Below are 144179 nucleotides of genomic sequence, written 5' to 3'. Positions count from 1 at the left end.
GGGGAGAGGGTAAGGTGTGTGCGCGTGTGTGTGAGAGAGCAGGTTTGTGTTAGAAGACCATGTGTGAGAGTGAAAGACTATGATGGATATGAAAGAGGGAGGGAGGAAGTTGTAAAGTGTGTTTGTGTGTGTGTGTTTGATACTTGCCTCTCAGGCCCCCAGTTCATGCCAAAATCACAAACGTTAAATGTTGACAGTTAATTGTGTACACAGCTCTGTGAATACTGACTGCAGCACACATTGGTACTGACCTAGATGGAGGAGCATGCCTTGCTAATGATGTTACATTTACATACACTTTTTAATCCGTTGCTATATATTGTGTTAATGCATTTATTAACATCGAGAAATTGGAAATGAATTAAAATAATAATCCTAAAGCCCGGCAGTGAACATTCCCAGATGTGGCCAAACTGCCTAGTCAGTTCAAAAACATAATTGCAAAATGTGCGCAGGCAGGACAGTGAAATATTTAAGCAAATTCACATCACCGTGGCCATAAAGCAAGAGAGCCCAGTCAGGGAAGGGGTGGCAAAGACATTCAGGGAAAACCTGTGATGCCTGCGAAGGAAGCGGGAGGTCCAGGGATGAAAGAGAGCTGGCACTGCCCTTGTAGCAGGCATAGGGAAGGCAGGTGGCACAAGCATTCCAAGGGCAGGTGTGAGAGAGGAAATACAAGGCAGAGAAAGGGGGTACACTAACCTAGAGGAGAGGCAGGAGTCAGAAGCGAGATGGAAGGGGGGGAGGAGGCTGAATGTCTGACTATTTGTCTGCATTATAAATCATTCCTATTATAAGATCCATTTGAGTGTGTCTGCTTTCCAAGACTGAGATGTGTCCGCTTGTTAGTTGTGTACTTGTCTGTCTACTTGGCAATCCCCAGTAGAGAGGTGTCTGTACACCTGTGAGTGATCATGGGTCTCTGTGGAGGTGGGTGAAGGTATAAGAGCAAAGCTATGTGAAGTGAGGGAGGGGAGGTGCAGTGACCGATCAATGTTTATTAGGCCCAGCACTAATTGCTTTATTAACCTTACCGCTTCCTCAAATTTGCTTAAAAATGCACCGTTTGTCCACTCTTTTTTCAAAATTTTCTTGGGGGGAAGCCCCCCAAGCCTCCCATAGGTTGTTTGCGCTGGCTCGCTACGCTGGCTCGCCGCAGTGCTGTATGAAAACAGTGTTACGCCTCACCAGTTTAAAATGTGACCAGCCACCACTGCCTTTGACTCTACCCAGCACTTAGGAGTAGAAGCGTTGATGTTTAATTTCAAGTTCAGTAACTCTAGCACCTTCCCAGAAATACTTCTCTACCAACCGCTGGGGCCCAGGGCATCTTTCACACAATCTCTGCAAACTTTCCTTGGATCATTGGTAGACCTCCCTGTTATGTTTCATATAGGTACCCTAATATAGGCCTGGGTAATATCATACACCTTGACCTACATGATCTCCTGTATACTACACAATAACAAGCCTTTAGGATTGAACCGTTACCTAGTTCTAGTCTTGGGTGCAGAAGAAGGGTTTTTCCTGAACAATAGGGTCCTATAACTTCATCAATGGACTCATACAGTATGAATGAATACTCATGAGGGTTCTTGGAAACCAGGCATGGGCTACACCACCTACCCCACCATATCTACGTACAAGGTTCATCCCATACGTCATCCTCAAATCCAACAATGGCTAACACATAGAACAAGGGACAAAGAAACCCTAGATATTTTTTTGTATAAATACAGAACATCATGCTAGGGTTGGTAGAGGGAACCAAGACTTCCAGGCCGACACACTGACCAGAGATGCTAAGGCTCCTGCATACAGCTGCTCCAGCTGACAGTGGTCTAACACACCCCTTGCAGGGTGTCCAACTTGAGACCAGGATGGGGTCCCACACTCTCTCTTTTCAGGTAATAGGGTTTGACTAAATCCTAGAGGGATTCTTGGCTTTACACCTACTCACATGGTAGGTACACTTAGGTACACGTAGATAGGCATCGTAGGAGTATGCGCACTTTTATCATGCATTTTATATTCATGTTTTTATTCATGCTTATTGCAAGATGCTAGAACTGTACTATCCTTTTATTTTCACTGTACTGCTAATCATATATCTCTGCTAGTGTCTCACGATTATTGCAGCACATCTATTTTACACTAGAAGAACAACTGTGTAACAAATTCTTATTGTAACACGCCCGACTGTTTCTTCTGTGTGACTCTCTGAGTCAGAATAAGTGAGCAGGAGCGACTGAGCGAAAAGTAGTACATTGTTTCCACAAACCTGAGGGATCAGGGATGTCATGTTCTGGGGGGCGTGGCTTAGCGCCCGACGGAGACGGAGGCTTCCATGTGAGCGCTCCGCAACGCCGGGGAAAAGGAGCGACGAACGGACTTCTCTATTGTCGGCAGAACCGGTGTCCAGCGTCGGAAACGCCAAAGAATGCCCCGGGGATCGCTTCCTTGCCTGGTTAGCGGTTTATCACATCTTTGCAGCATTTCTCTTTACTCGCGGCAATACAACGGCCGCGGCCGCCATTTTGAATGCCCTGGAACGTAGTTACTAACGGCGCCTCTCTCCTCCTCAGACTGACATGAAGGCATGCGATTTTTTCTCTCTCTGCAAGGTTGGCCACATGTTTTTTTTTTGTTCTGCTATTTACAATGACTGAAATATTGTGACCTTTTTTCTTTTTCCTCAATGGACATACTTCCCTATGCTGTTTGCTCATTCATCACTCCTCATACCAGCGGCTATTTTGTGCTCTGTCCCTGCATAAGGGCTTTCTTTTTGCCTTGATCAGTTTGGCATTTTCCTGAGTCTTCACATGGCTTTTTGATATTTCTTTCACATTTGAAGGTGCTTCTCCTCTAATACTTTGCCACTACTCCTGCGTGCTCTTGTGGAATCAGTTGTTATCACGCTTACCTGTTGGCGTTCATGCAGACGGAGTGTACCAGGTGCTAGCCTATATTCTTGGAAGGTGCTACTCATCCTATGGATAGGAGTGCAGCTGGGCGTTTTCCTAAGGTCCCGAGGCGCATCTTCATCAAAAACTCCAAAGTGTTTTCTGCACTGGCTCATTTGGAAGCTTCTCAGGCATCTGTTGACCAAATGTCGCAGTCCAGTGTGGAACATCCTGTACAATCCTCAGGGAAGGCCACAACGAAAAGACTTAAAAAAGATCCTCCGTCACCCTCAAGCTCCTCTTCAGCTGTATCCATGGAGTTGCTATTGGAGGAGATACGTGCCCTTCGTCCCTTTATGGAAGAAACTAATACCAAGCTACAGGTCTTGACTGATAACTGGTCGCAGTTGGATACAAGAGTCACGACGGTAGAGCGCAGTGTTTCTTCTCTCCAGGAATCTTCCTCCAAAGTCACACATATGCAGTCGCAGATTTCCTCTCTCCAGAAGCAGGTTGAGGAACTTGAAAATCGTAATCGGTGCAACAACCTACGCCTTTACGGCCTGGTGGAGAATTGTGAGGGGAGTGACCCTATTGCTTTCTTCAAATCCTTCCTTCTTAAGCTCCTTCATTTGCCAGAAAGTACCGTGCTTAATATCCAAGGGGCACATAGGCTTGGTCGTGCTTCTTCACCTGCTTCCTCCTCTTCCAGACCAAGGGGCGTCATCATGTATTTCTTGGAATATACCGATCTACTTAAAGTCCTCTCAGCAGCCAGAGCTTCTCCTCGCCTCACATGGTCAGGATCCACCTTGTTCTTCGCGCAAGATTACGCCAGAGCCACAGCGAACCGCCGCAAAGCTTTTTTGGATATGAGACCAGAACTCCTTTCCATTGGCGCCAGATATGGCCTCTTTCATCCTTGCCTTTTCAGAGTCACTTATAACAATAAGACGACGACTTATGAGGATCCTGTCCGTCTTCGGAGCTTTCTAAACTCTTGCCAAACAACTGACATGGATTCCTCCAGCTCCTCTTACGCTTTCCCTCCATGACTCTTCTAAGTGGTTATTGCTCTTTATCTGCATCACTTAGTTTCTGTTGATTTGGTGATGCTGTTCGTTCTAGTTCTTTCCCCTCTCAATTGATTCCCCTGTTTGCTGTTCCTTCATATTTATATAGTCAGTTCATGCGTTTTCTCTCCATTGTATGATTTTCTATTTTTGGTGTTTCGTCTCTTGATGTTTTTCTTTCCCTGTGTTTTTTACAGATCCACATTCCGTTGCACGTTGTTTCCCCCGGCTTGACGGTCCGCTCACACTGGTTGTCGTACCTTCTCCAGTTGGTTCTACCCCCCCAGTTTCTTCTCGTTTGTTCTACTTCTTGATTGTCCTCCCCTGGTTCCAATCCTCGTAAGTATGTTTTCCTTCCTCCCTTTAATGTTCGCTTTCCCCTTTTTCTCCCTTCTTTTCCCTCTTTCCCATTTTCAACTCTGTTCAAAGGTGTCTCCTTTTCCTTGCCTTCATCAACTCCTTTATCTTCACACTCTTCATGTCTTTTTATCTCTTACTTGCATTTTTCTCTTTTGTCTATTTATTCAACTGATTCTCATTATCACTCTTTCAATTTATTCTTTTTCTCTCTCCTCATACTCTTCCTTTTCTCTTCTTTCTCTCCCTTTTTCTTCTGGTCTTTTATTCATTGCTTTTCATGTATTTTGCGCCTTGATCTTTTCTTTCTTAGATCATCTTTCTTTAAATTTTTTCTCACTTTCACTACTTACCTTACTAACTCATCTGCGCTTCCTCCTTGCTAGTTCTATATCTCACATCACAATCATCATTCTCTTCTTTCTAGCATATTCTTCTCTCCTGTGCTTCTTCTCTCCGCTGGGCTCTTTTTTTGCTTCTTTTTTTATTGCTATTTTCTATTTATCTTTTATATTATGCCGTTAACAATAGTTACATGGAATGTTAAGGGCATCAATTCTCCAATCAAACGGCAGAGAATTTTATCACATCTTGCTCGTCTAAATGTTGATGTTGCATTTCTGCAAGAAACTCATTTGTCTGATGAAGAATCTGTTAAATTGAAACGAGGTTGGGTGGGTGATGTTTACTATTCTCAGGGTGATGGTAAGCGCAATGGGGTAGCTATTTTATGTCACAAAACTCTGTCTCATACGTTGCTTGCTCAGGAATCAGACGCTGAAGGTCGTTGGACATATGTTAAACTGTCTATTAAGGGTGTTCCAATTTCTTTTCTAAATGTCTATGCCCCCACTGGTGGTGACCCTACTTTCTGGCATGCATTCTCGCATCATATCACCAGATTTATTGATGACAACTTCATTCTAGCGGGGGACTGTAATCAGCCCCTTGATCCCTTCCTAGATAGACATTCTAAAGTTCATTTTGTTCCCAATAAGTCCCATAAACTTTTTTCCCAAGCTATTTCCCAACATAAGTTTACTGATGCTTGGCGCCTATGTAATCCGGCAGTACAAGAATTTACTTTTTACTCTCCTTGCCTCAATCCCAATCCCGGATTGACTACATTTTTGTCACTCATAACATTGCCCAAACCCTTACTCATGCCGAGATTGGTCCAATTCTACTCTCGGATGATGCTCTCACTTTAGTTCAGCTTGACCTCCTTCCTAAATTAGCTGCACCCAAGCGTTGGCGCTTCAATAATACCCTTCTCTTAGACCCCAAGTTCACTGCCTCCTTTACAGAATTTGCGGATGAATATTTCTTACTCAATAATACCCCCTCTATTCCTAAGCATACAATTTGGGATGCTTTTAAAGCTGCGGCGAGAGATTTTATAATTGGCTATGTGGCAAAGAAACGGAAAAATGCTCGCAACTTCACGGCTGCTCTTCTCCTTGATATTAAGAAATTGGAGCACTCTTATTTCACCTCTCATTCGCAAGACAGTTTAACAGCCCTGATCAATGCCAAAATGAAATTTAACAAAAAATCTACGGAAGATACGTCTTTATATTTGTTGAAATCGAGTGCAAAGTTCTATGGAGGCAAAAATAAGGCTGGGAAGGTTTTAGCTAATTATCTGAAAGTTAAGCATAACAAATTAAATATTGAATCCATCTATGATGCACACTCTGTTCTTAAACATAAAGATACAGACATTCTTGCTGAAATTTCTGCTTTTTACAAAACCTTGTATTCTTCCGAAACCCAACCCTCCTCTCAGTCCTTGGATCGATTTTTCTCCAACATACAGAAGCCAGCCCACTTCCCCCTTGATCTCTCTCACTTAGAGCTTAATATTTCTCAACAAGAGTTACTCACAGCACTCCAGAATCTCAAAAAAGATAAAGCCCCTGGGCCGGAAGGCTTTACTGTTGAATTCTTCCTTCACTTCTCGAAACTTCTCATCCCAAAATTACACTCCCTCATAGATACCTTCCTTACTCTAGGTGCCTCCTCAGGCTCTTTTTCCGACGCACACATCTGTCTGATACCTAAGGAAGGGAAGGACCCTCAATATTGTAAAAATTATAGGCCAATCTCTTTGGTTAATATTGATTATAAAATCTTTGCAAAATCTCTTGCAGCACGTCTTGACCTTCTTCTTCCAGACCTTCTGGGTTAGGAACAATCAGGTTTCATCAAGGGTCGTTTCATCACTGACAATACAAGACTTTGATTTAATGTTTTATCAAAGTCCCGTCATCTGCCCCACTCCCTCGCAGCGATTGCCCTGGATGCTGAGAAAGCATTCGACAGGGTTGAATGGACCTACCTTTTTCACACCCTTCAATGGTTTGGTTTTGGTTCTAAATTTATTTCTTTGATTTCTTTACTCTATTCCAATCCGCGTGCAGCGGTTTGTGCTAATGGCCAAGTTTCTTCCTTTTTTAATTTGGGGAGAGGTGTCCGTCAAGGCTGCCCCTTATCTCCTTTTCTTTTTAATTTAGCTTTGAAACCCTTTTTATCCAAACTCCGTCAGAATCCTAACATTCAGGGTTTTCAAATTTCGGATTCCCAAGTCAAGCTGGCCGCTTATGCGGACAACATCCTTCTTTTTATTTCTAATCCCACTGATTCTATACCCGCCTTTCTTGCTGAAGTGAATGATTATTCCCGAATATCTGGCTACAAACTTAACAATGATAAGTGTTAAAGTGTTAAAACTGAGAACACTCCTGAGGCGGAAAGCCGGGAGCTCTGCTTCGTGATTTTACATACTTTTAAAACTTGTAATACTGTGATTTTATTTACTGCACTGACCTCCTGGCATTCATCCAAACCGCTAACAAGCAGCTGTCTGAGCGCTGCTCCAGCCAAAAACGCTCGTTTTCCTGGCGCCATTACCTTGCTGAGGGAAGCCACGAGACACGCCCCCCTCGGTCGGCCACGCCCCTCCCTTTCGGCCAGGACTTCCTCTATATAATATGAGTCCTTCCCGGAAGCGCAGCGGGCGCGACGATGGCGCGCCGAAGGCGCGCTTAAGGCAAGCTCGTCTGCGCTCGTCCGCGATCTGGACGCGATAAGCGCGACCCACTCCGATCAACTACTCATAATTCCTAGGGCCCACTCCCCGCTGTATACTCGTGAGACATTGCTCAGTCTGAGAGAGTCTGCACACGAAGGCCACCTTACCTTCTCTGACAATGCCTATCCTCTGCATGATTTCACCATTGGGGGCTTGTTCCTTGGAGGTCTCCTTAACGTTAGATCCCTGCCTAAACATGGGAACGAGATACAGTTACTTGTTGACAACCATCAGTTAGATGTTCTCTTTCTTACGGAGACATGGACTCACGTTGATTGTGACGTTGAATTAGATTGGGCCTGCCCTCAGGACTATAAAATCCTGCATCTTCCTAGACCCAAAGGCTGAGGTGGCGGAGTTGGCATTATTCATAGAGCAGCATGGCTGATCAACATCCTAGACTTAGATCCGGCCGCTGAGACCAAGCTCTTTGGCCTCTCCATTGACTGTCTCAATGAAGCCACGTTCACGGCCATTGTTTGTTATCGCCCTCCGGGGTTCTTTAGCTCTCAACAACAGCAACTGCTACTCACCACCTTTACAAACATGGCGATCTCCCACAGTAAGTTAATCATCTTAGGGGATTTCAATCTCTGGCCAAACGGTAGTCTGGACACCGGACTGCACAACCTCCTGCTTTCCTGCAAAAGCGTGGAACTCTATCAACTGGTCAAAGAACCCACCCATAAAGCAGGTCACATACTCAACCTTATTTTTTCCACCCCCCTATTAGTACATCTGAACGAGATCCTGCCTATGACCTGGACAGACCACGCCCTCCTTAAATTTTTTATTACCACTAAAGGGACTAGACCGCCGGCACCCAGTATCTTCTCTGAATTTCTGTACAGAGATTGGAAAGCTTTGGAAAGGCTGAGCACCACCGATGCAGTGTTCCAGGTGCAAGACAGCTTTTCTTCTGCCAACTCAGTAGAGGGCAATTATGAGGCCTTCTGTACAAAAAATTCCTCTACAACGGATTCCTATGCCCCCTTAAAAAGATGCAAACCTAAGGGCAGACCATCTGCCGCCTGGTTTGACGATTCCCTGAAAACTCTCAAAGCCGCCTGTAAAAAGGCCGAGAGGAAATGGAGGCAAGGCTATTCCGATATAAACAAATCACTTTGGAAAACGAAACTTCAGGAATACAAATCCCAAATTGTCAAAAGTAAATCTATTTACTTCTGCTCTACTATAACTAATGCGGCTAATAGTTCCAAGAGTATTTTTCAGATCCTCAATAATCTCATCCACCCTGACTGCGCTAAAAAAACCACTCCCCCGACACAAGCACTCTGTAATAATCTTGCACAGTTCTTTCATGATAAAATTGAGACCATTATCCATAACCTCAATACCCCCCCTTCAATGGACAGTCTCAATGTCCCCGGGACTCCCCTCCATGACTCCGAGTCAACAAACCTAGAAAACTTAGCACATTTGCGGGACTTCCCCCCTATTCCAGAAATGGATTTTGTGAGACTGGCGCATGGAATCACTTCAGGCTCCGCTCTCGACCCTCTGAATCCCAAAATATGGAAAAGGTTTGGATCAGAACTCTTTGTTATTCTTCGGAAGATCTGTAATCAATCCTTGCGTTGCTGACTTGTCCCAACGCTCTGGAAGCAGGCCCTCATCACTCCGCTGCTGATGAAGCCCTCCCTGAACCCCGAATGCTTATTAAACTACCGGCCTATCTCCCTTCTGCCATTCCCGGCAAAGATTGCCGAACGCTGGGTGAGCTCCTGTCTCTCCACACATCTGGAGCAGAATCACATGCTGGACGATATTCAATTTGGGTTTCGCCCAGCGCATGGGACTGAAACAGCTGTCCTTACGGCCATGGAAGATCTTCGTATGCGTGCAGACAGGGGTCAAGCAGCAGCTCTGATCTTGCTGGACCTGTCTGCCGCATTCGACACGGTCAACCATGTGATTCTGTTAAAAAGACTAAGGGAATCTGGGGTTGATGGTACTGCCCTGCTTTGGTTCCAGTCCTATCTTAGAGACAGGAAACAGGCTGTGTCTCTCCCCCCTTTCCAATCTGCCTTCTCCTCTGTGCTCCATGGGGTGCCCCAAGGCTCGTCCATCAGCCCCATTCTTTTTAATGTTTACCTAAAACCTCTGGTCACATTAATAAAAACCCATGGGCTAAGAACCATAAACTACGCAGATGATACACAGCTCATCCTTTCTTGGGATGGGGCAGAATCAATCCCTCTAGAATCATTTCATGACTGTCTGAGAGATACCGCTAGGTGGCTACACAACAACTCCTTGCAGTTTAATTCCGCCAAAACTGAGGTGTTGTTTTGTGCAGGAAGTAAGATTCCCCGCCCGCTTCCAACTGATTTCTGGCCCCCAGAGGCTTCAGAAAAACCACAGCCGGTGATCACTGTCCGCAACCTGGGGGTTATGATAAACAACAAACTCAGCATGGAGACTCAGGTTGCGAGAACAGTGTCCACCTGCTCGGGCCTATTACGCTCACTTCGCAAGATTATGCCACTCCTTCCGGTACAAGCCCGAGCGTTGGTAGTCAGGTGTACTATTCTTAGTCGCCTGGACTACTGCAACGCTTTGCTACTTGAGTCCCCAGCTGTGTTGTTAGACCAACTCCACAGGGTTCAGACGGCCGCCGCCAAACTAGCTCTTGGCTGGACAAGGAGATCATCGGCCACTGCAGCCTTAGCCGAACTGCACTGGCTCCCCCTGAAGCAACGAGTGGCTTTTAAGGCACTTTGTCTTGTGTTCAAGGCTTTGCACAGAGTCAGACCCATACCCTTGCAAGCTATGTTCTCTTGGTACACTCCTACAAGAACCCTCCGTTCAGCCTCAGCCTACCTTGTATCAGTCCCTAAATTTAACAAGGTTAGGACTGGGGGAAGATCCTTTGGAGTTGCAGCGGCAAAACTATGGAACAGTTTGCCCCTGGACATCCGCCAAACACCGCAACTCCTTCCCTTCAGAAAACGCATCAAGACCTGGCTCTTCCCCTAGCCTTGTTTACTTGACCTCTTCCCCTTACCTCGTCTCAACCATTGTTTTAGTCTACTCGTTCTCACCTCCCTATCTTTCACCCTGTGGAGCTACTCTCTGTTTTAGCGCCAGGATGCCTGCAAGGCGACAGCCGCGCTCTATAAATGTTTTAAATAAATAAATAAATAAATAAATGAGATCCTACCCTTGACGAAATTTACATTTAAACCTGATTTTGCTGCCTCTAATTTCACATGGAATTCTTCCCATATTAAATATCTTGGTCTACATGTTACTCCTTCTATCTCAGATACTGTTTCCCTTTGTTTGTCCAAATGTACTCAAAAATTGGTAGACTTAACGTCCAGATGGCACCCTCTTTACTTATCCTGGTGGGGCCGGCTCGACACTATTAAAATGATATAGTCCTCTATACTATTTCTAATATCCCAGTATCCATTCCCTCTAAATTTTTTAAAAAGATTAACTCCATTTTGATGTCCTTTCTTTGGAATAAGAAAAAACCCAGAATGTCCCTTGCTCGATTGATTCGCCCTAAGGTGGAAGGCGGAGTTAATTTTCCACACTTCCCTGCTTACCACAAGGCGTTTTTATTACGACAAGCTTCCTTCTGGTTGCCAGACCCTAGCACTCCCTGTCCTTTATGGGCTAAATTTGAGCGCCTTCTTCTCTCTCCTTTTTCTTTTGCTGAATATCTCTCTTTCTCCCGTAAACCCTCTTCCATTCCTACTCCCATTCACAAATTCACTACTAAGTTGCTCCTATCTTCCTCTCCCTCCCCTCCTACGACTATTGCTGATTTTCTTTCTTCTACCATTTGGCATAATACCACCCTACTTATTCGTAACAAACCCTTCTTTTGGAAGGCATGGCATCGCAGAGGGCTGATATGGATTTCTCAACTCTTCTCTCAATCTTCCTTCTTACCTTTCACCACTCTCCGTTCCCTTTATGGTTTACCTGCCTCCTTTACCCGTAACTACCACTTACTTAGAGAGGCCGCACTGACAACCTATAATCGTCTCTCTCAGCTACATTCCTCTCCTATCTCTCACACTCCCGCCTTCTCACTTCACTCCTTCTTGCGCACTACTCCCAAGGCTTCTTCCATTTACAAATACCTTCCAACTATTGACTCTGTTAGGCCGAAATCTAAAGTGGAGGAATGCTGGGAACATGACCTCACCACATCCTGGCCAATTTTGTTATGGGACAAGATATGGAATAAGATCCGCAAATCCTCTAGAGCGGCGACTTTAACACAGTCCTTGTTCTTTATTTATAACAGACTCCTCTATACGCCCTTTGACCTTCATAAGCGTTTTCCAAACACCCCTCATACATGCTGGTCTTGCTCCTCCCCACAGGCAACTCTGTTTCACATGTTGTTCTTATGTACATCTGTTCATGACTTTTGGTTACAGGTTTGGGCTCAAATCAATGTGATTTTTCATGCGTGTATTCCTTTTTCTCATGCTAACATTTTTTTAGGTAGTCTTTCCCCTTGTTGGGACGATGTTGACTTAAAGCCTCAGATTATTGATTTATTGTTAGCTGCTGCCTTTCAGCAGATAACGGTTAATTGGAAGGATTTCTCCAATATTTCCTTTAAGGCGTGGTGGTTTAATGTTTGCCATAATCACAGACTTGACACTGCTTTTGTTTTCCCGGCTCACATGGCTGCAAAACATATGGACTTATGGCTCCCTATCACGCTTTACTTAGATGCCTGTGCCAATCGTCTGTTTCGCCCATTGCCCTCGCAGCAAGAAGTCCTTAAACCCCCTTAAATGCTTATTACATTCCATTTTTTCTTTATTGTACTATTTTTATACTCCTCCTAGGTATTTCCATGTTTTTATAATGAATGTTTTTCCTTCCTTTTCTTCTTTTAACTCTATTGCCCAGATTTTTCTCTTGTTACTATTTATAACTTTATTGCTTGCACTGTTGGCCACAGTTTTCAATATTTTATACTTTTACTGTATTTTGTATTGACACCTTGTTTTTCTTTTTATATCAAATAACATTTTTCTTGAACTTAAAAGGGATGTCATGTTCTAAGGTTGCCAGAAACTATTCTCTCCCCAAACAGAGGAGATTCTAGTGACACTGTGAGCTAGCTAATGCAAACAGGCTAACATTCTTGGTGGAGGTGCTCAGAACCATTCTGCCACCAGACCCACAGTTTATATTATCCAAACACGCAGGTCTTGTATGGGTAATAAAGGAACTACACAACATCCCCACTTTCTCTCTACTTGGAGATTTTTATTTTTATCTTGAATGTAAGACTAACATCGACACCACCCTTTTGGTAGATAGCTTGGTCGGTTTTGGATTGACTCAGATTATCACTGAGCCTACGCACAAGGCCTTGCACGTGTTGGACGGGATTTTTACTACAAATCCAACACTGTCATGGAAAAAGTACTGTCGCTAACTTGGACTGATCATAGTGCTATTTTCTTCAAACACCTACTTCCTGGGGACCACGATGCCCTCTTACAGCAGACCACCTGCCACCAAGACCCGAATGTGGCATAAAATAAGTACAGCTGCTTTAGAAGAGGCCCTCCATAGACATCCCCTCCACTAGACCAAGAAAATTTTAATGCTCCAGAAAATGTTGACCGCTGGGTCAGGTTGGCAATCATTCCTCTGGACCCAGAGAAATCTATTAAACATAGGAGGAATCAAGCTTCAGCCCCTTGGTAGTCCGCTGAACGTAGAAGTTTAAAGTCCAAGTGTAGGCGTCTAGAACGCACCTAGAGGCTAGAATACAGGGAAAACACAGTTATCGATCAGCCCTGGAAGAATGCAAAGCAGCAATTAAAGCTGCCCAAACCAATTACTTCTCTACCAAAACTGAGGCAGCAAAAAATTTGACTAAAGAGCTTTTTAAAACTGTCATCATCCCGTCCAAGCTCCAACAGGAAAATCAATTTTCTCCTGATAAAACTTTTTGCAATAAAGTTGCCAAATTCATTCAGTCCAAAGTGCAAACAGTGTACAAGGAGCTTGCAGGACAAGTACCAAATACGGCCAAAGAGGCGTTGATTGTGGACAATGTTTCTGGTTCTACAACTACCTGTCAGTTGTCAAGCTTTTCCTCTCTAAACTCCAATAGAGTACATTAACTACTACTATTCACCAAGTCTGGTTCCCCGTCTGATCCAAGTCCTCCCTCTATATTTCACATGGTTTCAGACACAGTTAGTACAGACCTGGCCTCGCTCTTAAATAATATTCTTGGCTCAGGAGTTTTCCCCACCTCCTGGAAGAAAGCCTGTTTACGACCATTTTTAAAAAAAAAACCTCTTTAGAGCCCTCTGAGGTTAAAAATGTTAGGTCTGGACGGGCCTAATGATCTCCTTGACTCCACCCAACATGGCTTCAGACTAACTCATTCTACTGAGTCAGCCCTAGTCATGGCCTTGGATGAAATACGGACATAGCATGACAGTGGGGGTAGGGCCGTCCTCATCCTGCTTGATCTCTCATCAGCGTTTGATACCGTTAACCATCTGGTTCTAACACAGAGGCTGGAGACAGGAGGAATAAAAGGGATGGCTCTAACCCTGCTTACCTCCTTCCTCATGTCGAGGGGACAGAGATTGTGCTAGGGAAATTTCACATCTGAGGTTTTCTCACTCCCTTGTGGAGTCCCTCAAGGCTCTGCATTGTTACCTACCCTGCTTAACATCTACGTTTCCCTTCTGGCCAAGCTCATTCAAGCTCATGGTTTTTCCTAAGTATCGTACACTGACGATACTCAGCTAGTTATAACTATATCTTCAGGTGCTGAAACAGTGGCTGGTCGCTTCCACAACTGTCTGACGCACATTCTTGGGTGGATGCATCAAAACTGCCTCAAGTTAAATACGGATAAAAGGGAGGTGGTTGAGTTTGGAAAGGGACCGTCACTTTGGAATCATCTTTGGTGGTCAGCAGAGGCTGGCCGACCTCCTGATCCGATCGATAAAGCTAGAAATGTAGGAGTCCTGTTCGATGACCAGATCCATCTTCTCACCTCCTCATGTTTCTTTCTGCTGAAAATCTTGTGAAAGATTCTCTCCTTTCATTCTGCAAGATCTGAGAAAAACTGTGATAGTCGCTTTAATTCTTTCTAGAATAGATTACTGCAATGCTCTTCTTCTGGGCATTGATAAACGCTCACTCTCGAAACTCCTGTGTAGCAGCTCGGGTGCAATTAAACATTCCCAAATTTCATGCCATTTCCAATAGCATTAGGGGCCTCCACTGGCTACTGGTCCAGCAAAGAATTGATTCAATGCTCTCTGTCTGATGCACAAAGCACTGTACAGGGGAGGTCGGCAAGACCTACAGAAAAGTTTTTCCTGGCGTGTCCCACGGCGGGACTTAAGATCAGCAAACAAAGGGCTAGTGCAGGTCCCTAAAATCTGAAGGGCAAGGTGGAATGGGAGAAGTCTGTCTTATCGGGCAGCCAAACTCTGGAACATGCTACCGGTTGGAATAAGATTACAATCTAATAGATTCTTGTTTAGGAAGATGCTTAAGACTTGGCTATTACCCGTCCAAGTAACAGTAGCTACCCTCCTGGTCCTTTCAGGTGAAGCATACACTATTTTCAGCGCCAAGACGCCTCAGCTTTCATTGCGTTTTACAAATTATTACTTACTTTCTTACATGCTCATATGAAAGAGGCAGGTAGGTTCACCCTCTGCCGTGTCCTGGACACGTATGTGTTGCTGACACCTCCGCTGTCCATGGCAACTGAATGAGGTGGCCACATGATGTCACAATGCATATGCACTCATTTGCATGGCGCTTCATTGAGCATTTTTTCTTTGTTTTTTCCCACTGTTGTACATCATTGACAAAAAAAACACTTTGCTCTTTGCTAGTGCTGCCCAGCATCAGTAAAAACATTGGCAAAGCCAATAGGTTAGAAAGACAAAACCTACTGGATTTACCAATGCTTATTCAGTTAAATTGCTACCAACTGTCTTTAAGCGCAAGGGTTAGTAGCTTGTATGGCCAGCTGTCAAATTAAAAAAGGATCTGGTTTTATGCCTCTTGTTATGGGCGGACATCTGACTGGACTTCGGATTGTCCCAATCACTTTACATTCGAGGCTTTTAGAAGGTGGGGGCCTGGGCGATTGCCCACTGTGCCCATGCAGCGGGAGAGTCTCCAGGATGGGTACCCCCCCCCAAAGCCAGGTGAGTCGACAGCTACATAAAGCATAGAGATACTCTTCATCGTGTATGGTGCATCCCAAACGCACTAATGATGACGATTTTCCAGAATCCAGGAAGTTTTTCTAGTTGTTTTGCCTTCAGCAGCACTCTCAGGTTGCGTTACTACCACAATGCTTAGTTACATTTCAGCTCTATTTGATAATATTTGGGAAAGACTGATATTTTTATAGTTAATCGGACTACTGGAGTATTTTTGAAAAAGTTTTCCTTTTTCTCAAAATTGGGTGTTGGGACGGAAAAGCCTGCTACATGTGATGTGATGGGCATGCACCCCTGCCCTGACTGCCCAAACCGAATGGATATCTGGACCCTTGGTAACAATTTGTGATCATGGGTGGACACAGATCATGCACGTGTGCCATGACCTAGGACTGTCTCATAGTAATGTGTCCAGTTACACCAGGAGGGAGCACCAAGCCCTACACTCATAGTGGTAGAGGTCTGGTTTAATCCCCAATAAAGGTTTTCAAAATAAAATTAAAAATTAAAAAAATTGTGGTCAAGGGCTACTGCCCTTATCTATAATTAAATGACACAAGCGCTGTGGTCGCATCATACTGGGTTTGTGTTGCATTGTGATTAGTGGTGTGATCAGGCCTTTTTAACTGTGTCACTGAAGTGGTGTCTACCACCCCACTCCTGTAACGTTCTATGGATGCATTCTTGACTCACCCTAGGGCTGCATGGATTGTGTACAGGACCACAACGCATGTGATTCTTGCATGTGTGTTCTGGGATGTGTAACATGGAGTCTTGTGGGGTCTTTTTTGGAAGCTCGGGGCCTGGAGTGGCTAGTGGAGGTGAGGACTGCAAACCCAAGATAGGAGATGGGGATTTGTGACATTTCTGAGGCCTGGGGTGGAAACACCCTGGAGGAAGGGGAGCGGAGCACCCTGTGCACATCAAAGTCTCTTTGATTCCAGGATGAGTTACTTGTCAATGGGGCCTGGGCTCATTGTGGGGAGGTGGTGGGTCTGATAAGTTTAAAAAAAAGTTTTTTTTTACAATATTTTTATTAGTTCAAAAACACAGAAGTTGCAGCATGCATCACAGGGCTTCTACGTATTATAATCAAACACATAGTAGATTTCACATTGAGAATCCAACTATCCCTGTGATGTTTAAATGTATCTAAGGACCTCCTTCCCACTTCTTCTTTGACTCTGCTATAGAGTTAATTTTAATCCTCCGGTGCCTGCCATTCCCTCATATATTTTCTCCCATTTCTCCCACTTCTTGGACCACACTCTTCCTTCATTTTCCTGCGATGTGGCTAGCATGCACCAGTTCATGTCCTTCTTCCAATTTTCCGGGTCTGGTGTCTCCTTTGGTCCTTAACTCTTGTCCGTATTTTTGAGTACTTGGGAACTCCATCTTCCCCCATATATTTAATACAAATACGTTAGGGGCGTTATTTGCTAACCCATAGATTGCTTTAAACAGTCCTATACTCACTTCCCAATATTGCCGTGTCTTTGGGCACGACCACATGATGTGATAAATGGGTCCAACTTGCGTACGTCCCCCAGGCCCTTATAATCATCTGCCTTGCTCAGTTTCTTTTGCACTCCTTGACTGTAGTTGGACCTGTGTAAAATATGTGGTTGGATTAGCCTGAAGCCAGCTCTTATTGCCACCTCCCGGGGGGCTCTCAATACTTCCTCCCATTCTTCGTCCTCGAGGACCCCTAGGTACACCTCCCATGTTTCTTTCAGTTGTCCCATAGTGTCCTGTGAGTTGTTCATAATTTTTCATATATCACTGTAGGAACTGGGGTCACCGGTTCCCCGGGGGTAGCCTGGCGCGAGCAGGTAGGCACCCGAAAGCTTAGGTGTTAAGTGACTACACAGCACACGCATCCACTGAGACAATAAAACGCACGCAATGACTGAGACCACACCAGTGAGTTTGATTTAAAACAATATGCTTTTATATAAGATCAAGGTTCAGGGTAATCAAAAGTCACAGTATCAATTACTCATCAAAGCATTTCATCCGAGAGGAGTAAAGGGAGCAGTTCAATATACAATTTAACACGTCGCAGTAAACATTTCATTAAAGGATTAGCATCTCATTACTTCACAATGAACCAGGGTAAAACATTTCATTAAGCACTAACTACCAAGGCACCCCGTGAAGGGGAGCCTCTCATTAGGCATGGACAACCAGCTCATCAGGCAAGGATGAGCATGTCATGTAGCAAGAATCCACATTTCATCAGGTAAGTAACCTGTTCAGTAGGCAAATCAATTAACTTCTCACCGAGCAAGGGTGAACATTTAATTAAACTCCTTAGCAGAAATAAATTGGTCCTCCGACAGGAAGAAACAGTTCATTTCCCAGCAATAAGCCTTTCATATGAACTCAGGCCTCCGGCATAAACCTGTCCTCAGACAGGGGAAGAACATCTCATTAGCTAGGAATGAAAACTGTTCATCTGGTAAAGATATACTTTTCATCAGGTGAGAACAAAAACATTTCCTTAGGGTGAAAACCAACACATTACCTGAGGCAGGACTGGACATTAGACTATCCCCATTAACCAGGGATGGACATTTCAGCACTCAAGAGTAAACATTTCCTTTAACCAGGAAGAACATTTCATTAGGCATTAGATAACAAGGCAAACCATTCCTTAGGCCAGATCAACCCTTTCATTTAACCAGAATGAGCATATATAACCTTGTGCCTCAGGACCAGCAAAGCAATGGCACAGTTTAGCCTTCCTTGGAGCCCTGCCTAAGCAGATTGGAGCAACCAGTCCCCCAACGTAGGGTTAACTCGACTTACTTGGACCCCAAAGGTGTCTCCCGGGGTTCTAGCCTAGTCTCAGTGACCATTTCATCAAAGGAATCAGTGTTCCCCTCCTCAGCACTAAACATTCCCTTAAGCAAGGATAAACATGGCATTAGGCAAGAACACTTCATCTGGGGTAGCCATTTCCATTATACAGGAATGAACAATGCATCAGGCAAAATGAGCTTTTCCTTAGGCAAGAACAAAACCTTTCATCTGGCCAGGGTAAACATTTTCTTAATCAGGAATAACCATCTCATTACTCTCTTCAAGCAGGAATACACTTTCCCTTACCCAGGAATCAACATGTCATTGTGCGAGGTTGAACAGTTACTAAGGACTCAGGTAATACTCTGTTAGATCGACTTTTCAGAACATTTCAACCTTCTCCCTTCCCCTAACCAGGGGTTACTTCTAACAACTAACAGTCATTGATGGCCCAACTAATGTCCGGGCCCAGTTCAGGGGAATCTCCCAACAGCCCCTAATCAGGGGTTACCTCTCTCTTAGCCCACAACTACTAAATGTTTACTGGGGGCACTTGCCCGGTCCAGAGCGTGTTGTGGGTGCAATAGGGGCCAATGGGGCCCAACAACATTCTTACCCGGGGGAGGGGCGCACTCAGGGCCTCCTGCCCGCCTCCCCGGGATTACCTGCCTCTTCGGTGCTCCAGGGCCCTTTCGACGATCTTCAGCAGGCCTCAGGAGGAAGGGGGCCTATCCAGGGAGACCCGCTCGGCTCCGCTGCTCCTCCTGAGGCTAGTGGGGGCTCTCGCACCTTTCGAGTACTGGTGCTGGCTTCTCCTTCGGTCCCGGGCCTCCCTAGCCTCACCGGGCCCAGAACCAATCAGTGAGATCCAGGGGAGGGGCGCGCCCGCGGCCGCAAATGGCAGCGCGGCCTGCGGGGCGTCCCGGCCTTCTTCCAATTGCTGGCAATCAAGGCCGGTGACGCGGCAGGCATCCCCCACACCACGTGACGGGGGTGATGCAGGCTTCAGGCCTAAGGAGGCCTAGTGCGGCCTGACTGAAATTCGCGGCGGCCTTCGCAAGGCTCCGGGGGCCGCTGCGAGGACTCTGCACTATCGGACCGGGCTGCGGCGGTGATTCCGGCCCACAGCATTAGCGGCAGCAAGGGCCGCGGCGGTGAGTGGCTCAGCGCTCTTCACTGTTAGCACTTCACGGGGGTCATACAGTGCCTGGGGCCCATCGGCGCTACGAGCCAAAGGCGGCAGTTCAGGGGGGGGGGCTAGCGCTCGGATAGCAGTAGCGCTCCAGCCGGCCACAGGGCACAGGGGTCCAGCGCTTCTCCCCAGGGCACAGAGGGGAGCGCTGGAGGGCCAGCACAATTCGGTTGGGCAGGACTGGCAGTCCCAGTTGGTAGACAGTTCAAACCAGACGGGCCACGTGTCAGTGGCAGATCAGGGTGCTAGCGCTAAGTAGGGAGCGCTTAGAAGGTAGCCCAATTCACTTCAGGTTTAGGCTTGTTAACAGTCCAGGCAAGGCAGGACAGCAGAGGGGATGATGCAGGACAGCGCAGGGACCCAGGTCAAGACAAAAGGGGCACAGAAGAGACACAGCCCTGTACCTGGTTGATCCCCAGCAGTCCTTGTTAGCACAGGGAGGTTTCTCCTTGGCGTCCTGTGGTAGTTATGTTTCTTCTTGACGCTTGATGGTTCCTGCGCCCTTTGAAGGTAGCAGTTTCCTTGTTTCTTGAAGGGGGGGGGGTTGAGTTGAGGGCTGCTGACAGATTTCCTCAGCAGGTCACTGCAGGTCGTCCCTGGGTTCCCCTCCCGCCGGGCCAGATCAGTGGGCTAGTTCAGTGTTCCTTACACAGCTTGGTGGGCAGCGCCTAAACCCTGTCACCCCCAGTGGTATAGGTTTCTGACTAGGCCCTACCGCCTAAATCTCCTGCGTAGGGTCCCCCAGGTCAGTGAAGCCCCAACTGACTGGAAACGTTCCCTACATTTCTTTATATAGGCCCAGGTCAGGTGACCACTGTCTAAGGCGGCAAAAACAGGCTCCGCTCCTATTCTAGAAGGTGCCAGGAGCTTCCCTACTCTAACTGTGGGCAGGCAAGGCAGGCTGGAATGGCTACAATGTTTAGGGGTTCCAGCCAGCTCCTGGCAACTAGAGTGCGACTAAAAAGACCACGCCGCAGTAGCAGGGGTCAGTGGCAGCCATGATGGAAGTAGAGAGCACCTGCACCTAGCATTGATTTTAATATTACACAGGGCATCTCAACCTCACAGGGCCTATACAACTTCATTACTATGGGGGGACATCCTGCATTAGGGGAGCCAAAAACAAAACATTTTAGGGAAAAGGGCCAAGTCCAACAATCACGGATACAACTTTGGTGTTCTGTGTTCCAGAGAAGAGGACTCTGGGAGTACAGTGCCCAGTGTGATATGGGTACAGTATTCCTGCTGCTTCATGCAACGTAGATGTCTTTTTGCCTCATTTTACGGTGACTGCATCGCCAACTCCAGCTTTAGGATTTCACTTTGTAGTGTGGTCATTTGCTCCCACCTGCTTTTTTTCTTTTCGCCTGCAATCAGAGAGATGGCTTGCCCCCTAAGTACCATTTTGTATGCTCCCACAGTGTAAACTCAAAATTTTCCATGAAATAGTTTTTCGAGTCTATCTGGAGTTTGTTCACAATTGCCTTATTTTTGAGATACCATGTGTCAATGTGACAACCTTTTCTCCTCCTTCTGTGGAAATGTGCCTTTTAACCGCATGCGTGCGGCCGCAATTTTCGCGCTATGCGGCTTTTTAAAAAAAAACGCGTTACATGACGAGCTGAGCTCGTCATGAGCATGCGAGCGGCGCAACTCATGACGAGCTCAGCTCGTCATGAGCATGGAAGGGGTTAATGCGCACACTGGTGCAGGGGTCACCCTTCTCTGTCCACGGGGCCGTTCACCAACAAAATAGAGATCGACACTGAAGCTGGAATTAAAAATAACAAGTTTATTAATCACTCATGAGCGGGACTACGTCAATACAACACCCTCAAGTGTTGCAGTAGGTAGTACATTGAATACAGAGACCATGGGGCTTTTTTACCCATTTGTTGCAAGGTAAGCATGTAGATACAAATAGAAGGAACAAGCCTACACAGAAATGGTTGTCGACAAACAAGGGCAGATGAATGATCACTGGACTGGACATTGAACAGGGGGCACTTACCCTTGGAGGACGCTGCTACTGCAACTGCCGAGTTGCCGCCCGGAGTGTCGGGCCACCTGTGTTGCTGCTCCTGCCTACTCCCGCCCACCCAGGGACTACAATTCCCGGCAGCACTTCCGGCCAGGATGCCGCCTACGTTGTTCTGGCGCCCGGTGGCGCACAAAAACAGCTCAGAGCCCCGGTGAAGCGGGGGACTGGACATTGAACAGGGGGCACTTACCCTTGGAGGACGCTGCTACCGCAACCGCCGAGTTGCCGCCCGGAGTGTCGGGCCACCTGTGTTGCTGCTCCTGCCTACACCCGCCCACCCAGGGACTACAATCCCCGGCAGCACTTGCGGCCAGGACGCCGCCTACGTTGTTCCGGTGCCCGGTGGTGCACAAAAACTGCTGGGAGCCCCGGTAAAGCGGGGGACTGGACATTGAACAAGGGGCACTTACCTTTGGAGGACGCTGCTACCGCAACCGCCGAGTTGCTGCTCCTGCCTAATCCCACCCACCCAGGGACTACAATTCCCGGCAGCACTTGCGGCCAGGACGCCGCCTACGTTGTTGCGGCGCCCGGTGGCCCCAAAAAACAGCTGGGAGCCCCCGCTTTGCGGGACGCGCAAGGGTTGCGCCGGGCTAAGCCCGGGCAAAGGCGGGCCGTATGAGGCCGTCAGGGGCTGGCAGAGGCTGAGCTGGACCCCTCCAAGAACTTCTGCTCAAACTGTGGCACAAACTCAGGAACCATTTGTGGGTTAGTGAAAAGGGAGGCTTTTGTATATGACTAAGGGAATAGGGGGGGTTGTTTGAGATCGTTTGCGGGCCTGCGACGAGGGGGTGTTGTAGGCTTGTTGTGTTTGGCTAACTGGGGTGGTCTTGATAGGCCTTTACAGTGGGTCTTGTACCTTTTTTGAGTTCTGTAAGTCAGCCCAGTAGCAACTGTTGTAAGTCTCCACACTTATAGACCTTATACATAATGGCCAGTACGGTACAAACAAGGTCATCCAAGCACATACTGCTCACACCACCTGATTCCCGCCTGGTTGGTAAATCAAAGGGAATATCCCCCCCTACACTTGATAAACCAACCGCAATTGATAGAATGTTGCGCAAAGCTATTGGGGCAGTCGCTAACAAAATAGAGTGCACAGAGAGGCATCTCTCACTAACCCCGCAAATTGACCTCACTCCCTCGCTACATGATTTTGAGATAGAAGCTTCTCAAACCCCTACTAAATACTCTGCCAGATTCTGAGCTAACTGACATTCCTTGTGCCCAGTTGGTGACCACTAACGACCCGGAGATACAGATAATGGGGGAGACGGCACAAACCGGTAAGAAAAAAAACATTAGCACTAAGAAACCAAGGCAGAAGAGGAGTAAACCCATCGAGGCTCTGATTGAAAAGCCCATTGCAGCTACAGAGGTACATAGAGGGAGCGAGCCACATACACAAGTTCCCCCGACGTGGGTAGCCCAAATCATTAGTGACCTGCAGTCTCATTTTGAGCAGCTTATTAACACTCAAATGAAATTAATTCTTAGCAGGCTAGACAAGGTAGTAACCCTGGTAAAAAGAAAGGGGCCAGGGGCTGGTTCTACATTGCCCCCACCAACCAGTACCACAGCAGTAGAGGCTATTACCACAAACCCGGCCGCGGCACTATCTAGTAACTCCCTAAAAGGACAAATTACCACTGCCATACGCCCTTTACAGCGCCCAGGTCCCCAGCGGTCACATACTAGCCAGGCTCCTGATGGTCACACTACAAGCTCAGGCGAGGTCATCCCCGGTGCAACGAAAGGCACCCATCAAGCCATTGTACACAGGCAGCCTTCACCCGAATCCCCATCTCGGCGCCAAGCAGAAGGGCCACCCCCCATGGCAACCATCAATCCTCTACCCTGTATAAATGTACCCCCCAAAGCGGCACCATATGTAATTATACTAACAGGGGTTCCGGAGTTGAAGCCAGATCAAACAGAGGCCCATGACGAGCTTAAGAAAAAAACCATGTTCTGGCTGAATAAGCATAGGCCGCTAGCAGGAAATGAACAGGGGGAAATTTTGTTGGTCCGTAGGGTGAGCTGGGTGGGGAATAGGCCCAAGGATACCATTGGCGATTTCGTTGTGGTAAACTTTAGGAACCACCGCGTTGTCGATCAAATATTAAGATGGGGACTGACTAGCTATTCCAGTAATATCAGATCTATGCCCTTAAGTTTCTTTTATTCAAGGGGTATCCGCAGCCCGGGCTTAGATCTCACCTGGCGAAGTAGAAGTGATAGTAACTTGGTTAGGTTTTGTCGGCCATTCCCATATGCGTCCCTCACGAACCAAGGAGCACTGAACCTGAAGAATAGATTCGATCCCCTAATGTCCTTGGAGGAGTTGGACTGACTATTGAGTGATAGAGTCTCCCCCAAGAGACAATGCGGGGAAAAAGGTTCCTCCCCCCACATTGCCCAGACCATAACCACATCCCATTACCCCTCACTGACTGATTTTTCAGGCACAGTCTTAGAGTTGATGGGCGGGACCAGTGATGGTCTACTAGTTAGGCCCCCAGTTAGTATGAAAATAACGGGGTTGGACCTTAGCCCCTCATGCCCTCAGCAACTGGTGAACTTACACAACCCCCTAGGCCCAAGGAAGTCCCGAATAGCGATGGGATAGAAAACAATAACCCAGCCACACTTCCGTCAAGAGTGACACAAACACAGGAGGGGTTAAAGTTGCTATCATGGAATATAGCGGGACTAGCAGCGAAATTTGATAGTCAGGACTGGAAGCAATATATCACCAGGTTTCAGGTAATCTGTTTGCAGGGAACCTGGGTGATTGACTGCAACCCTTTTTATCTAGCGGGGTATGAGTGTTTTCGGTGCCCGCCCAGAAGTCACCCTCGGGGAGAGCCATGGGAGGTTTGATCACATGCGTGGATCTACAGGTGGAAGGAGTGTGCACCAACTTAAATTGGTCATCACACAATATGCAGGCCCTTGGGTTACACACAAATGGGTTAAACATCATCCTGATCAACTTGTAGAACACTGTGGGAGCTAACGGGAAGGGATCCACAATAAGAGAATTGGACACCTGTCTAAATGTTGAGACTGCCTCAAGGAAGAGCGCGGTGGCGCCGCTTGTGGTTCTAGCAGGCGGCTTTAATTGCCACCTGTGCCCGACCCTGAGACCTGTTAATAAGGATTGGTCCCGTTGCACGGTGGAGGATGGTCCACACTTCCTGCATTCCCCGAGGGGATGGAATTGGATAGGGGTTTGAAAAGCCATGACCTTGTTCACACTGTTGACCTTGTGGCATTGGGAAGTGGAGATGAGATCAACCCCACATTTAAGGGCCGAGGATGTCGTTCCTTCATTGACTATATTGTGGTCTCCAGCCTATTTAAAGCCTGGATTAGAGGGGCAGACATTGAATGGAGTATATTCAGTGACCATAACCCCCTAGTGTTGGAGTTAAAAGGCCTGTCCTCTCGAAGAGTTAGTAGAGGTGTAGGGGTAGATAGCATGGAGAGGGCAACGGATCAGGGGAGACGACTTAGATGGTCCAAAGTGGATGGGGACACCTTTTATAAATCTTTAATGGAGAAAGGCACAGAGGATTTTAAGGTGTGTCTCGACCTTTCCGTGGAGGGTGTTGCTGTTGTCAAAGCATTTGAGGATATGGTGCACCTAATAGAAAGTGAGAGCAAACACCATCCCCAGATGGTTCGACAAAAACTGCTCTCGGGCACACAAAGAGCTGAACTCCAGCCTGAAAACCCCACCCCGGGACAAGTCACATATTGCGCAATGTAGGCTCGCATATAAAAAGGCACTAAAATGTAGGAAATACTCCCTTCAATCTCAAGCCTGGGAACACTTAAGGAAGGCAGCAGACAGAAGGGATCTGACAGAGTTCTGGAAAATTATAAATAAACCATGTTTCCAGGACACGAACGCCCCAGAAATTTGCAACACCATTCATCCAGAACAATGGCATAATCATTTAAAAAATGTATATAACCACACTGCTGAAAATAATGAGGATGATGGGTCGGGCCCTCGGTGGGTAGCCAGGATTGAGTTTACACTGGAGGAAGTAGTAGGGGCCATTCAGGGTTTAACCAAAAATAAAGCGCCAAGCCCAGATGGTATACCCCCTGACCTTTACCTAAGTAAGGTGGAGCTGTGGGCCCCCATCCTCACGAGGGTGCTAAATGCGGCGGCTGCATCTGGTCTCCCGCGTTCTTGGTCTACAGCAATAATAGTCCCCATCTTTAAAAAAGGAAATAGGGACACTCCCCAATGTTACAGACCGATATCCCTGATCGACGTAACAGCGAAAGTGTTGGGTCCTGTGGTCCTCAATCGCCTCACGGAGTGGGCTGATGCACACCAAATTATTACTGACACGCAATACGGGTTCAGGGAGGGAAGGTCAACAACGGATCAATGCTTGCACCTCGATCTCCTGGTCGCTAAATACACCCTAGCTAGTAATGAGGCAGTATACCTAGGGTTTATGGATCTCTCTGCTGCTTTCGATCATGTTAACAGAGAGAAGTTGTGGGCCCTGATGATTAGATATGGGGTTGAACAGGACTTAGTTAATATATTGAAAGCACTGCATTTGAATACCTCTGCTAAAGTGCGTTTCAACTCGGATGGGGGTACCACATCACCTTTTCCATGTAACAGTGGGGTCAGGCAGGGTTGTATTTTAGCCCCATTTCTGTTCTCCTTATATATTAATAATTTATACATGGAACTAGGCAAACTAGGAGTAGATTCCCCCCAAGTAGGTTCCTGCCCTGTCCCGGTCCTGTTATACGCGGATGATGCGGTGCTTTTAGCCCGTACCCCTAAGGGACTCCAGAGTTTGATTGACGGGTTTATCAGATTTATGAACACATTAGACTTATCTGCAAATCTGGATAAGTCCTACGTTTTGCTGACAGGGACCAAACCCTGCAAGAAGTTCTCTTACAAGATAGGCACCCACAAACCAGGTCAGGTACAGTCCTTTTCCTATCTAGGCCTGTTATTTGATGGGTTTTTAAACTTCAAACTTCTAGTGGAAGAGCGACGCTCGAAACTGGTGGCCTCGACCGGGGCGATAATGAACTATGGACGCAGGCTGGGAAGGTGGTCGCCCGAACAAGTTATGAACTTGAATAGATCGATTTATTGCTCTAAAGTGGCATATGGGTCAGAAGTTTGGGGTTTTGCAAATACCCAGCAGCTACAGGCAGAGGAAAACGAATACTTCAGAAACGTACTCAAAACCCCGCAAAGTATCCCCGCCTATATTATTCACGAGGAATTAGGAGGGGCATACATTGAGGACCCAATAAAGGTTAGACCTCTCATAGCCTGGCTGAAGATCTGGACTAACACCGAGGCAGATCTAAGCAGACAAATTATTACAGACTGCCTGAAAAGGGATAAAGGAATGAGTATTCCCTGGTTAAAATATGTTAAGGGCACATACGAGGGAATTGGTTGCAAGAATCTTTTTACTAACCCCAATGAAATTACCCCCCATGACAAACTGAGAGTCAAAAAATGTTTGGGGAATGGGCAGCCTCACGTAGGGCCGCTGTTGAAGAACGTAAATCCACAGTTGGTGCTTATAGATTATTGAAAACAGAGGAAGGAATGGAGCCTTATCTCGCCCTCATACACAATGCACAGGACAGATTTTTAATGACCCGTTTTAGGCTCAACCTTTTACATCACATACTGGCTGATCCCCCAGGTTTTACCTCAACGATTGGGCAGAAGGGTACCTGCGGTTGCGACAATAGGTCTCCGCAGGGTACCCTTCATTTTGTACTTTTATGTTCATTTTACACTTTACCCAGGCGTAGTTTTTTAGTAGGAATTTTAAAACAGGCAAAGTTTAATCACGCCAAGGTTGCTTTACTGTTTTTGCAAAGGGCCAATGATCCTCACACTCTGTTTTGTATTATGAATTGTATCAAGGTTTCTATAAGGCTAAGGAACTCAAGAGGGCGGTGTTGAATGCATTTTTTGTCAGTTGTTTAATTACGGGCACATGAATTGTATTTTATGGATTTTTAACAGTTTATTATGTACTTTTATGGTATTTTTTATATACCGAATAAAGAACTATTTACTATTGAATGATCACTCAGTCAGCAAAGTGGGAGGGAGAACAGAACTGTTTACAACAGTAGAAAGTAATTGACAATTACATCTTTAACCAGGTGCATGTTAGCAGCTACAGGCCTTTTCTCAGCACGTACATTGCTTTGGCTCGGTACAGAAGGAGTTAACTAAAGTTGATGACTCAAGCAGAATAGAAGGGCAAGAAACAGTGAAGACGGAAGAACCACAAAGCCAACAAAATGGAGGCCACAACCAAAATGGCTTCAGCTCATGCTAACAAAGATTATTTCAGATTTCCACACTTCCTGGCCCTTAATCTCGATCCATAGTTGGGAGTAAACGGAAATTCCCTTGGCCGTTTGTATGGCCTCCTGGAGGCGGCATAGATGTATCTGATGTGTTAAGAAGCAATCTATTTTTGAGGAGTACTTGTGCGCTCTCAATTAGAACATGTATTTCCTATCTAGTGGGTTCTGGGCTCTCTACAGAACTGCTAGGCACATAGCCTCTAGCAAACTAGCCAGTGGGGTTATTCTGTCCTTATCTCTCTGCTGCCTCTGCCTGCCATCGCTTCTGCAACCATTATATTGAGAGCTCCCCCATTACCAATATCCCAGGTGGCAAATGTATTAGAAGTGCTCCAAAGTCCTGCACTGTAGCTGATTAAAGTTTCATGGGGTGTATATGGATCAGAAATTCAGTATCTTCCCATTCCAGTGTCCTGTCTGTGTCACAGTGGGTCTTCCCACATTTTGTGAGGGATCTATGGCACTGTTTTATTACTCAGTAGGTCTACCCCCCTTAAATCAGTGGTGAAGCCAACATGGGCCAGCACCATGTATCCATACCATTAGAATAAATGACATAAGTTGCCCCATAAGTTGATTTCCTGCAACATGACTACTTTGGGCCGTATCCTTTTAGATATTGAATGACTACCCCTCTCTCAACAGTTAACAGGTTCGCGGCTCTCTATTTTTGCAATCCCCTTCAATGATGTGGTGTTTGTACACCAGCTTGGCTCTGCCAGTGTCCCATGTTTTTCCTCAGTCTGGTTATCTGCGTGGCCAACTCGGGTGAGGCGTATGAGTTCCCCCCTGCAGAATTCACGTAGGGGGAGGAATTATTCACGTGTTGTCTATGATGTTGTTGTCCTTTCTTTGTCTATGTTGTGGGCGTGTGCTTCCCCTTTTGATGTGGGCGATCATCTCCGTGGTGGACTGTGTCCCTTGTGTCCTGCTAGCCCTTACCACCTCGGTCTCATCTCTTGTGAGATGCGACAAGTGTTTGTGGGTTGTCTAACCTTCCAGCGACTCCCATGCCTCTTCCAGTGTGTTGAAGTGCCATGTTTTCCTTCAGCCATGATCTGTAGCTTTGTGGGTAGCAACATCATAGATTTTATTTCCTTTGCCCAGAGAGCTGTCTTCACTACATCAAAATTGTGCCTCAATCTTTGGACTCTCAGGGTGAAGTCAGGAAAGAAAACGTGTTCTTGTATTTTCAAACTGTAGATGGTCGTGTTTTCTAGAAGCTTGGAGAATGTCATCCCTGTCTCTGGGGTTGAACATTTGTGCTATCAACCATGTGGTTGGGTCGTTTTTGTTATTCTTGCTGCCTGCCAGTTGAATTCTGGGCTCCACTGGCATCTCTCTTTTGGTGTGGGTGACCAATATTTACTTTGTGTATCTGAGTCCCCCACTAACTGCTGCTGCTCTGGGGTGAGGGAGGACGTGTGAGGGAGGCAGGGGGAGTTTTGCTGCTGGCTGTTGCACCAGGGTCCAGTGTTTCGGTTGCTGCTCTGGTGGCCCAGTTTCCACCCCTGCATGGGCTGTCTATGTTATCCCATCATATGGGCTTCCTCTTTCATTGCCTCTGCCCCGGGGGCTCCGCTGTTTGGTTCGGAATCAGTCGAGGCCCCATGCTGTTTGACCACGCCGATCTTCTGCTGTAACATAGTGGAATGCGATGATCTGCCCCACCCCGTTTCAATGTGGGTACTGCTGCAAGCCTGCTCCTCCAGGATCGCGGCCTCAAGGGTTTGTAACCAATCTTTCTTCAAGAAGCTGCTTCACCTGGAAGCTGGTGCTTCTTGTGACAGCATCAGCGCACTACCCTTGGCAGGACACAGTGAGATCTACTCATCGCCAGAGCAAAGGAAGATGCTCCTGGCTTCCAAACTCTTCTGATAGCCATGGCTGAGTCAAACTGGACCACAACAGCAGGCCCTTATGAGATTAGCGCAAGCTCAGAAGATGAGCACCAAGGCCAAAGCTAGACTTTGATGACCATCCCTAGTGCAGGTAGCACCTGTGGGGTCACCTACATAGACCTGCCAGGGAAACTGGGGTTAGGCTGGAGGAAGAAAGAGGGAGAGGACCCACGTGGGCGGGGGACTGCTCAGATCATGGTATAGTGCTCGCATTGAAACACTTAGGGCCTGATTCACAAAGAGCTTCCACACTTGTGGCAGAGGCCCCGCAGTCCTTGCAGAGTCTCTGCACTCGTGGCTGAGGCCCACAGTCCTGGCGGAGTCTGCGCACTCATAGCTGAGGCCCGCAGTCCTGACAAAGTCTCCGCACTTGCGGTGGAGGCCCTGCAGTCCTTTCGGAGTCTCCACACTCGTGGCAGAGGCCCCGCAGTCCTGACGGAGTCTCTGCACTCGTGGCGGAGGCCCTGCAGTCCTGACGGAGTCTCTGCACTCGTGGCGGAGGCCCCGCAGTCCTGACGGAGTCTCTGCACTCATGGCAGAGGCTGCGCAATCCTGACGGAGTCTCTGCACTCGCGGAAGAGGCCCGCAGTCCTGACGGAGTCTCTGCACTCATTGCTGAGGCCCACAGTCCTGACGGGGTCTGCGCACTCATTGCTGAGGCCCGCAGTCCTGACGGAGTCTCCGCACTTGCGGTGGAGGCCCTGCAGTCCTTTCGGACTCTCCACATTCGTATCAGAGGCCCCGCAGTCCCGACGGAGTCTCTGCACTCGTATCAGAGGCCCCGCAGTCCTGACGGAGGTTCTGCACTCGTGGCAGAGGCTGCGCAATCCTGACAGAGTGTCTGCACTCGCGGCAGAGGCCCGCAGTCCTGACATAGGGCCCGATTCACACAACTTACTTAAGACAAAATCCTAAACTTACTACCATTTTGGTATTCACAGAAGGCACTTACTCATTTTGGTATTCACAGAAGGCACTTACTCATTTCGGTATTCACAGAAGTCTGAAGTCCTAACTTTAGGACTCCTAAATGCCTTCTGTGAATACGGAAAGTCATAAAGTTAGAATTTTTCTCAGTTTAGGAGTCCTAAAGTTAGGAGTACTAACTTTACTACTCCTAAACTGAGAAAAAATCTAACTTTAAGACTTTCGGTATTCATAGAAGGCATTTAGGAGTCCTAAAGTTAGGACTCCTAACTTCTGCGAATACCGAAATGAGTAAGTAAGTGCCTTCTGTGAATACCAAAATGGTAGTAAGTTTAGGATTTTGTTTTAAGTTAGTTCTGTGGATCGGGCCCGGAGTCTCCGCACTTGTAGCTGAGGCACCACAGTCCTAATGGAGTCTCTGCACTCGGGACAGAGGCCCCGCAGTTCTGATGGAGTCTCTGCACTCGTGGCAGAGACCCTGCATTCCTGGCGGAGTCCCTGCACTCGTGGCAGAGGCCCGCAGTCCTGAGGGAGTCTCTGCACTTGTGGTGGAGGCCCCGCAGTCCTGACGGAGTCCCTGCACTTGTGACGGAGTCCCTGCACTTGTGGCAGAGGCCCCGCAGTCCTGACGGAGTCTCCACACTTGTGGCAGAGGCCCGCAGTCCTGACGGAGTCTCCACACTTGTGGCGGAGGCGTCGCAGTCCTGGGGGAGTCTCCTCACTCGTGGCTGAGGCCTGCAGTCCTGACAGAGTCTCCGCACTCGCGGAGGAGGCCCTCAGTCCTGACGGAGTCTCTGCACTCGTGGCTGAGGCCACACAGTCCTGATGGAGTCTCTGCACTCGTGGCTGAAGCCCAGCACGCCTAACGGAGTCTCCACACTCGTGGCAGAGGCCCCACAGTCCTGACGGAGTCTCTGCACTCGTGGCTGAGGTCCGCAGTCCTGACGGAGTCTCTGAACTTGTGGCTAAGGCCCGCAATCCTGAAGGAGTCTCCACACTTGTTGCGGAGGCCTCGCAGTCCTGGCGGAGTCTCTGCACTCGTAGCAGAGGACCTGCAGTCCTGAGGGAGTCTCTACACTTGTGGTAGAGGCCCCGCAGTCTTGGGGGTCTCCGCACTTGTGGCTGAGGCCCACAGCCAGACAGAGTCTCCGCACTCGTGGCGGTGACCCTGCAGTCCTGGTGGAGTCTCTGCACTCGTGGCTGAGGCCACACAATCCTGACGGAGTCTCTGAACTCATGGCAGAGGCCCACAGTCCTGACGGAGTCTCCACAGTTGTGGCAGAGGCCCGCAGCCCTGACGGAGTCTCTGCACTCGTTGCTGAGGCCTGCAGTCCTGACGGAGTCTCTGCACTTGTTGCTGAGGCCTGCAGTCCTGGCAGAGTCTCTGCACTCGTGGTAGAGGCCCTGCAGACCTGAGGGAGTCTCTACACTCGTGGTGGAGGCCCCGCAGTCCTGGCAAAGTTTCTGCACTCGTGGCTGAAGCCACACAGTCTTGACAGAGTCTCTGCACTTGTGGCTGAGGCAGGCAGTCCTGACGGAGTCTCCACACTTGTGGCAGAGGCCGGCAGTCCTGACGGAGGAGCCTTGGACTGCTCAACCTTCGCTACCAGTGAGAGTGAAGTGATGAAGGGCTAGTACTTGGCCCAGTTACTCAGGGCTCATAGTAAGTCGGCCCCGGGACAGCAGGGTTTAAAGTCCGCAACTCCCAAGATTGGGCCCAGTAAGCTCTGCTTGCCCTGTGGCCCTCTGAAAGGGGTTCCGACATTGCACCTTATTAGATCTGCCGAAATGTAGGTGCCCTTTCTTTACTAGTACTTGTGGGAGGTGGTGACATAGAAGTACAGTGGTGCAAGGATGACCTAGAGCTTGACAAAATGCCATAAGAGGCCAGATGCCCAGCATGTTCTAGATGAAGAGCAATATATACAGCTTCACCAGGATAATAAGGCCCAACACATAGTCCTGGGTACAGATGCCCATGTTATATGGAAGAGAAAACCAATTATCTAACAAAGAAAGTCTGCCCAACCATATGGAAAGTAACTGAAGAATGTTCCCCGACTTACCAGGCATAATGACATTGCTATTATGATGTTGATCCTGCGGGAGATGTTTTTCCAATCAGAATAACACCGATGCATGTGTCAACTCTGTGTTGTAAACAGACCTCCTATGTATTGTGGAGAATTTGTTAGGAATCCATTGTACTGATGAGTACACTTTTTAATTGGATGCTCTATGTGTGCGATTGCAATGGATGGTGGCGACTGACATGATTGAAGGTTTCTAGGTCACTGATATGGATTAGATACATTATATGTGCTTATTTGAGGACGTTATACATTAAAAAATTAGAGTTAACTTTTTAATACATGTATAATAAAATGTAATAAAGATATTTTGTGCAGCTTGTTTGTTTATTACTGTTCATCGATCATGTCTCTTTGGAGGTAGTGCGTTTTCTTGTTCTCGTTTGATATTGTTCCCCTTCTGCAAACTCCTGTGCTTTAGTTGAAGTGAGCTTGTTGATCATTGATTTGGCTCCATCATAGTGAGTTGTAATTTAAAACTTACCTCATTAATATTCATGAAGTAGGTCAGATTCCAAGCCACAGCAGTTCGGAGTATTAAGAACCAACCTATTAACACATAGGTTGGTTCCTAAATTTCATTGCTGGATGCAAATGTTGACCAGTAGAAAGTATATCTGTCCCAAGGCTTCAATCTTGGCCTCTGCTGAATATCTTGTGATTCAGGGTAATGTATAAAGGAATCTGGTTCTCTTGTTAAGTGTGCTAACACCCTCAGACCATGCCTGTGCTATGTAAAAGTGTAAAAACAAAAAGAAAATGTAAACTATAGCAATGCTCCATGAAAGATTTACAAAACTGGAAGAGAGAATGACCCTTGTTCTTGAAAGACTATAAGATGTAGAACGCAGAGTTTCAGATCTGGAAGACAAGGTTTCAAGCATGCAGCATGAGGTTATTCTGATTCTGATTCATTATACTTGTATTCGATACATGTATCATAAAAAGTACAAACATAGAATACATACATATATGTTACAAGGATTACACTTTTTGTTTTTAAAGGAAAACCACTTCATCATTACAGGAAAAATTATTAAAACAGAGTAGGATTAACGCATTTAAAAGTCATATGGGGATATTGACTCTAGACGTGTGTTGCAACAACCTTAACCTGATAATCCACGCACATGCTAAAAACTTTGCAACCCCACAGACAGTAACCATACATGTGGTATTGGAGACAATAATTCGTAGGGCTGTTTTATAGTCCCTTACTCCAAGATTCTTAAAAACTGGCTTTAACCATTTGTTCCTAGCCTGGATATAAGCTTTACAGGCAAAAAGAAAGTGACCTAAAGATTCTTCTGGGCAAGAACAACCCGGACACTTCCTGTCCTCTTCCCTCCTCCTACCCCACCCTGACGTAAAATTTTTAAGAGGGAGAGTGCCATGTCTAAATTTCAGATAGAGAGTCCTATCCCGGGGGATCTGAATAAAATCCAAAAGCGATTCTAACTTTGTGGTAGGCTTGTGGGATAAAAAATTCTCAGTTAATTGGCCCCAGTTTGGGTTGTGCAAAGCCTTAGCCTCTATCCAGTCCCAATAAAGTTTTTTTACCGTATGTTTCGGTGGGGGAGATTGGGAAGCCCAAGCGTCGCTTAAACCCACGCTGACTGTAAACTTCTTTAAATCGTTTAGCCACTTGATCTTGCCCGAAATATTTAGTTTTAATAATTCATCAAACACTAAAGCATAATTAGCTAATTCCGGGGTCCTCCTGAGGCGCACCCAAAATAATAGAGGACGTAGCTGCACAATGTCACAGATGGACCTCCTACCCAGATCGGCAAATAATGGTTTTAATGGAGTTGAGACTGGAAGCGAGACCAAGTCTCTCATAAACTTATTCTCGGCTATCACAAGAGCTTTAGTATTCTCAGTGCCCCATATTTCTGAACCGTAGACTGCTGATGCTAAAGCCTTTCCCTCGTAGACCGACAGGGCAGGAGCTATTGGTCTACTCACTGAACGGCGCTGGTTCTTTAGAATAGCGCCGGATACTCTTTTAAGATTTAAAGTCATTTTGCTCAAATGGGATTCCCAGTTCATTTTATTACTGATTCTAACCCCGAGGTAGTCGAACTCTTCCACTACCTCTAGAGGTGACCCATTCAAGAAAAGATAAATCCTCTTATGATTTCTTTTAACAGTCATAACCATTAATTTTGTTTTTGTGGTATTTATCGTTAGTCCCCGAACTTGACAAAAAACACTAAAACGATCAAGGAGGATTTGCAGGCCTTTGGGGGTTTTAGATAACAGAAGGGTGTCGTCGGCAAAGAGGAGTGATGGTGTTTTCTCCCCGGCAATGATAGGAGCGTTTGCCGGTATTTCTCTCAGATGGTCCACCACTCCATTTATGGACAGAGAAAATAAAGTCGGGGCCATCACACACCCCTGTCGCACCCCTCTGTTAACAGGAATACTCTTGGTGAGTTGCCCCTGGGTCCCCCACCGAATCCTAGCAAAATTGCCCTCATGTAATTTGATTATGAATTGCAACAAATAGGACGGGAATCCCATGTCCATTAAAACCTCCCAAAGTTTAGCGCGAGGGATTACATCAAATGCAGTTTTTAAATCTATAAAGGCCAGGTAAAGACTCCCTCTGGCTATTGGCACCGATTTCCAGAAGACCGCACAGAATCTAAAAACCTGGTCCATAGCTCCTACGTTGCTTCTAAAACCTGCCTGGAAGTGGGACAAAATGTTGTTTTCCATTAGCCAACACTCTGTCCGATTTATAATGACCCTGCCAACTACTTTTTGGATAGTATCAATTAAACTAATTGGTCTGTAGTTGGCAGGGTCCTCTCTTTCACCCTTTTTGAAAATGGTAATAACCTCAGCGCCCTTCCAGGAATCGGGTACTTGGTGGCCGGACTGGATGAGATTCATAATTTTAGCAATAAAGTCAGCCCAAACTATGGGGTCATACGACAGTAAGTCCCCCGGAATTCCATCAGGGCCAGGAGCCTTACCCGGAATTATTTTTGGGATTGCATCCTGGACTTCGCGGGGCGTGAACAACTCATCTACACTGTCACAATTCGATTGGACCAAACGGCCAATACCCAGTGCAGGAGATGTTGGCACATCTTCCATACTGCCTTCACCGTATAACTTGGAAAAGTGGGAATGCCATTGGCACTCAGTGATATGGTTGGGAATAGGCTCAGCCCCTCGCCTATCGAGGGTATTTATTAGTTTCCAGAACACACTGGGGTTTTTTCCATATGCTGCATCTTTCAGCGCCTGCCAATGGTCCTCTTCCCATTTCTTCTTGGCTGTCGCAATACTTTTACGATAGTCATGTCTTGCAACTCTTGCAGCTGTTGGATCCTTACTTTTTATGGCCAGGGAGATGGCTTTTCTCTTTTCTCTACAATTAGCTGTGTACCAGAGATTACCCTTACTTTGAGTATGCTTGATCTGTTTCTGCCCCTTAGATTTTTTAATAAAAAACATACCAATCTCACCTATTAGGTTCGTATACTTGGCTGCTGTGGTAGGCCCCTGGGAATGGGGGTCTATTGGAGTAGCTGATGACAGGTCACTCAATGCGGCCAGGACTAGAACCTTGATGTTATCCAGTATCCCTTCATCGCACCTGACTGCGTTCCATTTGAGCCTACGGTTGCAGTTAGAGGGAACTACTTCTTTGGTAATCATTTCTTTGGGACCACTATTGCTAAACTTGTCTCCCCAATAGATTCCCATACATAGAGGATTATGGTCGCTATCTGTCCTTTGACTGACCTTCATATCCACTATGTTAACCCATGACTGAACATCCAGAAGGATGTAGTCAATCCGTGATGGGCTGCCTAATCGATTAAAGGTCATTGCGCCCGCACGATCTGATAAAGTACGACTGTTTAAGGCCCGTAAGTCATGATCTAAAACCAGGGCATTTAACTGAATTGCTCGTGCAGACCACTTCTTGATTGGAGCCAGAGTTAAAGATGGTATAAACTGGTTCCCACCTTCATTATATAAACCCAAAAGATCTTCCTCATCCAGGGGCTCAAAGGTGCAGTTAAAGTCACCCCCCACCAATATTTTAGATTTAGTGGGTAGGGAAGATAGCCTGTTATCTAACAACTCCAATATGGGTGAGGTTTGACCACCCGGTAAACCTCTGGCATGAACACATAAAAGTTCTAAGACATTATTGCCAGACGGACTTTTGACAGTAATGTGCAGAATATTATTTGAGGGGATATGATTAACAATAGTGACACAATTTAAATCTATCCTAACCCAGATGAGTAAACCTCCTGATGGGCGTCCTTTCCCCATTGAGACGGCAGGAATAAAGAATGTAGAATATCCATTTTTATATTCTGGCCGGACACACCAGGTTTCTTGGAACATACAAATATGATAATCATTTTAAAAATTATTCCAAGCAGGGTTAACAAGATTTTTTTTTAGACCTGCTATGTTCCAAGACAGGATTTTAATTGGGGAGAGGGATGATGATAGATCTTTAGATAGTGTCACAGTAACAATCTCCCTTACTATTATATCTGAACTAGTACTGGCCTGATTGAGTGGAACCTCCCTGCTGTTAATGTTAGGTCCGGTGCCCGGGGAAGTGAGTACCCCTCTCTCATTGGGAAGTTCAGGGGGCTGAGATGATGGTCAGTCCACCCCTTCTAACCCACTGTATCGATTATAGCAGGGGAATAAAGGGTGGTTGAGCTGCGGACCCCACCCTTCTCCATTCAGCTGGGAATCGCCCATCCAATTTCTCCCCGCCCTCCCTGGAGCTAGATTCCAGCCTTCCTCTTCAACCCCCCCCCCCACTTTTGGGGTATCTGGTAGGTAAAATTCTCCCTCCTATTACTCCCTCTCCCTGACCCTCTATTAGACGGCCTCAACCAGCTCCACCTGGCATCTTGATGGCCCTCTTGGGTGTAAAAAAATGACAATGGTTTAGCTAATACCATAGACTTGTTATCACAAGGAGGAAAGGAGCAAATAAATTCCACCAGTCGTGGGTCCTCAAACGTGATAACGACGCAATCACCCTTTATACTTTTCTTATTCCCACCTACCCAGGGGGCCCTCTCTACCATAAGAATGTTCTTATTTATTCCAGGGGGTGGCGGATAATTTTTGTCAAGCCAGTGGCAAATTTTGTTTTTAATTGCCCAAAAGGGCTCTGAAACAGAAGGGGCCAGTTCAGGAATACCAGTCAAAACAACCACAAATGGACAAGCATCAGGCGGTAAATTGATGTTTCGGCGTATGTTGGAATTTCTTGGCTGTGGTGGTGTAATAATGAGAGCTGGGATACTAGGAGCCTTGCCCTTCACAACACGGGGACACACAGAGGTAGGGGGTTTATTGGTACTAGTTGTATTGTTCGCCAGTAATGGAATATTGGGCGAACAAGTTGTAAGTACAGTGGTGGCCCCTGTAGAAGGGTTTTTAATAGTAGGGACCTTATTAGGAACAGAAGATGTTACGACAGAGGTAGAAGGAATGGGGTTGTCCATCTTAGAATCTTGTATTGAGAGAATAGACTCAAGTTGATGTTCGATGTTCGCAAGTCTAGTCTCTAAAGGCAAGAGTAATGATTTTATGAGGATGGACATGGAGTTCATTAAAAAATCAATCCCTCCCTCTGGGTCAATTGAAGAATCATTGCTACCGCTAGCGTCCAGGATACTGGCCAAACTGCTATCAGGAGTTGTATCATCTGGGACACCCAATGATAGTAAATGAGGGGTGGAATCCAGTATATCAATCTCCAAATAATCATTTGTAGCCAGGGGGATCCTTTCCTCTACCACCCGAACACCCGGGTTAACCTCCCCATCGATTGGTCCCATGGCCTCTTGTGCATTAGTGATAGGTTCAGAGTATTTAAAACTGACATGATAGTTTCCGAACTACCCACTTGTAGGGATTCATTCTCTCGATGGATTTCCACTGCTGTTGATACTATATTATTTAACATGGGGGTAACAATAGATGGTATACTCAAAGGGGGAGGATCAGTGGGTAATGATGGTAAGCACATAGCGGGAAGTGGGTCGGCAAAAAACTGGCTGGAGAGAAGAGCAGTATTATTTAATCCTTTGATCGGGGAGCGGGCTAAAGCAATATTGCCTAATGATGATCTTTTAGCTTGGACAAGATCCATCGAAACCCTCCTTTCCATAAGTGAAATTCCCTGATCAATCAGAGAATTAGTGCGGGAGATGAAGTTATCTAGGGTACCAATGACCTTTTTAGTTTTAGCATTGCCCGCTCTCTGGCTTCGTGTTTTACAGGTAGACATAATTATTAATAGAAAATCGCTCCTAGACTAGAGGGGGAGGCAGGATAAAAAGAGAAATAACAATGCTAGTCAAATTCCAAACTGTAATTTGGTTAAAATATGTATGGCGCGAAAGACTAGCTGTATATATAATCGGTACGAGAAATGAGTAAATGCTTATCTTACAACCCGAAGGAGGTGACCATAGCAAGTAAAAGGTAAAGAGTCCTGCCCAGGCCAGGCTCTGCAGGCCTCGGAGGGCCTCAGAGGGCCCGCTCTTGGCCCGGTCTTCGCCCGTGCGCGTCCGCGCGCGTCCCGCGGGCCAGGGATGGAGGTCCAGCAATATAGGATTTAAAATAAGGCCACTCCCCAAAAAGAACACGCAGAGCCCAAGTCCAGCCCCTAATTTCAAAGGCCAGGGAGGAGGGGGCAGGAAGAGGACCAGCTGTGGCAGATTACCGCACTGCTCGCTGGTCCTCGCAGTCCCGCTGCAGCCTTCGTTAGATCACGGCTTCACTCCCCGGTCAGCTGGAACACAAGTGGACGCTGCCCAAACTCTCGAGCGGCTCCCGCGAAGCGGGGGCCGCGAGGCGTAGGTCCGTGACAGATGGCCAAGAACAGCAGGAAAGCAAGGAGGAGACGTCCGTTGGTCAGCCCGTTTTTCCCAGAAGGGACACGCAGAGCCCAAGTCCAGCCCCTAATTTCAAAGGCCAGGGAGGAGGCGGCGGGAAGAGGACCAGCTGTGGCAGATTACCGCACTGCCCGCTGGTCCTCGCAGTCCCGCTGCAGCCTTCGTTGGATCACGGCTTCACTCCCCGGTCAGCTGGAACACAAGTGGACGCTGCCCAAACTCTCGAGCGGCCCCCGCGAAGCGGGGGCCACGAGGCGTAGGTCCGTGACAGATGGCCAAGAACAGCAGGAAAGCAAGGAGGAGACGTCCGTTGGTCAGCCCGTTTTTCCCAGAAGGGACAAGGAGGTTATTCAACTAAACAAAAACCTGATTGGGAATAAATTGCTGGACTTTTTACAATAGATGATCCAACCTCCGGGTAGTGGGCATTCTAGAGGGGGGGTGAGGGTGTGCAAGTATGAATGTTCGGAGGCACTCTTGAAGAAAGCATTGCCAGAGTTAGATGGAGATTTGACTATTACCAGAGCACACAGGGTGCCAGTCCAGAAGTACACAAATGCGAAATATCCTCGTACGATATTGTTGAATTTTGTAGAAAATTAAATTAAAACGCTGGTGCACTCCCTAGTCACTTCCCACTTGGACTATGGGAATTCCTTGCCCGTGGGTTTGAATGTGAAAATGGTCCAACAGCTTCAGCGTGTCCAAAATGCAGCTGCACAACTTGTCCTGAATATACCGAGAAAGACAGCAGGAAGGCGCGCCTTGACAACTCTTCATTGGCTCCCTATACGTGAGCGCATTCTATTTAAGGTGCTGTGCATGGCTCATCGCATTGCACAAGGTAAAGGCCCTGTTTACCTTCAAAAGCTCCTGGTAATTCATCGCCCTAAGCGTAACCTGAGATCTCTTGGTAGTATGCAGTTTGTGGTACCTCGCATCTATAAAGCACACATGGGAGGACGCTCCTTCAGATACCTAGCCTGTAAACGTTGGAATGAACTCCCAGTGGAACTCCGTATGGAGCCGTCTGAAGCAAGGTACCGCCTAACTCTTAAAACGCACCTCTTTCCGAAGGATTAATTACCTTGGATTGTTGCTTTTATTCTCCCCTCATTAGTTCTTCACCTCTTCATTTGCTTACTCCTGTGGATTGCATTCACAGCGCGGGGACACACTGTTATAGTGTAATCATGCGCTTTATAAATGTTTGTATTATTATTATTATTATTATTATTATTAAGGAACATAATTTAACTAAAGCCATTGCAAAAGGAACTCTTTCAACTCTGGAAGTGGTTCAATTAAAAACATCTTCGGCCATGTGTGCAGTTACTGGTCCGAGAGAAAGAGAATTTGTAAAAATGATGGATCCATTTAAGGCGAAGGGCGCTCAGGCGTCCATTGTTCAAGTGGCAAAGCTTAAGGTTTTGGCGAAAGGCCAACTTTTCATGTTTAGTGATATCGTGATGCTCGGGCGCTTCTTGAAAATTATAAAACCAAATGTAATTGATTGCTTGTAGTTGTCTGCAGAGTGATTATCACTAGGAAATGATTACGTGATTCTTGAAGTTTTCTAAAAATAAGAATGCTATGTGGGAAAAATATGGGAATTGTAATGTATCACATGCAGGTCATTAAGAGGGGATCGGGACTCTCTGGAATCAGATTCTAGATATGAGAATCGGTCTTTAGACAGACTTCCTTTAGTCTCTCCTTGTTGTCTCTTCCCTTATCCTCCCTTTCTCACATCCCCTGCCCCCTCCACTACTTTTCTCTCTCCTTTCTCTCCTCTCCTAATGTATTGCCTATTTTTTGATGTTTTGTGTAATTGTTGATCTTTTTCTGTTACATTGTTGATTCTCATGTAAAGTGCTCTGATACCTTCGGGTCTAGCCAGCGCTATATAAAACTCTTTAAATAAATAAATTTGTGCGTTAAAGGGTGCATTCCAATGGTACCCAGGGAAAGATGGGCAGGTGGAAGGAGGAGTGGGCAATCCTTCCACAGAAGAATTCATGGGTTGGGAATCCGGGTTTTGAGGGTCAAGGGGGCGATGCAAGGGTAAAAAAGGAGAGTTCACAGCCAGTAACTAAAGAAATGTTCCAACAATGGTGGTCCAAATTGTGCAGAATTGGGGAACTGGAAAAAATATATGCACTAAGGTCAAGCTCTTATACTAAGTTTAAACAATTGTGGGAGTTTCTTGGATAAGGAGGGGGGAAGAAGGAGGTAAAGCAAAATAAAAATGTATTAATCTTAGAAAAATGTGGGCAATGAGTAAATGTGCAATATATTTCAATGTCATTTATTCTCTGGAGTTGTTAAGAATGTAGTTTTGGTTTATAAGACAAACTGCTATTCTCTTTTCTTCTTTTCTTAAGATGAATTGTTTTTATTCTACGATGCCAACTTTGTTGCTAATGTCATTGTTGAAATCTCTGATATCAAAATATTTAGAAAAAATAAAATTGAAGTAGTCACATTTTTTTGCAGCCTCGGCTGAAAGTCTGTAAAAGTTGCAATGAGTGTGTGTTTTACCTTTACTTCCATATCACTATTAGAGAGATTTACCCTGAAAACAAGGTGATGCTTAGAAACTCAGTTTGCTTTGAAAAGGTGGCATGGTTGCTTATGCTCTGATCCTGTGTAGAATTGCAGAAACTCATTCACTGAGAAATAGGGACAGAGTTATCAACACAGGTGCAATCTTACAAAAACTACCATAGGGCAGCTGAAAGTGTGCCACACTTTTGTAGTTGTCCTGCATTGCATGAATACTAAGAAATCTGGCTGGTAGTCTTCATAGGAAAAGGCATGCAGATCTGGACTCAGTGTGGAACCTCTGGGTGGCACCACCAGTCTACAGATCTCATCTGCTGCTGTTGGTCATGATTGATTGAGGATTTTGTACAGCGTGCTTCTATCCAAAATGGAGTAGCCTGGCACTTGGCTGGATAAGCGGAGGCAGTGCCTAACAAAGAGTATAACAAGTGAATAGTTTTTCTTAAAAAACATTTTGGAAACACAGAAAACCTTGGTCAAGCCATCTCATTCTGGCAGTAAAAACCGTATCTGAATGGATACCATTAATCATGTCCTCCCACCGTTGCCTGGTCTGTATGGGGTTGTAGTCTTAAACTGTCAAGCAAATACCTTACCCTAGCGCTCAGGATTTCTGAGTCACAGTTAAAAAATATATACTCGGGCGTGGCCAAGCAAGATGGCTGAGCGGACGTGAGCCGTCTCAGCTCCGGCCCCTAAGTTTTGCCCACTAACTTTCATTGCGCCCACAGAGGTCCAACAGGTGTGCAATCCGCTCTTGCTGGTGTCCGTGCTGATCCGGAGCGCCGTATTTACTCCATGTCCAGATTCGGGGTGTGATTGCAGCCCAAAGACAAGGCAGACTGGAGAGCCGGGCGAGCACACAAAATGGCGCAGAGTTGAGCGGGGGGAGGAACTGCACTGTTTTGCCATTGTGCAACATTCCGTCCATCATCTTGTGTGTTTTGCTGTTCACCTTATGTGGGAAGGGTATGCCCAGACGTGGGTCCCGTGCTGACTACGCCACTGGAGTCAAGCTATCCTGCTGATTAAGGCTGATAGCCAGAAACCGGTCCTAGGATGATTGATTCGGGTCCAGGGAAGACATGGCTTGGCAGTTCGGTCTGGACTGTTCCCATGAGGCACAGGGTCAAGACTGATTTGCATATGGCCATGTCTGAACTGGGGTGGCTTGGTGAGCAAAATAACGATGGATTAAACACAGATCTGTGACTGGGTGTGAATGGTTTGCCATTGTGCAACATTCCGTCCATCATCTTGTGTATTTTGCTGTTCACCCTATGTGGGAAGGGTATGCCCAGATGTGGGTCCCGTGCTCTCTACGCCACTGGAGTCAAGCTATCCTGGCTGATGAAGGCTGATAGCCCGAAACCGGTCCTAGGATGCCTGATTCCGGTCCAGGGAAGACATTTTGGGGGATCTCACCAAACATAATCATTTAGTAGCCCTTAGAGAGGCACACTATAAGATGCTCCTAGACTGGTACCCTTACCCCATCAAACTCAAACGTTGACCGGCGGAAAAAGAGCCTGCATATGGTGGCGGTGTCTGCGAGACACCGCCATCCATATAAGGATGCTGGCGGTCAATGGCCTTTCCACAGCGGCATTGCCGCCATGGAAAGGAATACGTCCTTGCATTAGGGGCCCATTATGGACCCCCAGGGTGAAGGGGGGGTGAGGAGTGCACATGGGGGTACCTATGGTACCCCCCTCATTGCCATGCACTACGTGGTAGGCACCACAAGGTGCCTGCAATGTAGTGCATGGCAGTGCCGTGCACAGTCCTTTTCCAGTGTGGCGGGCGCATCCTAATGTGCATGGCGGGACTGCCGCAGCATCGGTGGGCGGCCCGCGCTCCGTTACGATGGCAGGCGGAAATAGTAATAGGCCCCCTAGTTTGCTTACTCCTGTGGATTGCATTCACAGCGCGGGGACACACTGTTATAGTGTAATCATGCGCTTTATAAATGTTTTTATTATTATTATTATTATTATTATTATTAAGGAACATAATTTAACTAAAGCCATTGCAAAAGGAACTCTTTCAACTCTGGAAGTGGTTCAATTAAAAACATCTTCGGCCATGTGTGCAGTTACTGGCCCGAGACAAAGAGAATTTGTAAAAATAATTGATCCATTTAAGGCGAAGGGCGCTCAGGCGTCCATTGTTCAACTGGCAAAGCTTAAGGTTTTGGCAAAAGGCCAACTTTTTGTGTTTAGTGATATCGTGATGCTCGGGCGCTTCTTGAAAATTATAAAACCAAATGTAATTGATTGCTTGTAGTTGTCTGCAGAGCGATTATCACTAGGAAATGATTACGTGATTCTTGAAGTTTTCTAAAAATAAGAACGCTATGTGGGGAAAAAATGGGAATTGTAATGTATCACATGCAGGTCATTAAGAGGGGATCGGGACTCTCTGGAATCAGATTCTAGATATGAGAATCGGTCTTTAGACAGACTTCCTTTAGTCTCTCCTTGTTGTCTCTTCCCTTATCCTCCCTTTCTCACATCCCCTGCCCCCTCCACTACTTTTCTCTCTCCTTTCTCTCCTCTCCTAATGTATTGCCTATTTTTTGATGTTTTGTGTAATTGTTGATCTTTTTCTGTTACATTGTTGATTCTCATGTAAAGCGCTCTGATACCTTCGGGTCTAGCCAGCGCTATATAAAACTCTTTAAATAAATAAATTTGTGCGTTAAAGGGTGCATTCCAATGGTACCCAGGGAAAGATGGGCAGGTGGAAGGAGGAGTGGGCAATCCTTCCACAGAAGAATTCATGGGTTGGGAATCCGGGTTTTGAGGGTCAAGGGGGCGATGCAAGGGTAAAAAAGGAGAGTTCACAGCCAGTAACTAAAGAAATGTTCCAACAATGGTGGTCCAAATTGTGCAGAATTGGGGAACTGGAAAAAATATATGCACTAAGGTCAAGCTCTTATACTAAGTTTAAACAATTGTGGGAGTTTCTTGGATAAGGATAAGGATAAGGATTCCTATTTCCCCTGTGATTTTGGTAGCGAAATCCATCTCTGGTTCTCTGTCACAGGAGCCCATTCCGGACGAAACTGCCCCTGCCATAATCATTGACTCCCAGACTGTCACTATTCCACCTAATCTGGTGAATGGAAGCACAACATCGGCAGGGGAAAAACGAAAAAGGGCCTCCTCCAAACATTTTGCAAATAAAAGGAAACAACCCACCTGCAACAAGAATCAGCCTACACCTCAGAGTATGTGGTCTAAGCAGAAACAACAACCCTCGAGTGGGCCAACAATTTCTATAGTTGACTCGCAATCCGCTGATCTTGATGTTACTTCTACTCTTATTGACATTCCTACTGGTAATAATAACACAATATGGACACAGACTGTTCCAGTAGGGGATATCAACCCCTTAACTAAACAAAATGGGAACCTAATAGAGACTATTGTGGACACTATTTTTAAACGTTTAGAGAGTCAAATGACCGTACAGTTTAAAAATGTTTTTAAGAGATTAGATAGGCTGGAAAACCTGGTAAAAAATGAAGAAGCGAAAAGAAAGGGTACTTTTGCCCTTGATCAGATCAGGGGTGACCGTTTGCTGAAAGATTTAGAGACACTGAGCAACACCTTATCCACTGGGGGGCCTGCTACCGCTTGTACTAGTACTAAATCTGACGGCACTCAAACACTTAGCCAACCACCTATCCCCCCGGGAAGAACTAATAGTGCCGGACACAATAAGGCTGCAATTAGTTCGCAACCTAAAACAATTACATCTAATGTCTCGAGCACTTTACATCGTGCCTGCCCTACCACTAGCAATCCGAAAGACTCCCAGATACCAGTAAGATCAGGGTCTAACCCGGTCAGCACTAGCAATACAGGTCGGTCTAGGGACAGTAGACCCATAAAACATCAGGGACCTTCCCTGCACTTGCCCCCTGATGCCTGCCCTTATGTTTTGGTCTTGGCAGGCATTCCACCACTTAGAGAGGGACAAGGCGAATCATGGGTCCAGCTTAACAACAAATGCATTGACTGGCTGACAAAGCACAAAGGGGTTGGCTATGATATATCAAATGAGATTGTATCAGTACGTAGGGTATCGTGGGTAGGCCCCCTATTTAAAGACATTCAAGGTGACTGCATTGTTATTAACTTTAGGAACCCCGGTACAGTTAGATTTTTGCTCAACATTAACACAAACACGGTACGTCCAGCCCTGTCCACTGTTGTAATTCCACTCTCTTTAAGTTATTTTTATAGACCCCCACAAAGGCCACCACATCCAGCTCTTTCTCCTTTTGGGTTATATAATAGGTTTGCACCCTTATCAGATCTGGATACTTTGGACTGACCACCAGTTGTCAAACTAGCACCCACCATGGCGACTGATCAGCCACTAGAGCTAGCGAATCAAGAATTAGCACCAACGACTTCTGTGATCATCTCACCCACTGTTGAGAATAAATTGTCACGTATCACAGAAATACCAGGGCAGAACCCTGATTTGTCTCTCATGAGTTGGAACATAGCTGGCCTTAAGTCGAAATTAAAAATTAAAGAATGGACTGGTTGGATAAAAAGGTTTGATATACTAATGATGCAGGAGACCTGGTGTACCACCCCACTTACACTAGAAGGGTTCTGTTGCCATAATCAAATTGTAAATGCTCCCCCTATGGGTCGAGCAAGTGGGGGTCTCTCAATCTGGGTCAAGATAAAAGCTGGTGTGCAAACGAAATTGATTAAGAATAATGCAAAGTGTTTTATGGCATTGAAATATATCAACAGGATAAAATTATGTCTAATTAATTTTTATAATATTGATTTTATATCCCACCCAAATGAATTTTTTTTAATGTTGTTTAAATTTATAGATGATGTGATCGTTGGGCAAAAACATGGAATTTTTGATGGTGTTTGTATTGGTGGAGACTTCAATGCTCATATGTACCGTAGCAATTATACATGTAAGAATGGAGAAGAATTAAGGGACCATCTTGCCCCTCGTGTTTTGTTAAACGCTATGGAAATCGCCGGTACTGAGGGAAATAATGTCTCTACCCCCACATATATTGGTCAGGGGAGCACCTCAACTATAGATTTCATATTTGTCTCTCCAACATTGTGTGATATCCTAGAAAAAGCCGAGGTTGTTTGCTCTCCCTATAGCGACCATTATCCATTATTAACCCCTTCGACGCTCATGACGAGCTGGGCTCGTCATGCAGTAGCCTCCTGCTACGCTCATGACGAGCCCAGCTCGTCATGAATGTGCGAGGATCGCGAAATCCCAGCACAGCAGGGGAATTCCCATAGCATCCAAGAGGTTAATACAACTGAAAAACTATGGGACCAATCAAGTTGAAATTAATAGGGTAACTGGAGTAAAAAACCTGGAAGCATCCACAGATGGGTTAAGGGTTATATGGAAGGGTGTGGACAACAAGGGCATTTTAGCTAATGTGATTCATAAACATTTCACATTAATTATGGATTGCCTGGCCTGTGACAAACCGGGACATGTTATCATCGATTCCTTCTGTGAACTCTGTACTGCCATTAAAAGAGAGACCTCTAAACGAGCACGGGCTAATAGATCTAGTAACCCACGCTGGTTTGATTCAGCGTGCTCACGGGCCAATAGAGATCTGAGGGACGCCATTAAGACCATACCTAGAGACCTGATACTTGTAAGAACAATGAGGGCCAGATATAAGTCTACATTACGTACCCGCTCTGAAGCACTATTGAAGGATCATTGGGAGGCTCTTGTACGTACTGCTGTTTTAAAAGTCACTACAGGGTTCTGGAGGGAGGTCAAGGCTCTTAGATCACTTGGTTCCAATTTAACACCTATCAACTGCAACATCACGGGGGATACATGGGCCGAGCATTTCTCTAAAATTTATGCTGTTTCAGGGTCCCCCTCTGATACCGTTTTCCCTGTCAGGTCTTTGAAGTTTGAATTATACGAGGTTGAGGATGCTATATCTGAGAGTGCGGGCAATAAAGCCCCTGGCCCTGATGGTCTATCAATAGATCAAATCAAATCAGAAATTAGTCTTTGGGCACCCCTCCTTTGTAACCTTTTTAATAATTTATCTGATAACTCCATCCCAGACTCATGGTCTAACAGTGTTATCGTGCCTATATTAAAAAAAGGCGATAGATCAGACCCAGGCTGCTATCGCCCGATATCACTGATCGACAACACTTTAAAGATTCTTGGGAGGGTGCTTTTTAAGAGGATAAACAGCTGGGCCAGCGAAAATGATATTTTACACCAATGCCAGCTCGGTTTTAGATCTAATGTGGGCACTGTTGAACAATGCTTGGACTTGAATCTGTTAACAGCAAAATATACTATTGTAAAAAAGTCCCCCCTGTATTTTGGTTTTATGGATTTAAGTTCTGCATTTGATTTTGTTAACCATTCACGTTTGTGGTCACTACTCCTTAAATATGGTTTAGACGATTCTTTGGTTTATTTTCTTTCCTATTTGCACAGGGACTTAAAAGCCCGCGTTCGCATCAATTGTGAGGGTGAGGTCTCTAAAGACATTTTAATCGGCAGGGGGGTCAGACAGGGCTGTGTGCTCGCCCCCCTGCTTTTTATTTTGTATATCAATGAGTTGAGCAAGACCCTATGTACTTTAACCAACGACGTTCCAATTGTTAATGGCACCCCCATCCCCGCCCTATTGTACGCGGATGACGCGGTGCTAATGGGCCGCACACCTAACGCTTTAAGGATTTTAATTTCAGGTTTTGTTTCCTTTATGGCAGACCTGGGTCTGTCGACCAATTTTAATAAATCATATATTATGAACTGCGGTCCTAAAAGATATAACATCACCACAATCAAATCTGGAGAAAATATCCTAAAAAGCACAAGCCCTTTTCCGTATTTGGGATTACTTTTCTCAAATTCAGGATCCTGGCAACCACATGTCGCATATGGGAGAAATAAGATTGGCAAATCTATTAATTCGGTTCTCTCCCTCCGTCAACCAAGACATGCAGATGTTATCTCCTCCCTTATAAAGATTTACCGTACTCAATGCCACCCCATTGGCACGTATGGTTCAGAGGTGTGGGGATACTCTAATTGTATTTCTATTCAAACTGAGGAAAATATATTTTGCCGAAAGGTATTGGGGGGAGTCGTCTCTGCGGCAACATATATTTGCCATAAAGAACTTAATTTACCCTTTATAGAAGACTTTATTCGTTTAAGACCAGTGCTTTTCTGGCTAAAAATTTGACTTAATCCTTCGGCCACCCTAACACGCAGCATATTAACTGACTGTTTACAAAGTGATAGGTCCCATCATATTCCATGGCTGAATGCGGTCGAGAAAAGTCTGATTAGTGTGGGGTATGGTTCTCTATTTACTTCCCCTAACACCATAGACCATTCCCATAAGAATAAAATTAAAGGGGCCTTGAACAATCTTTATAATATGGAACGGATAAGACTTGAATATCAAAAGCCATCTGTTATTAAGTATTCTACCCTTCGTGACCCTAATGCTGGCTTATCAGTGTCACCACAGAGATATCTGTTTACTACATTAGGTAGATGGAATAGGAGTCTTCTGTTCCGTCTCCGGGATGGTAGTATTGTGAATCTGTTAAATTTTCCTCTGGGATACAACAAACATCTTGATAAGCTGGATTGTCCATGTATGACGGGTGGTAAACAAAGCCTGGTGCATTTCTTCTTTTTTTTGTAGTTTTTATAGGCTGTATACCACTCGATATTTAATGCCGTATTGTCGCAAATATGAACTTAGAGACTTTAATCTGGCATTAAAAACTTTTCGATTGTTAAGGTCAGACGAGGAGATATTTTGTGTAAGCAGCTTTCTTAAAGCTGCTGTCCGTTCCCGTGCTTCCATGGATTCACTATGAAGAAAAGAGTGAAATTGCATTCTCTGCATAATTTGCACAATTTCTTTGCACATTTTTGATGGGTGTATGTTTTAGATTGGACATGTGGAAGCTCTCCTCTACATGACATGACTTTCGTACCAATAATCATCGGTTTTATTAATTGCACTAACAAAATGTACCTGTTGTTTTAATATGTGATCTTTTTAATGTTTAATGTATACTGTACTTTTATGGATGTATTTACTCCGAATAAAGATCAATTGACTTGACTTGACTACTGGGATGTTAGCAAAGTAGTAAAGGATCCTGGGCACCATGATCATTTTTGACAGGGCTATCCTCCCGATGGGAGCCAGGGGCAGCGTCCTCCAAAAGCCTACCTGACCCTTAAGGCTCCGGAGGGCTCGGATATGATTTCCCCCCAAAAGATCCCGGGGCTCATGATAAAGTCGATCCCCAAGTATCACGGGGGATCCCCGTCCACATCAGAGAGGCTTCCCCTAGACGGACCTCTCTGGGCTGGAGGTTCAGATGCAAGGGGAAGAGAGAGGATTTCTCCCAATTCACTCACAATTCCGCAACTCTTTCGAAGTCCGAGAGTTTGGTCCAGATAGTCGTGAGGTCCACAGCAAAGTCTCTGATATAAATAAGGAGGTCATCTGCATAGAGGGAAATGCAGTGGACGCGTCCCCCTAGTGGGATCCCCCAGTGGTGGCCAACCTCCCGTAGTCGGGCCGCCAGCAGCTCCATAGCAATGGCAAAAATGACAGCGGACAGGGGGCACCCCTGGCGTGTCCTGCGCGTGATCGGTATAGGAGGGGAGACCGGGCGGCCTATTCGTACCCTAGTGGAAATGTTGGAATATAGTAATCGCGTACATTCACTGAAGTGTGGTCCTACTCCTACCTTCTGTAGTACCTCGAAGAGGTATTGCCATGCCAGGGTGGCAAACAACTTCTCAAGGTCCAGGACCAGGCAGGCAGCCCGTGGGAACTGATTTTTAACCCCATCCTGGACCTGGAATAGACAGCGTAGATTCTGGGAGGCATTTCTCCCAGGGACGAATCCGCTCTGATCTGGGTGGATCAGCCTGGGAAGAAGGTCTGCCAGTCTGTCTGCTAGAATTCGTCCCAGGATTTTGCAGTCCGTGGTCAGCAGGGTAATGGGTCGGTAGGAGGTACGGAGCAGTGGGTCCCGATCTGGTTTGGGGAATGTCACCAGGAGGGATTCCCGCATAGATTTGGGAAGCAGGCCAGTCTCTAGCACCTCCCAGAAGACCGCGTCCAGGTGGGGGGCCAATTGTTGGGAGTAGGTGGCATAGAGCTCCACCGGAAAACCGCCATGGCCCGGTGCTTTGTTTCTGGACAGACGGCGTATGGCAAGTTTGATCTCTGCCACCGTAATCTGGGCGTCGAGCGAGCTGCGCTCTTCGTCTATGTGAGTTGGATTATCATGCCTGTGCTCAGTAGTTGCCGGATGTGAACCTCCCGATCTGGGTTTGGCTCCCTATATAGCAAAGTATAGTAGTCATAAAAGGCTGATACAATAGCCGCTTGCGCATAGTCTATATCCCCTGCGGTGCCGCGAATGCCCGTGATTCGGCTGCGTTTGAGTATCTTGGTGGATGAGCCACGCTAGCAGAGCGCCAGCGCGATCCCCTTCCTTATGGGCCTGGGTAGTGTAAGCGCGAAAATTGTAAACCCGTAGGTCTGCACAGGCCTCCTCATATTTGGTTTTGGCTTCCGCCAAGTGTGTGGGGGGGACCTCCCGCCTATCCTCCGCTTTAGATAACTGCACAACCCGCTGTTCCGACGCTGGAACTGCCCTCTCCAGGGTCAGCTTCACGCCTGCAATTTGTCGGATGCAAGCCCCCCGCAAGACCACTTTAAAAGTGTCCCATTCCAGGGACCGAGACGCCACGGTACCCCTGTTTTCTGCAAAGTAATGTCGAATGGTGCGGTCTGTTCGTTTCGGAATACCGGGTCTAGAAGGCAGTCCTTGGGGAGGCGCCATGTAGGGAACGGTGGTGTGGGTGGGCACCATGCAAGGGGCACTGTGTGCGCGTCATGGTCCGACACAACCCTGCCTAGATAATCAGAGTTTGTAACGCATGGCAGGAGAGATCGCGCACATAAAAAACGGTCTAATCGGACCCGCAAGTTGTGTGGCATCGAATGAAAAGAGTATAATTTGGTGGTCGGGTGGATATGTCGCCAAGCATCCGTGAGTGACCAGTGGGTCACCCAGGCTCGGAAGGCAGCTGTGTGCGCGTAGGCCGGGGAGTGTTTGGGGAGGGTGGGACCTGTCCAATGTTAAATCTACAGAACAATTGTAATCTCCTCCCAACACCCATGGAGTCTGCGTGTATCCCGCTAAGGTGTTTGACAGGGTACCCCAGAATATTGTTTGGTCTGCATTCTGGGCGTAGATGCTGCCTACTAGGATGGGTTGTCCGTCTAAGAGCCCCTATATCAGGGCATAACGGCCCTCGGGGTCAATCCGCCTGCTGAGTTCACCGAAGGGGACTCCGGGCCGAATCCAGATGAGCGCGCCTCTTGCGAAGACGGAGTACGTGGTACCACAGAACAGGTCGCACCATTTCCTCTGGAGTTTGCCCAGTTCCTCCCCAGTGAGGTGTGTCTCCTGAAGGGTTATAATCTGCGCCTGCTGTCACTTAATATACGCATATACCGCATAGCGTTTCCTGGCCGTGTGCAACCCCCGCACATTTAGGGTTAGAAACTTCACGTCTGCATGTGCCATAATAGATGTAGTGTCGTGATATAACTGCGTGCAGCGGCAACCGGAGTGGGGTCTCCCATCTTTGTCTGGTGGGTGAATCGCGCAAAGCTGTATAAGGTTGTACGTTTACGCCCCTGCCCTACAAATAGGAGGTATCGGAAGGTCATGGGTAGCGGGGTAGATGAACTGAGAACTGGGGACGGGAAACTATCCCAATGCAGGGGGCCTATCACCGAAAGCGATACGTCCAAACCAGCTCTCCGTGTGAAGGAGAGCGTCAACGAACAATTAACAATCATGGGGTGGTGGAGTGTGCATGCGAGGATGGTCCTCGGCGGGCTATGTAGGAATAATGTGCGTCATGGGCCTATAAGAGGTGGAGAGCAGTGCAATGAATGCGCCCTGAAGTGAATAGTATTCGTGTAGGGGGGGGATCCCCGGTCTACCCGGTCCACCCGGGGAAGGTGTGGCCTCCTTTGTGAATATGTACTGTCTGTGATCGGAGGCCTTGTGAGTTGGGGATACACCTTCTAGTGAGTCTACTTGTCCATTAGCTGATAAGATCCGCTGTCTGAGGTGTCACCCGAGGCAGAGTGACTGAGTCTCCCTTGGATGATGTGCCGTCGCTGTCGTCTTCTCCCGCAGAAGAGAACAGTCGTGGGGCCCCATTCAGGTCGTCAGATCAGGGCGAGGCCTGCAGTGATGAGACTGCCCGGAGGACTTCCCTGCGCTCCTGTATTATGCGTTCCAGGTCCGGGAAATCGACTGCGAGGCTGCGCGCTCTAGGAGGTCTATCAGTGCGTCGCCTGGTTTGACTGCGTTTCTTGGGTCGTGGCGCCCTGTGTCTCTGGCTCGGTTCAGGCCCCAGTCTCGGTAGTCGCGGGCAGTGCAGCTCTGCCCAGTCCCGCGCCTCCTCCGCACACGTGAAAAAGACTGTGGAGCCCTTATAAATGATGCGGAGCCTAGCGGGGAACAGCAGGGAGTATTGAATGTAATTTGCCCGTATGTCCAAGAAGAGCGACCTCTGCTGCTGCACTACCCTGGCATAGTCGGGGAAGACCATCACTTGTTTGTCGTCGACACAGAGAGGGCCAGAACATCTTTGGCCCTGAGTACGGCGTACCGGTCTTTGAAATGCAGGAATTTAGCCAGCATCGGGCGAGGTGGCGCTCCGGGAGGGGGCCGACGTGCCGGCACCCGGAGGGCGCATTCAATGGAGAAGAACGCCGGCCGGTCAGTTTCAGGAGTGAAGGATTTCGTCCATGCGTCCATATGGCCCACTGGATCTTGCCCCTCCACTCCCTCCGGCAGGCCCAGGACCCGGATGTTGCAGCGTCTAGAACGCCCCTCCAAGTCGACCATGCGCTCCTCTATGGTGGAAAGGCGAGTCAGGACATCCCCAATCGTCTGCTGGTGGTCTTTTACCATCGGTTTTAGATCCGCTAGTATCTTCCTCCCGTCGGCGACCTTGTCTGCCAATTTCCGGTGGTCATCCTTGACTAGGGCTAGGTCCGCTGCTAGAGCCCCCAGCCGTTCCTCCATGGATATTTGGGATTGTTCAATGGCGGCCAGGACGCGGTCCAGCTTGTCCGATATTGATTGGTCCGGTGGGGGCGCGGACGACGCGGCGCCTGTCTGGTGGTGAGGCATATTCTCTGGCACAGTCTCTGGCACAATTGTGGGCTGCGTATGCCTAGGTTTCCCCATCGTGCTATTGAGGGAGGCTGTGTGGTGCTGGGGCCGCGTGCTGTGGAGATCGGGTGGGCTCTGTGTGGGGCGGCTCCTTCCACAGACTCGAGTGTCGAACGGACCCTGACCCCCGCTCCAGCCGCTAATGTGGCGTCCGCTGTTATGTCTGAACTATTGGATCCGGGGGCGGCTATGACTCTCCATCTCTGTTCTTCGCTGAGCACCAGATAGGCGCCCTACGGGGTACAGTTGGCACAGGGGTCGGACCAGTCCCTCCTCCGCGCACAACGACTCCAGTGGTGCTTTGGGTTCACACAGGCTGCAGGGGCCGATCTTACCCGGCTTCTGTGGGCTTGTTGACCTGATCGCGGATGGCCGGGGAGTCGATAGAGCCCCGGACCGGGCAGCCAGCGGCGTACTAGTCCGCCATGTTAAGGTCAGGCACGCGGCTGGCGGGGCCCCGGCAAAAGGCGGGAATCCTGCACGCCCCCCCCTGTACACAGCAGCCCGGGGGGGGGAGGCCCTCCTCTGCTCACTCACCGCTGGACGTCCGCTGCTTCTTTGCACCCCGAGCCCGTTACAGGGGGGTGCAGCCGATCGCCGGGTGCCACGATGGGGTCAGGCAACCCCGGTTCCGAGGGCGTTCATACTGTCCTGTGGCGGGGAAATAGGGCCGATCCGTGCCCGCCAGCCGCCTCCCGACAGCGCTCTAGTCTCTCACGGCTCTGTCCAGCCGCACACAAGCCGGGACACCTTCCCGGCACCTCCCGTTGTGCCCGATGAGGCAGGACTCTTGGGATTTGGTCGCCAGTCTAAGGCGCGCTGCGGCGCCGCACTCCCCGGGGTCCGTCGCTGATGGTGTGGGCTGCCACGATGTCCGCACGGCCCAGAATCGCTAAATGGCTGGTGTCACAGTCGGCAGCGCCGTTCATGTCGCTATCTGTAAGTCCCAGTTTCCGGGCATTAGGCTGGGATGGACGCGGCCGCCATTTTGTCATCACGCTGCTGGGGAAACGTCTCACTTCGATTCCGCCTCAAGATCCGCTCCGTTTCAGTGGCGACACCGCGTCGCCGGTGTCAGCAGGGGCTCCGGTCTCAGGATTGCGGAGATGGTCGAGGACTGACGCCGTGGAACGGTAAGATGGACCTCAGCAGTGCACGTTGATGGAGCGAGGTACTGAATGAAATTTCGTTCAAACTCGCAAACTTCCATAAAAACCGTAACTGTATTAACAAGTATGTGATGAATTATTAACCAACTTGGTTTTAAAATGCATATACACAAGAAACACGAGGGACTAACTTATGTGTTCTATGTTGCAAATGCAAGTGAGTAGAAAATAATAAACTAACCTTGTCTATTGTCTTTGTCAGTATTAAATGCGGCTGTTTAACTAATAGCATGTGCTTATTATGTGTGCTTATGTTATGTCTTTACATCTTTTCTGTGGCATAAGCTCGTGGAGGATCCTGCGGCCTAAAAGAAGAAGGTAGATATAAATGCAGCTTTGTGTGCACAGCTAGGTAACATAAATTAATGGGTTAATAATTAGCAACGGGGGTGGGTAACAGAATGGGTCTCAATTCTCTAATTACTTGATGTCTTGTGTTTGTTTAAATAATGGTTTCCGAGTAAGGCCTAAAGACATGCTGGAAAAAAATGGCGTTTTAGAATCCTGTCCAGAAAGAGCCTTGCATTGAAGTGGAAACTTTTACCACGTTGACAAGTTTTGTCAGAAGAATGCAAACTTGATAAATTGTGTTAAATGTGCTCTTGGAGAGAAAGATTCAAGGACAGGAAGCGGCAAGTTTGCCAAGCCAAGGAAGTCATGCTCTGTAACTCAAGTGTAAAGTAACATTTTTGAGGAAGCTGCGTGATTCGAAAGTAAAGGACAATGGACTCTAAGAAAAGCCCGATCTAGGCTTGGAGAATGGTGATGACACTACATGAACTGACATAAGTCAGCCAATGAGGACACCGGATGGCAAAGAAATGTGTACAATTTAGAGAAGATTAGCTAGTCAGAAAGGTATAAAACTTGGCCCTAAGGGCAGGAGGGCGCTTCTCGCTTTCCGATTCCTGAAGGGCGTGTCGTGCTGTTGGACTTTTTGGCGCACGTAAGGATATCAGACTTTAATGATTATTCTTTTTAGGTGGAGCGAGTTTTAGACAGGGAAATGGAATTTAGAGAATGGAAACTGTTATATTCTTTAATTCATGCTAATTGATTTGCCTTTGAAGTGTCGGTCTAATATGTTTTCTCCTTAATAAATGCTGCATTCAATTTTGCTAATAAAATAAAGATTCTTAATAAAATGCTTTTTCTTGAATAATAAAGTTAATAAAATTAGATTTTTGGGGGGAGGAGCCAAGCTCGCGATCGTAATGGTCGCTTCGTAGCTCGGCTCCGTCAGCCATCCGGCCTGCAACACATATCCTGCTTCATATCCTGCCCCAAGAAGACACACTCGAGCGGATAAAGATGCGTGAATTATTGCTCGTACTCACCGTCTGACCTGGAGGCTCCTGCATGCAGTGATTCCGAAGTTCTGCCCCCGGAGAGAACGGGGCCTCCATGGAGTCGGGACCGGGGCCTCGCCTAATGGACTCAGCCCGGCGGTGGTGTCGATGATAGCCCCGGCCGAGAGAGGTGCCTGACAGCGAAGGGCCGTTGTGCGAGTAACCCGGTGGATCCGGCCCGGGCCTGCCGCGGCGGCAGTGGTGCTGGTGCGGGGTGCGGCGCTCCGAGGACTAATCGTGTGAGGGGATGCCCCCCGCCACTGTCCTGGCCATCCATCCTGGAGCCATGCGCCCGGACTCTGTTCGTAGACCGCGCAGGTGTTAGTGCGGCGGACCCCCGACTTGGGCGGCTCTCCTTTCTGCACCAAGGCTGTCATTAGCGGGGTCCCCCCCTTCATTTTTTCCCTTTGTGTGCCGGAGGGGATCCGCATCTGTGTGCCGGCTTCGAGAGCTGTAGAGAGTGGTGTCGTGGCTGGAATTACAAAATGGCGGCCGACGACCGGGGCTATGGATATCCCCAAATCGGTGGACCTGAGATGTTGGACGGCACGGAGACCTTGCGGTGTGAGCATGAGCCTACTATCGGTGATGTTATCAACGCCTTGCGATCCCTGCACGCGGCCTTGATCCCCGGTGCCCCGGGGGAACCTGTGCGGTCCGCCGCCATCTTGGATGGACGGCTATTCACGGTATCTTCTTGTTTCGATGGAGCCGCTACCTCGCCCCCCCCTGGTCGCGGTGAAGATTACTGTCGCCGCTCTTCGACAGGTCTGCAATCCGGTGGGATTGGAACCTTTGGTGACTCACTGTTTGGAGTTTGGAGACTTGGACCCCGGGCTCGGGCCTGTTCCTGTCCGAGCACCCAATGGACATGGTGGACTGTTGTCTATCTCTGCTTCGGTGGGGTCGTTGTCCTGTGCTGCGGGGGAGCTCTGGTTTTTTCAGATGGCGAGACTGAACTCCTGTGTTCTGTGGCTCGGGTTAATTTTCCTGGGACACTTGAATTGTATACCCGGACTTCTGTTCTCTTGTCTGTTGATGGACCTCCCTGATCTACACCTTTGTCTAATATCTTTTCATTCGAGTGCTTTCTTCATACTGAGTTGCCTATTTCCTGCCACTATGTGGTGGGTGGTGGTGGTCACTAAGACAGGCCTGGGGTGAGGCAACTTATTCCCGGTGGATCGCCGGGGTACAGCTTAGCGGCGGACCGGCCCGTACTCATGGCGTTGTGGGTGACCCCCTAGTGTGTTTTACGATTCTCGAGAATGTGTCGCCCGGGTTTAAAATATTGCGCTTGTATGGTTGGGCGGAGGGTTGGGGCTGAACGTATTGTTTATTGATCCTTTACTCCCCCCTCCTATTTCCTTCTTGTCTTCATGTTTTCTGTTTTCGTCTTCATTCCTTTTTCTTTTGTCTTTCCTACATTTCGGGTTTGGTTTAGGGCGACAGGCACGCTGCTGGGGGGGGTAGGCCGTAGCCTTCTGCAGGGGTGCTGGGTGGGATGGATGGGTTGAGACTTTTTCGTTGTCTTCCTTCTTAGTTCTATGGCCCTTTTGTGTCTCTTATAGGGGTGCCGCGTCTGTCCCTGTCTCCCATGGGCTATGTGGGTGGGGTTTGCATACCCGCTGCTTCCTCTATGGGGCTCTGCTGCATTTTGAACGCGACTCTCACGCCCTCCTTATTACTGATGTTCCTAATCCTTAAGTGTTTCTGCTGTGGGGTACTGGTATCAGCGCGGTGTTCTTCCCCTTCAGTTCTGTTTTTCCTCTTTTTCTTTCCTTTCCTTAAGGTCAATATGGCGGGTTAGTTTTTCCTTTACGGTGTCAATATTCCGGTTCCTGTTTTGTCTCTAATATGCTAATGGGTGGTGGTCTTAATGAGACGAGTGAAACTAATTATGGCTTTGATTTACTGATATTTGCTCTTACACTGATGTGCGTTGCTACACTATTCTCCCACATTGTCACCCTTTAGCTTTATTGTTGTCAATGACTCGCTCTGGGAACCCGGTAACGTCTTGTGTTGTAGTCGAACCTGCGATATTCCCTTTTGTATTATTATAAAATTAACCTTCATTGTTTCTTTTTGCTGGCCGTCTGTGTTTCTCCCCCCCTTTTTTTTGATGCCGTAATGATTGCGATTTACTGTGTTTTATTCCGTACACTGTCATCCTGGATTTATTGCCTGCCCTCTCGTATTAGTGGCCGGCCTGACTGGTTGTAGGCCCGTATTTGTATATCCTTTTTGTCCAAATAAAGGTTTTCCAAAAAAAAAAAAAAATTAATAATTAGATTTTGAAACAACAAGCTGGTCTTGTTTATTCACGGTCTAGTTACCATCAGCTGATCCATTTGCCTAAGTGACTTAATTAAATGATATATGTTTATAACCATGGTAAGAAATGATAAACTGCAGTTGTATATAAATGTGTAAATAGTTTGTGAATAGTTTTGATTAATTAGGTCACATGATTCAGTCGTCCAAAAATTGTCTCGTTGGTTTATGGGCCTTTGTGTGTGATTTATGATTAATGGTGAGTATTATGGTGTTGGGTAGCGTTGGTGAGACAGTTTTTCTATAGGGGCACTGGATCAACGTCTACCATCATAGCCCGCTTGGCCATGCCCCCCCAGAGGGAACGCAAATATATCGGGGGTATTCGTGATGGGGATGGTAACCTCACCCACTCCGATGATACCAAGGCTAACATTTTTGGTAAATTTTATGGGGAGCTCTATCGTGCACTCCCTCCTATGCGATATTACAACAGCAGTGTCTATTTTAGGTGGACCTTCCCCATCTTTACCCGGCTACCGCGGAGCCCTTACTTAAATGCACCCATTTCAGAGGAAGAGGCTGGACAGGCCATCTCCGAACTCAAGCTTCATAAAGCGCCGGGACCTGATGGCCTCACAGCCCAGTTTTACAGGTGCTATGTGTCTGAGCTTATCCCGCAACTCACTGTGTTGTTTAATGCGATAGCCCTAGACGTCCAGGTCTCAACCTCGATGGCTGAGGTGGTGATAACTGTCATTCCAAAACCCAGGAAAGATCCCCAAGGCTGTGCCTCTTACAGGCCCATTGCTCAGCTTAATCTTGACGTGAAACTCTACTCCTCAATTTTAGCCACGAGTTTGGAGGACCCGATGCCAACACTAATCCACCCTGATCAGTCTGGCTTCATAAAGGGACGGCAGAAGCATGATAACATCTGGCGCACTCTGCACCTAATCGAGAAAGTATCTACATTTATGACCGGCAATTCCGGTTGGCCTAGACGACGAAAAAGCCTTTGACAGGGTTGATTGGTTGTTCCTCTTTCTTACCATGCAGAAATATGACTTTGTAGACGGGTTCCTCAACATGGTCCGTGCCAACTATCACCTCCTGCGATCCTGAGTACAGGTGAATGTGAGCGCCTCTCCCACCTTTGCCCTTAGCAGAGGTACGCGGCAAGGCTGTCCGTTTTCCCCCTCCTCTTTGTGCTCAACATCGAAACCCTGGCAACTACAATTTGAGCACATGAGGGGATAAGGGTAATACGATTTGGCGACACTGATCACAAAACCTCACTCTTTGCAGACAACATCTTGCTCACAGTCACGGAGCCTAGCTCCTCACTGCCGGCAGCGCAGGAGGATTTAAAGAACTTCGAAGCTGTGGTGGGCTTCAAGGTCAACTTTTCCAAATCTTCCATTCTAAACCTTACACTCCCTGAAGCCGATGCCGCAACACTAAGAGGCCAGACACCGCTGCAATAGGCTAAACACCCGCTCCTGTATTTTGGTATCCACCTCTACCCTAGAATTGACGGTCTCCTTAGAGCCAACTTTCCCCCGCTGATGACACAGCTTCAGTAAGATTTTAAGAGAGGGGAAGGGGCTAGAGGGCGCACGGCAAGATGGCCGCACCTGTGTGAGGCTCTGCCTGGCTAAGCTTCAATCCTTCCAAAATCCGACACTAATTCTTGTCATCAGAAGCCCTACGTGGGTGCAACTGATAGAGGATAACGCCCTGACTTGTTTGCTGGGCTCACCGTAACGCTACCTGATTGCAGCGGTGGAAGAACCTACAGAAACGTTTCTGAGCCTGTAATGGCGGCGCCCGAGAGACAATGATCATGGAGGCCTACTGACCTTGGGTTGAGTCCGCGGCGGCACAACCGGTGCTTGTGACTCTATTGGTGCATTGGTCCTGGCTGCGGCTGGCTGCTGATCGGAGGGCGCTGTGTCGGCCAGTAAACGACTCTTGGGCCCCGGTGCTGTGAGGCGCTGAGAGCCTGTTGCTGCAAGAGTGCGGCGGAGCAGAGAGCGCAGACGGCGGCACCCGGATCCCTGGTGCTGGCGGTGGTGAGTGGGGACGTGGCGTGTGCTGGGCCTGCATCTGTGGAGGCGGGGCGGTCCAGGTGCGCTCCGCGTCTCGGGCTCTGCTGCTGGGTGTCAGGGTTCGTGGGTTAATGCGGGGGTGAGACTGGGCCGGGCCGCGGCCTGTGGTGCTTTGGCCCTGTGATCTGTGCGTGTGGCTGCTCCGCCGCCCTTCTGCACAGCGCTGACCCTGTGCTGGTGCCCGCTGTGGAGGAACGGCCTCTGGATTGCGGCCTGTTGAGTGGAGCGAGGCCCACGACAGCGTGGAAGGACTCCTACCCTGAGCTCTTAGATTGAGCTCCTATTCAGACTGCGCGGTGTCCTTCTCTTGGGCCTGGGAGAGTGAAAGGCATGAGGGTGAGCTTGGGGCCTGGCAGTGCTCCTGAGCGCGGTACCCTGCTGCAGCCTGGTTTGCGGAGTCACCGGTTCTCGTACCTGCGGCCCTGCCTGCGGCTGAAGTGAGGGGCAGTGGCTTAAGTTTGTGCATTGGCTGGCTTGCAAACTCTGCAGGGAGGTGGTGTCTGTCCCCTGCTGCTGTGGCAAGTGAGAGGGACTGGTTGCATCGACTGTAGTGGTCTTGGCCTGTTTGGTCCCCCTGCCCTGTCTCCTGGGGGGAGTGGTCCCCTCTTGTGCAGACAGAAGAGAGATCCTCATAGGCGTTAACATGGGCCTGACTGAGAAATCACAGACGCGTCTCACGTTTGAGGCGCGCAAGACTCCCAAGCCCCCCAAAAGAGCTGCCTCGGACTCGGAGGCTGATGCCCCAGCGAATGAGCCATCCACTCTGGAGTCCACTCTTCTTGCCATGCAACGCAGCCTCCAGTCTATAATTGGCACGATGGCAGCTGTCAATCACCATGCCTGCATGGGAGAAGTTGAACAACGGGTTTCAGCCGCTGAGGATGGGCTGAGTGACTTTGCAGGGAAGACTGAACATGGAGAAGGTCCTCTCCCTCATTCAGGCGAAGAATGTGGATTTGGAGGCCCATTGACGGCGAAACAATATTCGCATTACTGGGTTGCCAGAGTCATTTATTGAACAGCTGATCACTGACATCTTTGAAACTGCTCACCTGTCGCCTATGTTATAATTGAGCGCGCTCATCGCTCCCTTGCTCCTAAATTGGTCCGGGGTGCTCCACTGCGCCCAGTGGTTGCTCGTGTGCTCAAGTACAGGGACCGTGACTCTATATTACGCATGGCCAGGGAGAAAGGGACCCTTGTTCATCATGGAAATACCCTAGCATTTTTCCCAGATTTCACTGTGGCGGTGCAGGCAGCGCGCAGAGTTTGGCGCAGTCAAAAAGTTCTTACAAACTGAAGAGGTTCCGTATGCAATGTTGTACCCAGCCCGCCTAAAGATAGGTTCCGATAACGCCTACAACATTTTCACTACTCCTAAGGCCGCAATGGAACATGCTAAGCAACTAAAAAAGAGGCGGCGAGAATCCCAGACGACTTCTGAAACTGAGGACTGACTTGAATAGAGACGCTGTTAGATATGTACAGAGAGTGGTGCTATGTATAAGTCCGGGGGGGAACTAGGTAATTTTGCTGACTGACTATGTTGTTTATTGTTGCCAAGTGATACCTTTTCGTATTACAGGTAGTGGTCTCCGGCTACAATGAATAATGTCGCCTTCTGGGGCTTCGGGTATTATTGTTCAGAACTGAACTATAGGCACAGACGATATTTTGCTTTGCCACCTCCTACTAGTTAGGAGGACAGAAGTTCTCTACGCCCCCTAATGGGTGTACCCCGAGAATACACTCTGCTCTATGTTCTAAGTTGGGGTTGGGGTGTTCAGAGATGGGATGGCTTTGGCGAGTTGGGGGCGCTGAAGTGGGAGGGGGGATGCGGAAAGGGGCAGATGGGGTGCCTTTTAAAGAGATGGTGAAGTTGAGATGTGAACGTGTTATATATTTTATTCCATGTTCGCCAATCTGACATGCTTCTTTTTTACTGGTGTGCCCTGGAATGTGTGTCCCAGAAACATGGCAAGTTAGCCCACTAAAGTATGCCATTGCCCATGAATAATACTGTTAAATTTCTGACCTGGAATGTGAGAGGGCTCAACTCCCTGAAAAAGATTAGGCCTTTTTTCGCCTATTTCGATCTTATGGGTGTGCAAGTGGCCCTGCTACAGGAGACCCACCTAACTGTTGAATCAGTCAAGAAGCTAGGATCACGCTGGGCGAGAGTCAAAGTTGCGTCTTCCTATTCCGCTTACTCGAGCGGGGTACTACTACTTATTAAAAAGGGGGTTCCGTTCACAGTGATCCGGGAGGATGTATGGCGTAGGATCTCTACTTTCCCCCATGCTGCACTTATTTGGGGTGGCGATTTTAATGTATGCCTGGATTTATTGTTAGATAAAACAACCAATGGTGAGGTGCGCCCTAAGCAGGCGTCTGAGGCACTGAGGGGTATTTGTGATGCGGGGAACCTCTATGATGTATGGAGATGCTGCCATCCTGGAAGAAGGGAGAGTACGTTTGTGTCCACAGTTCATGGGTCCTGGTCCCGCCTAGATTTGTACAATTTTATACCCGGTAATATGCCGCCAAACATGATATCTCACCTGAGGAGATTGCCGCATACTTAGATGACGTGGCATTAGGATGGCTCTCCAACGCACACCGGGAATATCTGGTGCAGCCGTTTGATTAGGGGACGTTAAGATGGCTATAATGTCACTGCCAACCTGCAAGGCGGCCGGGCCGGACGGCCTGCCTAGTGAATTTTATAAGGCGTATGCGTCGGAACTGGCCCCACTGTTATTGGAAGTATTTGCAGATGACACAGGAAAGCTGCCACTATCTCTTCGGGAGGCCTTATTAGTGACTCTGTTGAAACCCGATAAACCTCAGAATAAATGTGAATCGTACAGGCCGCTATCAATAATAAATATTGATGCCAAAATTCTTGCAAAAAGTCTTGCAACCAGGATGCAGCCGTTAATTCCCCTGTTGGTCTTACCCGACCAGTCTGGATTTGTTACGGCGTATTCACAACGCATAACCTCCGCACTATTTTCACCCCCGATTTCCGGGCTGTTGCTGTGCTGCTCGACACGGCGAAAGCTTTCGACTCTCTGCAATGGTCTTACATGTTCACGGTTCTGCACCAGATGGGTTTTCCTCCCTTCTTTTTACAGTGGCTCAGGGTGCTTTATGACGAACCAGTTGCCAGGGTGTGAGTGAATAGGTGGGTGTCATCGCTGTTCCCAACTAGGCATGGCACATGACAGGAATGCCCACTGTCACCAATGCTTTTTTTGCTTGCCCTTGAACCCCTAGCCTGTAAACTTCGGCAGAGGCATGAGGTGGCTGTGTTGAGATTCCGAGAGAGACCGCTGGTCTTCTCGTTATACGCAGAAGACATGCTATTATACGTGCGCGACCCTGCGGTATATTTGCCTGCGCTGCTTCAGGAGTATATCAAGTTTGAGCGGTTCTCAGGACTGGGGATCAACTGGTCGAAGTCAGTGGTTTTCCCCCTTATGGCACACACGAGGAAGATCGCCTTGGAATTTCCATTGACCTGGACATCGAACCCTGTAAAGTATCCAGGGGTCTGGATACATAGGGACCCCGAAGTAGTGATTTCGGAGAACTAGGGCCGGGCGATCACTTGTATCTCTGAGGGGCCGAGCGATGGGCTCATTTGCCCCAATCGTTGGCGGATAGCATTGCAGTCGTAGAAATTACCTTTCTCTCCAAATTACTATATTTTTTCATTAATATCCCTATTAGGCTTAATGTGGCATTTTTCAAAACGCTTCAGTCTGTATTAACGACATTTGTCTGGGGCGGGAACAGTCCAGGTGCAGGTGGGACCTTCTGGTGCAGCCGTTTGAGCGGGGGGGGCTTTGAGGCTCCCGTATTTCGACTGTACTATCTTTGTGCTCAGGCTCGGTTCGCTCATTATTGGCCTTTCCCGCAGCGTTTCCAACCCCACGTGGCTATAGAGGTGGATGCGGTGCTCCCAATGGTAGTGCAGGCAGAAACTCTGTCGGGGGACACGGGTGGGCCTCGGACTGAGATCAATCCAGTGCAATGTACTGCTTGGGCCTGGCGGCAATAGGCGGAAAGAGCCCAACTAACATACTTATATGCCCCGTTGTTGCCCCTGGTGTCCCATCCGGATATATCTGCATGTGAAAAGCGTGCTCTTAGTGAACTAGCCGCAGTAGGAGTCACAAGGATAGGCGATCTTTACGAGAAGGGTACATTTAAATCCCTGCAGGAGGTGCAAAAGGGTGTCAACAGAGGTTTCATGCTAGGTTTCACATACGTGAGGGTGCTGCTTACACGGATTACCCGACTGAACCTACCACTCTGCGGGCTTTGCAGGTGATGCTGGCGGGAGAGGAGCGACAGGGACTAATTACAAAACTCTATAATGCGTCTCTGTGTGAACAGGAAAAGGGAGAGCACCCTTCTTTTGTGAAATGGCAGGTAGTGCGAAAAGACACCCTCATCCCTGATGTGTGGCTTGCATGTTGTACCCTCACTGGCCGTCTGACAGCTAACTGCAACTTGAGAATAATACATTTTAAGTTTTTGCATCAATTATATATTATAACCCGATGCAGCTTCAAAAATATGGTTTGTGAGATACTGCTGACTGTGTGAGGTGTGGCATGGCAGATGCAGATTTTTTACACGTGGCTTGGCAATGTGCGCGTGTGTTTGCTTTTTGGGAGGATGTGACAAAGATGCTAACAGATGTAATTCAGGAACCAGTACTTTGCTCCCCCGAACTCTGTTTGCTAGGGTATGTGAAACGTTTCAAACCCTGTAATAGGCGAATAATTGCACTGTCTACCTTGTTTGCAAAGAGATCTGTGGCACAATGCTGGGGGGCGAAAGCCGCTCCGACAAAAAAAAGTGGCTCTGTGATCTGCTGTGCTGTAAAACTCAGTTACAAACCTATGAGGAGGAACTACCTGAGAACTCTCGCCCCAAGGATTTCTGGGCCCTGCTCACAGCATACCTACTCACTATGTCAGGACTCATTATGACTCTGTGTGTACCGGATTGTGCTGGTTCCTGCTGGGCTCGCTACTTGCACTGCTCTATGGTGGGAGTACTTTTATGTCGTATTGCCTTTGTTGGTTGATCACTTGTGGCTTTGCTACATGTCAGGTTCCAGGTCACTAACGTATCGTTTATACTTGTATGCCACTATTGGGTCATATGCACGATTACATCATTTAGGAACTGTCTCTGTTTAGCCCTGGAGGTGGGTGGGGGGTGGGAGGGCGGAGTGTTTGTTTGTAAGGCATCTACTGTTATTGAAGACATGTATACTGCTGCTCCTCTTTTTGATGAAATTAATAAACATATTTAAAAAAAAAGATTTTAAGAGATGGAGGCCTTTGTACATCTCCTGGCTGGATCGGATAAACGCAGTCAAAATGATGGTGCTACCTAAACTTTTAAATCTATTCCAGGCACTTCCAATCAGTCTTGAGTGCGACTTCCTTACACACTTATGTTCTCTTGTCATTAATTTCATTTGGCAGGGAGGGAGGGGACGGCTTCCGTTTCATGTACTGGGGCGTCCGAAAACAGGGGAGGAGTGGCGTTGCCAGACTTTGCGCTTTACTATTAGGCGGCACAACTGCGGGTGGTTCTGGAATGGTCATTGAGAGAATCTGATAAACACTGGCTCCATATGGACAGGTCGATAGCGGACAGGTCCATCTGGGATCTTCTGTGGAAGCATAGGAAGGACAGACCCGCGAACGCTTACCTTAGCACACCCACCCACACCACGCTCAAAGTCTGGGACAATATTACGTGGAGAGAGGGGTGGCCATCTTTCCCTTCTCCCTATACCCTAATCCATTTTAACCATGCCTTTCCACCAGCAATGCGCAATGGGCCTTTGGAGGGAGGGATCTGTTTAACGATTTCCGACTTATTTCATAACTATGACGTGCTGAAGTTTGAGAACTGCAAATGGGACTTTGATGTAGCACATAGCGAGCACTACCACTACCTCCAGCTGAAGCACTGGGTCTCTCAACCGCCCATAAGAGCCGCGGCCATCAAAGAATACACTGCCATAGAGAGATTAGTCAGACGAGTGGGTACCATGAAGGGGGCAATTTTCGCATTATATGCCATGCTGCTTGCCAATATACATGCTCCAAGGGCATGTACATGTCTTTCTGGGAACAAGCGGTAGGGCGAGACATTACTGACGAGTGGAAGCACATTTGGGGGGATCTCAACAAACATAATCATTCAGTAGCCCTTAGAGATGCACACTATAAGATGCTCCTAGACTGGTACCTTTACCCCATTAAACTCAAACGTCGACCGGCGAAGTGCTGCATATGGTGGCAGTGTCTGCGAGACACCACCATCCATATTAGGATGCTGGTGGTCAATGGACTTTCCACAACGGCATTGCTGCCGTGGAAAGGCATTCGGTCCTAGCATTGGGGGCCCATTGCGGCCCCCCATGATAAAGGAGGGGTGAGGGGTGCACATGGGGGGTACCCCCCACATTGCCATGCACTACATGCATTACGTGGTAGGCACCACATGGTGCCTGTCATGTAGTGCATGGAAGTGCCGTGCACAGTCCTATTCTATTGCGGGTGGGTCTGCAGCCAGCAGATCCACCAGCAATGGAAAAGGCACAGGATGCGCCCGCCAGTGTGGCGGGAGCATCCTAATGTGAATGGCGGGACCGCCGCAGCATCGGTGGTCGGTCTCTGTTCTTGTGGACGATAGAGATTCTTCCTCCGACTCTGTTGGTGCGGTCTCTGCAGGTGACCTTGTAGCCGTCTAGGATGGCTATGGCGATGTCGGGTTCGGAGGAGTCGTTCATCCACGTCTCTGTCAGGAAGGCGACGTCCGGGGATGATGTGTCAAGCAGGTCCAGAGCTCGACGGCGTGTTTGCGTGCGGAGCGGGTGTTCAGTAAGATGCTTCGGAGGTGGTTGAGGTCTTTCTTGGCGGGTTGTTTGGCTCCTCTGAAGCTGCTGTATCTGCAGTTCCGGCAGGGGAAGGGTCAGTGCGTGCGTTTCGGGGCGGCTTTGAAGCAGGTGTGGGTCCGTCAAGGGTTGAGAGCATAGAGTGTGCTGGCATCGTGGCGGTGGTGGTCATCATGGAGGGTGCGGGGGCAAGGAGTTCAGGATCTGGGCATGGCCCGGGCGCGGATTAGCGCAGACGGGCTTGCCATGCAGCAGCCGCCATAAATGGGGATGTGGGAGGGAGGAGCAGCTGGAGAGGCGGGCGGCAGGGGCAGCGAAAGGGAAGTGAGGGGGGCGGGCAATAGGGGACGCAGCAGCAGGAACGGGAGCAGCGAGGGCACCAAGGCAGCTGGGCATAATCAGGGGCAGCAAGGGGAAACAGAAGGCAAGAAAACGAGCACAATCAGGGGAGCAGAAGGCAAGAGAACAAGCACAATCAGGGGAGCAGAAGGCAAGAAAACGGGCACAATCAGGGAACAGGAGGCAAGAAAACAGGCACAAATCAGGGGCAGCGAGGGGGAGCAGAAGGTGGGAAACAAGCACAAATCAGGGGAGCAGAAGGCAAGAAAACAAGCACAATCAGGGAGCAGAAGGCAAGAAAACAGGCACAGATAAGAATGCAGGCACAGAGGGAGACAGGCAACAGCGGTCACAGAAGGCAGTATGGGCAGTACAGGGAAGACAGACAGACAGCGACAGTGATACAAACGTAAGGCCTACCACTGGCCACCAGGGATGAGGTGCAGGTGGTAGCCTGCGGGTGGAGGAGGGCCTCAACTTCTACAGCAGCGGCAGCTGGGGCAGAGTCAGGACACACAGGCGGAGCTGTGCGGAGGGGGAGCAACTTACCAGCAAGGTCACGGGTCGCTCTCCTCACTGCGCAGTGGCCGCCATAAATGAGGATGTGGGAGGGAGGAGCAGCTGGGAGGTGGGAGGCAGGGGCAGCGAATGGGCAGTGATGGGTGCGAGGCCGCAGGGGACGCAGCGGCGAGAGCGGCGAGGGCACCAAGGCACTTGGGCAGCGAGGGGGAAGAAGGCAAGAAAAATGAGCACAATCAGGGGGCAGGGGCAAGAAAAACTAGCACAATCAGGGGGTCAGAGGCAAGAAAAACGAGCACAGTGAGGGGGGCAGGAGGCAAGAATAACAAGCACAATCAGGGGAGCAGAAGGCAAGAAAAACGAGCACAATCAGGGGAGCAGAAGGCAAGAAAAATTAGCACAATCAGGGAACAGAGGCAAGAAAAACGAGCACAATCAGGTGGCAGAAGGCAAAAAAAACCAAGCCCAATCAGGGAGCAGAGGCAAGAAAAACGAGCACAATCAGGGGGGCAGAGGCAAGAAAAACTAGCACAATCAGCGGGGCAGAGGCAAGAAAAACTAGCACAATCAGGGAGCAGAGGCAAGAAAAACTAGCCCAATCAGGGGGGCATTGGCAAGAAAAATTATCACAATCAGCGGGGCAGAGGCAAGAAAAACTAGCACAATCAGGGAGCAGAGGCAAGAAAAACTAGCACAATAAGGGGGGTAGAAGGCAAGAAAAACTAGCACAATCAGGGGGGCATAAGGCAAGAAAACGGGCACAAACAGAGGGGCAGAAGGCAAGAAAAACGGGCACAATCAGGGGGGCAGAGGCAAGAAAAACAAGCACAATCAGGGGGCAGAAGGCAAGAAAACAAGCACAATCAGGGAGCAGAAGGCAAGAAAACAGGCACAGATAAGAATGCAGGCACAGAGGGAGACAGGCAACAGCGGTCACAGAAGGCAGTATGGGCAGTACAGGGAAGACAGACAGACAGCGACAGTGATACAAACCTAAGGCCTACCACTGGCCACCAGGGATGAGGTGCAGGTGGTAGCCTGCGGGTGGAGGAGGGCCTCAACTTCTACAGCAGCGGCAGCTGGGGCAGAGTCAGGACACACAGGCGGAGCTGTGCGGAGGGGGAGCAACTTACCAGCAAGGTCACGGGTCGCTCTCCTCACTGCGCAGTGGCCGCCATAAATGAGGATGTGGGAGGGAGGAGCAGCTGGGAGGTGGGAGGCAGGGGCAGCGAATGGGCAGTGATGGGTGCGAGGCCGCAGGGGACGCAGCGGCGAGAGCGGCGAGGGCACCAAGGCACTTGGGCAGCGAGGGGGAAGAAGGCAAGAAAAATGAGCACAATCAGGGGGCAGGGGCAAGAAAAACTAGCACAATCAGGGGGTCAGAGGCAAGAAAAACGAGCACAGTGAGGGGGGCAGGAGGCAAGAATAACAAGCACAATCAGGGGAGCAGAAGGCAAGAAAAACGAGCACAATCAGGGGAGCAGAAGGCAAGAAAAATTAGCACAATCAGGGAACAGAGGCAAGAAAAACGAGCACAATCAGGGGGCAGAAGGCAAAAAAAAACAAGCCCAATCAGGGAGCAGAGGCAAGAAAAACGAGCACAATCAGGGGGGCAGAGGCAAGAAAAACTAGCACAATCAGCGGGGCAGAGGCAAGAAAAACTAGCACAATCAGGGAGCAGAGGCAAGAAAAACTAGCCCAATCAGGGGGGCATTGGCAAGAAAAATTATCACAATCAGCGGGGCAGAGGCAAGAAAAACTAGCACAATCAGGGAGCAGAGGCAAGAAAAACTAGCACAATAAGGGGGGTAGAAGGCAAGAAAAACTAGCACAATCAGGGGGGCATAAGGCAAGAAAACGGGCACAAACAGAGGGGCAGAAGGCAAGAAAAACGGGCACAATCAGGGGGGCAGAGGCAAGAAAAACAAGCACAATCAGGGGGCAGAAGGCAATAAAAACAAGCACAATCAGGGGGGCAGAGACAAGAAAAACAAGCACAATCAGCGGGGCAGATGCAAGAAAAACAAGCACAATCAGCGGGGCAGAGGCAAGAAAATGGGTACAGATAAAAATGCAGGCACAGGGGGAGACAGGCAACAGCGGTCACAGAAGGCAGTATGGGCGGTACAGGGAAGACAGACAGACAGCAACTGTGATACAAACCTAAAGCCTACCACTGGCCACCAGGGATGAAGCGCAGGTGGTAGCCTGCGGGTGGAAGAGGGCCTCAACTTCTACAGCGGCGCCAGCTGCGGCAGGGTCAGGACACACAGGCGGAGCTGTGTGTTGATGGAGCGTCCTACCAGCAAGGGAAAATCCTGCGTATTAGTAGAAGCTTTAAAATGTTGTTTTGAAAACTCTGGTGCATGGCACCTGCTTGCTTACAAAAGTAGGCATTTTATTTACTAATGCCAATGCAGGGGAAAGGAATACAATAATAATGGGATAGAGTAGAGGTGGGTGGTATACAGTGTATTCATTTATTTGAGATATTCATACTTGTCTTCTGACTTTTATTACTAGTGAACATTTGGGCCTTCTTGTATGGCTGGACTGAACTGAGTGCTGTTTATCCTGCGAATGTCCATTAAAGTGCAACCCTGAACCGGTGACGGTGTGCTTGGGATGGATACCGAGCACAAAGAGAACGTTTTGCGGGAAAGGAACTGTGCAGCGCTGGAATATGAAATATCGCATTTAATAAAGTTTACTTGTTACCAATAAAGATACAAGTGATGTATGGGACTGAGATTTAAGTATAAAAAGTAAGGGGACGGGTTATTTAACAATGAATGAATTGAATATCTGTCATATAAGCATGGTGTGATGAAGACCACCCCTTGCCTTGTCCAATCAAATTTTCCCGATATTGAAACATTAGTGGGTGGAACTTGGTGAAATGAAAGGTATAATTGAAGTAGTTTAGTTAGTTAGTTAGAGGAACAAGAGCGGAACCTTTGCATGGAAGGGAAGAGCGTCCTGGAGTGAATCGCTGCTGGAGCAGATGCCTAAGCGGGTGGAGGGGGCTGAATGCAGAACCTGAAGAAGAACATCCTATCCTGATCCAATTGGGTTAGTTCTGAAGATTCTGGAAGCACCTCGAGGAGGGAGAGAGTGCTAGAGAAGGGTGCAGTGCAACCGTCGGTATTTTAGAGAGGTCCAGCTGTCCTGTCCTGATTCCTGTCCTGAAGTCTTTGTCTCCTGAACCTATCCCAATGGAGCCCCACCAGCCCTTTGGCCAGTGGGTTGGTCTTCCAGATCATCCTGGTTAATTTTATTTTTCCGTTAATTGCTAAATGTTCTTTTGTTTCTTTCTTCTATCCTCTCTAATTAAGGCATTCTTATTATTGCAAGGGTTCGAGAATGATGCATTGTATCACCTAATTGAATTTTTCTCTCATAAGGATTTGGTGTCTACGCTGTATTGAGATTGTTCACATGCATTTTTTTTACTTAAGATAACATTTTAAAACTATTCAGAGTCGGTGGTTATTTGATTATGAGGTTATTTCAAAGTTAGTAAGTATTTAAGATAATATCACCATCAACTAGCTCAACTAATGGTCCATCGACCAGATGAAAGAGATTTTTGATCTATGAGGGGTTAGCTTAAGAAATGAACAGAGAAATTTGAATAAAACCAATCCTAAATGGTTAATGAAAATTTATAAACTTGATCCCCAGCGGTTTAGATATTGTGTGAATTTATGGGCCCAGGTGAGTATATGGTAGTGGAGTGCCTGTTGATGCTGAACCGCTGGATCAGTACCATCCTGGCATCTGAGACACACACCTGTTCTTTTTTTTGATAATCAGAACCTGCACAGACTTCACTCCAGCAATAAAACCAAGGTCATAACATGCATCCCTAATCCCACTCAATTGCACAGTTCGTGGTAAGTCCCAAGACCAGTCACCCCTATAATGATAAACAGTAACCAGGTGTAGCAGTCAGGAGAAAGAGACTGAGAACATACGACCACCAATAAAACCACAATCAAGGGAGGAGGTAAAAACACTAATCTAATAGTGATAAATCGCTTACAACTAAACAAAGTGAATGCATAAACAGACACAGGGAGAGAGTGAGGATCGCAAGATTTAATCCTCTCCTGGAGCACCCTACACCTGGAACAACTCACAATTACAATTTAGCGATGTTCTGTAATATTGTAGGTACATTTGGGGTGTATGTCGTACATATATTTTATCAGCACCACTGCTTAGCTTACCATCTGGCTATATTTACAAACTGGATAAAATAACCAGGCGTGCAGCATTTGCGTTAATAGTTAACAATATGTCAGAAATATACCAGTTTCACTAAAAGGTCCTGTCTAGAAACACGTCACGCCTGCATTTAAGACCCAAGATGATGCAGAAAGGCATTCAGAGGCTTGTTTCCTGAAGTGTTGTGCCTGCCTCACCATGCTAACGGAACTTGAGGGTTATTTCAATGTTTGTGTATTACTGCTTATGCTTTATATAGTGGTTTACGACACCATCAGCGCGTCTGGGTGCTCTCTTGTATTCTGTCAACACTGACTTGTGTAGGTACCATAAATTACACATCGACTTTGTCTTTCTATCAACTCCCAAATATTAGTGTTATCAGTAGATGGCACCAGAGACTGTTTCATATATTCACTTTTCAGGGAGAGCCAGCCTTTATGTTGCCATTCCGAAGTTTAACAAAAGAGCTCATCCGTAGGCAGGAACACTGGAATTATACTATTTTGTGGCCACAATATTTTCTACATAATTATGGATTTGCAGAATGTGCCAAATAATGTATTATTTGCTGTATGAAGATAACATCAAAAGCAAGTTACCTGTTCGCGTTTTTTGAGGCATTCTGAAAAGACGAGCCAAGGCACGCGAATGCCATGTGTTTCCACCCCAAAAAATAAACATCTGTGCGCGAATGCCGTGTGTGTTTAGAAACGAAACACAGAGTCATCTGATTGTTCTTTTGTTTGTCTTTCTGGAAAAAATGCAATCTGAAAACATGAGCTGAAGCAATCATAGTTGTGTGTGTTTCTAAACTAAAAATGCCAACCTCTATCATTGAATGCCGTGTGTGTTTGGAAACTGAAAGTACTGTCGTCTGATTGGAATTTTTTCGGAAAGACAATAAAAATAATATTTTGAAAACATGACCAAAGGCAATCAAATGCTGTGTGTATTTCTATACTAGAAAGGAAAGAAATCAAGAAAGACCTCATGAAACGTGGTGTTAGTTCATTCCATGTTTTCAGCTCTATGAGCTCCATTGCAAGCACCTGTCTCTTCACTGTGTCTTCGATACAGCGAGGCAGCCAGCGTCTGCACAACTGAATGTAATTTAGTACAGAACGCTTGCACAAATGCAAAAACATGGTAAAGCCATCCACCATAAAATGTTTTAATTTAGAGAAGTTCAATATTGACCCCTCACCCCCATGAACTGGAAATAAGCAGCTGCCTGACACTGGAGCTCAGGGCAACTAAAAACATTGAGCACTTGTGCTCTTTACACACAGGACAGGGGCGGGAGGTGTTGTTCTGGGAAGGAAACAAAGATTAAGTGAACTGGGAAAGCGTTGGAGCAGAGCAGATTTAAGAAAATAGTGCTGACAGGCTGTAAGTAAAACATCCTGAGTAACAACACATGTAACAGGGGTGTCCCCGGGGGAGGTTACAACAGGTGAAAAGGAGGTACTAAGGAGGAACTACTAAGCCTATTGCCTAATCAAAAGCCACTATTTACAAAGGACAGTAACAGGAGCCATTTGAAAAGATGGGTGGGAAATAGGCAGAGCTTAAGGTCCATATCTGAATACAGCATGTCTCGAAGAGCCAGCGCAAGCGCTGTATAGGTGAGATCCAAACAAATAACTAATTTCTAAACAGATTTTAAAGCACCAGGAAAGGCCTAAATGGAGCAAGATGCACAACATTTGCCACAGACAAGAGTATTCAACCAAGGTTGCATCTTGACCCTCTTCTGTTCAATTTCTATATGAATGACAAAATGACATGCATAACAAACTACTTACAGCATTTCCCGATGTCCATAAGAAGAAGCAACACAAGCATTCCGCTGCTTTTGTATGCAGATGCACCAACAACTTTCCTTATTTCAGTACATCGAAATTCTGAAATCATGATCAGGAAACTAAGATCCAAGGGGACACCTTGTTTAAATTAGGTAACTATAGATTACAACACAACAAAGACTTTTAAATACCTGGCTGTATAATATCCAGCCAGTTATCTTAAGCAATCATGTGGCTAAGGCCCTAGAAGAGGAACAGCTAAAGGAAATCTACAAGCTGCAAAGAGACACAACACAGAGCCAAAAAGCCCAGAAACATGTTTCAAGATTGATATTAGCCTGTCAGCATTACGTCAACTAAAGAGGAGAGTGTGGAATAAAATAATTGGCTTCCTCCAATCAACAGCAATTGCTGAGTTAGAAAAAGATCTCAGGTATGCGTCCACCGAATGACGCAAATGCACAGCCCATCAATGCCATTAAAAGGCAGTTTAGTATATCGAGCCACCATAATGGTACATAGTAACACTCTCCCCATAAAAAAGCATCTAGCTAAGGGACAACTCATCATGTATTTGTCATGTACATGTATGGATACTGGTCTCAATCCAGAATTCCCTTTGTGCTACTATGTAGAATTTAGAGAACAAACAACAGGAGAACACCCATATACCCAGTTGAGAACTGGGCGATGAACGTAACATGAACAATGTCTCAACAGTTAACATTAGTATGCACATATAATAGCAAAAGGAAAAGACAAGAGATTCTAAAGTAGAAGAATGTGCCAATGGCACTATGTATTTTGGAAAAAGTGTAGGAAAACAATAGTATCAGCATTGTTTACACTGAATGTAAGTATAAACAGAAAACACTTTGTGCACATACGTGCTCATGACACATAAGGTAAAAGGCGCAAGTGACAAATGACACAGCGATAAACGGCGCAGAGTGCACAGTGGTGAAATATTTCCAAAGAGCTTTAGGTTCACAATAAATTATTTACATGAGATTGCACAGAAATTAGCACTATGTGAACCAGAGGCAAGCGCCGGAAGCTGCACTGGGAGTCAACGACTTTTCGACCCTTAGTGAGTCAGGGTCATCTTTAGGACCAGGTTACCGTAGCGTAGGAGCTGATGGGGGGGGGGTAAACCAGGAGAAATCGATCTCTTCTGATGGGTGCAGGGCCCAGTGAGCTTGGTGTACTGCCAGCCGGAGTACACAGGAGTAAGAATGCCTATTTGAAACAAAAAACCGTCCCAAGGAATGGGAGGAAGGATGATGACCAACAGAAGTCCTGTGGGTGTGGAGGGCTTCAGCTGCGGTCCGGCGAGTTGTGCGTCCGGGGACTGAGGGTAATGCGGTGGTCCAAGCTGGGAAAAACGCGATGAGACGGAGTCAAGATTGAGGAGTCCGGGGGCCGGTCGTTAGTATGGCATGCGGTCCAATAGCGAGTCCAGGTCAAATCTGGATCCTGGTGGAGCTGGTGAGGACAATCTGCGTGTGTCCGAGTCACAATCCTATACCATTACAAACCTCCTCCTACCCAGTAAATAACCATACAACAGTTCTGTAGTTTTCAGTATCGCTTTAGCTCCTTCTCTGTAAACTAGGACCTACACTCCGCTTCCAAGGCGGAGGCATGTACAAAGTACAAAATATATTGGGCATCTGAGGCTGCTTTAAGTATTACTGCCACTTCATCACGCTCCTTGAGATGGGCTCTTCGATTTTATTACACTAACTACATCTAAAGGCAATAACTAATAAATATTCAGGGAGATCTGGTCTGTGTGCAATTGTGTAAATGGCAGATCTTAAGAGAAACAATTGTCAAAATGCAGTGATGCAATTGCAATAAATAGCAACCAGCACACTCAGAACTGGTGAACGGAGGGAATTACTCATCTCAAAAACAATACCAGGAACGGCTCTGTCCCATTGTTTGATGTCTTTGACCCGGATATCTTTTCTCGTGTGCCTCAGACCCTGAAGTGGCCAAGCAAACGAAGGAATGCAAAGAAGGGAGTCATTTCATCAATGCATTAACTGGTTTTCAGATCCAGTTAAAGGTTTATGTTAATCCAATAATGTCTCCAAAATTGATTCATGTTCACAAATATATATGTAGCACCTTGAAGTGAAAAGCTCAGTTTCAAGCATTCTTAAGGTCCAGCGATGCATTTTACGTGATATATTTGATTCCGCTCAACTGCAGAATGCGGTGGTGAAACAGCAGTTTAAAAATATTTGTAATTTCATAATTTCATCTAGCTGGCAGTCCCAGTGTTTCTGCCATACTGCAATCTAGATTATGGGATGATACTGGAATCTGATAAAGTGACCACCATCTCCTGTATCTTTCATGTATTGCAGAATCTGCATGATTCCGATTGTTCAGTTTTTCTCTACACATTTGGTAAATCATTTAGTAGAATGTCAACTAACCTTGTATGATAGGAGTTATCGATCATTTCTGGACTTCATTTAGTCTTTCATATGTTATGTTATGTTAATATTTATTTATTAAGCACTCGTACGCCCGAAGGGTTCATGGCGCTATCGAAGGGAACATAACACACAGTAAATACTCAGAAATAAGCCTGATTAAAAAGCCATGTTTTAAGAGACTGTCTAAAGGTGAGAAGATCTGGACTCGTTCTTAAATGAAATGGTAGGGAGTTCCAAAGTGTGGCTGCAAGATGGTCAAAGCAGCAGCCACCAAGGTCGGGACAACCAATAAAGCTTTATGAGCAGAACGAAGATTTAAAGAACGATTGTATCTGGAAACGAGGTTTTTTATAAATTGTGGACCTGTATTTTGTAAGGTTTTAAAAATAATACATCCGGTTTTAAACGCAATCCGCTGTGTCACAGGCAGCCAGTGAAGTTGTTTTAGGCCGGGTCTAATAGACTGCCCCTTTGATTGTTTCAAAATAAGCCTGGCAGCTTGATTCTGAACAAGTTGGAGTCTTTTTAGCAGGCCCGCTGGAAGTCCTAAATAAAGACTATTTGAGAAGTCCAGTCGGGACAGAACGAGGGCAATGATAACCTGAGTAAGAGCGGATTGCGTCAGGAACTGAGCTATTTTTTTTATTTTCTTAAGTTGAAAAAAGCTGGCAGAGACCACTGTGCCAACTTGTCCTTTCAAAGAAAGATCTGCGCTGAGTGTATCTCCCAGACTTTTAACCAAGAGAGATCTCATTGGCGGGACCCCCATACTATATGGCCAAAAGCATGGGCTCCAACTTAATTCACTTTTCCCAGGCAAGATTAATTCTGTCATGCCAGGGTTAAGCTTCAAGTGGTTGAGGTTCATCCACCTCTGTATGTGTGTCATGGTGTTCTGAAATTCCACCACAGAGTCTGTAGTGTTAAGAGGAAAGACAAGTTGGGGATCATCCGCATAGTTATAGATGGTGACTTTGGCGTTCCTTAGGGAGTATAATAATGGGCGGAGATAAAGGTTGAATAATAGGGGTGATAATGATGATCCTTGGGGCACCCCACATGTAGTGGGAAATTGTAGGAGCTGTGAAGGTGCCAAGTCTCACTGATTGTTCGACACGGTTGATAAGAATGGTGTAATCAACCGTGTCGAACGCTGCCGACAAGTCAAGGAGCACAAGGGCCTGGTGAATGCCTCTATCGGCATTGTGTCTTAGAGTGTTTTGGATAGCAAGGATCACGGCTTCCGTCGAGTGACAGGGACGGAAGCCAGCCTGGTTGGGTTCCAGGTATTCAGATTTTTCAATAAATTTGGACACACACGAGGAGACATGGGCTTCCAGAATTTTTGATGCGTAAGGTAGAAGAGATATTGGCCTGTAGTTTATTGGGTCATGTGGGTCTGCTCCGGTCTTTTTTATCAGTGGAATGAGCAAGGCTTTCTTAATGCTGCTGGGCACTTTACCCTGTAAAAGTGATTCATTTAGCAGCGAAAGAACGCCCTGTGGAATAGCCGACCCCACCTCTCTGAAAATATGTGGGGGACAAATGTCATCAGGTGAACCAGACTTGACAGGTGCAAGGAGGTCAAGCAGGACTTTAGCATCAATGGAAGGAAAGGTTTCTAAAATAAAAGGATTATGATAGACATCATCCAGAGGGGCAGGGAGCGGGGAATTTAAAATGCTCTGCTTTATAGTGATGATTTTATTTAAGAAGAATGCATTCAGAGAGTCCCAAAGCTCTTGAGTAGGATTAACCAAAGGGGTAGTCCTATCGCTATTACAGAGATCGTTGACTATGTTGAACAAGTCTTTTGTCTTATTCTATGAATTCAGAATTTTTTCCGAAAAAATAATCTGTTTTCTGTCTTAGAATAGATTTTTGATAGATTTTCCGGGCCATACAGTTAATTTGCTTTGTCTTGTGGTAGATACCTGGTCCTCCACATCCTCTCTTTTTGACGCACTTCGAGTTTTAGGGTCTTCAGTTGTGGGGTAAACCATTTATGTGCATCATTAGGGCGTGAGCGGTGGAAATTCACGCAGGGTGCATGGATATCAGCTGCCCATTGGATCCAGTGTGAGAAGGCTTCTTCAATGACCTCGATGTCTTTAGTCATTGGAGGAAGGGTAGTGGCCAAGGTGTCCAAAAAAGCCGATGTATTAATACCCTTCCATTTCCTAGTTTTTCCACCCACCTGAGTTGACTGTTTTGTGCCTCTATCGATTGTAAGTGTAAAATGTATAAGGAAGTGGTAAGACCAGATACAAGGAGTTATAGAGGAGACGGCTAGAGAAAGATTGTGGGACCAGATTTGATCCAAGCTATGGCCTTTCTCATGAGTAGGAGAGTGAATCTGTTGGGTTAAATTCAAGTCTAAAAGTAGGTCCCCGAGTTCTGCTGCCTGTGGGTCTACCTCAGTGTCATCAAACCAGAAATTAAAATCCCCAATTAGAACAATTTTAGAATAATTTGTTACAAGAGAGGCCATTTGTTCGGCCAGTAATGCATAAAAAGTAGGCATAGATTGGGGGGGTCGATAAATCAGAACTAATAATAATGCTCCACTGTCGGTGTCAGTCTTAAAAACAATATTCTCCGTGCCGGTCAGGACAAGAGAAGGGAGTGTAATGAACTTGTGAGTATTGTGAATGATGGCAGCCACTCCTCCACCTTTTTTGCCAGCTGATCGGTTCACGTTTAAAATATAATAGTCAGATGGAACAGAGGCCAAGATATCTGGCAATGAGTCCTGGTTAAGCCAAGTTTCAGTAAGAAGCACGGTATCAGGTTTCTCAGATGTCAACAAAAGAAATATATCCATTTGGTGTTTAACCATAGAACGCGTGTTAATAGAATAAAAGATAAATGCAGCGAAGTTTAGTCTGTGGTTTTAATAAGGGCTGAGGGCCAATGCGTGAACATGGATTAAAACTAAAATTACCAGCTGTATACTTGATTTTAGAAATACCATAAGAAGAGGTGCGTTTTAGTACATACAGGGGTAATGGCGGCCAGAGGTGTTCATGGGGTCTTAAAGTAAGTAAGTCATTAGAGGAGTAAGTGTAAGTTTGCCCATAATTTTTGGCCCGTGGCCCCAGCCGGCCTCGGACGGGCGCAGACGGGCTTACCTTTGGCGCACCATCGTCGCGCCGGCTGCGCTCGTCCGCTGCGCTCCCGGATGCATATGGCGTTTTAAGCCCTGCCTCCTAGAAGAGCTAGACCGCTAGCTCCGGTCCAGCCCGATCAAAGATGGCGCCTCGCCCTCCACGCAAACGGCACAGTCAGCCGTGGTGGAACGGGACGAGGTACAGTTCAAATTACAGTTTAGCAGTTACACAGTGTACATAAATGATAAGTGGTTTAAAAAGTTCTGTTAAAATAAGGCAATGCAGCGCCGACATGTAACTCATGCCAGCGCTGTCTAAGGCTTTCTGCAAGTAAGTATGCGCGATATGGCGCTGGGTATTCCAATCGGTTCCAGCAGAGAACCTCAGGTGCTGCCACCAACCTTGAGTCCTCGGGGGGCCCTGGGCTTTCGGTCGTTTTAAGCCCTGCCTCCCAGAAGAGCTAGACCGCTAGCTCCGGTCCAGCCCGATCAAAGATGGCGCCTCGCCCTCCACGCAAACGGCACAGTCAGCCGCGGTGGAACGGGGCGAGGTACAGTTCAAATTACAGCTTAGCAGCTACACAGTGTACATAAATGATAAGTGGTTTAAAAAAGTTCTGTTAAAATAAGGCAATGCAGCGCCGACATCTAACTCATGCCAGCGCTGTCTAAGGCTTTCTGCAAGTAAGTATGCGCGATATGGCGCTGGGTATTCCAATCGGTTCAAGCAGAGTACCTCAGGTGCTGCCACCAACCTTGAGTCCTCGGGGGGCCCTGGGCTTTCGGTCATTTTAAGCCCTGCCTCCCAGAAGAGCTAGACTGCTAGCTCCGGTCCAGCACAATCAAAGATGGCGCCTCGCCCTCCACGCAAACGGCACAGTCAGCCGCGGTGGAACGGGGCGAGGTACAGTTCAAATGACAGCTTAGCAGCTACACAGTGTACATAAATGATAAGTGGTTTAAAAAAGTTTTGTTAAAATAAGGCAATGCAGCGCCGACATCTAACTCATGCCAGCGCTGTCTAAGGCTTTCTGCAAGTAAGTATGCGCGATATGGCGCTGGGTATTCCAATCGGTTCCCGCAGAGAACCTCAGGTGCTGCCACCAACCTTGAGTACTTCCCCTATTTTAATCAGAATGAGGTTTCTGTAGTATGGTGTACTTTTTACTATATGTTAAGTGATGCTTAATTGTCTAGTTTCCTTCTGCTTGCTCTGTTGCTTAAATGGTTATTCATTTATTCTGTGTGTATTCATGGTTTTTCTTCTTGTAGTGGGCGTCTTCTGTAACAGTTTTGAAATGTACATTGGCAGGCCACATCTAATAATGAAATCCACACTTACTCTCATCTCCCCAAGCTGTATAGTATTCTGAACATTTAGGTCACTGGTATTGCCATACCTCTGTAGATGAACGATGGTTTCCTGTAGCCATGCATGATTCCTTTATGCCCGATCCTCTGTCTGCTCTGTATCAGGTATACGTTTTCATTGTTAAAAAGCAAAATATTTAGAGGGTTTCCTGATTTCCCTGGTGTGGACTATCTGATGTCATGAGAGAGGACTTTTTTACTTGAAAGTCTTGCCACATTCAGAACATGCATCCGGTAACAGACTAGTGTGAGTTCTCTTTTGTACTATAATTCATATTTCTGTAATGTACATTCAGAATATTTAAATTATTTCAGTCTACAGTGACTCAGTGGCATAACGAAACTTGAGGGCCCCCCCTGAAAAATACATGGGGGGCCCCTCCTAGCGGCACAGCCCACCACCTTCTACTTTGCCTCACCACCCATAAATCTGGTATATTTTGATTTGAAACCTCCAACATTTAATGAAATGCTTCTATAGTGTCTAGTTCAATGTTTTAATACGAAAGTGGGAAACACTCTTAATATATAAACTAGGCCATTTGTAACATTATTGTCAAGAGCAGATTATTTAACTGAGAAAACAATCAGAACAATGCCAAGGAGTGGTCCTATTGTCTTAGGAACTGCCTATCGCTGAAGAACAAAGAACAACTATTTTGATAGACAATAACCTGAAACTTTGAAAGACAAACCCAAACTTGCAATTTCACAGACTCGCCTGACAAAATACTTGAGGAGTACATAAGCTATAACTCAGTATACTGCAAGCTCCAAGAGAGATAAACTAGTGAATTATCTGCATGCCACACACTTGCGATTGTCAAGGGTGTACATGAAAAAAAATTGAACTGAAGAAGCAATTTTACTTTCTACCATCATGCCTGTATTAGTAAACAGGACAAAAACAGGCAGGCAAACGAGGCTGGTAATGAAAACTGCTTGGATGCTTCAGAACATTGTTGCAGATGTTTGTCCGTTTGAATTTATCATTTCTGAATTGTAAACAATGCTAATTGCAAGATTTAAGGCACACATTTTACAGACCATATCAGCAAGTAGTTGTTAAAGCAAAAGAAAAAGTGCAAATACTTTCAAAGTGCAAAATAATACAATCAACAGTCCAATGATATACAAAACTCAAGCACGTCTTGTAAAACAATCCCTCTTTCTTCTTGCATCAAGGAATAGATGCAAGAAGGCGAGTATTCAAGGGAAAGATACAAAACAGGAAGTAGCAGAAGGGATGGGATTGGGAGGTAATCACTCAACAGTTGGATGAAGACGATACAAGCCAGGAGTTAAAGGGATAGCTGCAAGAAAGCATGAACTAAATGGACGGCTGCAAGGAGGCAGGAGCTAAAGGGACAGAGCCAAGAAGACAGAAGATAAGAGGCTGGAGCTATCTTGAATGTATTGTATTGTTATATTTACAGAGGGCTTACTACCCCTATGTGGAGCACTAAAGCGCTTACCTCGTGCCTACATGAGTAGCAAGCTATACTATGTGTAGGGTGTGTGGTTGGAAGGGTGTGGTATTTGTTTTGATGCTATGTGGGAAGTGTTTCCATGTTGTGTTCGAGGACCACTGAGCGGGGTGTGTGCAGTTTATTGTGCAATAGTGCACAGTGCTAAGCAATCTGATGGATTAGGTGTGAGAGATATGCACGCTATTTTGGTTTTCATCGCTCTGCAGGTCCATTTATGCTATTTCTATTGTTCATAATCCCACTTTGATGGTTACAGCACTGAGTCGTCCCTTCTGAGATGCTGTGTCTACTGTTTAAAGTTAATGGTTCTGAGCAGGAATAGATTAAAGAGTAGGGATTTGTGGAGATCTCTGCTGGAATAGACTTTGTTAAAAGCATCGCATATCTCATTGCCATTGTGAGGTGCCAAGAAGTAGTCGCCAGTGGTAGTATGTAGGTAGTTGGATCAGAACAGAATTGTCTCTGTGCTGTGCTGCATCACACGTCTGCAGCAGGTTCAGCTGACTGCCCCTGAGATTACTCAAAGTGAGGATGAATGAGGAGTATGGGAGTGCTGCACTGTGAAAGATGCGTGAGTTCAAGATGAGTGTGTGAGTGATGCCTTGAGGAGGTATATACATTTTTGGTGCAAATACCCATCCACATATAGGTTAGTATATAGTGATATGCGACAAAAACATGGCTGTTTGCTTGTAATGCTTGAAATGCAAATATAAAAGTGTGAGTACTCTATCATCTGGTGTACCTGTTTTCAAATGAGGAGTGCTGGCACTGTCTCATTAAACGTAATGCACAAGTGCTGAGAAGTGCAGGTAATCTCTCAATTAATGTAGTGCATCAGTGCTGAGAAGTGCAGGTACTCTCCCTGTCAAATTTTAGAAGTGCAGGCACTCAGTACCAGACTTCACCTGCCCATTTTAAGCACTGGTTGCATGGGACAGCCCATGGACCACCTATAGTACACCCCCTTGACACAAAGTATCACAAAGTGCAAGTTGTTCTTAACACTTCCTTCATGAGAAATTTCTGGATTACAAACTGTAGGAAAAAAATGAAGATAGCTCAGACTTTCTAATAGAAAATAAGTTTCCCTCTTTAATATTTTGCAGGTAGGAGACACATTGATGGAATTAGGAACTCTTTAATGTCTCATTAAAAGCTAAAATAATGGCGAATGGAGGACAAAAGCACACAGCGTGATTCAGGCTGACCCTCTCTATCTCGAGGGTACCATGAGTGAGGCAGCTCTGAAACCCACACATCACTGTCAACCCCCAGCAGCCCCACCGAAGTGATAGTCATCATTAATGCCAACTGTTGATAAAAATGCCAGGAGTGTATTTCAAATTCAAGGAAGCCAGGCAGTATTGTGTTCCATCATTACCACGTAATAGACTTCAGGATTCCAGGCCGCTGTGCTAGGATGACATTATTTGCATTCTGTTACCCACTGCAGGAGTTCCCAAGTTCATTCAACATATTTTTCATGAGTTTTGTGGTAAATAACATAGGAGACAGGCATTATTACCTCCCATGTGAATGAATAATATGTTTTAAAAATACATGCATTTGATTAAAATGTAGGCTTTGTTATGCTACTCATCTTGTTGTACCATTCTTGATGACATAAAGAGAGATTTGCTATTTTGACACTAGGCAGTCTACGGAAGAGGCGGTTGTTGCAATCATGTGTGTTGCTTCTGACTACTACTAATTTCTCTTACATGTTGGTGTAGCGTAGCGCTCATTAAAATAAATGCCTGACTGCCCACTATGCATCGCACAAACCCACAAACCACAAGCTCGCAGTTGAAAAATGCGTTGTGGGTTCAACCAGCTCCCAATTTTGTGAATTTCGGCCAATTCAGAATTTGGCCATCTTAATTTACCCAGAGATGAATGGATGAAATATATCTCTAGATGTATTGTTTATTTCTGCAGCATTATACTCTTTCAGTAAGGTCATTTTTTCATGTTGAGGAAATGGGACGTGAGCACACTTGTAATGCAAAGAGAAATGGAAATGTATTTTTCCATAATGGGCCTAACCATGCCAGCACACATGGTAACTATGACCATCATGTTCACAGAGGGCCCCAGGGATATCTTAAGGTTTTTGGGGGCCCTGGGCCAAGCATATTTTGGGGGCCCCTGTTAGGAACAGTTTTAAATTCATGATCCAGTTTCAGCTCTTTCATGTTCTCGTTGGCCATGTCAGAGACAGCGCACAGGCACACTGGTCCAAATTCAAATTATGTTCACATGTAACATTCAGGGATAGGGGATGTGTGTTTTTAATACAGTAACACAGCAGCATCTCACTAATATTAACTCCAAATAATCTCTGTGACACAGACATTTCTCATATGTGAGGTACTAATTTGAGCTTAAAGAAACTTTTTGTATGGCTGTTGCATGTAACATAAACACAACATTTCTCTACAAAATGTCTGTAATAGACACTCACATATCACCCAAATTGAAAATAAAGCAAGCAAGTGGTTGCCGAACGTCATCTCTGCAGAACATAATCACTTCAAATATTGTCTAATTTTCACACGGTTACAGAAAAAAACAGGAATGGGGCATGCGTAATTTACTTTGAATGTCTGGATGCGAAGCACGATTGGGTATTTTTAGCAAAATGAAAAATGAACATTGCCATATCAACAGAACACCACACCGCTCCTCCAGAGGAAGCATGCAATCATAGAAAACAATTTAGACTTGTCAATTGTCCGCTTTCATAGTTTCCACCAAGGTGCAATGGAATTGCTGCCTAAAATCCTTAAGAATGGCTGCAGCATCTGCATAAGTTGTCATTTACCAGGTTTTTATTTAGGTATGCGTCCCACCCCTCTCCCCCTTGCAGCTACTGGAGTGTTACCCGCCCTGTAATAAAAAACCATCAATAACTCCAACAATGCCCTCGCAGGGCTGCAGGGTCGCTTTCAACAATATTTCACGTAAGGACTAAAAGCTTATTATTATGTGTTGCTCAAGCCTTGCAACGGTACCAAGCAACCTTGCCTGGGGCCCTGAGTAAAAGCAGCCCCGAATGCAGAGAAGTGAAGAAAGAACGCAGCAGAACTTAACAACATAGGGAGCGACTGGAGTACTACTACCAGTCATGCCATCGCCTCACTCTCTCTCACCCACTCGCCTGAGACCTGCCACTTCGGTGTCATGCATGGGCCGACGGCAGGAGACCGCAGCTGGAAATTACATTTTGCCTTGGTCCCAATGTCCGAAATGGCCCTATCAACCCTCGCATGTGTAGTACACTGACTAGTCTGCGTATGACAATTCAGTCACACCAGCGCAGCTCTGCCCACCCTATGCTCCTACCCTGAGGCTCAAGACAGCACTGAAGTGCATGTGCAGAATACACCATATAATAGCGACAAGCATAACATTAAAATTAGGCCCCAGCGACGGACCCTTAGGGTACTGTGCCCTGCAGGGGCCCCTGGAGCTCGGGCCCCCCGAACTGCGGGGGCGTTTGTTACGCCCGTGCAGTGACTGTCATATGATCACACTATGTAGTGAAAGACTTTTTACAGTTTGGGCCTGATTATGATTTGCTTCTAACTTTCTGACCCATGTTTTAACCCCTGTTTACTCATAGGTCAAAATTACAAGTTTAAAGGTATTTAACGCATCCAATAATTATCAGACGTGTTGAATTACTCAACCTTTGTTAAATTTCGTTAGGCTAAACCGGACGATATTTAACCACAGAAAACGGGCAGTATTTACCATATCATGCATATTTTGGGGCATTAAACATCTAAATCCGCAAGTCGTTCCCTATAAACTCATAATAGGAGTTACTTATCGCACCAGATAAATACCATACCCTGTGGTATCATTATTTATTAGGGGCAATAACTACTTGTACTCAGGCCCTTAGGACATTAATATGATTTGTTTCCTTTATCTCTTCCAGATAGAGTGATAGGTCATTTTTTCCCAGGAAAGCGTTGTCACGTTAAGTAAATGTACTTGGTTTCTCTGTTGTAAATATTCTTATTTGTCACTGGATCTACACAGGTAGTGAAGGTGTGTGGCTTCTCAGATGACTCGACAGATTACCTTTTTGATTGAAAGCTTTATAACATACAGAGCATTTATATGGTTTCTCTCCACTGTGAATCCTCTGATGTATCATCAGTGTTCTCTTTGTAATAAAAGCCTTCTCACATTCAGAACATTTATATGGTTTCTCCCCTGTGTGGATTTTCTGATGAACTGAAAGATTACTCTTTCGCTTGAAAGCCTTGTCACATTCGGTACATTTATATGGTTTCTCTCCTGTGTGGATTTTCTGATGAACTGAAAGATGACTCTTTCGCTTGAAAGCCTTGTCACATTCCGTACATTTATATGGTGTCTCCCCCGTGTGGATTCTCTGATGTATGTAAAAACTAGCAGTTCGCCTGAATGCCATATCACATTCAGAACATTTATATGGTTTCTCCCCCGTGTGGATTTTCTGATGAACTGAAAGATGACTCTTTTGCTTGAAAGCCTTGTCACATTCGGTACATTTATATGGTGTCTCCCCTGTGTGGATTCTTTGATGTACGTAAAGATTTGCATTTAGCTTGAAAGCCATATCACATTCAGAACATTTATAAGGTTTCACACCAGTGTGAGTTCTCTGATGTTTGGTCAGCCTTTTCTTATCAATGTATGACTTGTCACATTCAGAACATTTGTAGGGTTTCTCTCCAGTGTGATATCTCTGGTGTAATGACAGTATATATTTTTCTTTGAATGCCTTGTCACAGTCAGTACACTTATACGGTTTCTCTCCCGTGTGAGACAAGTGATGTATTTTTAACTGTCTTTTTGTAGTGAAAGCCTTCTCACATTCAGAACATCCATAAGGTTTTATCCCAGTGTGAACTCTCTGATGTAATATCAGCTGGGCCTTTGTACTGAAAGCCTTCTCACATTCAGAACATTTATATGGTTTCTCACCGGTGTGAGTTTTCTGGTGACTGGTTAGTCCACCTATTCCAGTAAAAGATTTTTGACATTCAAAACATTTATATGGTTTCTCGCCAGTGTGTGTTCTCTGGTGAAGGGTTAGATTACCTCTTATGGTAAAAGCTTTTTGACATTCAGAACATTTATATGGTTTCTCGCCAGTGTGAATTCTCTCATGAACTGTTAAATTACTCTTTTGTGTGAAAGCCTTATTACACTCAGAACATCGATATCGTTTTCCCCCCATGTGAATTCTCTCATGTGATGACGATTTACTCTTTTGCTTGAAAGTCTTGGCACATTTAGAACATTTATATGGTTTCTTTCCAGTGTGATTTGTGTGAGGTAGAACTAGTCCATCTTTTTGACTGAAAATCTTTTTGAATTCAAAGCATTCACATGGTTTCTCATCAGTATGAGTTTGTTGATCTATCAGCAGCTGCGCCTTTGTAATGAATATCTGGCCACATTTAGTGCATTTATAAGGTCTTCGTTCAGTGTAGCCTGACTTTTGTCCAATGAGAGCCATTTGTGATACAGCCTTTACCTTTGAGACATTGAAAAGTTTTTTTTCAGTATGGTTTTGTTTGCCTACCATCGCAGGCTTTTTATAATAAAAGTCTTGGTAAACACTGCAGATTTATTTTGTCTTAATATGCTGAGATCTCCTTGATGTTTTTCCAGATGGGTATTTATATAGAAATAACTGTCACATTTAGTGCATTTGTGCACCTCCCCCACTGGAACACATGTTTGAATAATTACATAGTTGTAATGAAATCCTGGAGACACTGAGTAAATGCATGTAGCTTCTACTGTATCTGTCCAGGTTAGTACTTTCAAGTTAGCTACATTTTACTAACACATATATATGAAAAATAACCTCTCTATACTCTAAATTCTTGGTACTAATGTTACAACTGCAAAGCTGTGAACTTAAATGAGGTGCACCTTTGTCTTTGCCATGACAAATTAAGTAAATAATTTCTACTGATAGTCCCACTGTGTACAGGTATTCAGCTAAGTTAATATTGTGTAGGCATTATTTCTGCATTCTAACTCTCTCTTATTTTCTTTCTCGCTGGTACAAAGTCAAAATTATGGCATTAGCGGGCACATTTGATAGCCATTTCTGTTCTCATATTCAGTGTTTATTTACATGGCAATGCTCGTGCTAGCCTCTCACGAAGGGATATTCTGATGTGTTGCTAGAGTTGCCTTTTACGCAGAAGACAGCGATAAGTAGATGTGTCTGTGGTAGGTGTCCCGTGTAAATGTATACATTTTATGTTGTTATCCAAGCTACTTTAGCCTGGAAAGATTTATTACATTCTATACATTTGTGTGGCCTTTCTCCTTTGTAGGTCACTTGATTGATTAGAGTTCCTTGTAATGTTAATATGTAGACATACTCAAGAGATACTCCTTACTCCTTTGTACTGAGGTACTATGTCCCATTCATCATTCTATTGGGGTCTGCTACCAATTCTGCACAGAAAAAGGTTGTTTGTCTAAGGAACGCACATCGGTAACAATTGTAGGGCTTCTTCAGTGGAAAATAATCTCTGAAGACTGTTTCGTACTTTTCAGGAGGTTAGTGTCTCAAAAGTTGTAAATTGCAATTCCTGGTGTCCATGATATTCCTCTGACTGTTGCTTTTATTCAGGATTTCTTTCACTAAAAGGACAAAAACAATCTAAGCATTAGCATTTCATGAGCCAAAAAAACAAATATCAGAATAAAAAAAATCAATTTGTTTTCTTATACGGAAATGAAGTAACAAAAGCCAGGTAGGCAATTGAACATTAGCATAGAAGTGGTATAAACATAATCTGATGACCATAGTATGTTATTCATGTATGAACCAAAACACTTGCAACCTAGTAACGATATCCAGAGCACATTGTTAGTCATCCACTAATAATGTTCACAATACAAATTATACTGGACACTGAGAAATCTGCAATCCAAAGACCAAACACATCGCAACAAACATAGGAAAAAGTGGCAAACATACCCTGCTGACAACATGGATTAAAACAAAAACCTGGAAGAGTAATCCAATGATTACAGCATGAATTGACGCTGACACAAAGACATCTATCATTTAATGGTAATATCCACAGCATGTATTGGGCTAAATAAGAAAGCTTCTAAGACATTTATTTACTTAGTTCAGTTATTTGAGGAGCACAGCAATACCAATTACAGTTTTCTGGTGCTAAAGCAGAGGAAGCTGCGGCCAGAGGTTAAGGTTTTATTGAACCAATAGCCACATTTTCAAAAGCTTTGTACAAATAAGGTTATCGGTAGAATTGGACGGAACTTGCGGACCTCTAATCTGCAATTGCGTACTGCTGCACTGCAATAAGTATGTGTTCAGCAATGTAGCGCATGTGCACCATCATGTTTTCGGCTTGCACTATGTGACTGAAAGTAGTGTACATGAATGGCACCAGGAGCACGTGCACTATCAAGTACTTGCTTGTACTGGACTGAACAAATACCTGGCACCGGTGCACGTGCAGCATCGGGTACTTCGACGGCATCAAACACACGCCTGACACCGGTGCATGTACAGCATCGACTACTTGAAGGCACCAAGCATGTCTGGCACCAGTGCTCGCATAGCACTCTAAGGGAATGACAGCAGTTCCGCTCCATCACAGTCCCAGTTGTTTTTGACCGGTGAGTGTACCAGTATGTATAAGCTGTTGGTATTTCTTTCTTTCTTACTGTGCGACCCCCGAGTACAGTGATGTCCAGCAAGCTACCCTGCACCCAGAGCAAGGTGAAGCAGAGTAGGGGACGGGTGTCGGCCGGTACTCTGTGCCTCCTTCGCAGTTCACATGGTGCGGGCTACGGAGTGACTCCTATACTCCGGCGGTGCTTCATCCAGGCAGCGCCCACAAGGAGGAGCAGGAAGTGAGCAGGGTACGGGGCAAAGTGGAAGCCAACTGCAGTCCTCAATGTCTCAATGGTGGCCACATGCCAGACAACCCTTTTGTCTCCCCGAAAGGGACACAGTATCCTTCATTCTTGTGAGCGCACGCTTGTAAGCTCTGACACGCAAGTGGTTGGCGGAGTTTTGCGGTGCTCCAAGCAGAGAGGGCAAAACTTTGCAAACTGCGATGGGGGAGCGGAGCTCATGCCCAACCCTACTGGAGACGCAGTTTAAAACTCCAACAATGATACATGGGATAGAATCAACACAGAAAGGATATGCCAAAAACAAAGATACCTTCTAATTCATTGATCAGAGCTTTAATTAACACAGAAGCTAAGATTTAGTGTTTGACAGACGGACTACCATCCACCAAATTTAGAGCTCACTGCAGGCCACACAGTTGCTGTCAAGGTACTTAAGGTTTGGTGGACAGCCGCTGTTGTTTTTGATAGTTGTTCACAAAAATTAACAACAGTTTTTGTTTTTCAAAAAGTGTGCGTTTAATTTTGGAAACAAAGAACTATACACAGCGACATCCAGGAAGTGTCCCTATGTGTTTTTTTCGTCATCCTATTGCCAGATCGTACTGCCAGGTAACAGAGAGAAGAAAAGACCTCATGCTATTTACCTAAAATAGGGTGGGCGGTGCTATGCCTTTCATCAGACAGCCCCTACTCTTTTGTGCTGCCTGAGGGTACCTTCCGTCAACAGAGCCAAAGGGGGATGTCACTTCTACTGATTCTAAATAGGGTGGGAGGTACGTTGGTTTGTGCGTTCGCCACCACTTTTGTAACTAAATACCCACTTCTCCACCAAACTCTAAATCGGGCCCTAAGATACCTGTGATCAAATGTTCACAGAATTGAATTACAGAGAAACCAAGATATCCGCAATGGAATCACTGTGGCAACGGAAAGTACTCTTAACCTGAGAATTTCATGACTTAGTGGCACAGAAACTGAATTCAACTAAGATGTTTTAATGTTTATATGAATGCTATAACTATGCATTTATGGTTTCAACATAAAAAAGTATTTGATTGAATGCTATAACATACATGCCATGAACAGACTAGCGCAAATTGAAGTCCATCATAAACACATTCAGTAACAATGTACAAATTGTTAAAAAAAAAGCATATCCTTAGTCGTTGCCCTTACAGAAGCTTTTATCATCTACTGCAGCCCTTTGCTGGTTCTAAAGTCATATTCCTTACTTGAGTTTGGTGAAATATGCTTAGTATTTTTGAAGGGGTCACTCTTTACACTCTAAGATGTCATGTTGCTCATGATACAACCAGGAACGACTCCTCTTCAATTCCTCTAATATCCCAGCAACATTACTAAAGGGAGCTGAACCATATACTGAGCATGTGCAGAAGGGCCTCAACACATATAAGGGCATCAGCTGCTAGGGAGTACCTCCGGCGTGCAAAAGGCAAGCTTGCCTGCACTTGTATGCCCCTGGTCACCGCCTCAAATGCTGCCTCTTTCCTATGAGGGGAGTTGGCTTTTCCTACTTACTCCTCTGAGCCACTCTTTGCTGGTGCAGGGTGACTGATGTACTCATGTATTGAAACTGATCCTCTGATACTCAGTTGGGAGAAGTGTTTCCATCTATGGAAATAGCAATAAACCTCAAAGCCATGGCAGAGTCTGCAAAGTGGGCAGTCCCACTAAGACAACCCAAGCCCACGAAGCAGACTACATGGCATCCTTGGGCCTTCAGGACGCATATTTGCCACCTTTCAACTGTCTTTGTGAGTAATTTGCTGCACTTCATGATCCTAATTACTTCAACAAGCCTCCACAGAAAGAACCTAAAAACCCTTGAATACATGCGCCTCTTCATTTGTTTTGATAAGTGCTTATTTCCCCCACGCGTGGCTCCTCTTCCTCCGGCGCTTCCCTTCCTGCGTCTGTAAGAAGCTGTAGTTCCTGTGAGGGAGGCACAACACACAAGCTGACCTGTGGTTATCCCATGCTCTGCACGCAGACTGCAGACTGCTTTCCTCACATGATTAAGGTAACAGATTTAACCTCAGAATATATTACAAGTATTCCTGCAGTGTTTAGCCTTGCCTGGAGAGGAACATATATGGAAAGGAAGTCCATTCCATGCCCTGGTCGTGCGGGTAACAAAACTTCTTCCACCCCAGTTAGCTCTTCTGAATTTGGGCACTTCCATCATCTTTGTTCATAGGGAGCGGAGAGTTCCAGTAGGGATATACGATCTAACACACTGCCTGAGATCGCATGGTCCGCAAACATGAAGAGCCTTGAAGGCAGAACAAAGGGCTGTAAATCTAACACTGTGCCTGATTGGCAGCCAGTGGAGCTTTCTGATTTCATTGTACAGTCTTAAACTTAGGTGTGCCTGTTAGCAGCCTAGCTGCCGCATTTTGCAATAATTGCAATTTATTCAAATGTTGCTGCCACATGTTCATATATAAACCATTGCAGTTATCAAGTTTTTACAGGATGAAGGAGGTTATTACTATTTTTTTACAGTCATGAGGTAGTAGATGTAATATCTTTTTAATCATCCTTAGAGTCAGAAAGGTGGAAGAAGTCACAGCATTCACCTGATCCCCAAAGGTGAGATTACTATTATTGATTACTACTTCTAGGTTTTTTGCTTTCTTAACTAGAGTTGGTAGAGTATCTAACTCATCTGGCCACCATCTAGGTGACCAAAAATTGGCATTATTTCCAAAAATAACCACATTGCTTTTACCCGAATTCAACTTTAGACAGTTTTCACTTATCCAAGTTTTTACCGACTGCATACATTCATGGAATTTGCCTCCTGTATCTGTTTCGTGTTTTTTTCAAAAGTGACATCACTATTTCTGTGTCATCTGTACAAGATGTTAATTGAAATCCAAATGATCTAATCAATTGCACCAGAGATGACACATACACATTAAATAGAGTAGGGCTAAGCGATGAGGTACTCCGCAAGGAAAAGAGAAGGGTTTGGAGACAAAAGTGTCTAAGGCCACCGCTTGCTTCCTTTCCACGAGAAAGGAGTGTAGAAGTTTCTAGGCCCTGCCCTGAATACCACGAGCATTCAATTGGTCCATTATCAAGTCATGGTGGATCCTTTCGAAGGCTGCTGAGAGATCTAGCATTATTAAAGCAGCGTTGTCCCCGACATCCAAAGCCTCTCTTGATTTCTTCAACAGACTTGATAAGGGCGGATTCTGTGCTGCGGACTCCTCTGAAGCTATAATGTGTTGGATCGAACGAGTTGTTATCCTGTATGAATCTGGTTAGCTGGGAATTCATGGCCTTTTCTACCAGTATTGTCGAGAAAGGAAGCTGTGAGATGGTTCAAAAATAGATTGAGCTCCATTGGGTCAAGGTTTTGTTTTTTCAGAAGTGGGAGAGTAGATGACTCCTTCCATGCATTAAGAAGGAGCCCTGATTTGAACATAGCATTGAACAGTGTGGTAAGTATTTCAACTATTGGTTCAGGAGTCAATCTAATCACTACTACCAGACAGGGATCAAGAGGAGATCCTGATTTAACAGATAAAAAGAAGTCTAGTGTTGTTTTTTAGGTCTCGGCCTAGCGTTACACTGCGCAGCAGTGTTCGCGCAGCCGAGATTTAATGTTTACAGTATTGGGGGCTAAAACCCGCCCCTCTTCTCCATTGGCTGGCCTCGTAAATGCTGGCCAGCCATTGCAGGAGAGGGGCGTCACTCCGTTTAAGCCCCGTCTTATTGGGACTCGGGGGTGTGTTTTTTAGGTTCTTTCTCTCTGTGATGTCTTCAGTCACTCAAACCTAAAAACACGCCCCCGAATCCCAAAATGACCGTGTGTTCTGCCTCGCCTCGGAGAAACGTGGTCGTGTTCATGGCGTGGTCGTGTTAACTGATGTAAAAGTCTTATCTAATGGATTTTGGGGAAGGATCCGCGATTTTTTAATGTATTTTGGACGAGTGATCAATTGGTAGTAACAGTTTCGAGTGAAAAAAAGGTCATACATACTAAGTATGTCCTTGTGGTTGCCTACGTGTAGCTGTGTTTAGGGTACAGTCATTCTCAGAGCCCTCGAGTTTCTCATGTATACGCAAGAGTAGCTCATCTAGAGTTTCTGCTTTGGATTCTGGGACAGGTAGTCTTGATTTTTATGAGGAGTTAACCGCGACTTGACTTCAAGTCCAGAATACAAAGTAAACCCCTTTGGCTGGATATTGGACCTCGAAACTTGAGATCTTTCCTTCTCACTGTCTTATATTTTTCTCTTTCTGAGCCATTATAGCTCTTTATCCAATTGTGTTCTTGGTGCTAGCAAATTCGCTCTTGCTCCCTAAGTTCCTATGAATACCACGATGCGGTCGGATAGGAATGCTTAGGTTTGGATGTGTTTTTCAGGTGCTAAAATCCTGCAGGCTGATTGGATCCAATCAGTATACTAGGCCGTAGATCCCTCTATATCCTTGGGCAGCGGTGACATGGAAGTGGAAAGATGTTCTTCTGATAGGGACCAGCTGATTGTGTTCCGAGCCTGAATGGTAAGTGGGCTATTGGGGGTAAAGCGATCGTGATACCGAGAAGGGGATGCTAAATCAAATAGAATCGCTGAGTGATTAGACCATGAGAGAGGTAATAAGCCTGTATAAGCTAAATGCAGATGATTGGAAAAGACGCTGTGTTGCTTGCCCGTACCCCGAGGGGCTTGCAAAGTCTGTTAGATGGATTCGTGAAATTCATGGATACACTGGGATTGGCAGTGAACTTGAACAAGTCCTTTGTAATGTTGGCAGGTCCCAAACCTTGTAAGAGATTTGTGTATAAAGTTGGGAGCCACCAACTGGAAACGACTCCCTTATTTACTTATCTGGGGTTGCTTCTAGATGGGGCACTCAATTTTAGACCCTTAGTGGAGGAACGATGCACTAAACTAATCTCCACAAATGGGGCCATATTGAATCATGGCCGAAGGCTGGGCCGGTGGTCCCCAGAACAGGTCATGAACCTATATGGTTCGATCTGCTGGTCTAAAGCCACGTATGGCTCAGAAATTTGGGGTTATGTCAACACAGAGCAATTACAGCTGGTGGAAAATACATTTTTGCGCAGGATCTTAAAGGTCCCCCAGAGTTCCCCAGCTGTGATTGCACACAGGGAATTGGGGAGACCCTTTCTAGAGGACGAACTCAAGTTAAGACCGATTATGGCCTGGCTAAAAATCTGGGTCAACCAGGAGGCAGATCTAACTAGGCAAATTTTGACAGATTGCCTGTCCAGGGATAAGGGACTACAAATACCTTGGCTTAATTACGTTAAAGTAACCCTGGAGGGCATTGACCAGAGGGATCTGTTTACTAATCCTAGCTCTATTGTACCTCCGGATAAATGGAAAATCAAATCGTTGTTGATGGACCAATTCTCCACATCTAGAACAAATCGGGAGATGTTGAAACACACTGTAGTTGACTATAGTTCCATCAAGAATACAGAGGGTATGGAGCCATATATTTATGTGATGTATAATACCCAGGATAGGTTTTTAATGACCCGTTTGAGGCTCAATCTTTTACCCCATATACTGGCAGACCCACCAGGTTTTACACGGACGATTGAGCAGAAGGGTGCCTGCGGCTGCGACAATTTGTCTCCACAGGACACCCTTCACTTTGTACTTTTGTGTCCTTTTTTTAAATATCCTAGACGTAGATTCCTGGTAGAGCTTCTAAAAAGAGAGAAGTTCCGTCACGCCAAAATGGCCTTATTATTTTTACAAAGAGCACAGGACCCATGGTCACTTTGTTGTATCATGAATTTCATTAGAACTGCTGTAAAGTTAAGAAACTCAAGAGGGGAGGGCTTTTGAAGGGACCCTCATAGTGTATACTGTTTACATGACTGCTTTTTTAAAAATCTGCAATAGTTTTATTAATTGTACTGTAATTCTTTTTTTTTAAACCTGTATATATATATGTACTTTTATGATATTTTTTAACTATCGAATAAAGAATTACTGACTGACTTACTGACTGACTGACTGAATAAAAATACTGCAAAGGAATCCTTTGCAATAAGGCGCCCACTTAGTAAGAGCCAGGCACCTCCCAGAGCACACAACAGGCCCTGCTCCAGGATTAGGGATCTGGGTAGGCCATAAAGAAGAATGGGTGGGCCATAAAGATAAGTCGGCTTGTCCAGTGTCTCCTTGGTGTCCGAGAGCTGGGTGTGTGCATGTTGGGTGGTCTTGTACGGATGTGAGCTGCATACCATATGTATAGCCGGGTTCTGACTGCTAGTTTTAACTGAGTATTTGTAGAGCTTTAAACCCATAGGTTTGATCTCTTCTGCTCTCGGCATCTCGCCCTCTTATCTCTCCATGTCACCCTTCTCTCTTCCGCCTCCACCCTCCTTTCTCTCCAGTTTACCTTGCTGTCCTGTTCACTTCACCCTCAACTTCTTCTCACCCCACTCCTTTCTCTCTTTATTTCATCCTACTCTCTCTCCACCTTAGCCCCATGTGTCCGGACATCCCTTCACATTCTCGACTTCTCTTTCATATTTCTCTCACCTCACCCTCCCTCTCTTTCCGCACAACTTGCTGGACAAGGAAATCAAATGCTTTCACAAGGCAGGTCAATAACCCTGCGTCCATCTGTGTGAGCTGGCCCACTAAGACAATACAAGACAAGACAAGACAAGACAATACAAGTCCCTGTTAGGCCTGATGTCATCCTGTATAGGCCTCATCCCTGTTTGCAGGCTTGGTATGAGATTTGTCCAAAACACACTGGGTATTGAATGGAAACACATTGACAGCTCATGGGGCAACATAGTGCAAGTCACAAAAAACTGAAGCAAACACTGTTGCAGTGTAGCAGCCCAACAAATCGAAAACCATGACTCTTTCCAAATTTTAACAGAAACATGTGAATTGAAAACCGATGCGTCCATGGATTGCTTGAGACAGCATCTCTAATAACTATCAACCAGAGGTCTTTGTTCGGGTGCAGAAAAGATGTTTCACATTACATCTGGGCCATGCAATTAGGCCTAGAGGCGTTCCTACTAAGACTAGCAGGCAGGCACCAGGGTTCCTGCATGTGGGCCAGTTAGTCCTGCATCGGAGCTGCAAATCACAAGTTCAGCCAGTGTGCTAACTCTCCATTCACTGCAATAACCCAACCCCAGTTGGAGAACCTTCCAGTTTCTCTCTTGGTGACAATCGGTTGCTGGTTGCTGTTATCCAACAAGTCCTGGAGTTCGCATAGCGAGCCAGACATATTTGTAAACCAATTGATGCTAATCTAGCTACAGGAAGTTTGGAGGGGTGTTTCACCTGCAAAAAAGGGCAAAGCTTCCCTCAAAATAACAGTGTTCCCTAAGTAAAACACTAGCAGGGACACTAACAGTAAAATCATGAGGGGTGGGGCCTGAACGGCCAAGATGGCGGATCAGCCTTGAAAAAGCTCCGATCCAGGCCGCGTTAATCCATCACAATCCTGCTGTGCGCTGCACTGCCAGACTGCCTGGGCAAATCCCCATGCAACCTGAGGTTGAGGCATATGTGTTGAGCCCAAAAACCGACTTGGCTCCCATCCTGTAGGCGCCATAGCGAGGAACCCTGGACTGGGCCTACCTCTGTGGTGTGGCGTGCCCCTGCCCGGAGGGCGAGACTCCAAAGTGAGTTCTCCGGAGGCCGCGGTGAAGAGCACCCAAAAGACCTGTCGAGGCGCCTGAGTAGACAAGAGGCGGAAGGTTGGCGGTGGGGGCTGGGAGTCCCGGTGCCGATCCCGGTGAGCCCTTGAAAGTGCGAGCCTGGTGGGGGGGGCTGCTGATATAGTGAGGCGGCAGCTCATTTGAGGGCCGTTAGATGCTCCCTGGGTCTGAGTACGGTGCAACTCGCTGTTTGGGAAGCAGAGAGCAGAGCTTTCAGTTTACAGTCCGCTGTGTGCGGCTGCCCGAGGCCACGCAGTGGCCATCAGGAGGGCGGCCCCTTAGACGCAGAGGGCTTCCCCCCGCCCCTCTCTAGCCTCTCTCCTCCCCCGGGCAGGCGGAGTCCCAAGGGGAGCTAGGAGGAGCTGATGGTCACGTCCGGTGTGGCAGGCAGGGCGAGGGGTACTTAAGCCCCCCTTGCCATTTTCTCTGCCTCTTTGCCGCACCGGATGCATCTGAGTGTCCTCGTGGGGACACACATTTTTCTTCACCTTGGTGCCTTTTGGTGTGTCCTCTGGAGGTCGTCCGGAGGCCTGTCTAGCGTCGGGTGCTGGGCTTTCCGCCAGCGTTTTTCACTTGTGTTGAGTCGGGTCGTTTGGGAGTGTCTCGGTGTGCTCATGTAATGGGGCAGCGGTGGTGCATTCGCCCCTGCGCGGGTCGAGGGTGCATGCTGCTGCTATGCGCCCTGGGACATTCTCCGAGTTACAGCCTTGGTAATACGAGGGCTTGTGGAAACGCGTGTGTTGCCCGATTTTCGTTGCCTGGGCATTGGTGCGGGGTACCTTGAGTGGTCCTTGTGTGGGCCAGCTATGATTTCAGGTCATCCCGCGCAGCCGGGGTAGGCAAGGAGGCTTGTTAGGCCCACGCTTCACGGGCAGAGGGCAACGGTCAGGAGAGCCTGCGGTTGAGCGGCCGCGAGAGTCACGGGGCACGCTGAGCGAAAGTTCAATAACATTGACAATGCTCATTAGGTCGTTAACTGCTTTGTACTGGTTTTTCTTGCTTTGCGTCCGACTAATCAGATTTGTGCATCCGGAAGTTAGTGGTCATAAGGTAGGACGTTTCAAACAGATTTTGTTTGGGCGATAAAGGTACAAAGAGGGAAATTAAAAACGACAAACAATTAGTTTTATTAGGCGTTTGCCGAAGTTACTGTATTCTTCATCTGGTAACAGTAGCAACTTTCCCTGCATCCTATAGTCTTCGGTAGCCTGCGCGGTATCTGAACTAGGCTCGCATGTGCTATCAGTGCAGCGTCCGTGTGGATGAGGGTAAGCAACCTGCTGGGCAGTTATGCTAGGAGGCATTGGTGCAGGCACATAAAGCACTCCGGTTACATGTGAACACCGGGAAACTAGCCACGGACTGCAATATTTAGATTCGGCGTCACAAAGATGTACACTTTTGCAGATAGTATTATTTCCATTACTTTATACTGATCATTTACCTGCATTGGTTTGCCGTATCAGCAGTGCTCTGCATTAGGCCTTCTGCTCTGGGCAAATTTATGCTTGTTGTCCATGCTTGGGTCCGGTTCGATGTTCAAACCAGGTGCAACGGCCTCGTAGGTGTGGGTGCGGGGGCCCGGAACGGTGATGGGTCTCTGCAGGCATGTTGTATGCATTTGCGAATAGGTTGCAGCACACGTGGGTAATGGCGCCCGGGTGCGGCCATCTTGGCTTCAGTTGCTGCACAGGCGACATATGGGTGCGGCACACATGGGTAATGGCGCCCGGGTGCGGCCATCTTGGCTTCTCTTTCCTTGTTGGGGCTATGCACCTGGACTTTGCGGAGGAAGGTTTACACGCAGCTGCATGTTAGGCGTCACATGCAGAGGGAGGTTATCCACGTTTGGCATTGGAGGCGCATCATGTTATTAGTGGTATGTGGACTTGTGACGGGCTACGGATCGCTGTGGTCGCGCCATTTGCTAAGCATGAGGGGCAGACGTTCCGGGCCCGGGATGCCCCCAACCCCCCCCTTTGGACGGGTGGTGCTGGGGTAACAGCGTGTACCATGGGCCCCGTGGTTTGGTAGGGCAAGGCCGGGCTGTAAGGTAGGCACTCTCGTGAGATGCTGTTTCTAATATGGAATACATTTTCTTGTGGGGTTTTGCTGATTCTGCTTAATATAATGTGGATCACATTCTCATCTTTTCATTGGCGTGGCACATCTATGGGGGCATTCCATTTAAACTTTGTTTGGTACTTGGGTGAGCGCTGGTCCGGGTTTCATGGGAGGACCCTGAGGGGCAGATGCTGCTTTCCACCGTTGTGGGAGCTTAAGTTTGCAGTCATCTCCTGTAAATTGCATGCAGTGCCGTACAGCCCTGGTGGTCCTCCGGTTCGCGGTCTCCGTCCTTCGGGGGGCTGGCGGGGGCGCGAGTGTTTTGGATTTGAGGGACTCTGGCCTTGATTCACTGGAGAGGCTACTTTAGATCGGAGCGGCCTGTCTTTCTCCTGGGTCACGCGCTTTAGCATTGTCCTCTTCTGCTTAGCTCGTGGTTGAGTCGGGCATGGGCACACTGCCTTGCCCCTGGTTTAGGTTTCAGCACGTCGGCGTCCGACTTCAGCTGCAGAACCGTTTCAGTGGCGGGCAGGTTCCCTAATTGCGCAGCCAAATTATTTTCAGGACGCAGTGAGGCGTCCACCCATAGGGTGGCCCGCCCGCCTGTTAACTGTTGATTTTATTTAGTTACATTCTGGTCCCGGTTCCATTACAACCTTCCGCTGCCAGAGGTCGAGGTTATAATTATCTCTTGTGCCCCCCTTTTCCAAAGACCATGCCAATTTGGTAAGGGCATTGGGGCATGGGTAGCAATTCGTTATCTCCCGCCCTGTTTCACGGTACTAATACTAGTGGTACTATCACTGTATATGCAGTGGACCGCGATGCTCTCTTCTGTTCTAGTTGATTCTTTGTGGATACTCAGCTGTATCCCTCCCCTTTGTATAGAGAGAACTCTTATCAATAGTAGTTGCGCAGGCCTTTGCTCCACCTACCTTTACATGTGACACTTGGAGTTTCTACCCAAAGATCCCTTCCCTATGTATATAGAGTTGTCTCTAATCACTGGTATATGCAGTAGACCTCTCGATCAACCATTCCTATGTGCTCGCAGAGTATATCCATTCATTCCGTTCCCTATGTATATGGAGAACTCGAATTGCTAGTATATGCCTAGAAGAGGAGTTGGCTTAACGGCTAGGGCGCTCGTCCTCGGTCTTGGGAATCTGGGTCCTACCTTTACATGTGACACTTGGAGTTTCTACCCAAAGATCCCTTCCCTATGTATATAGAGTTGTCTCTAATCACTGGTATATGCAGTAGACCTCTCGATCAACCATTCCTATGTGCTCGCAGAGTATATCCATTCATTCCGTTCCCTATGTATATGGAGAACTCGAATTGCTAGTATATGCCTAGAAGAGGAGTTGGCTTAACGGCTAGGGCGCTCGTCCTCGGTCTTGGGAATCTGGGTTCGAGTCTCGGTAATGACGCCGAAAACTTACTGTGATTCTGGACAAATCACTTATTCTACCCGCGCCTAACAAAAATGATAGTGCATGTTGTATCGTGTTTGCAGGCTACTAACTATGCAGTGTATTCGACAATGGAAGGGTTTGATTGGGCAAGGTCAGGACATACCGTTGGCCGGTTCGGATGTTATTTCGGTCCATGTAACATTCCGCCGTGAATTTGTACACCAATGGATGGCGCTGCTCCACTGTTCCTTCGTAGAAACATTTCTTTTATTGATTAATTGCGTGTTGTTTTTCAGGGTTGAGGACCACAAATGATGTGGTTTCAAGGCAGTCATATCACAACTTTTATGTTAAAGTCTTAAGAGTTTTGGGGGCCCTGGGCCAAACATATTTTGGGGGCCCCTGTGCGAAACAGCTTTGAATTTATGATCCAGTGTCAGCATTTTATTCGCTCTTCTGACAGTGAACAGGCACACTTGTCCAAATTTCTAAATGTGTTTACATCCAATATTCAGAGATAGTGATGTTTTCAATTTGGTAACACAGCAGCAGCTCACTAATATTATTGCAAATATTCTTGGCTACACACTCCCATTTCGCATTTATGCACTCCTGTTTCGTCTAAAAGTAACTTGTTGATGGATGTTGCATCGAACACAAGCACAACATTTCCCAGCAAACTGTCTATAGTATACTCTCATACAACTCACATTATGAGTAAATGAAAGGAAAAGGGTTTTAAAATATTCTATTTAAATGATTTGAGGACATCAGGGCAAGACTCTGCAGAACAGAATGGGCGATACCATGGGGCCCCCCTGAAAGGCAGGGGCCCTGGGCCAGAGCCCACTTGCCCATGCCGTAAAACGTCTCTGGTTCAGAAAGAACACACCAATAGGCATTATTGGGAGAGCCGTTGTTTCAGGCAAGTTTGTTTTACAGGACTGCTTCATTCATTAATTGTTTTACCATGGGGCATAGAGTGTGCCTTAGAGCATATGCACTGCGCTGCTCCTTGGCATGTGATTCAACTTAGTAGATCTCTTTATGGTTGAAGCTCCTAGTTTGGGGAGCTTGTTCTTGTTCGAATGGGTAATTCCGGATGTTGCGACCCCGGGTCTTTTGTTGCACAGTGTAGCAGGCGAGAGAGATGGTAGGTCATGGCCGTTACATTTCCTCTTGGGGGCACTGGGGTTGTGGAGGTGTCACACGGCGGCAGCACACCCTCAGTTCAGGGCAGTTGGAGGGGGTCAGTTGGGCCTTTGTCCCGGGGCAGTACCCACGCAGGGGGTTAACAGTTTATATGACGGTGCCTTCAGAGTTGGGGGGCGGGGTGGGCTCTCCTGGGTCCCAAGTGACCACGGTAACTAGGGCCCGTGGCCTGGGCATACGGCAAGTGATTAGTGCATCCCTGCTGCAATTTCCATTGCAGGATACAGTGTGTCTGCAGGTCGTGGCGGCGATGATTCTTTATCACAGCAGGAAGCTGCTTGTTCGCCAGCGTGGCGCTTGTGGCCCGTGCTCCTGCATGTCCTGGTTTCGCTGCCTACTTGACCGTTCTGTCATCCTATGAAGTTCTTTACACCGCCTCCGATGCTGTGTGTGCAGGAAAAAGGGTTTAGGTTTGTTCGCTCATGCCGATTCATAGAGGAGGATGCAACTTTTGCTGGGCAGGAGCTGTAGCTCAGTTTATTTTAATGCGTTTTATATAGCGCGAACTTTGCCTGTGGTGTCAGAGCGCATTACATAGAACCTGTTGCATTACGTTGACTTTGGACCACATATTTCGTTAATGGATAGAAACAGCTAATTTTGCTTAGGAACAGGATGCGAGTGGAAGCGTTCCAATTTACACAAGCTATGCTCTGCTATTGTGGACTGTGTACACCTTACAGAGCTAACACTAGTTTCAGCCAGCTAAGTGACAAACGTGGGCAAATGTTTCAGGGTATAGCTATCTTGCCATTACAAGAGGATATGTGACTTAGGGGCGAGTTACATAAGCTTCAATGTACATGTAGAGGTTTAAATGCATTTCAGGTCAGTAAATTGACCACTAGAACTAAAATTCGTAAACTGTGGTTGACGCAAGCACGATGCGTGTTTCATGATCGCAGATAAAAATCGTCGTAGTTGCATGACACGTTCCACACTATTGACCATGGCGCTGGAGGTAAGCTTGCTTGCCTCACCCAACCCTTTCGAGAAGGTACTTTGTACAATCTAGTTTTCGTACCTGACTAGCAGGGCCATGGATGCGATTATTTATCTCTGGCTGCGACCAGCTCTGACTAAGCCATTAGTCATGACCAGAGGGTGCGTTTGTCATTTTTAGCTGGGGGTAATGACAGAGATTCCACAAGTATGCGGCACGCTAGGCTTGCCCCCAGTTTTGTCATTATTGTCGCTGCATCTTCTTGTAATTTAGTTGTTGCCGCAGCAGTTAACCACAGGTGTCAGGCGCGTTCTATGGAACTAAACGTTATTTGGGAGCACCATTGAACACCTTTGTAAAGCATACGCTAAGTTACTGGGATCATAGTGACATGCACGATCAACTTATCACAAGCAGGAGGTAAAAGTGCTTTCAGACGGAGAAAGTGACAGGTGGGCAGGTCCTAAAAGTCAAAGTACAAATAGAGGTATGAGACTGCATTCAGGCAGACTGTCTTTCACAGCGCTAACAGTGGTCGCACTTGTGCAAGTCCGGGGAGCATTCAATGTAAGAGACAGTAGCTGGTTCCCTTGTTTAGCAGGCTCCTTGCTTTACTGTCTCAGGCATGTTATGTAGGGCATGGTATAGCATAGGCACTGCAATTTCATTGCCTGCCAGTCTCCCCTGTTTCAGGCATGCCCTTGCCACACTCGCCGCTGGTGGAGGGCTAGCTATTTTGGCGGCTGCAAGCAATCCGGGGCATGGTTGGTTTCTCACCTAAGGTCACTTTGGGCAGCAGGTCCTGGGAGCCTCTAACTAGGGCAGGATAAGAGTTGACCACCCGGCAGTCTTGGGGCATGTCCTTTTGACAGGTACTGGAGGTTAGTACTCCTCCCAATTTGAGCTGTTGGCCTGATGTTTGTTGTCTCCAATTCCTGGAGGCACCCTGTACCAGTCTAAGCAATCCCTTACGTGGGTGGTTTTAGGTCAACTTCAGACAAGCTATCTTAGAGGTAGCATGGACTAAGCAGTCTACAGGCGAAAATCAAGAGAGCATGTGGAGCCTGCTGTTTTTTCCTTTAGATCCTGTTATATCTAATGGAGGTACACCTCACTAGTTAATTATCATAATACTCTCGTATTTTCCCTACAATAATCGCCTGTATTCTTTGAGTATAGAAGCACAAGTGCTTAAACTAAAGCATAGTGTACGCCAGCCTCACCCTGAAGCAGTGGTGCCTGGGCCTTGGCCTGCGATAATGTCTGTTTACAGGAATCATGCAAGCGATGTTGGCTGTTTAGGTGTACGAGCCTCGAGTGCAGCAGGAGTACAGGATACCCCCGGCTCTCGTGGCGGACAGATATCTTGGGCTTTCTATGCCGTTTTCCTTGGAATAAGTGAGATGCCTGTGCAGGCATTAACGTTTAAGATGTAGGTTATGCCGCATATCTCACAGTCATGTCAGAGATGACAGGGTGTGCTACAAGCTTCTCGCGGGGGTCAGAGTATGATCCGTATGGAACTCAGCTGCACAACTTCCTAGCACAGAGGGATAGCTTTAACCCTTCAGTCTTATGTAAATAAAGTGTGCACAGCGTAGGATCTACACAGTCTTATGTCAGCTTGAGTGGCCTTGGCCGGCAAGAATGTTTTGGGTAACAGCTTTGGCCTATTTTTGCAGGGATAGGTTCTCTGCCCTCCTTTAGGAGGGACTTTTCCTCTGTCCGGCAGGAAGCAGTCCGGTTATTGGATCCACTGCTACTGAGAAAGGTTATTTGATAGACATACGTATATAGGTTGCAGGTAGGAAGGAGGCTAAGTAGGGGGGGCCCGTCCGGCGTCGGTTGCCGCCGGCCGGGCTGTGGCGGAGTTACAGGGCAATCCGGAAGCAGAGAAGTTCAGCACCTCAGCGGGCACATAGGGGTGCCAGAGCCTAAGACCTGGGGCCTCAGGGGAGGTTGTGGGAACACATGTCGGTGCCCCATTTGTCCTTCGGGCGGTTGTGGGCCTGTGCAACCGGGAGTTTGCCTAGTACGCCCCGCAAGGGGTGTGAGTATTATGTTTACCATAAGGGGCAGCGCATGGTGGTTCGCCACGGTGCTGCTTGGCTCATCAGGCGGGAGGTGGCGAGAATGCGGCCTGCCCTTGGATTGCCCGTAAGATAACCCACTATGATTACATAACGTTGTATGTAATAAAATAAACCTGCAGCAGTTTCTTCCCAACCTAACACTGGTGTCTAGTGTGTTATTTGCGGGATGCATGCTAAGTGTGGGGTCCTGTTGCCCTGAAGTGTCTATGCGGCTGCCCGAGGCCACGCAGTGGCCATCAGGAGAGCGGCCCCTTAGACGCAGAGGGCTTCCCCCCGCCCCTCTCTAGCCTCTCTCCTCCCCCGGGCAGGCAGAGTCCCGAGGGGAGCTAGGAGGAGCTGATGGTCACGTCCGGTGCGGCAGGCAGGGCGAGGAGTACTTAAGCCCCCCTCGCCATTTTCTCTGCCTCTTTGCCGCACCGGACGCGTCTGAGTGTCCTCGTGGGGACACACATTTTCCCTCCCGACCTCTCACCCTGTGTGTCTGCTTGTGGAGGACAGTTTGAACGTTTTAATGTTCTAATTTTTCGTTGCAGGCGGAGTTACAGGGCAATCCGGAAGCAGAGAAGTTCAGCACTGGACCTCAGCGGGCACATAGGGGTGCCAGAGCCTAAGACCTGGGGCCTCAGGGGAGGTTCCAGGAACACGTGTCGGCGCCCCATTTGTCCTTCGGGCGGTTGTGGGCCTGTGCAACCGGGGGTTTGCCTAGTACGCCCCGCAAGGGGCGTGAGTATTATGTTTACCATAAGGGGCAGCACATGGTGGTTCGCCACGATGCTGCCTGGCTCATCAGGCGGGCAGGTGGCGAGAATGCGGCCTGCCCTTGGATTGCCCGTAAGATAACCCACTATGATTACATAATGTTGTATGTAATAAAATAAACCTGCAGCAGTTTCTTCCCAACCTAACACTGGTGTCTAGTGTGTTATTTGCGGGATGCATGCTAAGTGTGGGGTGGGGGGTCCTGTTGCCCTGAAGTGTCTATGAGCTAACGGGGCTCTGGCAACGTGGTGGTTGCGCTGTGGCGGCCCCGGCCTGACTGTGGTTGCCTGCCACCCCTTAACACACTTGGCAGACCCATGCGGCTTTCCATTGCCAGAGCCAGTGCTTTAAATGGGCCGGTACTCACCGGTACTGAGTACCGGCACTTCTAAATTTTCTGCCTCTGAGTACCGGAACTTTTTCTAGTCTCAAAGAGAGTACCGGTACTCATGGGGCAGCAAGCCAACTCCGTGCAATCTGGCTTGAAAAGAAAGAAGCGTGACACAGCTCATGAGTCGGTCCGTTTTCGTAAAGCACTCGAGTGCTAATCTTTTACAATCTACTAATTGAGCAACATGCATATGTATTCAATCAGAGCAGGCAGGGCGTGGAGACAATTTCACTGTAGGTGTGCGAGAATGCCTGCTAAGAGGCACATCTCCTGACTCAAAACTAAGAGTAGGCTTCCTGCTGGCATAGCAGAGTAAGGCAGCACTTGATTAGAGCCAGATCGAGGAGATAGGTGGTGATGATGACGCTGTAGCACAGCTATGGGGGTGGGAGATGGCGGGAGGGGGAAGGGTCGGGGAATCAAGCTGTTGTAATGTGGACATCAGAATATGCGATCCGAAAACACATGAACTAAATACCTTGTCTGCGTGCAAGTGCTTCTATGTCCCTGTGTATGTTCTTCTTGTATGCGTGTTGCCTGCAGTGTGCATATCTACAGACCAATTACACCTCAAACAATTAAATGTGTGCCTCTGGCCCCGTCCCTTAGCACTGCCCGATGCCCCGCCCCCTTCTCCACATCTCAGGTGAGTACCTGCACTTATTTTTTTCCATTTAAAGCACTGGCCAGAGCACCTGCGGACTGTGGAGATGCTTGGAGGCAAGCGATGAGGCGGTGAGACTTCTATCTCTGTACATAGCCTGGCCTGGGGTGTACTAATACTGACCACCGCTGGACCCAGCTACATTGGGCCTCATGGACAAGTGGAAAAGACTCTACCCTTGCTTCACGCTATCTGTGAACCCTGCCAGAAGGATGTTGTCTTCAAGTTTTTCAAGTTTCAAACTTGAACTTGAAAAACTTGAAGACAACATCCTTCTGGCAGGGTACTGTGGGTCAGTAATTGTAATTGTGCCTGAAGGGTGAATTTGACAATACCCAGAGGGGCCCTGAACTTGGCCAAAGACAGGGCCACCATGGGAAAAGATAAGACCACCAAGACTACACAATTTAACAAAATTGACAATTATACCCAGGTCGTTGCACCGGCGGGAAGCGCTGGTGAGGTGCATACTGACTCTGTCGAGCACTCAACTGTGACAGTCCCACCAAAGGAGCTCACATTATCTAACTTCATGGCAGCCATCCAGAGCACACGCACAAAGCTAGTTACTAAAATAGACTCTGTGGCCATCGATGTCACCTTGCTCTGAGAGGACCTGCAGGGGTGGCGGACCGAGTGACCACTGCAGAGGGAGACGTGGCGGACCAGCAGTCAGAGGTGGTGACTCTTCGCGAAATGGTATTTACCATCCGCCTGGAAGTCCGAGTCAAAGATGCAGAGGGCTGGTTTCAGAGGAAAAACCTCCGCTTTGTGGGATTTCCTGAAAAGGCAGAAGAGCAGTCAGCGGAGCTGGTCCTCGGGGAGTGGATCAAAAAGATCAAGCACCCACAGACATTATCAACATTCTTCACAGTGGAACAAACACATAGAGCGCTGGAGCAGCCCCCCAGTCCTGGTGCGCCGCCAATGGCCATTATCACCCGGATGTTTAGTACAGAGATAGGGACGCAATACTGAAGTGCATGAGAGTGAAGGGCCCCCCTCGATCTCTGTGTTCCCGGATAACACCTTGAAGGTCCAAGAGCAGCAACAAACTTTTCCAGCAGTCAAAGGGAAGTTCCGCAACCATAATCTACACAATAAGTTTTATGTTCCAGGCAAAACTCCGGGTCCTATATCAGGGAAAGGTGCGTTTCTTCTGCTCAGCGCCTGAAGCTTCATACTCGGTGGACACCCTCCTGGTGCCCCCTTTTCCGTCTTCGGGGAGATCAAGGCCACATACCTTAACGACTAAATGCAGATCATCATGACAGAGACGGCGAGCAGCGAAAACTGTACGGCTTGGCTCGCAAACTTGACAGGGACGCATAGATGTTTGCTCTCATGGAACACTGCGTGAAATAAATGTCCAGCTGGCAACTCCAAAACTTCATTTAGATAGACGGGATGGCCCTGAGTACTACACTGCCAGCACAGACGACGGCCATCCATGATTTTCTCCTGACAAAATATGGTCATTTCTACAGACCAGAGGCTGTGATGGGTGGTGGCACAGACAGGAACTCCTGCAAGGCCCCCACTAATTAAACTTCTTTTACTACATCCTGGACTTGCAGAATCCGTTTGTATGCTTCTGCTGTTGTGGAACTGGGGAAGGAGGTGCTATCTGGATCTGGGCCCCCACATACTTCTATTCCAAAATGTGTATGTACTTTCTAGTAAGCAGAGGGGCTTGGGCGAGAATTTCTTCTAGATAACACTGTATTGAGGTGCACAGCTTTCACATGTAGGGACCAGGAGTCGTTTGGCTGCGGCAGGGTAGCGAGAGGGGGAGGTTTTTCTTCTAGTCCTTCCTTCCTCTGGTGCCGGTCGTGGGGCACCGACCCCTAGTATTGCACAGCAGTTATCTCATGTGTTTGATTTGATATACTCATGAGTACAGAGTTGGGTATGGGATGGGACCAGCAGTTTTTAGTGAGGCAGACCGGCTTGGTGGTACTACCCAGAGGGTGGGGGCAGTTGTAGGTATGGGAAGTTCTTTTCTTGTTTCAACACAGGGTGGGGGTAGCTTAGAAGGATAAAAGGGTAAGGGTGTGACGAGGCGCTACCTGGAACTTTGTTCAAATATAGACCAGGTTCTGCAGATAAACTAGAATGGTAGATAAGACATTTAAATTCCTGACGTGGATGTCAGGGGATTAGCACAGCCCAGGAAAAGTCAAAGAGTGAATGCATACCTTAAGAGATATCATATCTTGTTCACCTTTCTACAGGAGACGCATGTCAGGGGGAACGGTCTCCTGCCACCGCGTAAGCAAAGGAGGGGTCAGCTGTATGCAACATCGTACTCACGGTTCGCACGGGGTACCTTAATCTGGGTGGCTCCCGGGGTGCGGTTTCAGCACAGGGGCCATGTAGTGGACACTGACCGCCGTTCTGTGATCTTGTCTGGAGTGCTAGATGGACAAGATCTCTGTCTAATTTTGGTATATGCTCCAAATGCGGATCACCCGCAGTTCTTTACTGAGTTGGTAACAGCAGCAACTCCATACCTAACCAATGACATATAGCTTGCAGGCGACTGTAATTGTATACTAGACCCAGCGCTGGACCGAGAGCCTCCCAGAATACACACAACACCCCACATGATGTCATGATTGCAGACATTGATGCCAGACTTAGGGTTAAAAGGTGTATGGAGGGAAAGGCACCGGACTGCTAGAATATTCTCTTGCTACACACTGGCAGCGGGAACATATAGCAGACTCGACTCCAGGCCTCGCAATTCTGACTTGCAAGGTGACATATCCGGCGAGGTATCTTTCTGACCATACCCCCTCTTGCTCTCCCTGGCTTGGTAAGTACCGCGCCCAGTGGTGCCGCAATGGCACCTACGTGCGGAGGCACTGGCAGACCTGCCAGTTTTGGCCACGGTCCAGAATGCAATAGGGCATTATTTCCACAAAAGCTGGGGAAGTTCTACGAGTATGGCTCATGACTGGGAAGCAATGAAAGTGGTACTCTGAAGAGTATGTATGAGGTGCGGAAACAATTGATAGGTGACCTGGAACGAGATGAATCCATATTATTACAAATTGAAAACATGCTCCCGACTCAACCTTCCAGGCTAGAAGAGTGGTGACGCTTGCGTAGCGCCGAACTCGATGACTGGCGCAAACTGGAAAAATACACTTATATGGCCCACGGACAGAGACTACATGCTGGGGGGGGAACAAGATGGGGGCTCTCTTAGTCAGATTGGTGAGGCGGCAGGACTCCCGAGTTCCCATTATGCCATTAAGTGACCCAGGGGGCACATTACTTACAACACAGGGGGGTATAAATAAGCTGATATGACCTCAACTAACTGACTTGTATACACTGGAAATGACATCGCCAGAACCCAGTGGGATGTACTTTTTAGCAGGACTAGTCTGAGGCCGGAAGATAGGACTATACTCGAGGCAGCCCTGACTACGGATGAAATTCTTGCCTTGTTGAAAAATCAAAAGCCGGCAGGTGACGGCTTTCCTGCAAAATGTTATCATAAATCTGCAGACTTCATTGTAGATAGGCTGTTGAAGGTATACAGCGAGGCTTACCAAGTGTGGCGCCTCCCGGATACTATGCGAGAAGCACTTGCGGGGTTAGTGCGCAAACTGGGCAAACCAGAAGATGAGGTAAAATCTTACAGAGCTCTCTCGATGCTTAACGTGGATACCAAAATACTTAGTGGTCTGTTGGCATCCCGAATGCTTCCCTACCTACCTACACTTAAACATGAAGATCAATGTAGGTTCATTCCTAAAAGGAGCACCACGTTAAATCTTCAAAGAATCTTTAACGTCCTCCAGGCCCCTGAAATACAAGATGGCCCATATGCGATTGAATTCCTCGATATAGAACAAGCCTTTGATTTGGTAATGGCGCATACATTTGGCAGGTCATGAGGAAAATGGGGTTTGGCCCCAAATTTATAGCGTAGATAATACTACTGTCTACTGCACCGACCGCCAGAGGCCGAACTGGTGGCTATGTGTAGGAGTCCTTCCCTCTATGCCCGGAACGATGCAAGGGTGCCCTCTATTGCCGCTATTATTTGCGGTGGCAATGGAACCGCTCGCAAGGTTGCTACGACACAGACTTATGCAATGGGGAATCAAGGTGAGGAGAACTGTGCATATAATATCGCTCTACTCCGATGACGCCCTGGGGTATCTGCAGGACCCGGCAGAGGCACTGCCGATACGGCAGGCAGGACTGTCTGACTTTGCGTCGGTCTCCGGCCTCTCGATGAAGGCCCAGAAGTCACAACTCATGCTGCTAGGGACCCTAACACATATGGACCCCATACCACTCTCGCAACTTCCACTGCTGTGGCGCCTGGAAGGAGTCCACTATTTGGGTGTTAGGATAACCACAGAGAGGTAGAGATTCCTGGATTTGAATTTAGGTAGGGTCTTGACAGGAGTACGTGCGTCGGTCCAACTTTGGAAGGACCTTCCTCTAACACTGATGGGGAGATCGGCCCTATTTAAGATGGTGATATTGCTTTTCTGCCTATATGTCATGCAGGGTTTGTCGCATGAGATCCCCTGACGGTACTTTCGAGAGTTGGACAGCCTCCTCGTGGATCTATTATGGCCCACAAAGCGGAAAAGGATTGGACTACATATGTTGAAAAAACCCTGGGAAAGAAAGTGTATTGAACACCCCAATCTAGAGTTCTATTATAGGGCAGCAAACCTCTAGCATGCGGTACATTGGTTTGATGAATGGGATAATTGGGAGAGCTACTGGATGGGAGTTTGAAGGTACTCCCCGCGAAGTGTTGTTAGGCCTTCTCCCGGCTCCTGCCAAAAGAAAACATAGCCGTAAATTTCTGAGCCTGGGACTAGTGCTTGCCAAGCAACAAATTGCTATTAAATGGCTGCATGCATGCCAACCCAGTCATGGGAAATGGTTGCGGGACATGCTGAAGTGGGCGACTGCGGAAGAAATCAGAATGAGGCATGTTAGGCGGGACGAGAAGCTAGAAGATGATCTAAGGGCGTGTAGACAGATGCTCTTGGATCTGCTGAAGGGGGAGGGTACACCAGTTCAGTATGACATAGTCGAATATCCAATAGCAAAGATACATGGCATATGCACTGTAATCCTGGGAGGCCTAAGAATCACTCAAGGCACAAAAAGTGTTGTTTTGCAAACTGTTCATTGTATACTGTGATCCCGCCTTGTTACATACCTATAGCTACACCAAAATGTTGCTAATATGTTATCATACCAGAGTTCCTCATGTGGGGGTTAGTGGGAGGGAAACGAGTTGGTATAGTATAATCACAATGTATCAGCACATTGATGCAAGTTGCATGATGTATCTGACAGTTGATGCTTTAAATTTAATCAAATGGTTTTTTTTAATCTGTGAAATCATGATGGCCCCTTCCCCCGACTCTAAACAGAGGGAACAGACTGTCAGCCTGGGCATTTGTGGTAGAGTACCTTGTCCGGCAACATCTAAATGAGACTTCAAGTTCATTATTTTACTTTCCACATGAGAATTAACTGACATGACCTTCAGGTCTAAATGGTTGAGCATGCGCCTTTGGTGTCTCATTAATCTTCTAATCTTAATGTAATAATAAAATAAAAAATGAAGGTTTTGAATGAGAATGTTACTGTGAATAAATACTGTTAATGAATGGAATTAGCCCATCTGCAAAGTTTATATTATTGTCAATTCTGCCAGTGGTTATAGTTACCAGAGGGGAGCAACTCTTGAGCTCTAATTAAAGGATGTATGACGTTACAACGCATGCTTTTACCACGCATGCTGTTACAACGCAGTTTTTACAACGCAAACCTTTACAACGCATAGCGCTTTGGGGTGCTGGATAGTGAATAGTTTAATTTACTATTCCAACTCCAGTCCCCGTGGACACTAGGGAAGGTGTTGGATAGTAAATTAAATCTATTCCCTATCCTACAGCGCCCCCCAGCGCAATGCGTTGTAATGGTTTTCGTTGTAAAACCTGCGTTGTAAAAGCACTGCGTTGTAAAAGTTTTGTTGTAAAGGATGTTTCCCCTAATTAAAACACTCTCTACATTGCCTGAAAGTGTAGGTTTTGTACTTATGGATTTGGCGTTCTTCATGAGAAAGAAGAACACGTCCACACTGATAACTAGGCACCAGTATTGTGGATAAGCTTAACTGAGAATAATGTGGTTACAGCTGAAAGTGGTGTACATATTAATCCTCATTTTCAGCCTTTAAAATTTCCCATTATTATTGTGACACATTTGCCGGGTATGCAGGTTTGCTATCCCAGTCCTGAGCTCACACCCTTTTGAACCTGCTAAACGAAAAACAATGAAAGCATTAAATTGAAGAAAGGAAACTTCAAGGGCAAGTCTCAAGTTGTGAATGTCCTCTGTTTGAGAACAAAAGCACCCTTGCACATTTGATTATAATAATAATGCGCTGTACAAACAATCTTCCACCAGTGAACATAGAATATTTAGATACTTAAAACAATGATTTAAAAAAAGTCTAATAAGCTACAGAGAACCGTTGGATCTAACGTTAAAAGGTTAATCTCCCAACCTATTCCAAAGCAGTCTCTCTGAGTTTGGGCAGCAATGCACTGGCCTCCGTCATAGTGCATATATGATTGAGCTATTTGAAACAGCTCCTACACAGTATGGCAGTACATTGGATGTTCCACATATGGTCCAGATATTTCACACAAACTTGGGCTTGCCATGGTCTCATACACAGCAAGCCCTAATGTGATATCCAATGAATTTATAGCCGCTTTCAATAGAATATTGAGGAATATTATTCACCTACAAGCGAGTGGGTGGATAATCTCCAACCAAGAGGCAACACTGGGGATAATACTCAGCCAGTAATACGCGCTCTTATGGAATGTTCCAGTAATACGCGCTCTTATAGAATGTTCCAGTAATACCGCGCTCTTATAGAATGTTTTATTGTTGGGGGTTGCCGTAGGAGAGAGCATAATATATACAGCCGGCCAGAGGCTGCCAGTGACCCAGCGTTCAATCTTTGCCACTGCAAGTGCAGAGCATTCTTCAGAGGCTTGTTTTAGATCACATAATTGAGTCCAGAGAACCATATGATGAGTTGTACAGGGGATAACATTTTGAAGATTAATCTTTTATGTCACGATTTGAAGCAGCTCAGGGTCCTAAATCAGCCCCAGCTCAGGGTCGGCCTTGAATCAACCCCAGCTCAGGGTCCTTGAATCAGCCCCAGCTCATGGTCCTTGAATCAGCCCCAGCACAGGGTCGGCCTTGAATCAGCCCCTGCTCAGGGTCGGCCTTGAATCAGCCCCAGGGTCGGCCTTGAATCAGCCCCAGCTCAGGGTCGGCCTTGAATCAGCCCCAGGGTCATAAGGAGCTAGAGAAGGCCAGGCGGCCATTTTGAAGTCATGCAACACAAAAAAAGGCCCAAAAAGGAAGAATAAAGGAGAAATAAAGAGAAATTACAAGAAAGAAGGAAAATCAAGTACAGCAAAAGAAGAAACTGCTCACAGAGTAAGGAGAAGAAGGTCTGCACAACAACAAAATGACAGAAGATATAAGCAACAAGAATAGCGCAAGCGCAATTTTCCGCAGCCCAATACCGTTCAGCTTGTCAGAACCACAAACAGGCATTCGGTGGGAAAGATTGATAAGGCAATTCAAACGATTAATACGTGCCAACTGCAAGGCATACACAGATGACCAGAACATAGACTTGTTCCTAAACTTTGTAGGTGATGAGGTTGAGGACCTGCTAATTACATTTCCCCGCGATCAAACAGCAACATACAAGGGAATAATAAAGTGTCATTGGGTTCAAAGCGGTTATAAGAAATGGCCAATGCATCAAGAGGCATGTCCTGGGACACCAAAGAGGACAATTTAGTTAATTGTCCTGTATTTGTATTTGCAGTGTTTTCTTAAGCCAGCCATTGCTGTCTGTAAGGAGTTATCTAGTGCCTTGTGATCAATAACACTCACAATGCCATACATGCAGCGAGAATCATAACAGTCATACCTCCCCATCTCAAGTTCATGTCCTCAGACCTTTAACTCATTTTCTCTTGATCCTCATTCTGGGCTTCAACAAAGATGTGTTTAGGAGGACACCCAGATACAAAGCTGTTCTCCACTCTGTAGCAGCTATTAATGGGGCACTGGTACAGGGTTAACAGCTAAGGAATTAAAGGGTTCCCATTACACCAAGGCGTTTGGCACCCAGACCTAAAGAGCGGAGTTTCTCTTTTCTCGACCTAGCTGACAGCTGAAGAGATAGGTTTCCCTCATGAGGTGAACAAATCAGTAAAATAAAATGTCACCTTTGTTTACTGGGTTGAAGTTAACATAGCTAATTATATAACCCAGTAAAGAAACTACAGTGGGACCATTTTCATAATCCCGAATCATGTTACTGTATGCAGTACTGTGTACAGGACTGCCACCAGACCAGTGAATTAACCAGGATGACCAGTTTTATCATTTCAGAGCCAGTAAAACACTTTGAAATGTGTAAAATCAGTAGTTTCCCCCTTTCAGATATGTAAAACGGTGAATAAAAAATGTAATTCCTTCAAAAGGTTATCCTAAACTGCTCTTTTTACAAACATTGGAGCGAATAGAGGCAGAATTCAGCTCTTGTCCTTTCCAGACTCAGCCCCAGCTTAGGGTCCTTGAATCAGCCCCAGCTCATGGTCCTTGAATCAGCCCCAGCTCAGGGTCCTTGAATCAGCCCCATCTCAGGGTCCTTGAATCAGCCCCAGCTCATGGTCGGCCTTGAATCAGCCCCAGCTCAGGCTCGGCCTTGAATCAGCCCCAGGGTCGGCCTTGAATCAGTCCCAGCTCAGGGTCCTTGAATCAGCCCCAGCTGAGGGTCGGCCTTGAATCAGCCCCAGCTCATGGTCCTTGAATCAGCCCCAGTGCACGTTCGGCCTTGAATCAGCCCCAGCTCATGGTCGGCCTTGAATCAGCCCCAGGGTCGGCCTTGAATCAGCCCCAGCTCATGGTCCTTGAATAAGCCCCAGCTCAGGGTCGGCCTTGAATCAGCCCCAGCTCATGGTCCTTGAATCAGCCCCAGCTCATGGTCGGCCTTGAATCAGCCCCAGCTCAGGGTCGACCTTGAATCCGCCCCAGCACAGGGTCGGCCTTGAATCAGCCCCAGGATCGGCCTTGAATCAGCCCCAGCTCAGGGTCAGCCGTGAATCAGCCTCAGCTCATGGTCCTTGAATCAGCCCCAGCTCATGGTCGGCCTTAAATCAGCCCCAGCTCAGGGTCGACCTTGAATCCGCCCCAGCACAGGGTCGGCCTTGAATCAGCCCCAGGGTCGGCCTTGAATCAGCCCCAGCTCAGGGTCGGCCTTGAATCAGCCCCAGGGTCATAAGGAGCTGGAGAAGGCCAGGCGGCCATTTTGAAGTCATGCAACACAAAAAAAGGCCCAAAAAGGAAGAATAAAGGAGAAATAAAGAGAAATTACAAGAAAGAAAGGAAATCAAGTACAGCAAAAGAAGAAACTGCACACAGAGTAAGGAGAAGACGGTCTGCACAACAACAAAATGACAGAAGACGTAAGCAACAAGAATAGCGCAAAAACAATTTTCAGCAGACCACTACTGATCTGCTTGTAAGAACCACAAATAGGCATTCGGTGGGAAATATGGATAAGGCAATTCAAACGATACATGCGTGCCAAATGCAAGGCATACACAGATGACCAGAACATAGACTTGTTCCTAAACTTTGTAGGTGATGAGGTTGAGGACCTGCTAATTACATTTCCCCGCGATCAAACAGCAGCATACAAGGGAATAATAAAATGTCTCACAGACAAACGTAGATTTCGAAAGGTGCACGTTCAACACCACATGTCACCTAGCATAGGAGTCCCTCGACAATTTCGCAACCAGACTGTGGAAACTAGTAATCTATTGCGGATTCGACACGTTTGACAAAAAACAAGCGATACGACTGTGCATCATTGAAGGTTGTCAGTCAGCGGAATTCCGCGCACGAATTCTGAAGGAACCAGCCTCGCTCGAGAAAATACGGACCATGGCCCAAGCAGAGGCCAGAGCAACAACTCATGCCAGACAGATGGAACTGGGAAAGGCAAAACGAGTGCAACAAGCAAACCGCGTAACTGGAAATATCAAGAAGAGAGACAATACACCACCAACAAGAAAGAAGCAAGAAAGAACATGCTATCGATGCGGACTTGAATTTCCACATACCGGCGCATGCCTGGCAATGGGCCACAGATGCAGAAAATGCAACAGAGAAAACCATTTCGCAAGCGCCTGCACGAGTGAACAATTTGAAAGAGAGCAAGGAAGACCACTAATGCACCCTTCTTGGACACGGTTGGTGCTTCACAAATTTAAATATGTTCCTTAACGAGTTGCCTCAAGCCCTCCCTGTATAGACTCTAGCAAACAACAACCTGAACCTGGAACCTAATTAAAGGTAATACATCTGCATGTCTCAGAAATGCTTGACTCTCAACTGGTCTCATGTCAACTAAAGCTGTGAATAAGTGTCTTGAAGAATACCATGGGTCTTCTAAATAAGCTGGTGACTGTTATTTCCATACATCTGCGGCCTGCAAACAGGCCTTCCTATCAGCTTGTGTAATGGCGACACTGGCTTACTGACTGGGAATGCCAGAAAGAATGCAAACATGAGAGTTGCTTTAAACAGCAGAGTCTCAAATTCTGCGTATTTTTTATGGCCTGGTTTTACCAATGCAGCTGTCGCCAGAAAATTATGTGAGAACCCCAGGAGAGGGGCTTTGGCCCCGCCCACATGTAGGGAACCAGGAGTATGTGTTTTGATTAGGCAAAATTAAGGCACTACCACAAAAAGAGATTTCTCTCCACACAGCTGTGATCATTGTGTTTATCCAGCTGCCTGAGGTTGAACTTTCAAGAACACGCACATGCTGTTAAATTGTCTTAGATAACAAGATGCTTTATAGTGTTTTTCTCTAACAGCAGCACAGACGGGAGGAGAGCAATCATAAAACTTCATGGATTTTTAGGTCTGGCTTGACAGTCCAACTGGCAACTGACCTTTTAACCTCCATGAATATTATTCTACAATTATTTGCTGCTAAATTATTACATATCCAATCCCATATTATCTACTTGTAATGCTTCACATTACCGTACGCAAAAAGAACAATTGATGGACACTATGCTGAACAATGTCAAACATTCACCCAACTACAGAGATCTGGGTCTAAATCCATCGTTTTTTTACTCGCCATTCCGTTTTGGACCCAGCCATAAGTAAATCAGTCTCGACCCTGTTCCCCATGGGAACAGTGCATCCGGAACTGCCAGGCCATCCCTGGTGGGGAAACAAGCATGCTGGTTTTCTGAGTGGCTAATCTGGCTGATGATGGGTGATACCCTGAAACCGGTCCCAGGATGCTTGTGGTGCAGGGACAAGACTGATTTGCATATGGCTGGGTCCAAACTGGAATGGCATGGTGAGCGAAAAACTATGGCTTCAGGCCAAGATCTCGGTACTCAAGGTGAATATTTGACATTGTTCCGCATCTGTCCATCAATTGTTCTTTTTGCATTTGTCACCCCAAATGGGACGTGTATGCCCAGACGTGGGTCCCGTGCTATCCTGGTTGATGAGGGATGAAAGCCAAAAACCGGTCCTAGGATTATTGTTTCCAGTCCAGGGAGGACCTGGCCTGGCAGTTTGGGCTGGACTGGTCCCATTGGGCACAGGGTCAAGACTGATTTTACCCAGATCTATTGACTGGGGAGAATGTTTGATTTTCTCAGCATTCCGTCCACCATCTGTATGTCTTTTGCTTTCTCGCGCTAAGTGTACCGGGTATACCCAGACATGGGCCCCGGCTTACTGTGCCACTGGATTCAAGCTAGCACGGCTGATGAGGAGTGTTGCCCTGAAACCTGTCTCAGGATGCTTGTTTTCAGGCCAGGGAAGACCTGGCTTGGCAGTTCGGGCTAAACTGTTCCGATGAGGCACAGGGTCAAGACTGATTTGCATATAGCTGGGTCTGAACTGGGGTGGCGAAGTGACCTAAAGAACGATGATGGATTCAACCCAGATCTGTGACTGGGGGTGAGTGTTTGAAAAGTTTCAGCGCTCCGTCCATCATCTCCTTGTGTTTGCTTTGTTCGCACTAAGTTGCCAGGGTATGCCCAGACATGGGTCCCTTGCTCACTTTGCCACTAGATTACGTCCATCATCTCCTTGTGTTTGCTTTCTTTTAAAACAAGGGCATGAATTGCTGTCTTGATGGCTGTAACATAAAAGCGATCTTGAGAATGAATCTCTTAGATGGAGGAGAAAAGAGATTTCAACATTTGCAGCCTTCCTCTACTACTTCCAGAATCCAAGAATCTCACGTAGATTCCTCCCATTGTTGAAATGCTTTATCCTTCCTCCAACTGGCTGCTTTGGGCCAATTTCAGCATAATCTGGAGTGCTGAGAATTCTTTAGGGAAGCAGGCCTTCTGTATGGTTTGAAACTTAAATCTTCTTCCTTTTAGTTTCTTTGAGTTGTAATTAGATTCCCTAATAGGTGGTTGTCTAAATGAAGATTTAGACCGACTTTGCCTAAAAAGAAGAGGAATGAGACTGATGGGTGGAAGAAGAGTGTTCTTTTCCTTGAATATTTTATGTAGTCTTTCTTCAAGCTCAAGACCAACCATCTTGTTTTCTTTGAAAGGTAGATGCAGGGCTGTATTCTTTTGTGCTTAAACAGTGTGCCAGTCTCTCAGAAATATGTTTCTACTGGCACTACCATAGCTCTATCAGATAGAGCAGCTGCTCTAACCACATGGAAGAAAGATATCCAAAAGAAAATCATACGGTCCTTCCAGGATTTCTAAAACAGCTGTATATTCACATCCGTCTTGAACAGTTCTTTAAAGCCTGATGTATAACTCTGGCTCATGCAGTCAAGTCCTGCATCATGTCCCTGAACACAGTGTGTATAATGCCCCCGATGATACCCCTGAACGCTGTGTGTATCATGCCCCTGATCATGTTCCTCTGAACATAGAGACTCACATCTCACCCCAGTACAATGTTGCTTCTGCTCCCCAAAACACTCTCTTCACTAAGTGCTAGATAATATCCCCTCAAAGCACTACCGAATACCCCCGAGCACGGCGTGAATGCACACTTCGCTAACAATGTAAGTACGCCTTTGGGTGCGGTGTGAGGGTGCTCCATTGTTTTATATTTTTTGTACCTTCGGTATGATTTGGTAACATGCTCCTTCTGTTATTGCAGAGCACTGGATGCTTCCTTTGTGTACATGCCACTCTATGTAACGATCAAGCTGAGGGGCCGATTCACAGAACTAACTTAAGACAAAATCCTAAACATGCTACTTTTGGTATTCACAGAATATAAGGATATGATTTGATATAACCACATAAGGGCATAAATCGGGAATAATTAACTAGAGTCCTAGATTCGTCTACAACAAGTCTTTCTTCAAGCTCAAGACCAAAAATCTTGTTTTCTTCGAAAGGTAGATGCACGGCTGTATTCTTTTGTGCTTAAACAGTTTGCCAGTCTCTCAGAAATATGTTTCTACTGGCACTACCATAGCTCCATCAGAGAGCAGCTGCTCTAACCACATGGAAGGAGATGTCCAAAAGAAAATCATACGGTCCTTCCAGGTTTTCTAAAACAGCTGTACTTTCAGATCCCCTTGAACAGTTCTTTAACCCATTGGCTGCTTCGAACGTTCTGCACCAGTTGAACGCTTGAAGAAACGGGTGGGCCGTGTCGGCCAACGGACAGGCGCAACACTCCCAAGGTAGTGTTCGCGGCGACCGTTGGCCGACGGCAGCAGCCAACGGGTTAAAGCCTGATGTATAACTCTGGCTCATGCAGTCAAGTCCTTCATCATGCCTCTGAACACAGTGTGCATAATGCCCCCGATGATACCCCTGAACGCTGTGTGCATCATGCCCCTGATCATGAGCCTCTGAACATAGACTCACATCTCACCCCAGTACAATGTTGCTTCTGCCCCTAAACACTCTTTTCGCTAAGTGCTAGATAATATCCCCTCAAAGCACTACCGAATACCCCCGAGCACGGCGTGAATGCACACTTCGCTAACAATGTAAGAGGTGTGGGGGTGCTCCATTGTTTTATTTTTTTTGTACCTTCTGTATGTTTCGGTAACATGCTCTTTCTGGTATTGCAGAGCACTGGATGCTTCCTTTGTTTACATGCCGCTTTATGTAACGATCAAGCTGAGATCTTGCGAGATCTTGGTGGCCATGTTGAGTGTGGCTGGGTGCTGTCCCTGGGGTTCGCATTCTCACAAGGAGGATGTTTTACCTCAAGGGCACCCGCCTGAGCTGAACTCAACGCTGGAGCCCAAGCAGTGCTTAATTTGTAAAAAAATAAGTGCAGGTGCTGAGCACCTGAAAGCACCTGCTCAAATTAAGCACTGAGCCCAAGCCTACCAGAGAACAAGTATCATCATTACTGTAGCATCCCCCCTAGCCTGGTAGCATGCAATGAATCACACCACACAGAGAGCTGGTTATTACACGTCTTCATTCTTCTGAGTGTAACGGTAAACTGAAACGTAATGCGTCATGAATTTATCAACCCCACCCAAACACTTACGTCATTGAGCTAAGGAGTCCCTTTGTAACAATAAGTGTCCCGCGTTCTGTTATGCACAAGACACTACACTTACCTGAACATGGAAATGCATCGTTCATCCCACAGAATCCAGACAACTATTTTGCTAGAATCTGAAAGATAAAGAGACAACCAATTAAAGTCAGGTAAGGTACCACGCTCCGCGCATACATGCACACTAAGTTAAGTTGCAAAAAACTATAAAAGCAAGCATATCATCAAGATGATAGCCAGTGTCACATCAAGGACAGTGTTTCTTCGTATTTTCATGTTTTTCTGTCACCAAAAACATATTCCGCTACCAGAGGCTAACGCTGCTAATAGAGACAACACTGCTTCCAGCTGCTACCAGTGACTAATAATACCACTTACTTCTTTGTGCACCAGTGTGCTTAACGGTCTATTTGTGTACAAATATCACAGACATTCCTCAATGAACAAGTGGAACTTCGTGAGATATTAGGTGATTGATCTGCTAATGGTTGTTCGGTATTTTGCATGACCACCTATTGTATTAGTGGCATGTTATGCATACAACATACCCCTGTTTCCTTTTGTGCAGACATTGTGTACAATAACATGAGGAAACAAAGATCCTAGAATTCCCGGGTGATAAGTAGCACAGTTTCCTTATACGTGCACGAGGCACCACTTCAGAAGACAAGCCTAGTTGATCACAGGTATCTACAGTTGACATATAGATTTCCACAAACAGGGTAGAGAGAGACATTCAGCATGGAAGAGATCAGGTATTCATGACTGTCCTATTGGGCTTACGGAGTTGATCCTCATCATCAACACGGGGCAATTCAGGGGCTTCTCAAGTAGGTGGGGCTACTAAGGTAAGTCCACATCATCTGATACATCTGCAAGCTGAGTCAGAATCCCACATCACAGGCAGGGCAATTTATTGCAGAACGTCTTTTTACATGGAAAGAAGCAGGGTTATTGGACGAGGCGGAGTATAAATATTTGAGAATTTTGAATCCCACCTACCTTTTATTTATACTCTGCCAAAAATACATAAATCAAGAACAAATCCGCCAGGAAGACCAATTGTTTCAAGCATTGGCAGTTTGACAGAACACCTGTCTGAATTTGTTGACGGTTTTCTAAAACCGCTAGTAGTAAACTTACCGTCCCACGTTAGGGACACCATGGATATACTAAATAAATTGGAGAATGTGGTTTGGGAAGATGGCATGAGCTTTGTAACTTTGGATGTTGTAGGAATATATACATTCATCAATCATGATATAGGAGAAACAGCTTTGAAACATTTTTTAGGCAAGAGAAGTGCCAGTCTGGTGGAACACTCAGAAATGATCCATGAGCTCTCTCATTCTAAACAATAATTAGTTCCTCTTTCAAAATGAATGGTACCATCAGATCAGGGGTACTGCAATGGGCTCCAGGTTTGCCCCCTCTTATGCCAACCTATTCATGGGCTGGTATGAAAGGGAGTATGCCTGGAGTCGAAGAGCAGCAAATTGGACAGATCATATACTGTTTTGGGGTCGTTTTATAGACGACATCCTAATTCTTTGGAGAGGTTCGAGGGAACAAATGGAGGAATATCTACTGTTTTTGAATAATAATTCGTTCAACGTAACTTTGACCATGAATTTTCAACTGCAAAGAATAGAATATCTGGATGTGGAGTTATTTGTAGAGGGAGTTTCGATAAAGAGTAAATTATTCAGGAAAGAGACCGCAACTAATTCTATTTTGAGAGCAGAAAGCTCACACCCAACATCAGTGATCAAGGGCATTCCATTTGGTGAAATGGTTAGAATTAGAAGAAATTGTCCTAAGGATGTGGATTTCAAAGAAGAGATTGATAAGTTGTGCCACAGGCTAAAGAATCGTGGATATTCTGACAAACTATTGAAGGCAGCACGAGGAAAAGTTAATCAGATAGCTAGACACACAACTTTGACACCAAAATCAACAAAGAGAAATAGCGAAGTGTCAAATAGGCCTTTAGCGTTCATAACAACATATAACACAGATAAAGACAAGATTTTCAAAATTCTTAAAATAAACTGGCATTTACTGATGGGTGTACCGAGTCTGGCAGGACTAATTGGAGAAACACCAAAAATAGTTTATAGACGGAGCCCTACGATTAGTAATCTGGTTACTAGTAACTATATTCAACCCATTCAACGAGTTAGAAAGGAGTGGATGCCCATAACCCCCAATGGGTTTTTCACATGCGGCGGATGCAACATGTGTCCCTGGGGAGTGAACAAAATCAAGGAATTCAGATACAATAGTACCAGGACTTATCAAATTAAACAGTTTATCAATTGCAATAGTACTGGAGTGGTATATGCATTGATTTGCGCATGTAAAAAAGTCTATATTGGGAGCACGAAGAGAGCTCTCAAGATACGCATGCAAGAACATAGAAGGGCCATTCTAAATGAGGACCATAAATCACCAATATTTGCACACATTAAAAGATCACATGAAGGATCAAAAGAATTCAGGTTTCATGGTCTCCAGAAAATAGAACCGCATGTGAGAGGTGGAGACTGGGAACTGAGTATTAGGAAGGAGGAAGCACGCTGGATCAGTCGTTGTAGAACGGTAAAGGAGGGGCTTAATAGCGATTCAGAAATGCATCATTTTCTGTAAAACAAAAGGTGCACGGAGCAGTTGAAGCTGGATTTATTTCATTAGATGACATCATTACTGCGGTCTCTATTTTTAGTTTGATCTACCCTTATAAGGCTATCTTTATCAACTTAGACAGAACTTTTATGGTTGGGATCCAAGTCTTGAGTTAAGTTATGTTAATTTTATTGAATATTTAATTTGTGTGTAGTGAATAAGTGCACTATCTTATTTCATCACGCATCATTTTGTATAAAATAAATTCTTGACAAGTTGGTTAGTACTTATGAATAATCATGACTTTAGTACTGTAACTGTTAATAAGTCATTGAATAGACAACGGGTGCTTAATTAACATACCGTTGCGTTCATTAGCTAAATATTGCTTTGTCTAAAATCGGTCTAAACAATAACAAGTAGCTTCGTTTACACAAAAATTATATCCTGTCTCTATAGACAAGACGAGTCACGGTATGGAGTTTTCACTGTTATGCGGACCGCGATGGAAACGGGAGGAAGAAACGTGGGCTGGACATGTATGGCCTAATTTTGCTATATCACGTTTCAAACGATGAATCGTGATTGGCTCTAAGTTGACAGAATTATTTAAACTATTTTCTATAGAGAGGGAAATGTACCGTTAATACTTATTGCTTTGGTTAAAAATGGTCCAAATAAAATGAACAAGCAGCCAGATGTAATTAGTGTATTTCGTGCTCCATTAAATTTTGGAGTGCGGTATCTACATTTTTCGCTATGCGGACCTTGGAGGGAACATGATCCAAGAAACGTAGGTTCTGACCTAACACTGCGAGACCACGTTTTGAATAATGAATTGCGATTGGTTCAAAGACGACTGTATCTTGAACCAATCACTGTGGAGAGGGACACACACCGGAAACACTTCTACCATTCCCGTGGAGAGACGACGTAGCACACGTAGAATGGTAGTGATTAAGATAAATTATATGTTTCTTCCTGTGACTAATACTAAGGAACGGGATAGCGTATACAGCTGATTGATCACCTAATCATTATAATTTTACTCGAATTACACTTTTAGGCTCAGCGGCATTTTCTCCGCACAGAGTTATTATTCCGTTTCTTTCCGGTCACATGGGATAGCGGACGTATGAGGGAACTTGGATTCCATAAACAAGATGAGGGTTTTTGGCGCGCCTTTTTGATAGAGTCTCATTGGCCCGTTGAGGATTTAAATGGGAGTAGAATGACTTGGGGAATGGCTGACTCTTTATCAGGCGAGTCGCCGAGGAAGACAGACGCGGGAGGAATTAATCCACGTTTATGGAGGTAGGCGTTCGATAGATAGTTGTCCCGTGCAGATGGGAGATGACTTGGATATTTGGATAGGAGGCTACTAATTGTTAGGTCTCGTCCTTTACCATTCCGAAGGAATGGGAAATGGCGAGAATTCAAGTGCTCAAACTGATTGTCAAACCACCGCTTTTTTTCGTGGCGTTTTCTTCGAGTGCACGTACAGGCACGCGCTTTTGGCCCATACACTTTCATGGCCATCTGTTCCTGTTCCTCAATGTCCCTCCCACCCTTCGTTTGATCTTGCCGCGAGATCAGGCTAATGGCCCTCCCCCTCCCCCATCGCGGCCGCACAGCACATCAAAGGGCTTCTCCCAGCGTGTGCTGTGCGGCTTCTCCTCCCCTAATTATGTGGCCGGCCGTACTTGTGTTTCCTGGCCGCTTCCCGGCCGCTCTTGTATTTAATTAGCAGCAGCAGCATTTCTCCTGCGCCAGGCCACATCAAAGGCTCTGTGCCACTTTCACCCACACAGCAACACTTACAGACACGCAACGCCACTCACACCCACGCAAGCCCACTGTCATCCACGCAACACCACACTCACCCACGCAACGCCACTCACCCAAGCAACACCACTCACACACGCAACCCCACTCATCCACGCAACCCCACTCATCCACGCAACACCACTCATCTAAGCAACCCCACTCATCCACGCAACGCCACTCATCCACGCAACGCCACTCATCCACGCAACGCCACTCACACATGCAACGCCACTCACCCACGCAACACCACTCACCCACGCAACCCCACTCATCCACGCAACGCCACTCATCCACGCAACGCCACTCATCCACGCAACGCCACTCATCCATGCAACGCCACTCATCCACGCAACGCCACTCATCCACGCAACGCCACTCACCCACACAACACCACTCACCCACGCAACGCCACTCACCCACGCAACGCCACTCACACACGCAACGTCTCTCACGCACGCAACGCCACTCACACATGCAACGCCTCTCACACACGCAACGCCTCTCACCCACGCAACCCCACTCACCCAAGCAACACCACTCACACACGCAACCCCACTCACACACGCAACCCCACTCATCCACGCAACCCCACTCATCCACGCAACACCACTCATCTAAGCAACCCCACTCATCCACGCAACGCCACTCATCCACGCAATGCCACTCATCCACGCAACGCCACTCACCCACGCAACACCACTCACCCACGCAACACCACTCACCCACGCAACCCCACTCATCCACGCAACGCCACTCATCCACGCAACGCCACTCATCCACGCAACGCCACTCATCCACGCAACGCCACTCATCCACGCAACGCCACTCACCCACGCAACCCCACTCATCCACGCAACGCCACTCATCCACGCAACGCCACTCATCCACGCAACGCCACTCATCCACGCAACGCCACTCATCCACGCAACGCCACTCACCCACTCAACACCACTCACCCACGCAACACCACTCACCCACGCAACGCCACTCACCCACGCAACGCCACTCACACACGCAACGCCACTCACACACGCAACGCCTCTCACACACCCAATGCCACTCACACGCGCAACGCCACTCACACGCGCAACGCCACTCACACGCGCAACGCCACTCACGCACGCAACGCCACTCACGCACGCAACGCCACTCACGCACGCAACGCCACTCACGCACGCAACTCCACTCACACACGCAACGCCACTCACACGCGCAACGCCACTCACATGCGCAACGCCACTCACACGCGCAACGCCACTCACACGCGCAACTCCACTCACACGCGCAACGCCACTCACGCGCAACGCCACTCACACACGCAACGCCACTCACACGCGCAACGCCACTCACACGCGCAACGCCACTCACACGCGCAACGCCACTCACACGCGCAACGCCACTCACACGCGCAACGCCACTCACACGCGCAACGCCACTCACACGCGCAACGCCACTCACACGCGCAACGCCACTCACACGCGCAATGCCACTCACACGCGCAACGCCACTGACACGCGCAACGCCACTCACACGCAACGCCACTCACACTTGCAACTCCACTCACACGCGCAACGCCACTCACACACGCAACGCCACTCACACGCGCAACGCCACTCACACGCGCAACGCCACTCACACGCGCAACGCCACTCACACACGCAACGCCACTCACACGCGCAACGCCACTGACACGCGCAACGCCACTGACACGCGCAACGCCACTGACACGCGCAACGCCACTGACACGCGCAACGCCACTCGCACACGCAACGCCACTCGCACACGCAACGCCACACACACGCAACGCCACACACACGCAACGCCACTCACACACGCAACGCCACTCACACACGCAACGCCACTCACACACGCAACACCACTCGCACATGCAACGCCACTGACACACGCAACGCCACTCACACACGCAACGCCACTCACACAGGCAACGCCACTCACACAGGCAACGCCACTCACACAGGCAACGCCACTCACACACGCAACGCCACTCACACACGCAACGCCACTCACACACGCAACGCCACTCACACACGCAATGCCACTCACACATTGTGGGTGCAGATTGTGGGTGCAGATTGTGGGTGCAGATTGTGGGTGCAGATTCAGAGAAAACTCAGCAGCACCACCACCATTGCAATGCAATAGGTCTTGTTTTAACGCAAATTTAAGCTATAGGCCTTGTAAATGGCAAAGCCTTTTATTTATGTTCCAAAAACCAGAACGCAAAAATAAAGGGCATAATCATTTACAATGCTAATAGTTCAGACTCGCGTTATTGCGAGACCTATTGCATTTTCAATGCTTGTTTTTGTCTCTGTCTCCTTGTCTCCCTCTGCCTTTTTGTTTTATAGGGAATCGTTTAGCACTATGACAATAGTGCTTGGGACGCACAAATCGCTGATTTTGAAAAATTAATTGATCTAACAGTTTAAACAGGATTAAAAGGTTAGGACTTCTTTGGACGCTTTTTTTTTATTTAAAAAGGTGTTTGTTGAATAGAACAGTTAAAATACCTCACCTAGCGTTTAGACTATATAACTTAACACTTGATCTGGGGTAATTATCGAGTGCTCCAGGGAGCAACACAATAATAATAGGCTCCACTAGGTGCAGTTTTTCTAAACATAGTAGGTTGCTATTCACATTTTGTTAAACCTCATTATAATTTGTTTATCTTTTCCCCTTTTTGATTAGTGGAATTAAAGAATGGATTGTTAAGAGAAAATTGGAGACTTGACCATATTGAAAGAATTTTACTACTGTCACTATATCTATTACAGGGTCAATGTTGATTTCGATCATTGTGACGTGTGGTTAAATTGTTTTTCATCTTACAAATCTTAATGGAAGGCTAAAACATTTACTGTCAATGTGAACTTAGATTGTTTTTGACTCAAGGTGAAAAGTCTTTTATTTCGTAATTAGAATGGAAGGATGAAAAGTCCACTGTCACACTTAGAATGAGTTGTTCTGACAAATACTTTGCACAGAATGTTAAATAGGCAGGCTTTATTTCGCATTGTCTGTAGATTGTTATATAGGTAGGACTAGCATTTTGCTACAGATTGAAGTACTTTATTAGTTGTTTTACAAATTTAGAAATTTATAATATATTTTTTTCGGATTGGTTAGTTACATTTCTTTCTTTTATCTCTACAGCCCTGATGATGTCCAAATGTGGACGAAACGCGTAGGCTGTTTTGTGATGTATTTAACCGGCAATTGAATGGGATACATTCTTTTAAATCTTCCTTTAGAAATATCATTTGAACAATCACGCTTGTAGTGAACAAAGGCAATAAAATACAAAAGAAGAATCAAGCCTGCTATAAAGAGTTGTCCCTTTTGTTGCATGAACTATGTCTACAAATGACTGATGATTGTTAAAATTGCATATATAGATACTCCTTAGTTGTGTATAATTATTTAGAGCAGAGTCTACTGTTCTATCTGTGGAATCTGAATCTTTCAACATTTTCATCTCTACATAAGCATTCGTAAAAGTTATCTTTGGATCATGGACTGCAATACCTCTCCAAAAGAAAGATTCTCAGTTATTCTTGATCAACTATCGCCATATTACTCTTCTGGATGCATCAGGAAGGATCTTCGCAGCCAGCAAATTAGAAACATCTTTGGGACTGGGCTTTCTCTAAAGGAATTAGACCATGTGAACAGGCTGTATTCCGACCAAACCACTCTGCAATGGTTACCATCGCAATTATACAGACCTTAATATGTACTATATGTGGTTAGAAAATCGGAAATTCTATAGCGCTTTCATTGACTTCTTGAAAGTTTTTTGCAAAGTGGACACGCCGACCCTTTGGGAGAAACAGATCTCACCGAGCATACCGTCGGATTTATTAAAACTATTTTTAGGATTGCATTCCTCCACTACTCCAGGGCATTAATGGGAAGGAGTAAGGGACTAACACGAACAATTCAGACAAATAACCGCCGAAAATAGAGCTGTCTGTTGGCGTCCAATTCTTTTTTCGATATACCTTCATGATCTCCCCACTCAATTTGTAAATATTAGGAATTTTCCTCCACGGGTTACATTTTATGATCTACTAGTATTACTGTATGCAGGTGATGAGGTTTTATTTGATCTTACATCAGCAGGCTTAAAAATAAATGTAAAGCTTTGAATGAATATGCAGGAAAAAACTGTTTACAAATTAACATCACTAAGGCCAAAATAAGGGATTTTAAGGGAAGAAAGTTGGTACATAGGTAGAACACCAATTGAAATGGTAAAATCATACATGTATTCAGGAAAAGACTCCCAGAGCCTCAATAATATTCATTTTAAACATTTAGGAAACAAGGTCTTAGGGTATATGGCAGCATTAAATCTGTGTATAAATTTTCTGGAGGGAGACATTTTAAACACTTAGTAGAATTTACAGAGTAAATATCCCTCCGGTTCTTACATATGCACTGGAGTATATAACCATTTAGCAATGGTACTTTTTAAACCAATACAAAGGCACAATTCTTCGTAACCTGGCTATGATAAGCCCTGGAGTCCCTTTGCCGGTTTTTCTTTTGATAGTCAATTTTATCGATTTTGTGAAAAGACAATAATAGAACCAGAGTATAAACAGCACAGCATTTCCACCAGCATATTTACAGATGACATTAGGCGAGTAAAAGATTATTATGCTGGTAGACATTGCCGTATCTCTGCCCTCCGTATGATACATAAGAATGGATCCATAAAAGACGGGGGGACTGATTAACCCACCATTCCCAACCATTTGCCCCAAATTTTCTGATGCTCGGCCGGGCATCCACTGGCCTCGTACAGTGGCAGTTCTTGTGTGGGCACCAGTCTACACCTTTGCGCCATTTGGTTATGTAAGGCGGGAGGGGATTCTTCCATGCCATTGCAATGTATCGCTTGGCCACCACAAGGGCTGTGCCTAAGAATAACTTGTCTGCTTTAGGTCCATACAGCCCGTCTGTGACCCCTAGCAGTATATTCAAGGGGTTGTGAGGTACGTCCCAGTAGGAAGCTATGAGGGGGCAAGACCATACCACATGGGAAAAAATCAGTGGGCTCAGCCCCACATCGTGTACAAGATGGGTGTGGCATTAGGCCTGCACTATGTACGCGGATAGGGTGAGATAGGTGAGATAATAGGTATGTAGGTAGTATAGTTTGACCAAGCGGAGTGTGGCTGAGACAGTGATGGTCTTGGGGGCCATCAAGGCATCTCTCCAGTCATCGTCTTCCAGAGCACCTAGCCAGGCCTCCCATCTAGTTCTCAGTGGGTCAAGGGAGGTGGGACCATTGTTAGTTAAGGAGCGATAAATGGGTGATACCCCCTCTCCCCAAGTCCCCCATTGTGATTTGAGCTTCTAAGGGGCTGTGCTCTGGTAGCAACATGGCTGTTACTAGATGTACGCTGAGTGTGTGGCGGATTTGTAAGTAGTTATAAAACTGTGACGGGTGGAGTGAGTGTCTGGTTTGAAAGCCCGAGAAGGAACATATATGGACGCTGATCCAAATGTCACGAGTTGCGAGATACCAATAAGATTCCTGCCCCGGAAACCCTCTAGGCCCCCCACTTCATGTAGCCATGTGTCTTGCCAGAGGGGTGTTTGCTGGGTCAGCCTATTCCCCCATTGGGTATGATGCAGGGAGGCACGCCAGGCTAGCAGATCTGCGTGGGTTACTGTAGGTAAGGTCTTGGGTATGGGTCCCCGTACGGAGGGGTCCCCGTACATCATAGTCTGGACCTGAGAGAGTCCCAGATCCCGCAACCCGGTCCTATAGGCGAGGTCAGACTAGCCTCCATTGAACCAATCGTGCAGTACTAGGAGGCATATTGCTAAGTAGTATAGATACAAGTTTGTCATACCCATGCCTCCGTCGAAGGGCGAAATTTGTCAGCGGCAGAGGGCTATGCGTTGCCGTGAACCACTCCAGAGGAACCTCGCGATTAAACTGCCCAACCCCCTGAACCAACGCCGGGGAATATAGGATAGAGTATTTTGAATGATGTAGAGAAATCAGGGAAGAATCATCATTTTAAAAAGTGCTACTCTACCTAATGGGTTGAGCGGCAGGGCTTGCCCCTTCTGGAGGTCTTTTTGGCTTTTGTGACTAGTGGGGTGATATTATATGCCCAGGCCAGCTCAGGGAGCAGAGCGACCCAGATTCCCAAGTATTTAAACGATTGTCGTCTGATGGGGATGGTAGACTGCCAATCAAAGCACTCTCTAGATAGATGCAGGGGCACCAGGGTTGATTTTGCGGCGTTTCAGCATAAGCTGGAGACTCGCTCGAAGGTACGGAGTATTTGTAGGCATCTGGGGCCGGATTGGGTCTGCTCTGCGAGGAAGAGTAGGACATCGTGTGCGTATAAGGCAATTTTGTCCTCATGAGAGCCTTTCCACTTCCAGTCCTGGACCCAGTCATCAGCACGAATGAGGGTGGCCAGGGGCTCCATTGCCAGGGCAAAAAGGAGAGTCGAGAGGGTTGCATGAGAGCATTGAAGTCTCCTCCCACCACCGTTGTTCCCAGCGGTAAGGAGCTAATCACCTCCCCAATGCTGCCTATAGTCTGTGTATGCATGGCACCAGGAGTATAATTGGAGAGGGCGTTGTCGCCCATTGTTCCGGAGAGAGCAACAAAGCGACCGTGGGGATCCCTGGTGATTTGAGTAGGTACGAAGGGCAAGTTGCACTTCAGTAGGATCTCCACTCCGCGTGATCCCCGTGTGAAGCCTGAGTGCCAGGATCTGTCGAACCTGTATCTTCCGCGGAATGGACAGAGATTACCCATAAGATGGGTTTCTTGGAGCAGGAGTATGTCGGGGTGTATCTTTGGGCATGCCGCAGAACAGCGGTGCGCTTGATTCTGTCCAGCAGGCCATTGACATTCAAAGACATTACCCGGAGAAAGTCTCCTCTATGTATTGTCTGTGTCATGGTCGGTGTGAGAAGCCCACGGAATCCCGGGAACCCTCCATGTGGTGGGAGTGTTTGGGTGATGGTTAGTGTTGGATGGAGGCCTCACCTGTTGGTATGTAGTTTGAGTGTAAGGCCATGCTGGTGTAAGGTGTGAGGACTTCCGTGTATGAACGTCTTTGGGTCTGGACATGTAAATGTAAATGTACAGGAATTTATATAGCGCAAATCACCGAGCGGTTTCTAAGCGCTTGCTTAGGGAACCCGTCCTGGTATTCCCTGTGAGATAACCCCAGCAGGGTATCCGCAAGGTGAAAGCCAGGCATCCCGCCGCGAGGGGCCGTTGTGGAGATTAAGCAAGCTATTGCCCAGAGTCGCAGAGTGTGAACCCGTGAATCGAGTAGGCACCGGAGCGAGAATTGTCGAGTCCATGGACATTTTTTAGGACTCAAGACCCCGCCGAGCCGGGAATTGAACCCTGGTCCCGGGCTGACCTCTGCTTCCAGGTCTGCCTCCTCTAACCAGTGAGCCACACTTCTCCACCCCTTGAGTAGTCCGGGAATATCATAATAGTGTGGTTTTGGCAGGATAGGGTTTTCTGAATGCGGGCCTGTCGTAGGATCAAGTCTCTTTCTCTGAAATAGAGGATTTACCAGGATTCCTGTGGTCGGCTTTATCCAGACATTCCACAGGTTCATGTGTGTCTTTGTTGATTCCTTGGGTCGGCACGGGGGAGTCTCGGTATCTCTCTGGCCAGGTCGCTTAGTTGTGTCGAGATAGGTTTCGACTTCAGGCAGAGCATGGCTCCACCGTCGATGCGTCAGAGCCACAATAGTGACAAGGGTAGGCAAGTCCCTGGGACACGGCCACTTCAGCTCGAAGTTCGTTCAACTCCCTGATACGTCATGTGCAGGGCAGATCAGGTTGGTAGGGTAGTGGGGCTAAGTCAGGTGATCACCCTGTATTCCGTTTTCCTTGGTGGTTTTTGCCCGTAGTATGTAGGGTGGCAGGATTAAGGTCCACCACCTGTGTGGCGCAGAAGTGATGCACTCGGTCTCCCTCAGGCGTCCAGAGTCCACTTGGGGTTTTCCGATGGAGTAACTGGGTGGGATAGCGAGTGCACCCCGTAGCTCAGTGAGGAGGCCAGAGAGCAGAATCCTGGGGGCCCAGCTGGGAAGGGAGGGGGGACAGAAACCCACCACTGCGCGAATTTGCAACCGATCTTTCTACCTGTAGGCGTTCAGGTGTCGTCCCGCGTTGCTGCTCAGTAGGATGGTGAATTTGGTTTACTTTCTTCAGTGGAGTCAAAGCTCTGCTCTCCCCTCCTAGGTCTCACCAGTCCTCCAGGCCTAGGGTGAGCACCTCTGCATCCGGGGATCCCGCGATTCAGGAAGCGGGCCCACACCAGGCTCCAGACCCCCTCGGAGCAGGGGGCAGCAGCAGGGGAGCCCCAGGAGGCTTAATAGTCAGGAGGGAGGGAGGGGGTTTAGGCCTTCATTGGGTGCGGGATAAGCACGCACTGAGACCCACTCTGCTTCAGGGTCAGCCGCAGTGCTTGAACAGGCTCAGAATGTTACAGTGTTACTGCTCGCCCTTTTCATGAAGTGTGACCCCTGGCAGCTCAGAATATTACTGTTCCTGATGTCCCTTTGACAATGTGTGATCTCTGGCAGCTCTAAATGTTACTGATGAGCCTTTCACAATGTGTGATTTCTGGCAGCTCTAAATGTTACTGATGAGCCTTTCACAATGTGTGATTTCTGGCAGCTCTAAATGTTACTGATGTCCCGTTCACGATGTGGGAGAATGTTACAGTGTTGCTGATGTCCCTTTTCATGATGTGTGATCTCTGGTAGCTCTGAATGCTACAGTGTGGCTAATGTTCCTTTTCATGATGTGTGATCTCTGGCAGCTCAGAATGCTACAGTGTGGCTAATGTTCCTTTTCATGATGTGTATTCTCTGGCAGCTCTGGGTGCTACTGGTCTCCCCTTTCACAATGGGCGGTTTCCTGCCTCTCAGAAATATAAAATGCCCCTAACACAACAGTTACAAGGCTGTGTTGGCTTGTTTTTAGAAAATGGGTTGCCGTTCATGCCTCTACCCTCTGAAGGCTGGCAGCCCGCAGGAGTAATGCCCTCGACATACTAGTGCAAGTGGATATCTGCCCGGCTGTCAGACCACTGGTGGCTCGAGCTAAGACCCCATAAAAGTCTCTGGTCTGCAGAAGACTTGGCGCCCCTCATCCTGCGAGATCCTACATGATTGACCCGAGCCCCCCCCCCCCGACCCCTTGGCCCAGCGGGCTCTTTTTAATGTTATTTAATGCACCCGACAGATTGGTTCAAGGGCCCCAGAGAGGTCCAGTGACTCAACCCGCAGCAGCTTCTGGTACATGAAGGAACAACCAACCCTGGAGAAATCCTGCACTCTGGAGACAGCAGAACTGTACACATGTGCATTGGTGGTGACACACTGGAGCAGGAAGAGGTGCACACGTATAACTCTCAGTGAGCTATACTGCGCTAACATCCAAATGTGCACTAAAATGTGCCTTTAAAGGGAAACCAAGTTAAAGAAATGCACATTTTTAATAATATCCATATTACCCTATTATGAAAGCATGTAAAAGGATGCATTTTAACAAAACCTCGATCTCAGATTGTACAAGTGACCATACATCACAACCTATAAACAATGATGACGTGTAAACAAAGCCCCCCCCCAAAAAAAAATCACACTCAAGATCTATAATCAATATAAACTTTCACAGGTGTACCTGACCCTAATGTTTCCTAAATCTAAATTTTGTGCATCTTCCTGTGATTTAACAATATTTTTTTCTGTTAGGTTAACATTAAGCTTCAGTGATGTCAGTTTGTGTTATGTCTTGAGGGTCAAGATCAGGTGGCATACTTCCTAGGATACAGGGTCGAAGATCATATACTACTTCATATGATGTCAGAGGGTGTGTGATGTCACTTCCGGTACCCCTGGCAATTTAGTGAATTGTCCTCTGCCTCTTCCCTCCCTCCTTTCCTACGAATGACATCGTTTTGCTGACATGATAAAACTGTGTTATTTTACCAAAAGCCAGAGGTGTCTGGGCCTCGCCAACCTCTTTCGTCCTTCTTCACTACCATAGAATCTTTTTATGTCCCTGAGATAGACAGGGGAGTAGTTTCAGGGGGTGTTTGGGATATTACACCCCCCTAAGAAATGGATTATGTAGTAAATAGTTGGGTAAATGTGCTTTATCTCGGGTATGGCGAAGGGGTTTGTCGTGTTTCACTTGGAACTTTTACATACACATGCAGACAAAAACACACACACATTGTCACCTTTGTTTTAAAGGTCTTAAAAATGCTTATTTTACTAATGTTTTTGTTTTAAGTGCCCTCCTCTTCCTTCCTACTGCTCCTTAACCCCCCCCCCCCCCTCCTGCCCTGCTTCTCATATAATGTATTTGAACCAGTGTGATTGTTGGGAAATCAGAAGCTCCCCCCCCTCAAACATACTGACCAAGCTACACCCCTGCACACGAGGCATCAACACGCCACACTTTTATACACGGACGTACAGCTGTGTCACATCAGCAGCATAAAGACGTATGTACCTCAGCTGCAGAAGCATGTCTGGTGGCGCTGCACAAGCGAGAGACTGCACCATCCTCCAGCTGAGACAGAGCAGGGATGAATGCAGACATCACAGAAGGACAACAAGGGCATCCAGCACACTGGCGCATGCGCAGACACAGGACTCGGTGGATGATATGCTGTTACTAGGCACGCTGTAGAGTGTGGTGTCCCGCGCGTGCGCATGCGCAGGCCGCCTCTCTACGCACGCACCAATGAGCAGTGTCTTATCCCTGCGCGCACTTCCGTAAGCAACTGACAACGTGTTATTTGCACATGCGTGTGTCACACGCATGCGCATATAACACATGTCAGACTGACCTTTTATATGAAAAAAAGATGAAGAAATGTAAGTGTAATCTGGAAACTTCAAGGGCAGTCTCAAAATGTGCAAGTCCTCTGGGAATAAAAGCGCCCTTGCACATTTGATTAAAATTAATGTGCTGTACACACAATCTTCCTCTCTTGAACATAGAATACTTATATACATATAACACTGATTTAGAAGAAGTAAAGACTAATAAGCTACAGAGGGCAGCTGGGACTAATATAAAAAAAAAATCTTAAACCTAAACTCCCAACTTATTCCAAAGCAGTTTTTTCAGTTTGGACAGCAATGCACAGGCCTCTATAGTAGTACTTATAAGATTGAGCTATTTGAAATCACTCCTACCCAGGATGGCAGTACATGGCAGTATTTTTCCCCCTCCTCTAGACCTAAAATTATATTGGGGGTACCTTAGCTTACATTTACAGTACATTGGATGGCTCCACATATGGTCCAGATATTTCACATTAACTTGGGCTTGCATTGTCTAGTACAAAGCAAGCCATAAGGTGATATCCAATTAACTTATATCCACTTTTTATCGAATATCGAGGAATATTATTCACCTAAAAGCGAGTGGGGTGCATGCCAAGAAGCATCAAACTACTAGTCAGGGGGTAGGGAGCTGTTTGCCCTGAGGGGGTAGCATCTGCTGAACACTCTTTTGGGATTATTTTCAGGCTCTAAGTTGTACAGCCTATAAGAAGCAACAGAGGACAAACCAACGTTTACATTGCCTGAATACAATTTTAATAGTCCACCCTCTAGTCCCTTACTTTTCCCCTATGATTACCGCATAGTAAACCCTTACTATTCTTGATCCCGTACACCAGGGCTTTAAGTGGTCCAGGTCTCACCGGGTCTGAGCACCAGCAGTTTTTTTAAAGGGGGCCTTAAAACGGGTCTCTATCGGGCTCTGTTTTGTGCCCTGGCACAGGCGGACTGCAGTGACAGCAGGCACATCGATGTGCGCGTGGTGAGTGTTGTAGGGGAAGGCAAATCCTTTAAAGAGAGCCATTATTTCTCTATATTTCCCTTCTCTTTTTGAAACTCAGGAGCAGCAACATTGTTGTGGTGTTACCAGGGCTTTAAGTGGAAGTGTTTTCAATATTATATACAAGCCAAAGTTGCTGCTTATTTATCTTATGCAACTAGCAACCATTGACAAAGCCAATAGTCCTGACTTGTAGGTATGATGTGACTTGTTGTATCATATATCTGAACGCATTTACCGGAACAGCAAAATACAAGTCGGGCGGCACACTATGCTAAGCACGGATTTTTAGTTAACGTGTTTCGAAGCCACGCCCTTAATTACATTGGCCACGCCCCTTTAAGAGACCCCCCCAGTTTGTTTATCCCACTTAAAGCCCTGCAGAACACAGCTAAGAAAAGTTCACCCAAAAGCCTCAGGAAGAGGTAACACTGTGAGCGAGGGACGCAGAACGTTAGTTACTGTGAGTTAGAAGAAAGGTACAAAGGCATTGAGAAGTATGGTTTAAAATGGTATAATACAAGAAGTCCAAGAAAAGTATGGATGTTACATTATAATGGTTTTGATAATTCAGTCAGATAGCTCAATCTACCTATGTGGATGGATTTGAATGTCTGATTGAAAATGTTTTATTAGATTTTAGCCTCAAGTGGTAGCCAATGGTAGACATGGTAAAGTGTTCTTTTCTCTCAGATAGTCCGTGCTGTAGAGTGTAAGGCTGCTTTCGGGGGTTGCAAGGTTATTGGCATTAGGCCAGATAGGATGATATTTTCTGCGTCTAATCCGGATATTATCATTGCATAAATGGCTGACTTGAGTCTATCGTTACAGAGCAGAGATGTTATTCTTTGTAATTGATGATGGAGGATATTTTTGGTTGGGCAAGTTTATTTACATGATGCTCAGATGAAAGTATATTGCCTGTATAAAGGCCAGTAATCATGCTGATGTTGATGGGTGGGATGGCAACCATTTTCAGCGTAAACAGTGATTAAGGTGGCCTGGTCCTTTGTTAGAGTTTTGAGGTAGTGCATTGAGCTTTAAGAAGTTTTTAATGCCCTTTAGATCATCTTTTCCATGCAGCTTTGAGAGTTAGGCTCAATTTCAATCTGACAGAGATATTTCATAGTTTGGGAATTAATTTATGAAAGTTGCCCCTAAATTATATATGGCAATATTAGCTAATAGGCAAATGATCTGGGCAGGACGTCAACACACATGCAACTGTAGAAGTCAAATGTTCTCCTGGAATGTTGTTAACACCATAGTAGTGATCTTGACAATGCCAACACCCCAGAAAGTCCCCTAAGAGTCCCAGGTTGAGGAAGTCATCAACAACAAAGTGAGCCAGCTTCCCCCCCCCCCCCCCACCGCAGGTGAGCAGAAATACTAGAGAGAAAAAATGAAGTGTTGTTTTATAGATTCAAACCTTAGCTTGTAGCATAACTAGATTGGAGAGAAGTTGTAATTTTCTTTTGGTTGTAAAAGTATTAATCAACAAGAGATTTTAAAGTCTGTTTACCTTTTTAGTAATGAATGCATATATAAATCCCAGTAGTCCTTTGGAAAAACCTCATTATGTGAACTTGCTACTATTATGTGTCTTATTATTAGTAAATTCAATCTTTGGGGTTTAATCCCAATTTGAGTGATGAATGTATCAATACAGGCTTCCTGTTCACATCCCATGACACTTTCAAACCTGCCCCATCTGAAGAAAATAGAATTCCTCCTTAAAAGCGGCCAGCTGAGGACCACAGCTGGATTGATTATTGAGGACCACAGCTGGATTGATTATTCATTATTATAGATTGATTATCTGTAGAATTGAAAAGGAGAACACCATCCTCTCTGCCCTTCTAGCTAACTCCCTCCTACCCCAAAGACCACCCTCCACACTAAGGCCACTGAGTCACAGAGAACACAAACCAGATCATATAACCCCAACTTTAAGGACTCTCCACTTGCTATTGTTTGAGGCACACTTTCAAAATCTGCTGTTGAACTCCTGGATATTTCCATGGGCAAAACAAATCCCAGGAGCAAGAATTTGGCCCTACAGAAATGCTACCAAATACTATGACCATATCTGACAATTGAAGAAAGAGAGCATTTTCTTTAGCAAGGAACTTAAAACCAAAGTAAGAATGATGGCGAAGCGCTGCCCACTCAAGAGTCTTTTATCAGTCTAAAGCTTAAGCCTTTGCCCCCCTGATCATAGTCTTGGGGATGGAGACCTTGATAGATACAGTGCTGTTTTCTCTGATTAGCGCAAACGCCTATTCACAGACTGCACAGAGCGCTCACCCAAGTGGCATTAAATGTGCTCAACCCTGGTAAACAAGACCAGGTGAAACCTGCCTTGAAATGACTGCACTGGTTCTGGGTGAAGCCAGCAATCAAATCAAGATTCTGTGCACCAACCTTGGCTTTAAAAAAAATAAAAACACCTTATAAGAAATCCCACCTTATAGCTGGGTCCTCCCAAGGTCGATAAGATGCATACCATTCATTACAACAAATCCAAAGGTGAACTTGCACATTACAGATTCATATGTACAAAATACATATGTTAAATAAAGCTGGCCTCTGTAGTTTCTGTATTGTCTCCAACTATAAAACCATTCCTCTCAGATGTAGACACCATGCTTGAGAGGGCATTGGGTCTTTCGCCTTCTCTGATTAACTCTATTTTCAAAATGTATTTTGCTGGCAAATGTCTCAGCACGTAGCCTTTAGTTTATCTTGCTGTATCGTTTGTAGGGAGATCAACTCTGTTAGAGTTTTAAAATTTTTGTTCTTGCGATTTTAGTGCTATAGTGTTTTGTTTTGTTCCAATGTTTACCCATTCTAAGGATTACTGACAAGACTGTGCGATATATATATATATTTAATATCAGTTCAGTTTCAGTTTGACTTTATTCGGATACCATAGTACCCATAAAAGCACAGATCATTAAAACATCACAGACAATCCAACAAATATAAAAATTCATATATCTAAAGTGCAAGGTGCAAGGAACAAGAGCCATCATTTTTACATAAAAACATTAAAACCTTTCCCAACTTATATCACAAGTGGTCAGGGATCCATCATAGACCTGCGTGTTCTGATCGCGGTTTTAAAAAAGTGCTAGTGCGGAAAATCAATTCAACATCATCTAAAGCTAATATACCCTGATAGGCCACATCCAAAGTAGTCGGTCTTCTCCTTTTAAAATATGGATGGAGAAACTGCTTAGAGTGTTTAAGATAATACTTGCAAAAGAATAAAACATGTATAATAGATTGGTCACTCCTCTCATCACATATTCTATAAATATATGCAGCACTGTGCTACTCCTATGCTTAAAGACTTTGCTGTAAAAATGGCAAAAGACTTGTCCCTTTCTATCTCGGCTTGGATGGTACTGTGCTAATCCAATGCTTAAAGACTTTGATAGGAAAGCGGACATTTGAGGTGAGCAGATCTAGAGTGTCGCTGGTGTTGAGAGTGCTCTATACAGGAGCTGCTTTCCACCTAAACTTGAGAACTACCCAGAGTTCTCTGCTTCTTTATTATATATATATATATATATATATATATATATATATATATATATATACATATATATATATATATATATATCAAAACAAAACCCTTTCAGGCATAGAGTGACGCATAAATTATGCAAAAAAGAAGGAGAGAACTCTGGGTAGGTCTCAGTTTAGGTGGAAAGCAGCTCCTGTTAGAGCACTCTCAACACCAGCGACACTCTAGATCTGCTCACCTCAAATGTCTGTTTTTCTATCAAAGTTTTTAAGCATAGGATTAGAATTTGCAGTTTAGAAGTAGACTGCAAATCGGCACAGGATGAGAGCAGAGAGCGTTTTTTGTCACGTGGTTACGCGGCAAAAACTGTCCAGAGAGCTATTAACCGAGCCAATTCCATCACCAGACAAGAGGCTTTAGCAGTTAAAATCAAAGCTAAGCCTATGGTTAATGAAACGGAAGAGACAGTGATCAAGCCACAGGTTATCAT

General features: G+C 46.6%; 1 protein-coding gene across 1 annotated transcript; it reads right to left on the bottom strand.

Moving 5' to 3' along the window:
• Positions 1–84590: 84590 nt before the first annotated feature.
• Positions 84591–138924, bottom strand: LOC144772300 (uncharacterized). Its single transcript, XM_078656527.1, has 3 exons — positions 138817–138924; positions 123869–123926; positions 84591–90640 (listed from the first exon to the last, which is right to left on the bottom strand). The coding sequence occupies exon 3, from the start codon at positions 89559–89561 to the stop codon at positions 88014–88016; it is 1548 nt and encodes a 515-aa protein (XP_078512653.1). The 5' UTR covers positions 89562–90640; positions 123869–123926; positions 138817–138924; the 3' UTR covers positions 84591–88013.
• Positions 138925–144179: the final 5255 nt, after the last annotated feature.

Source organism: Lissotriton helveticus, chromosome 8 (assembly GCF_964261635.1).
Source record: "Lissotriton helveticus chromosome 8, aLisHel1.1, whole genome shotgun sequence".
Taxonomy (NCBI): Eukaryota; Metazoa; Chordata; class Amphibia; order Caudata; family Salamandridae; genus Lissotriton; species Lissotriton helveticus.
This window is presented reverse-complemented; position numbering and strand designations above follow the sequence as displayed.

Bases quoted from the DNA above. Each gene is read 5' to 3' on its own strand.
- LOC144772300 (XM_078656527.1), bottom strand. From the start codon at position 89,561: ATGGTAGGCAAACAAAACCATACTGAAAAAAAACTTTTCAATGTCTCA.